Source organism: Cygnus atratus, chromosome 9 (genome assembly GCF_013377495.2).
Source record: "Cygnus atratus isolate AKBS03 ecotype Queensland, Australia chromosome 9, CAtr_DNAZoo_HiC_assembly, whole genome shotgun sequence".
NCBI classification, from domain to species: Eukaryota; Metazoa; Chordata; class Aves; order Anseriformes; family Anatidae; genus Cygnus; species Cygnus atratus.
In genome coordinates this window covers 14,700,925-14,842,561 of record NC_066370.1, presented here as the reverse complement: position 1 = coordinate 14,842,561, position 141,637 = coordinate 14,700,925, and the positions used below count along the sequence as shown (strand labels likewise).

The 141,637-nt window shown below is 45.4% G+C and overlaps 3 protein-coding genes across 5 annotated transcripts; 2 read left to right on the top strand and 1 right to left on the bottom strand.

Moving 5' to 3' along the window:
• Nucleotides 1-54,334: 54,334 nt before the first annotated feature.
• Nucleotides 54,335-60,037, top strand: OSTN (osteocrin). Its single transcript, XM_035544905.2, has 4 exons — nt 54,335-54,433; nt 56,622-56,839; nt 59,574-59,670; nt 59,966-60,037. Exons 1-3 carry the CDS (start codon nt 54,335-54,337, stop codon nt 59,656-59,658), a joined length of 402 nt encoding a protein of 133 aa, XP_035400798.1. The 3' UTR covers nt 59,659-59,670; nt 59,966-60,037.
• A 4,462-nt stretch (nt 60,038-64,499) lies between these two features.
• UTS2B (urotensin 2B) lies at nt 64,500-72,029 on the bottom strand. Of its 2 annotated transcripts, none has more exons than XM_035545087.2 (5): nt 71,876-72,029; nt 69,783-69,884; nt 67,231-67,268; nt 66,235-66,328; nt 64,500-64,525 (listed from the first exon to the last, which is right to left on the bottom strand). In XM_035545087.2, the coding sequence occupies exons 1-5, from the start codon at nt 72,027-72,029 to the stop codon at nt 64,500-64,502; spliced, it is 414 nt and encodes a 137-aa protein (XP_035400980.2). The 2 variants fall into 2 exon arrangements, with proteins under 2 accessions (XP_035400980.2, XP_050568551.1); XM_050712594.1 differs by having other exon boundaries at nt 71,906-72,029.
• A 10,224-nt stretch (nt 72,030-82,253) lies between these two features.
• On the top strand, nt 82,254-124,498 carry CCDC50 (coiled-coil domain containing 50). Of its 2 annotated transcripts, XM_050712506.1 has the most exons (12): nt 82,286-82,465; nt 98,139-98,201; nt 99,506-99,635; nt 103,851-103,941; nt 106,926-107,043; nt 110,472-111,176; nt 113,830-113,936; nt 114,528-114,572; nt 115,108-115,212; nt 116,135-116,214; nt 117,320-117,417; nt 118,385-124,498. In XM_050712506.1, exons 1-12 carry the CDS (start codon nt 82,417-82,419, stop codon nt 118,402-118,404), a joined length of 1,611 nt encoding a protein of 536 aa, XP_050568463.1. In that variant the 5' UTR covers nt 82,286-82,416; the 3' UTR covers nt 118,405-124,498. The 2 variants fall into 2 exon arrangements, with proteins under 2 accessions (XP_035400475.1, XP_050568463.1); XM_035544582.2 differs by lacking the exon at nt 110,472-111,176 and having other exon boundaries at nt 82,254-82,465.
• The last annotated feature ends 17,139 nt before the right edge of the window (nt 124,499-141,637 follow it).

The following is a 141,637-nucleotide window of genomic DNA, read 5'->3' as shown; positions in this document are numbered from 1 at the left end:
ATGAAGGCATGTATGTGCTTAGGTGCTTTACAGGGTGAGCACTGCTCTGCAGATGGGGGCAGCATGTTTGTCATGGAAATGTTTGGGTGCTAGTTCTGTGCATAAAACAGAGAATACCATTTTTTTGTTTGTTAACAAAACCTTTTCTATGTGATTAGCGAAATTTTGACATCCATTCCATGTTTGTTCAACCAAGCTGCCTTTGGTCTGATTTTTCTTTCAGAAGGCTGGATTTTGTTTAGATTTTTCCTCTAACTAGATCTAGAGAATGCCATCCCCTCCACAGCAGAACAGTACAATTTTCTGAGTATGTGTTTTAGCAGGGTTTATCCCTCTGATCCATCGTCATGTATTCTGGCTTGACACCTTAGCCTCTCACACAGAGGGCAGTTAGCAATATATCTGCAAACTGCTGTAAATTCAAGGTGAGACCCCTGTGTGTGGCTATCAAGACTTTTTTATGCAAGAAACATTCATGGGGGAATCCTGGCACAGGCTATCAACAGGGGGAGTTTTGCTGTTGACCTCTGCAAGGCAGTCGTTGCACCCAAGGCCCCTGATGAGATGCAGTGGACACAAACCAGGACCCCAGAACGCCCTGTTCTGTATCCCGTTGCTAGCATCTCGCAGCAGCCCATCCACCTGTGCGGCACATGGCAGAACCTCGGGACGGTCTGCAACCCATAAATATGCACCGTGTCTTCCCTAAAAACTGGAGGTAACAGCAGCATCTTGACTGAATCACATCCATTCGTGAGCTTGTGCACTGGGTCTGGTCGTGTTCATGTTTCTGTATCCTGCTGTACCACACTCCACGGCTTACCTGGTGATCTGGCAGAGCTGCTGGATCAATCCGGGGAAGTTTTGTATGCCCTCCTCACTGGCTGTGACAGGTGGTTGGATAACCATCACAGCTCTATATCTTCCTAGCCATAAAAGCTAAAGCATTTATTTGAAAAGCAGCTCACTGAGGGTTCTTTATAAGGCTTCAGATTGATTCTGAGAGGCTGTAAAGCCCTTCCTAAAGCTCATTAAGAACTCAGTGAACAAAGGGAGTTGCAGCTGTTTGACAGATTGTCTCAGGGCTGTCACACAGAGGCTTAACGTGACCTGTCGTGTGTTATTTAGGCTCATGAGTGATGAAGGAAGAGAAGTTCTGGAAATAGGAAAGGGAAACCATAATAAGCCAAGGGAAACCGTGTTCTGGGCTTTTGGCCGGCAGTGGCTTTAAGCATAGATCATTTAAATGGCGGGCTGTTGGGCTGGCATTAGACCTATAGGTTATTTAAAAATAGCAGCATCTTAATAATTTAAGAGAGTATGAGTATCAGTGCATGTGAAGTGATCAAAAATACACTGGTATAATTCCAGGAGCCTTCTGCTGCATGACTGGACTCACTGCAGTAGGAGAGGATTTGGGACATGTCTTAACAGTTGGAAAACATCTAGAATGAATGAATGGTGGGAAGATTTCACACTGTATTGAATCTGCATATGTAACCACACACATTATAGCAAACATATATTTTTCTGTTCTGTTTTCATGTTTCTGTAATTGATTTCTAATTTATTAGGGGTTGAAAACTGTCACTGGAGGAAAAAAAATGGTTTCTCTAGTGTAGACAGAGGACTGTCTGTTTGATTTAAGGTCTGTTGTTGTGAGTGATGGTGTTTGCTCCCTAAAGCTACCATACATGCAGGCAAACTTAGAATTATGCGGTAGACATGCTAAATGTTTATATGTTTTTCAAGGCTAACCACAAATAGAAAATGAAAAACAGAAGGGAAGTAAACTCTTTTTTTTTTTTAATTTTTTTCTTCAGGCTTTCCTCTGACTAGTGGAAGGAAACATCTCTGGGCTGGTTAGTGAATCACAGTCTGTGACGGAGGCCCCTGACCCAACCTGCTAGTCATGCTTGAAATTAGCCATTGAACTGATCAGATCTGGTAATTCTGGCTCTCTTTACCAAAAAATGCTAGCACAGATTAAGTATGTGCCCTTGCGCACTAATTTCTGCTTGCAGCCCCATCCCCACCATATCTAGGTAGCAGAAAAGCCTTTCTGAATTTCCAGATCACCACGCTGTCACACCCTGAAGAAAGGAGGGTCGGTCCTTCATGGTCTCCCTGTCAAAGCTGCTGCTTAGGTTGCAAGATGTACATTGCTTTTGCCTGTCTGCGTGCAGACATAACACCTAAAACTTCAAAGTGATAGCAAAAGTGAAATACAGGTTCTTCTGCTGCAGAAGGTGTCTTGATAGCTCCTTGCTGGACGTTCTTCCTACCATCTGGCAGAAGGAGATGGTGCACAGGCATGCATACAGATACCCACAGGCAGCCACTTTGCAACACTAACTGTACGGTGTGCAAAGACTTTTTCTTCCTTAAGAGGCAGCGTGCTTCACATTTCGTTTCATTAAAGTCAGAACAATTCATGCCAAAGGGATCAAGAACCTAATGGAAAAATCAGTCTTGGAAAATGCTTATTTGGAAAGGGTTACTACCACACTGGGCGGTTGGCATTGCTTTGCTTATTAGATTTGCTAGTGCTTGAGAGTGATGGAATGCTTCAGCAGAGCAGTAATATTAAAGCAGCTGAATGGCTTGGGTTTCCCCTTTACTCCTAGGTGAGAGGCAGAGGAAAGAAATGCTTTAAGAGGAAAGCAGCAAGATGAGAATTTGCTGCTTGCCACCATCAGCTCTGGGAGGAATTTGACCAAAATGAAGGACTGGCACTGGCAAATATCAGCTTTGCCTTGGGGAGTGTAGAGTTAATTAGAAAGCCAGAGCCAGCCTTGCAAAAATCGCATCTGTGCTGTCATGTACACCAAGTAACCCAAAAGAATGTGGTTTGTCTCCATAATAGTGACTTACAGGGCCAAATAACACTTCTCCAAACCTTTGGCTAACAGCCATAGAAATCTTCTTTAAGCAGATGCTGTCAACATGAAAAATCCTTATATGTATTCGTTTGGAGATATATATCTTTATTAATGTTCCTAACCTGTGTTACTAAAATAAACTCTTTTTGCTTTAAGCCTCGCTGACACTTTGCCATTTCTGTGGTCTATTTGCCTCTACTCAATTTGGGTTCCCAAATCTGACTCGTCAAGTTCCCCTTCGCCCTGCAAGCCTTTTCAGTGACAGCTGTAAAAGGGAAAATGACAACTCTTGAATTCAGCTTAATCTAGTGTGGGACCAAAGATGTTTGGATGCATTTTCTCCTAACTGCACATTTTCAGCTTCCCTTGTGTTGGGGGTTCTTTTCGGTTGAATCATTATAGCACTCTTTTTCTGTTGTCTTAGCACCTGGTGAGGTGATCAGTACCACATCTCTGTGATGTATTTTATTAATACTGGGTAGTGATTGCTTAGGTTATGGTATCATTTTGTCTAGAATATAAATGGGCTGCTGTGTGGGGCTATCTTATTCATTTTTTTCCCTGATAAACTGAATTCCTCAGACTTTATTTAGTCCTTGCCTCACAAGTTTAGTCTTTAAAAAAAGATAGGCCAGGAAAAAAAAAATAAGCAAATGGAAACAAACTGTTAACTATTCCTGAAATGTCTGAAGGTAGCTCTTGGCCTTTTCTGAGGGAAGAGTATACTCAGGCCCATCTCCATATGGGGCGATGTTTTTTCCTATTAACTCTACCTGCCCACTGCTTGGTGCAGATTGCATCTGTCAGCCCTTTGTCTTCACTTGTTTCAAGACAGCAGAAGCACTGGAAACCTTTCTTGCTTCTTTTCCAGACTGACCATAACCTGCATTATACTGTATGATCTTACAATGGAAGGTAAAATATGTTAGTGTGTCTGGTCAGCGCAGAGCTGAACTGCTGCTTTGTCTCCTGGGCGCTTGAGACTGAGTTGTTAATTTAAATTAAGACTTTCATTTCATCTCTTAGAAGAAACTGTTTTGCTTTCTTGGTGTACTTTCTTACTGAGCTGCTAAGTCTAAGGCAAAAACTAACAGGTAAAGTATATTTTAAACAACAACAAAAGGTTGAGGCAGAGCTATTCAAAGCAATCACAAGCAACATTTTCTTTGGCATCAATTCAGGTAATTGTTGTGACATGTTAGTAACTTACAGTGAAAAAATACAGGTCTGAGAGCAATGGTGATTAGATAAACATATCTTTATGATGGGAGCAGACCTTGTTAACAGCCTGTGGCATTTATGTTCCTCTCAGATCACCGTTTTATGATCAGAAGCTCTCCAGTGGGAAACACAACTGCAGTTTTTCAATATGCACCTGACAACACTTAGTTTCAGTGACTCTTTTTCTGGCTCTGGTGCAGACTGTGTGTACTTTTAGCCATCTCACTTGATCTCTCAGTGGTCCAGTTCCAAAAAAGCAGGGGTCTTCGTTGTCTTTTGTTAGCCTCTGGGAATGGTGGAGTAGATCACCAGGGAAACCTGAGTCAAAGCAGTACATGCTAATGTGAAACAGCAAAGAGCATGTGCACATAGCTGTCTTGTATCTAACTGCTGTTCCAGAAACGATTTCTTATGGAAAGGCAGCAAAGTTCAGGTATGGATTTACCAGGAAAGGCCTGGGAACTGCAGCACTGGAGATGTTTGTCTGGACGGGGTTGATCACCCATTGGATTCTGTGAAACTAGGACAAATAGCGATGAGCATGATGATGCCATGCCCTCAGTTAGGTTCACTAACCATTACCATAAAACTCTTCATAAATGGATTGACTTGAAATACTGGGTTTTCTTCTTGTAAACAGAACCAGTCACAAGTAATTACCATCATTAGCTTTTTATGTTTATTTGAGACTTCTCCTTTTAATCACTGGGGACTGCCACAGATTTAAGAACTCTGCACTGCTATGAACTTCTTCAGAGTTCGATATTATTTATATCCTGAATTTTGGGTAGTGTCTACCTTTAAGAACAATAGCTGAAGTCAGTGAAATACAAACAGCAATTTAACCATTGGGAGAGAAAATATTAATGAACAGTCTGTGAGCTCCCAAAACTTTGATTCAAGTTTTGGATAAAGGTTCAGCTCAATTCTGCTTCTAATTGAGTGTGCTTCCACCCCAACAGTGTCAATAAATAAATAAATAAATAATCAGATCTCCAGTCTCTGGAGAATTCTCAGTAGACTATATTAATTATTGCTATAGTATCTGATTGATCCAGAAAATAATTAAGGCTAGCCTCATAACTGGGAGTATTCAATATGAGAAAGCTGTAATTCAGCAAGGCCCAGGAGGGTCTTGTACCTTCTGTGGTCACTTTGCTTCTGACTATAGGCACTTTTATTTTAGTGTATTTTTGACTAGGATTACATTTATATTTTTCTATCTCCAAGAGTTAGTTTATACTTTCTGCTTTTCAGTCATGGTGGTGGAGCTGCATATTAATTTCAGATTTCCTGTATCAGATCATCTATCTCAAGACACTCAACTACCTTTCTATTTTGGTATTGCATTACAAAGCTGTGCCTGTCTTGATGCAAACTGTAGTAATTTGACTAAGCGTGGAATAACATGTTTGGAAGGTGAATAATACTGTAATTCCTCAAGAAAATAGGATCTTTTTGTTTCATACCTAATAACATGGAGCTGTATGAACTTAACCTGTTCTTGTTTACAGTCTTCAGATATTTTCTTGTAGTACCTCTGTAATGCAGGAAAATCTAGTCTGATGCTATTAATAAATACTACTCACTATTAATAAAATGCATGTCTATTTTTAAGGGGTTTTTCCTTTAAGTAATTATGTTTATTTTATTTTATTTTTAATTGAGGATTGTGATTCTTGTTAAATAGTCTTTTCTGATTGTTGCTAAATTCCAGGGATTAGGAACTGGTACTGCAAGACCAAAGGAAAAAAAAAAAAAAGAAAAAGAAAAAGTGTACTTCATTAAGAGACTCAATCCTTAGTTTCCCATGATAGTTATCAGAGATTGAATCGAGCCCACTAAGGTGGTAGGATAAGGTCTGTACCACACAATCCACAGGAGTAAATAAGTATACCTATTTTAAAAAGCTCATAAACATGACTAAGAATAAGTTGCAATACAATCAGTATTCCCCTGAAGGTTGTTTAGTTGTTTAACTGTCAGTGCTGTTCTTTCTCCTTTAAGCTTTGGTACAATCAGTTCCCTGTATGTTATCCAACAGATTTTAGGAGATTATAGGAAGTTTCAGTATCAATGAACAACATCTGGCTTTCTGACATTCATGACTGCGTGGAGTAGAATTTATTCTGCAATTCAAGAACATCATTATAATATTTCAATATTTCAAAGAGTACGTCTGTTCATCTTCAGGAATTCTGCAGGGATATGTACTGTTTCCACTGTATTTTTCAAGTTGCTGTGGTAACAAGGAGATACTGCACTTAATATTTATCACGTGCCAGATCTATGCCCTGGATATTGGCCCAGTTCTTCGAGGTATTTATTACTGCCTGAAAGTGTCAGAGAGCTGACAATTCACAAGTAAACCAGAGGTAACTGAGGACATTTAGTCAACATCACTGTTGTGAAAATGTTCATATGCCTGTTGATAGCCTTGGCAGGATAAAAATTCAATACACCTCTTTGGCTGCAGGTACATGCCACGAGATACAAGTGTCAGCCAGACTTGTTGACCAAGAGAAATCCAGTGAAGTTGTCCTCAGCAGCAAGAGAAACAGAAAGCAATAATTTTCCCTAATTTTTTCCCTATTTTTGACTCTATTTTTTTCCCTAATAATTTCCCTAAATTATTAATTTTCTTTAACACCTAGAGGTTATTTGTTTTTCCAGCCTGTGTTCCCTGTAATTTGTACTTGGATTTCTTGGGCAGAATACCTGAGAGAGTGAGTGTCAACCAGAGAGGTGTTGCTTTGTGTAGGATCTCCCCAGTTACAGCCTACCTGAAACCTGAGCTCTGGGGTCCCATCCAGTCCTGTAGACCGTGGCCCACAGTATGTTTGCTTCTGAAGTCCAAGAAACTTGACAGTGAATAACTATGGAATTAGCTAAGCACAGCTGAAAATTTATTTTTGTCAAGATGTTCATGTCTAGAAAGAATCCTTTATAAGCTTTGTTATTGCAAGTCTGATATAAATCTGTATTATTACTGATCTGATGCTTTCATTAGCTGTTTAAATGAATAATACTTAAAAAACAAAACAAAGCAAAAAAAAAAAAAACTACCATGTTGAAGCAATTATAGAAATAATGATCTTCTGATAAAGGGATACACCTGTATGTTATTTTTCATTATCAAGTGAAGCAGGGAAACACTGGCACAGTGTTTGAGGTTCTGGGAAACTGTTAGGTCCTGCACTCTGGTTTGCTCTGGGCTTCTTTCGTGGCCATGGGAAAATAGCTTGGATTCAAATATATGCTCATATTGCTGTGGCTCAACAAATAATTACTGCATGTTGTCTGAGTCTTGGTAATTGTCTCAATGCAGGTGCTCAGCCCTCCCTTCATGTAGGGTCATGCTGCCTTAGTAAAACTTCCTTTACTGCACACTAAGCTAAGTCCTACTGCTGTGTGTTTGCTGAGAGGTGAGAGCATTCACGGATTTGGTTCACCCAAATCCAGTGGTGCGTGCTAGCTTACTGGTTCCTTGGGTCTTTCTGTCTATGTGAAATCTGCCTTAAGCATATGTTTGCCTCTGCTACGTGATGTGCTGCAAGTCAGCTGTAGTGTCAGCTGTACTGGCTGTAAAGTGTTCTTTTGTTCATTTTCTGATTTCCTGTAACTAAAACTCTGTCTTTCTACAGACACAAAACAGTATCAAGCACTGGCACACAGTGATCCTTTTATTAAAACATGCGGGTGAGTGCTTTGAAAAGAGAGCACTAGCTGCCACAAAAGGGTAGAATGGGTAAATCGAAGGGTAGAGCGTGGATTTAAGATGGAATCTGTGCTGAATTTTATCTTACCCAGTATGTTTTATTGACAGTTTCACATGCAGAAAGCATTGGATTGGAACTCGGAAGCCCTGACATGTGTCCTTGGTGGCTGTTCCAGACCAGGTGCTTGATTGTGGGTGAGTCACATCATATCCCTCTGCCTTGTGTTTCCCATGGGTAATTACATCCCACAGCTGTAAAGTGCTGTGAGACTTTCCAGTGAGAGTTAGGTGTGATCCGTTATCTTTAGAGTAAATATCCAACACATACTATTTACCATCACAGGTAATGTAGTTCCAAAAGCTTGGCAGCCTGCCATTAGAGGTCACTGTAGCTCTTTATGTACTAGACGTAAAAAACTGCTCAGAATCATAGCAGTAGTCACATACCTTCCAGTTCAACCTGGTTTCATGGGTGTTTGTATAGGAAAGAATAGCCTGGAGTTAAGTGATACATAAGTTTGCTGAGATCACGTCTGGGGAAGGCACATGTTGAATAAAGATCACCAGTCTCAAGTTTGGTTTCCCTAGTGATACTACAAATAGCAAAACCAAGCCAGAAAAGATTGCACGAGAGTGTTAAAACTGTGCTTCTCTCCGGTCATGAGGATGTGAATCTGTCCAGTTTGGCATGCAGGTGTGGTTTCAGCAAAGCATTAAACATGATCATGAGAAGAGAATAGCACAGATGGTCTAGCTACTACCGAGTCCCCTGAACTTGAGACCTCTTAATCTAGATGTACTCCTGTCTCTTGTGGATTTTGAGATAAACCTTGCAGTTTGCTGTGATTTGTGTTTGCTACTATCATGTAAGAGAAATGGATAAATAACACTTTTGAAACTTCACAGTCCAGTAGGACGTAGATATGCGGGAGTGAAACATGAAATATGCAAGAAATAAGACATGTCTAGATGTGGTTGGTGCCATACAAATTCCAAGTATTAAACAATCTAGATCTTAAAGAAGTTGCGGTAGAGTGACATGAACAATTGTTATTAAGGTACAATTTTATTGTTTTTCATTGACAATAAACTCTGGCCAAACTTTCCTCTCTTTACTTGAGAATGCAAGACACAATTTCCTTGAACATTTGTTTTTACCATTTTGTGTTATAACCAAATATCAAGAGACATTTCTCTTCTGCTAGTATAGCCACTTTAGAAAATGAGGTGAATGATGTGGACTTCACAAAAATGGTCAAATAGTGACAGTAGATAATGCAAAAGCTGGCATGTTTTCAGTCACCTTTATGTCTGTTTTGTGGTGATTACCCAGAGTACTGGAGGATACTACCAAGCATCTGTATGGGATAGCATGTACTATGTGGAGTACTGCCAAGTTAGAGATACCTGAGCTAGGTCTGAACAAATGGTTGTATTTGTATTGCACAGCATAGTGCTGTATGGAGCCTGTAGCTCTGCCACATCAGCCTAGTCCTCCAGGAGCCTTGTTTTCTGTCTTTCAGCAGCATTAATTTACCCAAGTGGAATAGAGCACTCGTGTTATTCCAGATTCAGGGGCACCTACTGTGGGACTGTGTAACCACGTGAGGACATGCCCTCAACACGCTAGAGCATTTTTCTTTCTTACATGAATGAGTGTTGCTAAAGATAGTGCTGATCAACAGAGATAAATGTGGAGAATAAAAGTTGCTTGTTTGGGTGGAAGTAAACAGAATGTGGTGAATTTAAATGTGCAGAGCTAAATGACAAAACCATGAGATCTTCAATAAGAGAGTCTGTGCACAGATCCCAAAGATGAGCTCTATCTGTGATTAGACTGGGGGCTGCTCAATTCTGTCAGATCAGAGGTAGCCTGACTGCGTCCCAGTTCATAATGTTACAGAGAGGAGAGTGATGCTGTACAGCACAACCTGTGCACCGAGTTGGTCTATTGTTTCAATCACACAGCTCTCATGTCCTTGAATTCTTTGCAGTTCCTCGTGGTTTATTCTTAGTGGATATGTTCATCACCTCTTTGTTGTGAGACTAATGAACCTATTACCAGAAATCCTGACAATGATTTGGGAAAATCAATGATGTAAGAAAGTCTGTTAGCACTTAGTATGCTTTGCAAGCATACTAGCTGGAAGGTCGTTGCTAACAGAAGAAATTATTTTCCTCCTGTCAGTGGTATGGCTGGAAGCTGTTAATGTCACGCAGCCCTGTGCTGGCCTAAGAGAAATGAGTGGCATGAAACCTGCCAAGTTTTACTCAAAGGGCTGCTGTTCATATCAGAAACCTTGTCACCTCAGTGAACTTAAAGGGAGGAGTGGGAAAGGAAGTTCTATTCTATCATTTACATGTGGCTGTGGGTTTTTATTTATTTGTTTATTTAAGCAATTTTCCGTTTTTAAAATGAACTGAAACATCAGCGTGCAGCATTGATGCTCATAGGGTGGCTGTGCTCTGCCAGTACAAATACAGTCCAGGTGTATTAGGCAGGTGACCTGTGGAGATAGGGATGTTTTAATGACATTGCACAAGGTACTGGCAAGATATCTGGAAATGAAACTGCAGTGCAGAGCAGAAAGGCTCTGGAAGTGATTTGAGTGCAGGCTGAGACTGTTTGGGATGAGGAGTCAGTGGGACAGGAAAGAATAATGTATGAAGACATCTCAAAATGAAACCAGGAGCAAAGGGAGAACTGGTCCTCACTGGTTTGAAAGACAGCTGGGACAAATGTCATTAGCTCCTTCCATGTGATTTAATCAATGTTTTTGAGAGACCAGCTGGGCAAAGAGCAGAGTAGGCTGAGTGACAGGACTGACCCTGTGATGAGAAGCTTGAGGAACAGGTGTTGGGCCAGAGCCTGGGTAAAGGTAAGACTCTGAGATGGCATAGAAGAATATCATTACAGGGGCAGGAGGAGTATAAGCATGTTTGAAATCCCTGTGGTGTCCTCTGAGAGGCTGGTGGATGTCTGTTGGGGCTTGTGGAGGACAGTTTTGCAGGCCCAAGCAAACTGTTTGGACTGTAAGTGGATGCAACCTCCTATGTTCTTTGGTACACAATACCTAGGAAAATCATACCCAAATACTCTCCTGCCAGTGGGTTCAGCATCAAGAAGCCACGTCGTTCAGAATGCTGCCCTGCTTCACCCGCAGTGCCTTTGAACATGCACCAGGCGGTTTGGCAGGAGAGCCAAGAGATACTGGAGGAATGCCTGCCTGAAGGGCTGTCCTGCCCAGCTCTGGTGAGCTCCTCCTGACCCAGAGAAACAAGGGACAAGAGAGCCACTGATGTCAGAGCTGGACTGAGCAGCGAGGTTCTCTGAGACTGTAGAAATAGAGCAATTTCTCCAGAACTCTCCAAGTCAGCATCGTATTTGGATAGTCTGATGGGCTTCCTGCACACCCGTGTATTCTCACTGAGCATCTTGAAAGCCTTTTGGCCAGCATCACAGGTAGAAGTTTCCTTCTGTTACTAATATTCTTCTTCCTGCACTTTAATTTAATTTCCCCTATCATTCCTTCTTTTTCCACTGCACATTTCCCCTTGAAAGCTGAGATTGCACAAACGGATGTATATTCTTCCTCCCCAGGTGCATGTAGCCTTTTCTCTACTGTTTGAAGAAGTTAATGTTCTGCCTGAAGTGCACCTGCAATTCCCATTAATGTAAGAGAGTGAAAATGACCCACTGGTAGAGAGAGAAGCTCTAAACTCCCTTCCTCTGACATCAGGCCTCAGGGGAGGAAAAGAAGGACACACAGAAGATGGTAGGGAAGTCTTCTTTCTAAGCAGTGGCAGCATGTAGGGTGTACTGGCTGCTGGTTGAGCCTGCGTTTCCAAATCCTACTCATGTGCTTAAGCCTAACCTTGCCATTAGGTGCCTTACTCTGAACAGGCACAGACTGCAAAGCCTGCGATTCTTGCTTAGGGTATTTAATCCTGTATGGGTGTTACCCACAGATGTGTGACCCAGATGGATAAGCTAAAAAGTTCTGCAACTCAAACTGTATACAGAAAAAATTATAGAGTGCTAGAGTGTAATTCTGGTCCTCTGATCCAATAAAACAAATTAAATTCTGACAAAAGCTGTGCGTGAAGAGCAGTTCAAAAGAAAGTTCCAAGCAGTTTAAGTACCACGTCCCAGACAAATTATTCTTAGGACAGTGAGTCAAGTTATTTATTAAGAATAATGTTTGTAAGGAAATAACTTCTCTATTTTTTCCTCATTTATCTGTTTTTTCCTAGTATAGTTGTTGCTTGCCAAATAATTTGGACAAGCACATGTAGCGTGCTTCTGCTTTTGTTCGTGCAAGCTGTTCCTTGTTTGATGTTTGTGGCACATCCAGATGATACTCTGGAAGGAGTGACTGAAATGTGGTAAAATGGGCACTGTCAGTAAGGCTTACAGAAGGACGCCTTCATTAGGATGAGGAATAAGACAAACTCTCCAGAGAAGACCATGGGTTCCAAGTGGTGTTTTGCATATTGTGTCCAGTTAATAGTTCAAGCTCTGAAAATGCAGTGGGGACAAAGGGGCAGGGTTGGCCTTCTGGGGCGTGGAGGCGGGAAAGATGTAAATAGTGTTCTTTGCAGTGATCGTCTGGATTTGTCTTCCCCTAAGTCTTTACCTGTCTGCTTTCTAACAGGATTGTGAAAACCTATCTGATTTTAGCTATCTAGCTGGCTCTGGTTACTAAAGATAAAACTGGTGTATAGGACAAGCTCTCTTCTATCTGAGCTGTGGATCTGTTTTGCTTCAGGTACTGCAGGAGCTGACGCATGAGGAAAAGATGAAAGAATTAGGAAAGGACATTGCAGGTAATTGATTACAAAGTGGCCACAGGTAGTCTTCTGCTAGAGATGTGGATTTTTTTTTCCCAGACTGTGCATGTATAATATGTAGTGTCTTGTTCTGAGGGTGGTAAGGGCTGTGTTTCCTTTCAGTCCCTTGTGAAGTGGTTCGTATTAACGAGATTCTGTATTTTTCCTTTTAGGAGCTCCTCTCCTTCAGCCTCAGTTTCTCCCACACCATTGTGTGATTACTGCCTATCAGTATCCTTAGTGTACTCCTCCTGCTCTTGACGTTCCTTTCAGACCTCTGTTTCTGACAGTGCCTTATAATTATTACACAAGAGTATTTTCTCTGCCCTTCTCCACAATGAAGGCGTATGTGATCCAAAAGCCTTTCCTCACTCCCCTTTCTGTATGCAGCGGGTAGATATTGTTGCCTCTGCCAGGTGAAGCAGGTCAGTGCCTTTTGTGTCACACTGCGTTTTCAGCTGTTTGTGAAGGAGGCATCTCAGTGCTCTGTGCTGCACTTCAGCTGAGGATTGAGTTCAGGACACTCTCGTACGTCTTCGTGGTGGGCAGCAGCCTCGGCGACTGGCTCTTGTGGCACTTACCACTTCTGAGCAGAATTCCAGTCATGCTTGCAAGATCTTATTTGCTGTGTCAGGCAACCAAAGGTTCTTGCTTTGATGTAGGAAGGGTAGGTAGGAAGATATCGAACCAGCAGCCTTTGTGATTGTTTTATATGGTATGTATTCCTGTAGTTTGAATTTCAGCATCTCAGCAGTTCATCTGAAAGTTGGAAGTAGGCAGAAAGAGCAGAGGAGACTGTGGCATTGAAAGGAAAAACGTAGAACAAAATTTCAGTGTGCAAGATAGCTGGATTCAAAGTGTGCTTTTTTCTCTTTCTTTATAATAGGAAATGAATCCCAGATTCCAAACTCTGTATCCCTAGTATAAGCCTGTGGTAGCTGTTAAAGCTGAGTGGGTGTAAATAGGAGCAAAACTGGGCCTTCAAAGTTCAATAGGAATCCTAGCTAGTGAGTGCAGTTTGTGAAAAGGCAGGTTTCCTGATAGATCAAATTGCTACTCCCCATTGCATTAGCCCTCTCAGTTTCAGGGAATGACACACCAGCACAGTCCAGGTCTGCAGTTTGTGAGACTGGGCATTTGCAGATCCCAGTGAGCCAGAACACAGGATCTGCAAGGAGAACAGGGAGGGGAGGAAAAAAAAAAAAGAGAATTGAGAACCAAAAATAGATCTCATAGTCCAGCTGGCAAATATTCCCAGGCCACAATTGTCTTTGGCACCCCTCCACCCCCCAAGGTCTCCAATGGTTCTGAGGCCCCCACCACAAGAAAATCAAGGGTTTAAAAATACAACAATTAAAGAAAATCTTGATGTCATTTGGGTTTGGGAGTATTTGGAGGTTAGTGTTGTATGAGTGTATTTGCACATATGTTTTGTTCAAGTCTGAACTGTTCAATGACTGAAATCAACCGCTCTGGGGACAGAGGGAGGGTATTCTCACCCATGTGTTGCTCTAAAAATCTTGGAATTGGTGGGATGAAATGGTGCTTTCTGTGGAAGAAGCTTTAAATTGGCATGTCCCTCTGCTTGCTTTGTGCCAGCTCCACCCCACTGACCTGCAAGGTTCTGGACTATATTCAGCTTCGTGTCATGATGTGGGCGGCTTGACCCAGTGAAGTTGCTTGTGTTTGCCTCCAGTGTTTTGTATATGGGAGCAGAACGCTAATGGGGAAAGCTGTATCTGTACGTATCTTAATTTTTGGACTAAGCTTAAGCACAAATGCTTATTGTACCCTCACCTACGAGAACAGGAGAGAGCACGTATAACAGGGTTGTTCGTCTGATGTATCAGCGACTGAATGGGCTGCAGTAGAGGTCTGGTCTCCTTTCAATGTCATTGGCATTATAGACAAATCAGTCTTGCCCCTGCCTCACCTTCCTTTCCATATTGGTTGAATTTGCCCTTGCTTCTGGGTTTCCAAAAGATGCCTAGAATGGACTGTCTGAGCAAGCAGCAGATGCTTTCTGTCTGCGAGGTGCAGGACTGCCCAACACAGTAAAATGAGAGCTGTTGGCTCCCTATGCTGTCGTGATCACTATATCTATTTCAAGAAGGGTGACTCTAAAGTGGTTGAGTTGAAGGCTGCTCATTATAATCCTATCTGATTAGAGATTAGGATTATGCAAATTAAGTATGCAGAAATTAAAATGATGATGCAGGGGGAAAAAAAAGCATAGTTCCCCTCTCTCCGGAGTTGGAGAGAGAATGTGTCTCTTTTGGTGGTTGCAGACTTCTCTGGTGTTGATTTCAAACAGTGTATTTGAAACCTGGTCTTCTCTGGCAGAAGCTTGCCAGCCCTCTTCTGCATATCAGCAGCTCTCTCTTTGGCTTCTTTGGCAAGGTATTTGAAAGTAGAGCAGATTCTAAATCTTTTGAACTAATTCAACTGATGTAGATGCTGACTTTAATTCAAGTGTGTCTGATTGTTTATAACCAGCTACTTAAAAGTACCAGTTAAGACAGTAAGTTTTCTTAAAATGTGTCACTTTATGATAGTTTTCTCCCTAATTTTTAACAATTGCTTCCTTATCAGTAGGTGATGCCTCGTGCCTAACTCATCCTCCCACAGTTTGGAACTGACTAAGGAGAATTTTCAGTCTTATCAAAAGAAAAGAGACAAATCATTTTTGAGGAGGAATAAGGTAGAGAAAGTTTCTACCCCAGAAGGAAAGTTTCAGAAATGAGCATCTCAAAGCAGGGTTATTACAATGGACACTGTTCTTCACTCTTGACAGGGTTTGCTCACACTAAATTCAATATTCTCCATGTTCCTTGGCTAAGTGGTGGTGCTCACTGATGTATATGCTAGAATAAAATAGAGATGAGTATTTTTGCAGCTAACCGCTGGCTGAACTATCAATGTTTCTGCACTGACAGAGTGAGAGGAGTGGAGAGGAGGCATGTCTTATTAAATAAATAGTTCCTTCTTTCCTGCATTGCAGGTGATGTAGGGATGGGACTAAATCTTCAGTTCTGTCATCTTTTGCTTGTATGATCTTGCTCCTTTCTCTTCAACAAGAGCAATGTTAGTCACCTGCTGATGGTTTAAAAATGTCATAAGCATGTAATAGCTGATAAAAGCCTAAGTGAGGGTAGGTCTCAGGGATCATAACTGGAAATCTGAGTTCCCTGTTTCTTTGCTCCCTGAAGGGGAGATGGCCAAAGCTGCAGTCTTGTTCTCTGCAAGCAGCGCTCAGACATGAAGGGACAGGAAGGAGAGTGAATAGCTGTAACCTTTCCTGCAGAGAGGCTGTGCTGCCCTGCTCCAGTGAGGTACAGCTCATCCTGGGCACAAACCATTGCCTTAGGTGTCACGCAGCACTGGCACTTGGCATCTGGATCGACCTCGGAGCAGGTCCTGGAACAGACGGTGAAGATGCATGCCCTGGCATACATCGTGGTTATCAGTCAGCACCCTACCTAATGGCCCAGATTAGAGTTTCATCTCTCACTTGAAGAATTTCCATTTGCTTCAGCATCAGGTGAGGGTGAGGTGACCAGGCCCTTAATCTGCCTCCTGTGGCAGACTCTTACCTGAGCCCTGCTTAGCTGCTGTGTGCTGATGGTGTCTGGCAGCTGTCTGCCAGCCAGAAGACGACAGAAGAGAGAGTTGAGCACAGCAGTGTTTATTGGGGGGGGGTACAGGTGGGCAGGAGCCATTCTCTTGTGTCCTCACGGAGCTGCCAGGCTGCTGTAGCAGATCCCGATGAGAACAAGCACAGCCATTGCTGTTGCTAATGTTTACAAGCAACTGATCTCTCTATGGAAGTGCCATAAATGAAGAAGAGCAATTTTGTTATTAAAAATACTAAAATCTTCCATATGGGAGAAATATTTTTATTTTTTTAATTGCTGTATATTTAGGGTGCAATGAGAAAAATAAACATAGCACTGTCCAGCTAGCTGAACCACAGAACAGAATGAAATATCTGGCCCATCTGTAAAGGCACGAACCTATAAAGTGCAGATGACAGACTGAAGTCTCAAATCTTCACTCTGTTCACATATATGGAAGTTTTACATTGGCTTCAATGAGACCAGAACCGGGATTTGGCTCACAGGAAAGGAGCATTAGCCAAATGAGGATAAGCACGTGAGTCAGAAGTCCTGGGTTGATTCCTGCTTTTCCCACTGTTTGGCTGATTTCTTTACTGCCCTCTGCCTCAGTTTCCCTTATTTATCACAGTGTGCAACAGATTGAGGATTAGTCTCACCTTCCAGCTGTTAAATAATAAAGTATTTAAATTGCTTAGTAAAACTTACCTTACACCTATGATGCTATTTTTGTAAGGGACTTTTGAAACTCCACTAGAGGTGCAATTTTGCTAGCATAAAACCAGTTTATATCACGAGGATTATCTGCTTCTGTCTGTGTGTCTGGCTCGCTCTGCTCGTCCCCAGCAGTTGTGTTTGTAAAAGACCACAGCATCCATTACACTGTAGGTGTTCAGGTACAAAGAAGCCATAGTCACTACTTTGAATAAGTGTCCTGATTTATTTATTTTTTTCAGAAAAGGGAGGGGAGCAAGGAGCTTTCCATTTCCCCCACGAATTGTAGGTTGGTTTTGAGAGGTGTCCAGCTAAAGAAGCTCCGCAAACGTAGCTCCAAATAATACTGGGTCACCTCTGCAGGGATATTGCTGTGGTTGGTACAGGCACTGTTGTGACCATCTAAGGACTTAAATGCATCCGCAAGGCTTACTAGATAAAGCAAAGTGGGAGAAGCCACTCAGTGGATATAGCTTCGTGTTATTTTTGGACGATTCCAGCTTTTCTCTGAAATGCCATCTTTGTGCTTAGTGGATGGTTTATCTGACTGTATTGCTGTGGTTGGAGTGCAATGCATAGGACAGCATAGTTTGTGTTAATAATAATAATTAACAAGAAGGCAGTAACAGTAGCAATTGTTATCCCTCGATTCAAGCATAGCATCTTTGCTGTTAAGACAGATGGGTTTGTTCTGAACTCCACAGGCTGTCACTTTTCAAAAGTGTTATTTTCTTATTTTTTTCCTAGCTTTATTATTTCAAGATCCTAAGGTTCCTTGCCAGTCCTAAATTATCTTTTTTTATATTTATTTGGCTTCCCATTGAAACCATCCATTCATCCAGTTTCCATAAAACCCCTAATAACTATTTTAAAGCTTTTGTTCTTGGCTCTTTCCAAACCCATAAATACTGGTTTGAAAACCCAAGCTGAATTCTGTGCAAATAATCCTCTCTACCACCCCTTCTCCTCTGGTTATAAGTGGGGCCTTCAGAATTCTCCTTCCCAGCTCTTGTTAGTTATCAGTGGTCCATATACCCCTTGGTTGGGGGCAGAGGGAAAGGTGATGGTGGCATATAAGTAACTCACAGATGGTATCTCAGAGACACGTTGGATGCAGTAATAAATCAAAGTGGCAGTAGGTAAATTAGTTAAAACACGTTTTCACTCCCGTTGTCTTTTCTTCCTCCTTTAGTTTAATCCTATCTTAAGCATATGCATGCTTAACTCCCCTGAGTGAGGAGGGAATTATGCTTCCATAAGAGTTAACAGATCTCAATTTTTGTGTGGCAGACACAGGCCAAGCTCAGCACTAACACCACTCACTGGTGAGGGCACAGGGAAAGTCCTGACAGTCACGACTTGCCCCATGAGATCTTTAAGCTCGTGAAATGTTGCAGTGCTCTGATAAGAGGCGTAATCATAGCTGTGCGCTGAGCTGTTGTGTAGCTTGTCAGATTGTGAAGGATGAAGCAGAAGAGATGATGTCCCCTTTGCAGCATATCAGTGCCTTGGGGAGATATGGCTCTTTACAGAGCTGCCTTTTGGACAATAAACCAGCCCCAGGATCTTTTTCCAGAGAGCAAGTCTTGCCACTGATATCTAGGATTGTTATGGGAAAGTTTTGTTCCTGTCAAAAAGCACACTCCCTTATGCATAGCTTATCCCTGAGAAACTCCTTGGTATGCTTGTACCAGTTGAAGTATGGAGCTCAGTCAGGACACAGAACTCACGTGGACTTGGTGCCAGGTCCCTCAGAAGAGGATTGGGTTCAGTCTCTCGTCTTTTCTCTGTGCTGTGTTGGCTTTTCTTTGTGTTGTGTAGGTGCTAGTATGCTGCTTCCTGAGTGTGATGGACTTGTCTCATCCTAGCTTCTGCATCCATGGACACTACACTTATTGCAGCTAGCCAGAGCCAGCCCTTTACTTAACAAGTGCCTGAAGTGAATTCAGAGTTAAATGTCCATCTCGTGTCCTTTGCAGATGCTCAGTCTTGTGGATCCATCAGCAGAACTGTCTTTTCAGAAGCTAACCAGTGTCAGAAGCGGGAGGCCGGACCTAGAGCTATTGAACTCAGTGGAAAAAAATCTGTATGCCTTCCAGAGCCTTGAATCCTCACCAGAGATAAAAGTAAATCTTCCAATATGCTTTTTCTACGTAGAGACACTGAGTGCGGCCTCTGGCCAACATCTGAAAGACTGGGGCCTAAAATTAGGCCCCTAGAATACCAAGAGCAGTGAGTGATTCCAACTGATACCAAGTTAGGAAAAAGGGCCTGAAATAAACAGATTCCTCAGTAACCAAGATCCTGTTTTTGAGACAAGTGCTCATTCTCACAAATCAAAACAACAAGAAACCAAAAAAAAAAAAAAAGAAAAAGAAAACGTCAAATCAAATCCCAGCAACCCTATGATATTATCAACCAAAGCATGTCTTAATAGAATGTTTTCCAAAATTCCTCAGGGAGTACCAGTGAGCCGTGAAGGGGATATTGCTCTTTTTTGAAGTATTAGATTGGTTTTTTTTTTGGAATGCACTGCATTTATTCATGTGTCGTATTTGTTCTTCTGTTAAGTCATATATCTGCTGTATAGCTCTTCTTGTCCCTTGTGAAGTTTCTTCCCTTTCCAGGCTTATGCTATAAGATGCAGTATGATTGTTTGTCTCATTTGGCAGGTAAAGGAAGAAAACAATTAGCAACAGTAAATACACTGTCAAGAGGATTAGATTGATGTTCAGGAGTTATCTTGCTTTGATAAGTGTATGCACACATTGTCCATTGTAATCCTGTTCCCTGGCTGAAATTGTTGGGGCTACTGAAATGTAAGTGTCAAAAATGTTAATAGGAATAACAGCAATCCTGGCAACATCTCAGAATTCTTTAGAAGTAGCACTTGGATCTGGTTTTCAGCCCTCTTCTAAGGTCGTGGTGGTGTTCTTTTTTTTGTTGTTCTGTTCTGTCCCAAATGTTCCTAATAAACGTATCAGGAACATTCGGGATGAATGACTAAGCAATAAGGCATAGGAAGTCTTAGAAGATTATTAGCTGTTTATTGTTGTATATACAATTGTTAAAGGGGATTGAGCATCTAGTACGTATGTAGTATGCTTTACTTGAGTTGCTGTCCTGTGCCAGTACTCTGCTTTTCAGTCAAGATCTCATTGCAGTTATACAACCAGAAGGCAGTTTCTGTCTTAGGAGACCATATATCTGCTTGGCACCACACGAGGGGAGGGAGGACTCATACTGGGCTGAACCTTGTACTTCCCCAAAGTGACTGGGTGTAACTTGCAGGCTGCTTTGGGCACCAACCAATTTTTTTGTACGTACCCGTAGAGAACTTAGGAAAATTAGTGTGATTACTGGCTCAGTTTTCATGCTTTTAATACAGGTTGAATAAGTAATATCTCTAAGAATATGCACCTTGAAATCCACGTATAAGGAAGAGTGTAGAGGGCACGCTAAAATTTGCAGCAAAGAAAAATATCTCTGTTGTTTTTCTGTACCAAAAAAAAATTAAAATAAATAAAAATACACAGTCATTTCAGTTCTGCACAGGATCATTTCTAACAAACTTTTTTTTTCCCATTCTTTCTTTCTGTGTCCCATGCTACCGGATTGCCCTGGCAGCTGTAGACAGGGAAGATCATAAAAAAAACTGAACTAATATACTCTCAGGACAGGAGAAGTGCTATACACAGCCATTAGGGAGCCTGACCATCCTTATGAAATCCAGCGGGAGCTTCCTTTTTTAACAAGGCATCTGAACAAGGGCTGGACTCCACTGCAGTCCATCTTGCCTATCCTCTCTCTGTAACTAGAGAACTCCCTAGTCCCTGTAAATGGAGCATGGTAAGAAGCTGAATCTTCCAGAAGCCCTACTGGCAACTTGCTTTGCAGTCTAATTAAGAAGGGAGGTGGTCAGAAACTAGACTGGCACTGCTGCAAAGCCCTAGATAGACCCTGACATAGAAAAAGGGCTTTTCCTGACAATCCACTCAGTCGAGTCTTTTCCATTTTAAGTTCAAGCGCAGTCATGGTGGCTATAGTGACTTGTTCTCCCCAGTGTCAGTTTATGATGGAACATAAATGTAGCTTTAAAAATACATATTGGGTTTAAATGCAGCTCAGAATGTCAGCATATTACTTTGTGGTCTTGCAACAGCAGAGTTCTAATAAAATCACAGCTATTTAGCTTCTGGAAGACAACGCAGAGAATGATACTCCACTGGTATTGTAAGTTATATTTTCCCTTTATGGCTCTGGCAGATTTCTCGAAAGTTCAGTGATGCCCAGAGAAAAACTATCTTAAAGAAACCCGAACTCTGCCTAGAAAGGAATCCTGATGTTACCTACATGTGGAGTTCCCTCGCACTAATTTTAACAGAATGCTTTGGTGATTGAAGTTTTTATGTTCGTATGTGTGGTTGGGAGGGGGTTCCATTCCTCTCCTCCATCCCCATTCAAGAAACACTCTGCTGCTGTTTTAGTAGGGAGATATTTCTACTCTGAAGATTTCTAAGGGAACCCAAGGCACTGTACACATAGCTTGGCTACAGTGTGGGGTAGTGCACTTCTTGTCTCTGTGCTGGAAGTCTTTATGGTGCCTCTATCACCCTTTAGGAGGGCTGATGGGACAGACTGGGACTCTCCAGCCTGGGAAAGCAACTACATGTGGTGGTAAGGTAAATGCCAACAAAATCATGAGGTGTGGCACCCCCAGCTCTTTGCTACCGCCACTGCCCAGCCTTGAGACTCAAAAGTCCCCTTTCTCCACTTCCTAACATCTCTGCAGTTTCTGCCCTCTACACCTCCTTCATTCTCAGCTGACAGCAGCTCTCAAATAAGCAGGCATCTGTCTGATGTTGTTGGGCAAGTCCTAGGGCAATTTGCATCTCCCCCTTGTCCATATTAACTCTGTAAAAGTTAGGTGCTGTCTCCTGCTCTCTTTTCCCTACCTGCCTCAAGAAAGGATGAGAGTTTTCCATGGTGTGGATTTGTTGCTTTACCTCTCTTCCATTCCCTCCCAAAATGTTGCTCGTCACCAGTGATTCACAATGCATGTCTACCTGGGTTGAGCTGTCCTTGGAACATAGACAATCTTAGACTGGAGAGCTGAAGTTAATTGAGAGGAAGGTTTTTCCATCCATCGGCGATCCGAAGTCATGGAGAGCCCACTGCAATTCTTTTCTTGGTTAGGTCCTTGGGGCAGCCTCCTCAAAGGGAAGAGAGGAACAACCAGAAGCTAACACCTCTGTCTTCCATTGCAGGTTGCTGGAAAATGAGCTCTTCCTTCTGATGATAAAAAGTCAGATGTGTGTGTCATATAAATCATATAATAATCAGCTCTTATGTGAGATTGATGTTGCAGCTGCACAAAGTAGATTTCTTATACATTTCTTGATTTCTTACCTAGGGAAGTGCTGAATTCTCTGACTGCATATTCAAACTGGATGCCTCTGTTTTAACTTAACCTAACAATAGTTAATGAAATCTGACTTAGTAAAATGTCACCATTATCTGTAGAGATCAACTCAAGATCTGGTGGTCTGATGCTCTAGGAGTCTATTAATTCTTCAGAAGTTTCTTTTCACCTTAAGTAACGTACAAGCAGTTTCTTACTGACATCCAAGCAGATAAATATGTGAGGTTTTCACAGGCATAATTTGCTGGGTTTAGTTTGGTTCCTTCTTTGAGCAGTGTATGAAAATGAAATACAGTGAGAGCTGGGTTAAATTTTTCAACTCTTAAAGCTATTTAATGTAAAAATAAACAAGATTCTGGGCAGAGGAAGGGAAAGAGTATTTGAAATCATTGCAGGAAACAGCATTATTTTCAAAATGTGGACTTGTGTTTCTTTTTCCATCAAAATAATCAAATTTTGAAGAAGGTATTGTAAGTGTTAGGCTACCAAAAATCTGTCAGCCTTTTCAATGATGGGGATAATATCCTTGCATGTCATAGCAGATTCCAACTTTAACTTCCAATCTACTTTTTCCTTTAGTTGCTTTAAGCATTCCTTTACTCTTGGACTAATTCTCTCTTACTTTATATTAATATCAACCCTAGCACCATTACATCTCAGGACATTCCTCTTCTGTCTCTGTACAGTGTCATAAAAGCACCATTAAGGAACCCTTATAGTTTATCCCGAGACTGCAGAATTTCTTTGTATAACATCATTTCAGTTAACACTTCGGAGTGCACCACTGAGGGCCTGCAATACTTGAAGGATTTGTGCCAGGTAAGATATGTAGCAACCCATTGTAAAATCATTTATTAAAATTTGTTTGAAACATAAAAAGTTTGCCTTCTCCTGCCCCATCTTCATTATGGACTGTCAGCTTTCTTTTGTGAAGGTAACGGACCCAGTGTTGATGAGTCAGGCTTCAGTAGAGCTACGCTGATTCATACTGGCTCAAGATCTGAGCAAGTTCAAAGGCATGTAGCATTTGGCGTTGGAGCAGGAACCTTAAATCAGAGGTCTTTTCCATCTGTAACATGTGGGTATGGCAAGGTTATCCATTGGAAGGCACATGCGGTATCGTAAAAAGATAAGTGCAGCTCAGTTCTTCTGTTTTGTGGGTGCTGTTGTTAGCAGAACCGTTGCCTAACTTGAATGCCATGCTATTTCTTCTGGATCCCAGTGAGTCATGTTTCTGTCCCTAAAAACAGGGAATGCAGTGTTTCCTTCCTTTCTTCAGGGGCCTTGTCTCCTTCATCATCAGCAAGGAAATACCGTTCCTTTGCCAGGCAGAAAAGGCAAGTCACCACATCAGCTTTTCAGCCTGGAACCAGTCCTGGAACTGGTGGAGCTCAGGCTCTGGTAAACCAGGAAGCATAAGTCATGCCTTCGTTGCTTATGAACGAGGTGGCAGCCAGCATGCCAGCTTCAGACATTTCCCTGGCTTTCTGCTTGCTTTCTGCCACATGGGCGATGTCTCTAATGTAACACTCACATCCTGTATGTATTATTGTCTGTCTGTAGGTACTCAGACGTGTAATTGTGTTCCAGAATTTAACACATCCCCGCATACTGTCTGCCCAGGGCACTCTGAGCCTGAAGGGATGTAACTCGGTGTCACTTAGTCTGCGATGGAGGAAGGTGAAGCTGAATCAGGTCATCCTGCTGCAAACTAAGGACGCACAAGCAAGAAACACTACAGTCAGCTAATGCACAGTTAAGCTGTGGTAACTTGACTGTACCCGAAGCCTTTGACTGTAAGGCTGTGAAACAGGAGAGGATCTTTCCATCCTGTTCATACAGCTCTGACACCATATGGCAGGGCTGTGATCTGTGTTTGGGACCACAATGAGCAGTAATGTAATCCTGCGTTTTGCTTAAAACTGCAGCAAATGTCTCGTGTGGAAACTCTCTTACTTTGAGAGCACATTAAAAAATGGAGGGTGAGTAACTTTCTACCTGAGCCTTGATTCACAGCACAGCAGGAGAGGGAAGGAGCTGGAGGAGCTGCCCTTGGAGGAGAGCATTGGTACTGAGCTCTGGAAGTGGCTTGAGTCCCCTGGTCTGCTGTTAATGAAGGTTGGGTACCCAGTGCCAACATCTCCAGGAGAACCAGCAGAGTGTGACACTTCAGGTGCTAAGGCTTTCCCAAGGTACACATGGCCATGGACGAACACAGACCAACAAACAGGCATGGTGCAACAAACCATCTTTATCCCCCACCATGGGGGTAGAACAGGTTCTGTTCGGTATCTGTCATGCAAGCAAGGTTGACTTGTCACCTTCAGCTTTCTGCACAGAGAAGCTAAATCTCTGCTGCACCTTAAAGCCCTGATCCCTTAGTGAAGACAGAGAGACCTATTCTGCCCCACAGGTAATATTCCCATGAAGTTCATCAACACTCATTTGAAGTATAGGGCATAAACAAACTCAGAATCTAATACTGACCCCACATGACGGCCATTGGCTAGGGCTTGCCAACTGTATACATGGCAAAGAGAGACCACAGTCACAGCAGTTAATTACTTGCCTGAGGGTGGAATAGCAGACTTCCTCTACTTGCACTTACGCGGAGCCAACCCCTTTTCCAAAAGCCAGTGTGCTCACGTTACACCGTGTTCAAAAGTCCTTGCTGTTCTCAGAATATTTCCTTAGCTTGCTTGTCCAGTGAGGGGCACAAGGGAAAGCAATTACTGCAGCAAAGGTGGAAAATGGAGGTAACGGTTCAATGTAATCACCACCCCACCGTGGAGAAAGCTACATCTCTTCTAACCACAGAGGAGGTGTTTAGTGCTCCGGCTCAAAGCAAATATTTCCTCATCACTCAGCAGCAGTTAGGCAGGACGTGCCAAAGCCAGACAGGTCTTGCAGCATGAGGAAAACAAGAGCTGCATGGAACTGTCATCAGCAATGAGAGTCCTAGAATTTAGACTTGGCTCTTCTGGCTGCCCTAAAACAGACAGGCCACATTACACAGACACAGAGATTAAAATTCAGCAAACTTCGGTGCTAGGTGCCAGTCTTTGCATTTAACTCTTTGAAGACTGGGAATGACACTTGCACTCTTCTTGCTAAGGTCTGGAAGACACAGGCAGAATCCTTTCCGGAGGCAGCTGTGGCTGGTGCAGAGGGTCCCTTCTGCAGCCCTGCTGGGTGCAGTTCTTGTACAGCTGTAGCTACCCTGAGCCCTAACTCAGTGCAAAGAGGGGCAGACTTCTTCACCTGCTTTGCCCTGGGATGAGACCCTGCTCCTGTGGTATCAGGGACCAGGCTGGATTTTATGCCTTCCAAAGTCTTTATAACTGGCTGACAGAAGAGAGATAAACCAGGCCAGCCTGATCTCATTCATATTATCTATACCTCAGTGAAACTTGCTGTATTGATTCTCATGATGTTATTCCTTGTTTGTACTGAGGTCAGGACACAGCATACTGGATTTATGTCATGAACAGGTATGAAAATAATTTTTCTCCAAGTGCTTGTGTTTATGAGGTATTAGGTGATAAGAGTTTCTTGGGAGACAGCTGCTATAGCCTGAAAGAGGTTTAAAAAGGTAACTGTTTTGAAGACTCCAACATGCTAGTTGAACTATGACCAAACTCCTAACCCAGTCCCAAAGGTGGAGATCTTGTGGAACATTGGAATTACATTGCTTTAACTAATGGAACGAGTAAAATGAACATGCAGTGAGAACCCACGTACAGGTCTCCATCGCTTCATTGCTTTAACTAAAGTATAGCTTTTGCCTTCAGAAATGTAGGCCTGAAGGTTATCAAGTCTTGCTTCCTCTATTATGGGCAGTCACATTGGATCATACCATTTATGAATAGATCAGAACTGGGATCAGTTGTTTGCTCTTTGCTCTGAGCGGGGTCCTGAATGTTGAATTGTGTTTCTGCTGGTCAGCTGTAGTTAGGTTCTTTACTTTCTCTTTAGGTCAAGTCTAAGAGATGGTGTTTTATTCATGAATAAATTGCAACTTCAGTCCAATTTATGACTAAAGACTTGGTGTAGAGGTTGCTGAAAGAAAACCATCCAAAAAGAGAATTCAAGAAACTTCAGGATAAAACGTTGCTTCTCTGCAGATTGATCTGTATATTTATATACTCTGACACCAAACTGTACTCATATGCAATGACTTTCCAACATGGATGCTATATATTGGATGTTGATGCCCAATATGTAATTTTTTCAGAGATGTTATTTTTTAAGTCCTGAAGAAGCTATTAACAAGATCTCAATAATTACAAAGGATTTGTACAAGTAGCAATTAAAAATGTCAGATATTTGCTGCATCAAATGTCAAGTCACATACATCTGTTTAATGAAATCGGTTTCCAGTAGAGTTCATAACATCATCAATGACCTAAATAGTACACCTGACAGCTTGTCTGCCATCTCAAGCTGTAAATCTGGGTAACTAATGGTATATTGAAGAAGAAAAGGTCAATAAATGCAGAAATGTGTGGAGAATCTAATCTTTCCCTGGCACTTATAATTTCTCCCTTTTCACTCTTCTTTCCTTTTATAATCTGTCACATTAGACTAGTTACGCTTGGCAAGAGCCTGATCAGGGCAAGTTTCCGATAAAGCTGCAGCCGTTCTCAGTACACAGCATCGGATGGACAAAGGCGATACGTGACTGAAGATCTGGGAACACTCAAGGGGAAAAGTCTGTTCTGGAACTGGAATTTAAGAAGGAGCCATAAATACATGTAAATATATTACATTTAAGTAAGAGATGGGAGAGACTACACAAGCCAGTTATCTCTTCACACGCAATTAAAAAGGTTTCTGATGAGCTTGGTTTTGTTTGGAGCAAAACTGCTACTGCTGAGAACAAAGCTGTCTGACAATTCTGAGCACTAGACCTGGTAGCCTTTCCATCTGCCAGTACACTTTTTTCCTTGTAGTGTGCTTAACGCTTTGCCCAGTCCAGAAAGAAATGACTCAGTCAAAAGGATTTTCTCCATCTCCCTTGGGTGATTATTCCACAGCCTATTAAGTCTCCCCGTTAGGAAATGTTTCCAGCATCATTTTTTCTGTGCTTACTTTTAAATTATCGTTCTGTTAGTAGGTATTATCCTAAACAATGCTCTTCCATTCTTAGTGTTTCCATTTCTTCTAGACTTGTCTATGGTTATCGTATACCCTCCAGCATTTCACTGGCATTCATTTGAGCTGCAGATGTTTAATGTGTTTAACCTTTCCTTGTGTGCCAAGCATAGGACTGGCAGTGGGATATTTATGCACCGTTAAACAAGGGTGGTGACTGTTAAATGTAATTACTTTCTTCTCTTTCTTTCATGGTAAAGGTTGTGCTAGAGAACAAGGGCAGCTTCTATTCTGAACTACATGGAAAAGGTGCAACTGCTAAACAAGAATGACATATAAACAGGCTATTTATAATAATATATTAGTTTAGTATCCACCCTTGATTTAAGTCCATAGGGGAAGCAGTTAAATTTAATAGATGCCAGCCTCTCAAAGAAAGACATTGCATATATGGGCACACACAAGAAATTCCAACCAAACTGATGAATATTATCAGGTTTACTAGTATTCTGTATTTTAACTGCAAAGAATATCTCGAAAACCACTAGAGTCTTTTAGACTGTGGGAAACATTGCAAATGTTACCACACTATGTCTGGATGCATAATATGTATGTGTTTTTGTATCTCAGCATATTTGGGTTTCTTTGAACTTTAAGATTAACTCTGAACGTATTGAGTATACAAAGCTCACTTTAGGGATAATTATATCATCACTGTATTGCATATTATCCTAAACTGCTGATGTGTACTGTCTACTTGAATTCAAAATACATTTTTTTGAATTAAAGGTAGGGATGATAACACTCATTTATTAAAGTTGAAAACAGTTAGCATTTGCCTTTTTTTGGTTAGTTATAAATTTACTAATCTTGAAGTCTTTGGGTTGAAATTTTCCATACCAACTCTGTTGGACGTTAGATGTAAATGTTATGTTTGTTTCAGTTAATATTTTTTAAGCCATCTCTGAAAATAAAGAAACAGAAAAATGCATTAGAAAACTGCAAGAGCAGTCATACCAGGTCAGACCAGCCGTCTGTCTAGCTCAGTGACAGTGGCCAGCACTGCAAGCTTATTTGACACTTCCTTCATATATTCTCACAACCTCCAGCAATTTGTGGCTGAGGGATTTTAGAACCAGACACAATATTTTGTACTTAATAGTCTTTGAGGGATTCTCCTTTGGTGACTTTGTTTTTGAATCTGTGAAAGCTTTTGGCATCTAGAATATGGTGAGGAGTTCCACTGTTTAAATACACACTGGTCAAAGACAGCTCCTTTCTGGTTTTTGAGCCTATTTCCTGTCATTTTCGATTGAAAGTCCCAAGCTGTTGTATTGGAAGCAATCATTTAGAAGGCCTGTCTCTGCCAAACCCTATCTCAGTCCTCATTTCAGAGTAGTAACAGTCAGCTCAGAGCCCTTTGCCATGCAGACAAATAGAGACATTTAAGATTGTTTCTTCCTCTGTGCATCACTTCACACTTATTGAAGCTTAATGTCATCTGCTCCTTCTGACCAGACACTCCATCGAGTCGTCTTCATCTGAAATTTCTCATAATCATCCCTAAACACCTGGAATACCCCATTATCAGTAGTGAAGTGTCTTTTTACTATTGTCTATCTTTTCTAGATCATTGCATAAAGCATATTTTTGTCAAGATAGAAGTTTTAAGTTTCCTTTGAGCAGCTCTTACCCTTTCATGTGACAGAAGAGAGACTTCAAGTAGGAGACAGTATTGTCATGAACATGTGTTTTGCTATTGCCACCAGTATCACAAGATGTCATGGGTCATGTTAAAGGGAATGCTGCAGATGTTTAACAATAATTAAGGAAACTATGGATGTTCAGCTTCACTGAAAGATTAGTCCATTTTATTTATATAACCTTAAAGACTTTAGACACCCAGGATCAGCAGATCTTGCCTGAATAACAGACCCAACAGTGACAGAAATTGAGAGAGACTTCTGAGACTTGCTCAGAAATCAGTAGGGTGTTATATCAGATATAAAAATAATGTCCCTGGGTTAAGAATGAATAAGAACAAGTCCAGAGCAGCAACTGAGTGAATGGCTAACTATACGTGCTGGAATAAATATTTTCAATGGGTGTACATATGCTGAAATTGAAAACCGTACTTAAATGCTTCCCTGGGCCCCTTAAGGGATGGCAAAGTTGTCTGTGAATATTGAAAATATGTGAATTGTTTGCAGTGTATGAGTAGGGGTAGGTTGAAAATAACCTGTCTATCAGAATGCTTCTGACTATCAACCTTGACTGATCATTAGTTGTTTGCTTCGTTTTCATGTATTTCTCCCAGAATCCCAGTTTGTTGCAGACCTTGTGGGGGTCTTCTGTGGGGTCTGTTTTGGCCCCTGCTGAACCTCATCAAAAAACATCAACAGCATTTTTTTTTTTAAATAAAGTTTCTTAATCTTCTCCATTCCTTCCTCTCCTTCCTCTCCAGGAGATCCGTTCCACAAGGCCTGTGGAATTTTGGCTTCTCGTTCCTATCTGGAAGAAAAACAAATTTCAAAATGCTGGAATTTCTCACAGATCAGAAATTCCTTTTTCCAGATAGTTCAACATGAAAGGATCCTAATGACTTCTGTGGCACTTTGATTGCCTGTGTAGGATTGTCAGATACAACAACACCTGTATGAAGGAGGAGGGACTGTACAGCAGCACACCCACCACCTTGCACAAGGTAAAGCACCCCTCTGCCCCAGAAATGATAGCTGGGGCTCCTGAACCTCCTCTTATCTGGTCCTTTGTTAAATCTCTTCTAGAATAATATCTCCTGCGCTGAGTCAGTTTAACCTTTCCAGCTGTAAAGGTAGTGGATATCTTCGTTAGAGACGGGATTCTCAGAAGTTCCTAATAGAGTCAGCTGTCACCTCTCAGCAAATTTAAGTGGGACATTTCAGCCCAAACCTGCTGGTAAAAGGGAATTTTGAGGTGTGCCAGAAGCCATTGTTCCTTCAGATGATACTTTTTCCCCAATATAAAAGAAAAAACAGAAGTGGGGAAGAGTGCAGTTAGTAGGAAAGGAATGAAAATAGTCCCAATATGTCCCTTTACCCAGTCCCTGAAGCTATTGTTTCCACTTTCAGTGTGTTATTTTTGCTGCATAAAGCTGTCCACTCTCTAGCCTCTTTCTGATAAATTTCTCGGGAGAATGGAAGATGACTGAACTGAAGTAGAAGCAGGGAAAAGTGGGGACAGGAAGCTCAGTTTATATGGGATAAAAAAGGAGAATATAAATCAGCCCAGAAGAAATGTGTAGGGTGGCAAAGCACAGGCTGGGGTGACGAGGGGAGGGAGATCTTGTAGGGGTTCTGCTCCTCTTCTGCTGCGCCCTCTCAATACCAGTTGTGACCGTGCACACTTAATTTTTGAATATAGGTATGACATTCTCCAAAGCATGCACTTCCTGTAGTCATTTCCCCCAGTACGAAGAATATGTAACAAGCTACAGTGTCACTGTTTCTAGCTTTTTAATTTCTATCGTAGAGGATAGTCAAGGCTTACACTTATACAGATGAAAAAGGCACCGGAGAAAAATTGTAAGCATTTTCTTCCATAAATGACAATGAATTGCCTTTTCTTTGTTGGAAAACAGTAATTAAAGTAGACATAGCTGATGTAATTTGTTTACAGCACCCTTAATCCTATGACAAAGTCAGTCACAAAATGTTCTTAGAGAAGTTGAGTAGTCAGGAAGGAATGATAAAATAATGAGCAGTGGACAAAAAAAGAAATCAAATTATTTTCAATATGTCTTAAGGGACAGCAACAGGTACCTCAAGGTTCAGTAGTAAAATTTAACATACTAATTTCTGGAAAGACTGAACAAATAGGAAGCTTGCAGAGTTTTGCAGGTGTAACTTTATTTTATTTGGGTTACTCACGACTGGGGAAAACTGACTTATCTCAGAGGGATCCAACTCAATGGGGTCTCAGTTCTGGAGTACAAAGGTGATGCAAGAAATGGATAGTAGGAGTAAATAAGGAAGATCTAGTTACAAGAAAAAAAAAAAAAGAAATTCCTCAGCTTTGTGTAGGTGGTTCCTAATGATGTACCAACATGCACAGGATCTTTGTTGGGCAATGTTGTTCAAAGATCTGTTCTCTTAAGTTGCATGGTAAAATGAGTCTCAGAAGATAAGGCTTTCTTGGGAGAGTCCTTTGGGCCCAAGAAATCCCTTTTGTAGGGACCGTGGTGGTCCTGATAGCCAGGGCTGTGCTGGCACCGTGCACGTTCCTCGCGTGGCCACCCCGTGTGTAGCAGTTGTGGTTCCACTGCCGACACTCAGGTGGAGGTGCAGGAGAGGCACATCTCACCCGAAACACCAGCAGCCCTGGTTTAGAGCACGCTCACGTAACCATCAGAAGTGAAGGAAGATGAAGGAACTTTCGCAGGTAGTGGGGGTCCACCTGGTTGTTTCCCTGTAGCTCCTCTCTGTCCTGCTGTGGATTATCAGGGGAAAATACCAGCAGTGTGAAACAGAAGCTGCTTTAGATGGCTGAATTCAGGCTTCAGTCTGCTTTTATCCAGACCTAGCTCCCTGGATTTCAATTATTTTTTTTCTAATTGACACCAGTACAAAGAGGAGAAAATCAAGTGATAAAAATCTCTTCCAGTAAGTAATCTTGGAGCTGTCTTTGCCATTAAAGTCTCTCTTCACAGCAGGGTCTTAAGAAAGTTCAAGGAATGCATGTCTGTAGATTCAGGAACAGGCACAACAAGTCTAAGTGCCTTCCTGAACCAGTGTCTTAAAATAACTCCACCAATGGCCATTTGTGCAGTGACATTTTGGAAATGTGCACTGCTTTATTAGAAAACTAGACTGTGAATACCAGGCAATCTACTGCAGTTCCTGGGATGCCAGCCCAGAATCCCAGCAGCCTTCCCATTTCAGCATAGTTCAGAAAGGCAGTTTTGAAATTAAAATCTTCATATGAAATGATAGACATTGGGAGATGGGATGCCTCATAAATTGAAAAATGTCAGTTGGTTTTGCAGAGGCAAATGAGAGGTTGTTTATTTATTTTCACCTCATAAACATTTCAGAAGGGATTCTAGCACTTTGTTAAACTGCTGCAATATTGGAGTCTTCCAGGATTATTTATACATACCTAGTAAACTTCCAGAAGTAGCCAGATTGCCTGGTTTTACCACCCCACAGCTGGTGACCGGGTTTGTTATTTTTGTTGTTGTACCGGATTAATGTTCTGATAGAAAAATCCGGGTAGGGTGAATGCATTAAACGCAGACATTAGTTCTCTGAGGAAATGTGAGAGTTCACCAGCTAAACTGTCCAGTCCAGGTGTACTTGTCCAAAACAGGCTGGTGGTTAAATGTCCAACCGTGTGTATCCTTTCTTTTGCAGCTGCAGCCAGAGCTCTGATTTATGTTTGGAGATACTGGCTTGCATTCAGAATCCATCCTATCAGCAACTCACAACAGAGTCACGCTCAGCGCAGTTGGGTCTCACACTGGGTTCAGGATTTGCAGAGGACTTGCTGTAAGGCAGGATCCCAGCCTGATGTGTTGGCTCAGCTCCAGTCAAGGTTATTGGCCAAAGTCTCAGCTGCTGGAAAGCTGAGCTGATTCAAAGTCCTTGTGCAAATCCATGCGGCTCCATACTGTGATTTGTTTCCACTTGGTTTCAGGGTACTTGTGCTCACTTGCCCCACTGGAAACCTGCTTAAGCTGGTGGAGTACGGGGGTGTTTCCTCCGATTTCAGCTGGTCTCAGAGTCTTCCAGTTCTCCTGGACCACAACTTGATTTCGGTTATGCCAAACTAAATGTTACTGAGAACAGAGAAGCTGTAACACCGATATAATACTGTGAGATAAAAAAAAAAAAAAAAAAGCTATTTATTTTCTACTTTATCCACCACCCTGTCCTTATGTGTTCTTGTGTGTCCTTTACCCTGTCTCAGTGCAGTGGATCAGCCACAGGTCTCCTGACCCATGTCTTCCCCATGAAGTCAGTCTGACTGCCGGCGGGGTAAGCTCCGGAGCCCCCTGGCAGTGGTACCCAGGGAACCTCTGCTGAGCACCCTCCCAGATGTGTTTTTAAGGCAATATCAGTTGTTAAGCTTTCACCCAGCGAAAGTCAGCGTGAGGCACTGAACTCAGCGGTCTTGGGCCAGTGACAGGGAGATAAGTGTCATGGGCTAACAGTGCAAAAAGTTTTTGCATGGGTGTTAAGGGATGTGTTCGTGACAGACACCAGGCGAGGTTAACCATCTGGACAGCATCTCCTGTATCCTGTATCTGTGGGTGGTTTTTGTTCCGTTATTCTTGTTGAGCCATATACCTCCCTCATCTGGAATATCTCCATTGATTTAGTGAATTTCTCTGGATTTTCAGCAGCATAAAAGAACATTTAGTTCACGGCTTATAATACTGATGCTGCCTCAGCCGTGCAAGGACCATGGCAAATAGGCCAAATACAAAGTTGGGGTAGACAAGGATATCCTCCACTGGAAATTCTGGGGACGGATTTTGCAGTCCTGAATATCTGTGCAAATCAGACCTAGTCAGGATGTAAGCCAGCCAGAAAATATGCACAGAATGGGTGTGCAAAATGAATAAGAATTCCATTTCACTGGGGCTGAGGGGAGGTATGGCATGGCAAGAAGAGAGAGCTATGATACAGAGTGCATGTGTGGGGATACAGCTGCGTGAAGAAAAAGGAAAAATAAAACTGCAGAGATTTATGTTATCTGTGGATGTAGCTGCTAGTGTTGTGGTGAATCTGTTGTTGCTACTACAGCCATCAGTAGCATGCAAAAGGGGTGAATCACGGCTGATGGTTTCTAGAGAAGCAGTTAGGAGAGTTTCCCTAGTTCCCAGCTCTTTGGAGGTCAGTACCTAAAGCTGCGCTTTTCATTCTTTGTGGAAAGGAAGGAACAAGAGACCTGCACCTTGTCTGCAGAGATCTCCCTTAGGTGTAGTGCTTGCTTCTCCAGAAAGCTGCCCTGACTACCTGGGTGCCAACGTTCAGCATGTTGCAGTGGCTTTTCACAGGAACATGCATCTGTCCTGCCAGTTCTGTAATCCATGTCGGTTGCTCAGATTTAATGTCCATCATCCTGCTGTGCTGAGGACTGACTGTGCATTGCTGGACAAGAAGTGTCCCCCCGTCCTCCCGCTGGTAGGTGTGTGCTCCCTGCTACCCAGGACGGGAGGGGAAGGGAATGTGTTAATGTTTCTGTAACGAGAAGGGGGATTTTTCCTGGCAGAGCTTTTAGGTTTGCTTCCAGAATGTGCACAGTTATCATTTATGCTCCTTTAAATTCTTTCCTTTTCTCAGAAGAGGTCGGTGCATAGAAAGAGAATTTGGATTATCAGGCTGCTGGCACTAGCCTGCATTTTCCATTGTGTGTGCCTGAAATACAGTTTGGTCTTGTGCCTCTCTTCATTTGTTTACTGTTTCCCTTCCCCTCTTCCTGATCCCCACAGTAAGTTGTTGGACTCCTCTCTTCATGATAAATATTTTAAAATTAAATGAGACATTAAATCACCTTTACAATTTATTTGAAAACCTTAAAATTGCATATTTGATCTCCTGAAGTGTGAAGAGCCCAGTGAAATGACCAAGACCAAGACATATCGCAGATCCTCAGAGCACTCAGAAGACGCCAGATCTGGGTCCTTGCTACTGGAACAAGAGATTTGAAAATGTCAGGTCTGATCCTTGATGTCCCTGTAAGCTGATCTCTGTGCAGATGGGGAAGTGCTCAGCATATTGTGCTGCCTCTCCCTCTGTGTCAATACAGGACAGGTGGCACCTCCCCGCTTTTTCTGTTGCTGCTCTCTTTAATGGGCTGCAAAATCAGGCCCTGATTGTAGGAGGCAGTGAGCAGTGAAAACAGGAGCAAAGGGACCAGGATGCTGGCTGAGAGCATCAATTCAATCTTTTCTGTTCAGGGTTTCTGTGCCCTTCTAAACAGATTGGTGCTTGATAGAACAGGACAGGACAGCTCTGGATTGATCTGGATTGCAGAGCTTTACACGAGGATGCTCTTCCACCCCTCTGAGCTTAAACATCTGTGGTATTGAGTATCAGGGCTCCTGACTTACTTACGTGAGTCAAGTATAGCAATTTTAAATTCTGCACTGTGGATTCAAATCCAGCCCCAAGCCACAGCGAACAGCAATTATCACTGCTTCGTGGCCAACTGATGGGTTCCCGGGGAATGAGAAACCTAACCCATACCTTTTTGAACCATTTTTAATGTCATGAAAAAGGCCACCTTGGTTTATGTGAGATTGGCCTGGTGAGGTTTGTCTACGCAAGGCTGTCTGACAGCGTGTGATATATTCTGCTGGCAGCTGCTAGCACAGTGGAGAAAAGGGGCTGCTCCCTGCACCCCCGCACTGAAGGCTTGGGACTGGGGAGGCAGGGGATAAATTTTCATGGGAAATGACCAGGGATGCCTGTGATAGGATGATAAAAAGTTGCATTTCCTAGGAACCAGTCCTGTTTCAGAGCAAGCAACAGAGATAATGCTGCTTCTAACTGCTGTTTGGCTCTGAAAGAAATATTAATGTAAAAATAGAGTAATTTAGAAATAACTATCTTCCCCCAGCTAGCTGTCATGGCAGTGAAAGCCCCATAGCAGAGCGAGTCCCAGAGCCAAGGTTATTTCTAAACCGCTCCTAATTCGTGGAAACCAATTTGCAAAATTTTGAGTGGTTTGGGAATAAGAAAAGTCACTTTACAAATCATTGTCTGCTGCAGGAAAGGCAATTGTCATAGACCCAAAATGTAAAAGCACAATATGGTTGTCTTTTTCAGTGTATCAAGCCATGTGACAAATTAGAGGGATACCAAATAACATAATTTCAACACAGTCAAACAGATCGTGCTCCGCTTGCATGGTGATTATCCTCTCAGTTTACACAGATCTTTGCACTCCTGTGGTGCTTTAATAACATCACTTTAAAACCCTGACATTTTGGTAACATGAGGAGCAGTGAATACTCACAGCACCTACAGTCATCAGTCACTGTCAGCTCCAGGCTGAGGTTTCTCTGCTTTCTAACTATGTGTGCTTAGCCTAAACTCCTTTTTCTGATGCTGTATTTGACAAAGCCCCCCCCAGACAACCCGGAGAGCCTCTGGTTTGTACATCCAGCTGCCTGAGACCTGACTGCCTGTGCAGGTAACAGGCTAAAGGAGAGGTTTCATGGTTCAGTCAAATGCTGTTCATTAACCCTGGCTGCACCCAAGGGTAACGCAGGTTACACTGCAGTATTTGCATGGCAGTCGAGCGAGGGACCTGCTGGAGATGGAGGGGAAGGGGAAAAAAAAAACACTGAATAATAAAAGACAGCCATTGGTCTGAGGAGCTTAAAGTGCCAGGTAGAAAAAGGGATGGAAGAAGGGCAGGAATGAGGTGCATCTGGTAGTGTCTTTGTGCTGTAAGTGCCTTGAGGAAGGGTCTGATTTTTCTCTCCATTCACTTCAAGCAGCCAGGCTTTGATTTTGTTCGTGCTTGTGAAAATCACAGATAACTCCACTGACTTCGGTGCGATGCCAGCACATTTTGTTATCAGGGCTTTTGACTTCAGAGCAGTTATTCCACTTGTAACCTGGCTGCAGAGAATCTAGTCCTGTACATGGGATGGGAAGTCGAGGACTGGCAGGCAGCTGGCTGTGTTTTCCATTTATTGGCTCCCTGCTTGATCCAGTGACAGCCAAGTTCAGTTCTCAGTGAAATGGTCACTCTCTGCTCCTGACAGCACTGGAGGTCTCCAAGCTTTTTAAAGGAGCAGGACTTACATCAGTGGCATCATTACGCATCCAGTAACGTCTGTGTGCAACCAGTGCCATACAGCCTTAGCAGCCCATGGCTTTTTTGTATTCAGAACACACCTTCATCGCTTACTGTCATTATTTGTAATTTTATTGCAGTATTTCCAAAAAAAAACAACCCAACCATTCCTTCCAGTTTTACCTTAAGTACATCTAGTGTGCAAGGCACTGAAAACCTCACGATGCCATTTTGTTTTCCAAAGATAACCGGGCTTGGCTATGGCAGGGCAGTGCTACAGTGAGCATAGATGCTTCGGACCCATGAAGGATCTACTTGTGAACCGATGTCCACGTTACTGTGACATGATGCCATCAGTAGCCCACTTCTGTATCCTCTCCTGTCTAGTCACTGGAGCTGTGTGCTCGGTGGCAGTGCTCTTGATCTGGGGCTGCAAGATAGGGCTCAGAGTGCTTAGTCAGTATTATCTGCTGTGTTTCGTTCCACTGGTTGGTTGGTTTTAAATGTATTTTGGATGCCTAATAATTCCAATAAGAAAATTCTAAAAGAACATCAGAAAAGCCATCCACAGTATTTAAATCACTATGTTAATGAGACTGAGCTCATGCGGCTAAGAGATTGCAAATCATTTTCAGATGCAGTCAGTGGCTTTTTTTGCGCTTGTCTATGTCCTCCCGTGACCATTGCTTGGAGAGCCATGTACACACTCGAAGGATTTGCTTTGAGGGGAGGGCTCAAATATCAAAGCAGAAAAAAAGCATTCAAACCTAAAAGCTGACCATAAAGCCCAGCACATCATTTTCAGAAGCAGAACATTATTGTTACTCTGCTGACAAACTTCTTTTGAGGGCAGCAGCACAGTCCAGCACCATTTTAGATTTGTCTTGAAGCCGCACGTAACCAAAATAAATATATGGTTACATAAGAAACTATATTGCATTCTTGCTCCTGGGTTCCAAGTCTAATTGTAAAGTAAGCACAACTCCTCTGTGTCTGCACTTACGGAGGTAGAGGGCCAATCTCCTCCCACATGCAAGCCAGTTGATTCACACCTGGGATAACCTGACCAGCCAAGTGGCAGGAAGATGTTTTTTCCCGTCTTCTAAGGACTGGAAGGTGGAGGCCCTCTGCAGAGATGGACATGAGAAGGACAGGTAAGGAGAGACACTGAGCAGGCTCAGGCGAAGAGCTCTGGAGAGCAGCTGCATTTCAAAGAGGGCAGTGTGTGGTTTTTGGACATAAGCCAGCTTGGTGCGAGTAACTGAAGCCTGGAGGATTACATTGCTCATATGAATCAATAATGATTTATATAGCTTCATTAGCATGCCAGCAGCAGTGCCTATAGTTATAGTGACTTAATGCCACACATGATACAAGCCTGCTTTCTGCTGCATATGACTAGGGAAAGAATTATGTTGAGAAGCTGTGACAAACCTGCACTTTTAGAGCTAGGCTTTGAAATTTGGCAGGGGATAATTATACTTCTTTGCCCCTAAGGTGTTGTGAAAATATATGAATCATTGTTTATTTCCAAAGCACTTGGACACTACAAATTTAAATGGGAGAGAAAAACCCATGAAGGAATCTGGTTTACTGAGATACTCATGAAAATTCTCATGAAAGACAAACTTAGGCCTGCAGAAGGGAAGGATCTGGCAAAGTGACTGACGTGATGCAGAGAAGGACAAAGAAACATACAGCGAGAATAAGCAGGCAGTCCTAGGACCTTGTGCTTTCTGAAGTTGGCAGTCTCTCAGCATTAATCAGGTACAAATTGTTCAGTTCCATGCAGAAGGGACTGGATAATGTTTACTGTCCTGTATTCCGTATGAGAACAAAATAAGAAGTTCTTCCTGGCTTCTTGGTTAGGCTAGGGTACTGCAGCAACAGAGGAAAAAAGCTGGTAAGGTCCAAGATCCTTTGTCATTATGTTCTGAAGAGGACTTTATAGCCCCTGGCTGTAGGATGCTATATACCACTCAGTATTCTGTCTCAGTTTCTAAACTTGTAGTGTACATAGCAGAATAATGTGTGTGTGTAAGCTCATAAAGAAAGGACACCACAGCAGAGAAAATAAATTAATTAAAGTCTGTGAGGCATCTAGGCAGCAGGAGAGTGATTTCTATAATGCCCCTTACAGAAATGAATGTTATCAGGACAAAATCCCACACACTAACAGAGGACAATAAGATAATTACCTGTGAAGAACAAATAAAAGTGATACCTCCCTCAGACAACCAAAGTATGAAATCTCTTTACAAAGACGAACATTATCATCAACACTGTATTACACCTGTGGATAGTAAGGCCCGGAGAGCTTCATCCAAGGATATCTAGTCAAGGCAGAAGTGAAGGTGAGAACAGCCCCGTGCACCAGCATAGTCTGAGGGCCGAGCTGCTGGAAAGCAGCTTTCAGAAAAGACCTGAGGGTCTTGGTGGACAGCAAGTTGACTGTGAGCCAGCAGTACCCTTGCAGCAAAGAAAGCCAACAGCATCCCACAGTGTGTTAGTGTGTGCAGAGGTCTGGGGTGCTGTGTTCCCCAGTACAAGAGGGACGTGGACATACTGGAAGGGCCACAAAGATAATTAAGGATTTGGAGCACCTGGTATACGTGGATAGGGTGGGACTGTATGGCAGGGGTGATCAATGTGTATAGATACCTGATGGGGAAGTAAAGAAGACAGTGCCAGACTCTTTTCAGTGGTGCCCAGTAAAAGTACAAGAGGCAACAATCAGAAATTGAATACAGGAAATTCCACTTAAACATAAGAAAAATCTTTTATTTATTTATTTATTTATTTATTTACTGTGACAGTGACTGAACATTGGAACAGTCTGGAGATTTTGTGGAGTCTCCATCCTTGTGGATATTCAAAACTAAACTGACCAAGCTCTGACCGAGCTCTTTTAATTGACCAGGCGGTCTCTCCGGGGGTCTCCTCCAACCTCCACAGTGCTGTGATTCTTTTTTAACAGAATCCTCTCTTGAATAAATGTAATGGAATAAAGTCTCCTGAATGCCGGAGCAATGTTCACAGTAAAATGTTTACACGGATCCTGGACATCTGCTCTTTTTCAGTTCACTGTTGCCAACAGATATATATGTTCAGGTGTGGGGCTGCACATGCGCAGGTGGTCTGTGCATGTGTGGATACCTGGAGAATCCCAGCATACGGAGGCAAGCCAGAGCCTCCGGTCAGCCTGCCAGAGAAAAAAATTAAATGTGAAAAATTACTAAATTCCACCTAGACAGAATTTCCAGCTGGAAAAAAAGAGGATGTATCTGGCGAAACCTGGATATGAGCTATTCCTGCCTCCAGGATCTTGTGCTAAGTCTCTGCACAGAACAGTTTCTCCTTGAATAAATACCTACTCGAATAATGTCTTCACATACCAGAAACAGTATATTCATCATTTGATTGCAGTGGTGGGTTACTTGCTATTTATCACTCTTTGTACTTTTCCCTATAAAACCTTTTGGCAATTCCAGCCAAGGAAAAGAAATGAGGGTATGTAGTTGTGTTTATACATAAAGGCTTGCTGCTTTTGTGACACCAACACATCCAACTTGTGGGGACTCAATTCCTTCAGTTGTACCACTGGTATAATTTACACACGTTGCTTGAGAAAAATAAGCTGTGACAGAAGAGAGATTGGTCTGAGAGTTATTTTTACTGCTTTTTATGATAGCTGTGTCATATAGCTCTCTATCTATGAGTTTCACTGCTACCTGCAGAACCATGGCTACAAAATATATGAATGAAAAATGCTTCGGGTTGGGTGACCTTCCAGGCAAGAAAGGGACAAAATAATCGAGGCGTTGACAATCAGCACAATCAGTAATTTGTTCCTGTAACAGCACATGGATCTACTCTAATCAGCAAGTATCTTCCTCCTGCTGCATACAGAAGTGCTTGGTCCGTCAGATAGCTCCTGTGCAGCAAGCCAAATCAGCTCCAGCCCGGACCGTGGCCACCTCTAGAGGGCGGTGATTGACTGATTAATGTTTGTGCTGTAATTGAAAATGATTACTGGTTTATCCTGGATTAATCCAGTTATGATGCTGCAGCCGTTTAGCAAATTACAGCTTCACCGCAGAAAGCTGCAGTGAGTCCGACAAGAAAACGTCTCTGTCCAGTTGAAATGATAGAGGAAATGTGGCCAAGTAATGTAGCAGAGTTTGGCCAGAACATTAGGATGAATTTACATACTGTTGTGAGATCTTTAATTATCAGAAATACCAGAGACCTTCACTTCTAGAACATCTTTTGCTTGTGAGGTCCCTTGCAGGAACCAAGCCATAAGTACATTTAAACAAGAGCAAAACAGGGAAGGAAATCAAATCAGTCTGCCTCAGTTGCTCTAAACTCCTAGGTTTTTGCTAACAACTTGTTCCTGTTGGCCTCCAGCATAAAATGGTCTCACTGTGCAAGCTGCTGTTCCAGGGACAGACTTACCAGGAATGGGAGGACAGTACTTGCCTTATTAACATTATTTGGTGGATGTGAATTGCTTCCAGGAAGAAACAGCTGCCCAGCCCCACCTGCATGCCAGGTAAGAAATGAGTGGTGACATTTGCTGCAGCCTCCTGTGATGTTGTGAGCGGTCCACATGTAGCCTTGCCCAGCTCCCTGACCACTCCTTATGTTTGAAGAACATCACTCATCTTCCTCTTTTCCCCTAGACCATCATCAGCATTTTGCTGTTTAGCTGCTTGCTTTAATTCTTCTGTATCTTTTCTGCCACTGCCAACGAGCCAAACTCCACCTTGCTTCTCAGCTCTGGACAGGAAAGGGTGAACATTTATGTTAAAAAGAGGTGTGAAATAAGGACAGACATACTTTTTCTTCTTGTGAGCATGTCTTTGAATTCAAGCTGTTGCTGTGCATTCAGTGCTGTGCTGCATTGCCAGGTTTGTAATTAGCTCGGGGCTGACGCATGTGCTCTGGAGCCAAGATGCACACTTTGCTGCTCTGTGGCACTGCACCATGCCACAGGGGTTCGTGGGTCAAAAAGTTTATTTCAGTGGCAGGTGACATCAGCACACACGCCTTTGTTTGACAGGAGAGGCAGCGTGAAAACATCATAACCAAGCCCTCTCCCTCTTAGTACAGAAAGATGGGGCTGCTTCTCTGTATGGCATCTTTATATTGAGCATTGACTCCAAGTAGCATGGCTACAGGGGGTGGAAACACAGTCTCCTGGCTTTCATTATTGTCTTGCCAGTTTGAATTAGTGCCAGGCTGGTGATGGCTCAGAGTGATTGCTGTTTGCTTAGTACTTTTGAGACCTCTTTAGATGGTTTTGTTGCCCTGCGGACCACTGTGTCTGTAGCACAAAAGGCCCCGTCACTCTTCCTGACCACCTTGGGCCATGAGCCAGTGGCATGGGCACAGAAGATAAACTGTATTTTTTTATTTCCAAACACATCCTCCTGCATCATAGCATGACCGTTACAAAAGAAGCTTGCATTTAAATTAACTCTCCTTGTTTGGGATTTTTTGCTTTGGTTTGCCAGTACTTTTTATGGATTCTTAGCTGTCGTGACCCAGAGCATATCACAAGCATTTAATTATGGCACGAAGGACCTCTTAAAAGTATACACAGAAAGACTGCTTGTAGGAAGTTTAGCAAAATGTCACTGACTTCAGTTTTATACACTACCTCCACTTTGTGGGCTTTGCTTCTCAAAATCGGTTAGCTGCAAGGAGTCATCTTAAATGGAAGTGACACAAGAAAAGCTACTTGGATAGCTTACAGGTTTCAGAAGAGCTGTGCTAAGATAGTTCTTCCTTCCGAGGTAACACACACCTTTAATTGGAAAACATGTATGCACATTGTTAATGTAGAGTCTCTTTTCCATAGCTCTGTCTTGCAGTGAGTCGTCTGCTCTCTGTCTCTGTGCGTCTACGTGAAAGTAGGTGGGAATAGCTTGCTTTCTGAAAGTTCCTCTTACATATTAACTGAGAATCCATGATAATTATTCTGAAATGTCTTCTCTTCTCTCAACAAGAGATGAACAGCAACAGAAGTAATATTCAATGTTCTCCCTGAACCAGTGATGTAAGTGTAAAATGCTGGGTTTTGGTTAACCTGGTTGAATGCTATTCCACTTTCAGATTGATTAGAATTGGGCCCATTTTATCAGACCAGTTGATTGTCTCAAGAAATAAAAATAGACTGAAGGTACCATAAATAAGAATATCTCAGCTATTTAAACAGAGCCATATGAATCAGTACTGGCTGATTCAAGTACCTAACAAATACTTAACTTGTGGAGATCAGCTCTTTAACAAAAACAAACAAACAAACAAACAAAAACTTGTAGTTTTTTACTTGAAAAGAAAAAGAATCTGTGATTATTTCTTAGACTTTTGAGTCGAACCTTTCAAAACTAGAAACAAAATATACTTTTTCTGACTTCAGTGTTGTCCTTATTTCCCACACTAAAACCAGAACTGTATTTCTAATGCAGGACTGTATTGCTAGTGAACTAGAATGTTCACTGAAACTGAAAAATCCCAACACTCAGCGTGTCAATTCCCATGCTTTTATTTCATGCCAATTCAGGAATTCTTGAGGACAGATCTACCGCTTTGGCCAGAACACCTTCTGGACCCAGCACCGTTCATTTTGATTTATTAGTGACAGATGTGTGACTTTATGTGAGTAATCAGTGATCACTGGAAAGGACAACATGATTTGAAGAGGCTTGACGGCAGGATTCCCGTGAAACAGTGAGAGAAGGGGAAGGCTTCTGTGACTTAGATCACAGTGATCTGACAGTATTGGCACAGGTTTTGGTGAGAGAAAAAAAAGATTAAAGGTATGATACAGCAAAACCAGCAAGTATACGTCACCATAATTGTGTGTCATTCCTAAGACTTTAAAGACAAGGTCTGACAAACTCAAATATAGTTTCTACAGGCAAGGCTGATGAAGACCAAGACTGTTCAACACTTACACAGGTGAGCCCTTGCTAACACCAGTTCCTGAGTTGAATAAGAACTTGTCTACTGAAGGAGTTAAGGAAATTTTTGAGCCTGAATAATTGATTTGCAAACTAGTGTTCAAAAATACAGAATGAGTATGATGGCAGCAGGGAGGCAAGCTTGTCTTTCTCTTGAAGGGTGACAAAAAGAGCTTCAAGTGTAGTGCCTTCCCTCAGACAAAATCAAATTTTTTTTATTCACTTAGAGTTAAGACAATAAAGATTCCTACCAAACTCCTGGTTGCCTTAACTTAGTTAAGTACATTGGAAGTATAATTAAACCACAGCAGTGTTGAGCACATCTGTTCCTTGGGCACTCTGCCAGCTGAATAACCACCGTATACATTTTTCATTATCTGGGAAGCTTCTTTATCAGTCTTCTCCAGAGGGTGTCAAAAAGATATCTGTAAGTTGTTGCTAAATCTAAGTCACTTCAGAGCAGGGAATTGCAGGGAATTGACTGTTAACACTCTATTCCTTTTTTTTTCTTTTCTTCTTTTTTTTTTCCCCAGAAAAAAAAAAAAAGAGAGAGAGTGCTGGTACCATATATGCTTTTCTAAGGTCATCAGCAGCTGTTCTGGTCAGAGTTCCTGATAGTTGTGTGTATCAGTATCCATTTCTGAATTCTTTTTGGCTCTATGCTTTTATAGGAAGAGAACAGTGATACATTAATATTGAAATAGAGAAAGCCTGTATTATTTATCTAAAAGGAAGAGCTACGACCTCATAGTAGGTCCAGGTGGTAGAAAAGTAACTGGAGCTTTGTTACAGGATCATCAATCAGCAGAGGGTGTAAAAGCAAGTTTTTGGACCTAGTCTTGGACATCCTCTTGGAGTCACAGCAGCTGATAACATGGCTGGATTTCTCCTTCTGCTTTTTCCCCAGCCCAGCATCCTCCTGGCTTGTGAAGCACTGAGTCCCAGCTGGTTGAATCTCAGCCATGCTCCAGCCTTCACTCTTTGATGTGAAATGCTGAAATGCCTAAGTTACAAGCATTCAGTTCTCTGTGCTCAGCGTACTCACACGGGTACAGCCTGTGTATCCTACTAGCCGTATCCACATCAAACGTGGTGGCAGAAGGGAGTCTGCAGAGACCTTACTTAAAGAGCCTGAGATAAAACCTGTAAAAATTTCCCCAAGAGGAGTAAATGCTGGTGAGTGCCACCTTGTGTCTGTCCAACAGCAAAAAGAGAAAGAAAGAAACCAAGTGGATAGGGCTGCAGTTGCTGCTCAGCAACACCTCATGGTCATAGTAGCAAAAGTACCCCATACGTCTAATAATAACTTGTGATTATACCACGCTTACCTTTTTTTTCCTGAGATCCTGCTTGCCTGTGTTATACAGATCAGTCAAGTACTGCTGCGTCCTTAGACTTCAGGCACCCAGCCTTCACCTAAAGCAGGTAGTCCTATACAGCTGAGGCAGTTCCAGTGCTCTTCCAGTGGCAGCATTTTGAGCTGTGTTTCACAAGTTCAGTGCTGTTTGGTCCTGTGGTTTTGGTCCTGTTGCAGTTCTTGTATCCACATTTGGGCTCCTGCTGCTGCCACTACTGCTCTGTTATACCCTGTAGTGGAAAACAGTCCTAACCTACATGCTACAGCGTGACGTGGGTGCTCCTTAGCTAATGTGTATTTTTGCAGCACTAGACTAGGCCATACTTAAAATATCTGCCTGTACTGAGAGATGCTGTAAAAATACTTGCTTTGTAGCTCCTTGTCCTCTGTGGCTATACAGTTGCGTTGTCTTCAGGATCCAAACCAGCCTCTCATTCTCCATTTGTTCTTATTTCCTGATACCTCATTCAGGGAGTGTGGCGAAAACATGCCCTGCAATGAACAATCCTGATTTGGCACTTCACGTCAGCTCTGCAAAATTCTGCTGCCATCTTCATCTAGGAAATGAGCTGTGTTAAAATATGATTAACCTCTTGCCTTTTTCTAATCACTCTGATCAAGACAGATGATGAAATCCAAGGCTCAGCTCCTGGCTGGCACATTTTCCCACCTAATGCAAAGCTACATTTGAAATTTCCTTTTATTCTCTGTTGCTTGTAGGAAGGATTTTGGAAAGTCAGACTAAAAACTATTTTGAAAGTATTGTGACTATCTGTTAAGAGAATAAAGTAATTATGAATAAACTGCTAAGGAGACGCACAGGTTGGAATTGTAGACCCCCAAATTGTTCTACAATTTCTATGTAAATCACTTAAGAAATGAGATAAACAAAAAGAGGCAAAAGAGAAGATAGACTCTTTCTAGTACACAGGCAAAGAGAGAAAGAAAAGTTCCTCTGGTACTGCCTAGGGGAGATACTTTCATAGCTCACCGCAGTCATTTCATTAACTGAAATAAGGTGTGTGAAAGATTTAAGTTCTTGTGATTTGCTTTTACAAAACACACTCCTTTTCTACTGCTTCGCTTACAATATTGTTGCTCTTGTAAACATAGTAATTAATTTCTTCCCAAAGTAAATGTAGTCCTTCTGGAGTTATTTCTGTTGTCCCCAGGAAATACAATTTTATATACATATACACATATATATATTTCAGGACATTAGGTTTCTCTACGGCAGTTTGCAGAAATGAGAGGTTAGAGAAATGATGATGATGATGAAAATATTTCCACTCCCATGGCTGTCTCATTCTCTGAAAGAAGAAAAAAAAAACACACAACACACACACACACAACAAAAACCCAGACCTTTAATTATAACCTAATCATCTTGATCACAGCAATAAATGTAACAAATGTAAGGCAAGTATGTGTGTGAGAGTGCAAGACAGAGGAAGGTTTAGGGCAAGGATCAGTGGAAAATCTTTAGAAATGATGTAAGAGAAAGCACAGGCAGGGATTGGAGTTTGTAGCCTACAGCAGAGACTATAAAAACTCTGAAAGAAAGCTGAACATTAGGGATAAGTTAAGGGAAAGAACATAGCAGGACCATTAAGGTTGGGATTGCTTGTATCCAATGCAAGGTAAGATGAGTGAGGACAGAGAGGGGTTTGGGATGTTTGGTGTGTCTTTGTGCTGTTTACTTCTCTGCTTTCTTCCCTCCTATGCTTTCTTCTTTTATATTTTTTTCTAATTTTTTATATTAGCAGGCATGCACAAAGTGCACGCATGCCCATGTCAGAAGGGAAAAGTATAGCTTCTTTTTCCAGTTTGAGATTAGGCTAATAAGGTGCCTATCACCTAGTATTTTTGGTACTAAAATTGAACTAATAATATTCTGTGGAAACTTATTTCCTTCAGTTAACCAGCCAATATTTAAACAAGATGTGTCAGTGCATTTTACAACAGTGACTAGTTGCTTTCATGCTTTTGCAGCGCTTTGCAGTAAACTGCTGTCTGTTTTTATTGTTATGGATTTTTCTCTGTGTGTCTTATTGTCAAATGCATAATACTTCTTAAAATAAGCTGAAGAACTATGACAGAATAGTTCCTTTGCATTACTAAATATTATTTGCAGTAGACAAGTTAGCTGCATGTAGTATGTTGTAAAATACAATATAAACAATTGATTTAGGGGAATATTTTTGCTTTAATTTATAAATCTGCCAAAAGCTTTTATTAAGTCCTGTATTAGATAAATGTCCCAAATTAGAAAAATGATCCAGATTCCATCACATTCCTGCAATAACAGAATAATCCTGCAAAAACATTCCTACACTAACAGAGTAATTATCATTATCCAGTGATCTGATTACTTCAGCTTTGTACCACTGTAAATGAAGTCAGACTGATTCAGTGATAGTCATTTGTAATATCTCCATTCTGGGTTCAAAACTATTTCACCATTTCTTTTTGCCTCCCAGACTGGAGTCATACAAGTAAATACATGTGTATAACCTTTGCTTTAGATGTCCAGAGGCTACTGTAAAGTTCAGATCCCACTAATTTTCGAAGCAGAAGCACACACTACCTTTAGCTTTCCTTAGTTGGTTTTTCAGTTTGGAGTGACTGTCCTCTCATGGGGAGTGCAGAGCTGAAAGCTGAGGACCTGCGAGGACATTTTGTGCCACAACCCACTGATTCTTTTAGGGAGCCTGGGGCAAATTATTACACTTATCTATCTCTGCTCACCTGTGTTCAAAATGTAACTCAGCCTACTTTTCTTGTAACATACTTGAGTATAATGAGGAGCAACGGGCAAAACAAACAAACAAACAAACACATCAAAGCTATGGTATAAATGATGGAAAAGCTGCAAAATATTTCAAGCTGGACCAGATGTTTGTCAGTATTTATAAATACCTGCCACACTGATTTCAGCAGATTAGGGCTTGGTTTTCACTCTTTGAATTAATGACAGAGTTACCTCTCTGGGCTTTTTAGACTGTTAATTTAAAAGTTTGAACCATACAAGTGGTATAAGAACTCTCTTGATTGACCCTGCCAAAATTGCAAGTGATTGCAGCTTTCTTTTTCTTCTAAGTAAACACAGAGAACCAGATTAATCTCTAATTTCCATTTGCAATTCATCCAAGTAATTGACTTTTCTTCTTCTTATGTTAATATCCTTGATCAAAACTTTTAAAAATGTTTATCCAATAAATCATTGTAAGGGTTTGATTCTCTTACTAATAAATTCCAATGCCATTCCTGCCTCTTAAGAGCTTATCTTGAAGGCATATCTTGAAGGATATTTTTACTGGCCTTTAAATGTCCTATGTCTTTGTATTGGTAATATATTATGATAATATACTCATCATACCAAGCATGAAGAATTTCCATTTATCACTCCAATGCTGTTAGAAAAGGAGATGAATTTTCCAAATGTAGGAAAACACAATGTATTTCTCAATTTTTATTGATATAATGGCTTCTTGTTTTTATCTTAAATGCTGGAAATGGCACCCCAACAATGAAGGCCTTAGTCCTCATGCTAAAGATGAAGGAAGAAAATTAAATGTAAAGCTATTAGAAACATTCAGAAAAATTGGCATGTTCATTCCATAAATATATAAATGATTTAGGGCTGAGAGTTTGTTGGCAATGAATAATAATCTAATAATGTTTTGTTTTCCATTGTGCATACCAAGGATACTGTAACTCACTCAACCATCTCACTTAGGAAAGGTGGAAATAGGCTCTTCTTGTAAAGGGATGTTTTCTTATAGTACATAGCATCTTTTTTATTTGACAGTCCTTAGGCTTCTAGATGTGTTTTATGACTTCTGGTTGTGTCTGCTACTTCCCAGTCTCCTACTTTCATGGTCTTGAAGTGAGTTTGCTAAAATGTGCTGCTAGAAATGGCAGTGTAGTCACTTTTGCAAGGTGTCCATACTCTGCACAGAAATCAGGGTGCCACGTGTTCAGCCTTTCCTGGTACGAGCGGTGTGATTTGAGCACTGCTCCCACACCTGTTGAGCCCCCCAAGGGCAGGGTCAGTGGGGAGCCTGGACAGGCCCTGCAGGGACCACCAAAACCATCACCAAACTGGTACAGATGGGATGAGTGGCTGTATGCATGAGCATCCTCTGGCCACGTCTGCTCCCAAAAGCCCAGCTATCAGTAGCTGGGTCAGCATTTTTAGTAGAAACTGCAGTAAAATGTGGGCTAAGATAATTTGTGATGAAACACAGATAGTTAGTACCAAACACTGGAAGCTGTATCATTACAGTGAAAGTAATTATTAAAATGAAGACATTGAAAAATGATGACTGGTCCCAAATGACTTCTTGAGAAACCGTCAAGGAACTTCATTTTCAGAAAGTGGAACATTTTTGTCCTTGAAATAGTGACAGGCAATACGTTTCATTTAGGACACAAAATTACCAAGACGTTTTCTGAAAATCGCTAGTCCTCTTGCTAGTCTAGCCACTAGTCACTTAAACCTCTTGCATAAGTTCAGGAATTTAAAGTTACATCAGATGAAATCTGTCTGCATCTATTTATCTACATAGTTGGGAAACTGAAAATAGAGGGAAATTTACATTGTAGAAGTTGACAGTGTCTATACCATATATTTAATAAAATATATGGCATTACTTAAAAACCTAAACCTACTCCAGGAAGCACATTATTAATAACATAAAGTGCCTGACACTGACTGCTTGCATTTCTTTTTGCCACAAAGCCCCATGCTTCAATGTCATGCTTCAGTATCTTTTTAGAAAGCAGGACGTAAGATTTGCTCTGTATCTCATCTGTGGGGTGAGAACAAAAACACCACTCTAACCTATTTTTGGACTCTGCTTTTTTTTCTGAGGGTGGGATTTATTTTGATTTTTCTCCCTGTTCTTTGATATTTACATGGCTAGAAAATTACACTTCAGATAAACATAGTCTCTTAGGAGTTTCTGAAATCACTAGGACTGCTGCTATGGGCATATTTTTGGCTTTGTGGTAATGAATATGCTCAGAGGATCCATCCTACAACTTTTAAAAGTAGGGCAAATTGGTTTTAGCAGGAGCAGGCTTATTCTCAGACCTTCCCATGAGCTATTTATAAGTTATTCTCTTGGTAAGAAACTCACCCATCGAAATCTTGTTTATAAGGCGGATTCCCATGAGGTGTCCCATCCAAGGCTGGTGAGGCCAGTGTTAAGACTCAGTGATAGATTTAAGATGGGTAGCAGCAGTTCATTTCCTCTTTTATGGCATTGGAGCAGCAACACAATGGGTCAGTAGCTGGCTTGCAGACACAGCCATGATTTCCCCCAACTGTTTGGACCCTGCACAGCATGAGACCCTAAGGGCTATCAGGTGATGGAGGTTCTACAGCACCATCCCAGTGCTCATACAGCAGAAGGACTGGAGCCTTAATGGGTGCTGACGGGAGCTTCCCAGTGTCCAGGGGACAATTAGGGCTTGGCCCTGAGGCAGCTCAGTTTGGGTGTACATGGCACAAAGCTCCAGGGGCTTCGGGGCTCATCCACATCATTGCAAGACCAAGGTCCTCATTTGCAGGTGAGCTTGGACACGTCCTGCGTTGGTGCTGTGACAACAGCCAGAGCACAGTCATCAACGTGTAGTGGCAGCTGGAGTGAAAGATTGCAGTGCAAGGCATGATGTCTTGCCTCAGTTCTCTTGCTAACAGGCTAGCAAGAAAAATAAAGCTCTTGTGATTTATACTTGCAGAGTAATCTCCACAGTAATGTGAAATATGATAGTTCAAATGGGTAAGAACAATGACAGCTGTTACTGTTTTTGACAGGCAATGGGTTTGGAGCTTGGTGATGAATTACGCTGTGTCTGGGGTTTGTTCAGCCCACTTATCTTCAGGATGTCACTTTGTTTTTTTGTTTGGGGGGGGGAGTTTTATGGTGTGGGTTTGCTTTTTTTTTTTATAAAGAAAAACATCTTTTAGGTCTTTTGGTTTCATGTTGGAGACTTAACAGTTTCTGTTTGGTAAAGAATTTTGCTTTCTTGTGATCTTTTCTTGGAAAATGTCTCTGCACAGATTCTTTAAAAAAGTTTTGAATGTTTATCCTGCTTTGATAAGGTAGAATAATGTTCTCCCTTTTATCTTTGATTGTATTTTAACTGGAGCTGCAACAAAGATACCTAACTGTATGAGGAATTTGAGTTTTGACACATTTCAAGCTAAAATATCATTAGAATACATAAATATGTCTGATTTTCAGACTTGCAATTACATTTAGTGAAGGGTAAGTCATATTTTATGTCAGATAACACCAGGCCAGACCCTGAAATATTAAAGACATGGAATAATACCCCAATCCCTTGACCTGTATCCATGAAACCAGTGGAAAAGTGTTTTTTAGAATGAGTAAGAAGGCTGGAAATTCAGTCCAAGTGGGAAGGGTGCATCTTGCAAAGGCCCTTGTGTTTGTCAGAGCTTTGTTTTTTCTCTCCTTCAGTAGCAAATGCTCTCAAACCTCGCTTTAGGTCTCTCTGGGAACAGTACAAGGCATAATGTAGATAGGGTGAAGCAATAACCAGTGTATGGCTGGGAGGGGTACCTACATGGTTTGGGAAACCCCTTTCAGCTGGGGGGGCTCTGAGTGCACAATCACAACAGACAAGCTTGAGTACAAAAAGCAACAACTGCTTTTAACATCTAAGATCCTATGACACGGCTGAAGGTAGCAAGCTAAGTTCCATTCTGGCAGAAGACAGTGTGATTTTAATTATGTTCCCATAGTCCTCGTTGCACCCTAAGTTTCGCACACACTTTTCTCGAGTTGAACTGCTCCTTTCTCTTGCCTTGGTCACAACACCGCATGAAAATCCAGCACAACTTGATCTTGCTGGACAGAGTTCTGCTCCCTGTTAAACCAGTGACGTTTCTTCTTAGCTACTGATTTCCATGGGAATTAGAGCCAAGTTTTAAGTCCTTATAATTTCCTCTGCTTCTAACTTCACTGGCATCAAGTTCTGACCAGCTAGTCAAATGTCTTTTGTGTTGCAGGTGCCTTAATATTTATTTTGATTAGTGTACCAGTTGCTATTTTTAGCTCTTTGGTCCTTGGGATGAATGAATACCAGCACAGACCTTAAACCATAATAAACATGTGTTTTTAACCTTGCCATTTATTTTTATGTCCCTGTATCCAAATAATCAGGATGTGGTTACCTATGAAGGTAGTAGACTACTACTTCAAATTTCAATGCACACCCACGTACAAAAATATACATTGTAGAGGGCCACAGCTTTAAAAACACCAAGCCAAACCCTTGTCTGGCTTTAATGGCTCTTCTTATCAAGCTGAGAGACAGTGGTACCACCTCATTTGCTTCTTTGTCCTTTGATCCCAGTGAACTTAGTCTGCTTCACCCCTGCAGAACAACTAGCTGCTTTCTTCCTCACTGTAATGAATCCTCAAGAACAATATAAAGAAGATACGTAATAGGGTAACCAAATAACAGAAGCACATGCAAAACATATTAAGAAGAAACGAGCCACCAAGCAAGAAACAGAGTTTCAAGAAGCTGTATAAATGACGTATCTTGTTAAAACTGGACTCCAAGCACTTTTGTGGCTTCTCTCTTTTGTAGTGCAGGAAAAAGTGCAAAGCCAAATACTTTTTACCATGTGTATTCTGCCTGGTCTTATGGGAGATTTTCTAAGCAAAGGATAAAACAACTGCTGTACATCATAGAAATGTATTTATACCTCCCTTCTATTTTTGCTTTTGCTGAGAGAAGGGTCAGCAAAGAGTCATAGAAGCAGGCTTGAATTACACTCTGGGGCTGAACCTGGAAACAGGCTGGTTCTTATTAACATCAGCTGAAAGATTCCCACCTGGTCAAGTCAGAGGCATGTCAGGTTTTAAGAGCTAGATCCAGTCAAGGACTTAAACAATGTTAGCCCAGGTCCATGGACAATGAAATGCCTGCAGTTTCCTGATCTTGAGCCTGCCAAAACTTGAACCTCTCTGCCTTACTTTAAGGCTCTGGAGGCATCTGCAGTTCTGCAGTGGTGGTATGTGGTCACAACAATACCAGTCTCAGCAATGTCTTCCTATGCATCTTCTTCCTGGTTGTGGAAGCTATAAAGCTTTCTTCCAAGATCCCAAGAAGATCCTGGAAGTTGTGGCCACCATTAACTCACATTAGAGACTAGTAAAATTCAGCCTTGCTTTCAAAATGCTGCTGGGGAGATGTGTGATTTCTGTAACAGCTCCAGGCACCTGTCCACCACATGGGGAGGTCAAGATTAACCTGGGTGGTCTTGAGCCAAATTCTCTCTGCTTACAAATGAGTGTCTAATTTACCTCGTTTTAACCCGATTTTGCATTCCTTACTCCTCCCGCTGCAAGGAGTGGGCCATTGTGCAGAAAGGAATTAAAAGATCTACAGAGCCCTAAAGGAGTGAAGAGGAGGGAGCTGATTCTGTACCCAGAAAAGAAGGGTGCTCAGCTGACACTGACTGGTTGCTGATTTTTACCCAGTGATTCTGTAAGATAAGATTTATGAACAACCATAGGAACAGGGTCTCCTTTTTACTTCTTAAAGACCTTTGAAGTGAGATATCCTCTTCATCTTTCCACCATCAGTCTGTAGAGCCTTTCATGGGTATTTGCTGCCTTCTCTCTCATCTGGGAATGTGGCTATGGAGCCATTAATGGATTGTTCTCCTTTGCAGATGCTGCAGCTTCAGCTTGTTGTGGTGCATTTGGCCCTCGTGGTTACCCTGCTGCAGCGGCACTCCAGCTTGATGCTCCTAGCAGAGGCAGCTCCAGCGGTAGGTGAATGTTTCTGGTAGTTGTCATGTAACCCGGCTCTTCCTAAGTTGCTCCTGGCCACAGATTGTGGAGGGTACACGCTGAAAGATGATCAGCGTGTATTGGTGGTGCAAAGGCAAAACAGGGGCAGGAAAACTTGCCCAGTGAAAAGAGGGATGCAAAGCTCATGCTGCTGAGAGGACAGGTGGAATGAAGTCTCACCCAGATTCACACGGGCTCTCCTCAAACACCATCGCATTTCCCTGTGTTAAAACATTGTCCAGTGACTCCAGAGAGAGAACTCCTTGCAGGGGAAAATGGGGTGGTGGGAGCGGGGAAACAAGCTAACACTGAAGGGAGAGTTTCCTTCTCTTTCTTAAAAGACAAATAGCCTGAGGAGTCAGCATCTTCCAGGAGCCATAAGTAGGGCCTGGGCAGAAGACCCCCTGCTCAAAACTTACAAATGAAAGGAGACACAAGGGGTCAGGAGAGGGAAGGAGCAAAGTAACTTGCCTAATCTTGTGAAGGAAAGCAGTGGATGAAATGGGAGAACTCCTGTTTCACATTTCATCCAGTAAGATATGTAGAGATTGCACCTGAAAATATTTCTAGTGCATTCTCTTTTATGTCATCCTGACATAAAACAGATGCGGCAGCAAAGATATTTGTGTAATGGTTTCATGTCATAAAAATCAAGGATATAAAGTTTAATCAAAGTAGCACTTTTTGGCTGTAGGGTCTTTACACAGGTTTTTAAGATGAGCTTAGAAGTTAGATGCATACTGGAGAATGCTGATGAATCCTTCTGTCTTGCTCTCTGGCTTCAAGTGAGCATGTCCTGTTTTTAAAAAATAATATTTGTTATAGGAAATAGGGCTTTGGGGAAACACTCCCCATACTAATGCTGCAGCAGCTGCTGTTGTGTTACCACAGAGACCTGGTATCCTGTCTCTATTACAGACAGATGTTTGTGAAAAGAATATAGGAACACAACATCTTCAGAGACTTCCTGATCCAGAAACTGCACTGGACCAGGGCTTTTTATTTAGCTGTCGATGGGGAGCCTGAATTTCTTACCAAAGTCTTGTTATCTGTGACATCCTTTGGCAGTGCATTCCACTTCATCTATGCGTTTAAAAAAGTAACTGCTCATATTTATTTTAAATCTGGTGACTTCAATGAGTAAACAAGTGAGCAATCTTTTTTTTTCCTTTTTTTTTTAAAATGAAAAATTACTAGTTTTTACTAGTCTCTTTTATTCACGTCTTTTCTTATAAGTTTATAAATCCTCCTTTGTACCCTTGCCCCAACACTCCTCTCTTTGCTTATCTGTGATGTTGTGCTTTGTTTGGTGATTCATAACGGGAAAACCTTTGTCTACCTCTGATTATCATTTTAGCATTCTCTTTCCTTTTTCAAATTTATAATACCCGTTTAAAGATATAATAAGTAAAACTGCACATAGCTCTCAAGAACAGAGGCTACTTTTTACTTTCCAGTTTCAAGCCTTATTGTACATATTCATCCCCACTAATCTGAGTGGAGAGTTCATTCATTTTTTTAAAGGTATAATTCTGTTGTAGACCTTTATGAAAGTTTTATAGCCCTGAAAAGGAACAGAAAGGACCACTCAATGGCACTTGAAAATCAGAGGACAATATGAGATCCTTTACAAAAATATTAATCACAAGAAGGAAGCAACATTTATTGTGGTCATGTGCTTCTCCTTATATAAAGGTCAGAATTTTATATGCTCCATCGCTCGTTATGCCACCCACCAGTAGTAGGAAGTGTCACCACTACAACTATGGTGTGGGCCACGTAGATATAAGCATATTATGTCACCCCTGTTATGGTTATTCAGCTCATGCTGTAAGTGATACTGATCACACTGCTGAGATAACAATAGTGACCTCTCCCACAAAAAAATGGGCTTTGTGAAGTCCTAAGTCGTCTTTATGATTTTGATGAGTCTTTCAATAATAATGAAGGGGAGTTCAATTCCACCAGAAAGTATTCCAGCCTTTGATATCAAACTCCTGTGGTTGGACTATGACCAGGTTTCACAGAAAAAACTTTGTTTTAAAACATTAGCTCAGGTTTAGTATCCTAGTAATTGTGTATTTATAGGGCTGCTGCTTTGATATTGATCGAAAAGGCTTTTCTGGACCTTCAGCAGCAAACAAACATCCCTGCTTTCTTTTGCAGCCTTTGGAGCCTTCTGCTGCTCTGGGCATGGAAGCACACCCAACTGCCAGTGAAGAGAAAGCAGCCTCCAACCTGGCAGCCAAACTGTTCCTGCTTGATGAGCTGGTGTCTCTGGAGAATGAAGTGACTGAGACCAAGAAGAAAAGAAGTTTCCCAGGATTTGGCTCCCCAATCGACAGAATTTCTGCAACCTCTGTGGATACTAAAGGCAAACAGAGGTAAATTCTTAGATGGCTCCTACCAGTGATAAAGCTGGAAGAAGGCTGCTGGCAGGTTGTCCTGGATACATATGGCTTAGCTTTAGCCACTAGTAATTTCACTGGTCAGTCACAAGGTGCCTCTGAACAGGGTACCAGAAACTCTTCAGAAAGCATTCTGGTTGCACAATATGTAATTCTTCAGTTGTGATGAATAATATATGCAGTAGTTCATTTTACCCCCAAAGTGCCATCCAGCTAACAAAGAGTGTTCAAAGACATGCATTTTTTAAGTACACTTCTTTTCTCTGATGTGAGCTAACATTCAGTTTAAAACTACCTTTTTGGTTCTGAGATTTCTTAAAGCCAAAATATGCCTGAGGTTCAAAAGCTAAGGGGTAGGGTTAGGTGTTCCCAACGCTGGAATGAAGAGAAGGTATGGTGGTACGCATCTTGAATGGCAAGACAAACATCACGTTGTGAAAATGACCAGGATATAGAATGGGCTTCCAAGGAAAAAAGCGTCAAGATCTTGATCAACTTATGATAAGTCAGGGTTTAATCAATACAACAGTACACCAGTACCTTTACAGTACATGCTGGAAGATAAGCAAGTTTATAACTGAGGGCTAAGGAATGACTGTTGATATGGCTGTGAAAAGTCAGCATGTCTGGTGCAACGCTCAAGGGGATGTTCTCTGTACCTGAGAGAGCTTAAGTGTCTTGTTCCCTTCTTCTGGTAACTGTCTTCTTTTTGAATGGGATCCCCAGGGCGGGCGGTCAGTATTTAATAACATGCTTAAAGCTTAATCTGAAAATGGCAAGTATTCACAAGAGCCAGTCAATGTTACAGGTTTTTTGGTTGTGTGTTTTTTTCCCCTCCAGACAGTGTTTTGCAATATTTTCTTGTCATTTTTCCACTTATCCGTACAGTCTGCTACTAGGACTTTATGAATGCAGCCAAAAGTGTTAAAGTACAAAATTTTTAAATCCTTGAGTAGAACTATTTTGTCTGTATATCACTTCAAGAGATCAAAATCAGTTCATTCTTTGTTTGCTTTTTCAGCGTGTTTCCCTTTTGAGGGGAAGAAATTCTAGTTCATCTTTGAAGCCACAGTGCCTTTTTTGCAAAAGTACATGGTAATCTCAATTTGTCATGTGCTTTTTGTGTGGAAATCTCGTTTCATTCTATGTGCCATGCAAGGGTTGGGGGGAACATGCAAAGGGGAAATTGTGGTGAAAATTTTTAGGTTTTATAACAGCTTGTCTCTGAATAATGAGATCATGCAAGTGAGGGAGACACTGTACAAAATTTTTCTCCTTTCCCAGCATCATCAGCACAGTTTGCAGTTTGGCTTTGAGGTTATCACTTCTGAGGAGCTGACTAGTTCATGAGTTTGGGATTGACACATTTATGAGAATCACCTGAGCTGCTCTGACTGCACTGACAGTCCGACACTGTCATCAGCACGAGCCATGGATCAGATGCGTGCTGTGAAGCAGTCGAAAGGCTGTACCTTCAGGTGGAAACAGGCAGAGGCTGCTGCACTCACAGGAATAAAACAGAGGATTGAGCAGCCTGTCATTGTTGTGCCCACAGCAGATAAGTGTCCACTCATGTACTATCTGAGAGGATTACCTATAGAGACTTTAGTTAATGACTTTTGAAGCACAAAAGTTGTTAAGTAGATTTAACCCTCTGAAGCAATACAGCAGGCAGCGTACCTGCCAAAAATAACAGAAACTTTTGGAAGAGAGCAAATCAAATGCAGGGCCACTTAACAGCAACCCCTGTTGTGGCACCCAATGGTTACAGGTGGGCGTAGATCCTAATATTGCTTGTCAACATCAATTTATAAAGCTTTGAAAGCGTGGGAAAAGCATGCGATAAGTGATGAGTTCTCAGAAGAGGTGGAAGGCTCTGTAGCTGAAGAGAAGGAAAAAAAATTCTGGAGATCTTTAAAAAGGCTGTTTTAAATAGAAATTATCACTCTGTCCCTAGTAAGTGCTGAAATGAGCAGTTTTACCTGGAAGATGAGCGGCAGGCTGTGGAGGCAGATGGTCCTGTTATGGCCCCAGACGGCCACAAGAGGGGAAGCTCAGCTGCACAACTTCTCCAAGACGGCTCAGCCTTCCCCGTTGACATGATTTTAGTCTCCTTCTCTGTTTAACTGCAGACCACGGCGGTATTGCAACTGATGCAGATGCAGAAACCCCACACACACACCAGTCTGGGAAGTGAAGTCCCCTTTTCATCAAACAAGGCTCAGTATGACTCCAGCAGCCCAAGTCCCACCTGCTCCCATCAGATTGTGCCTACGCTGTGTGGGGGGCAGAGTGCTGTCTGTGGGGTGATGAGCTGAGGAGCAGCCCTGAGCCATTTTGATTTCCATACGGCTTAGTGTGAAAGTGCTTGATGTATAGGTTTTTGAGACTGAGGGCTATGCATCTCCTTTCTTTTATTAATAGCAGTTAACCTGTGAAGTTGTTTGTTTGCTGTCAGATAAAAGCAGGGATAGCACATCAACATCAGTCTGTAAAACAGGTGCAACTCTTGACTATTCGTTTTTGAGACAAGAGAAGCTTTTTTTCTTTTAAACACATTTTCAGCTGCTGCAGCACAGCTCTTCTGTCTGCACAATAAAGTTGCGAGTGGGATGAATGGAGGAATCAAAGACTTAGTAACACTTCAGATTATTCCTATGATGTCTTCTCCCAGTTCTTTCCGTCCTTCTTTCCCTTTCTCCCCCTGCAGGAAAGTGGTGGAGCTGCCTAAGAGACGGTTTGGGATTCCTCTCGACCGGATCGGAGTGAGCCGTCTTGGCAACACCAAGGGTTAGCAGTTTCTGCAAGTAAGCCAGAGTACTCCAGGTGTGGGCATGCATGGCACGGAGAGCCCCACCTGCTCTGTCACACGGAGGTACTCGAGTCGTGCCAGTAGGTTTGGGTAGGAAGCCCTGGGGAAGGATGGCTTCTCATAACATGGTTTGTGACGCAGCTTACCTTGAAGCCCCTGTATTAGAACTCAGTACCCTCTTAAAAGAAAACAGGTATTCCTTAGCTTTTCTATCTTCTTACTGTGTCTTTGTCCAACCCTTGCAGTCCTGATTTGGGAAAATATAACATTTACTGCTTTTCTGCCTACAGGTGCTTCTGTTCTGAATGATTGATGCTGTACTGGAAACATCACAGAAATGCGGAAGATGCACCAGAGCATGTCTTGTCATTGACTAATGATTCAACACTCAAGGAAATGACCTCCTGCAAAATCTATTTCACATTGCATTTTACAAACATTGCATTTACAGATAGTAACAAATTCAGTTCATCAGGTCAGAATGCTCTCACAGTTGTGCACAGTGCCACTGATAGGAGGAAACAAAAAATATGTATATAGTTTGATTGCATGGCATTTCTCTCTTAAACCTGCAGAAGTTCATTTTCCTAGCAAGTACTGTTAGAATTTTTTGATTTAAAATAAAACTTTCAAAGAAGCCAACAGTAGTCCATGAGAAGCAGACAGTTTGCTTTGCACGTTTCTTTAAAGAGGGTGTTTGTCTGGTAGGTGAAGGGAGAATTTAACAGTTAACAGGACAAACCCAGGTTTTATTTGAACTGCTATTTGGGAAAAAACCATCTACTGATATCATAGGAGTTAGTCTGAATAAGAAAAATGAAAATACCTTAGGATTTGTACTGATGCTTTTAACAGTCTTTCTCATATCTCCGCACCAAATTTAGAAATGTTTTCATTGTATGGCATATCTTGAAATGTGGTGAGACTTTTAGTTTCCTCCTCTAAGCTGATGAATACATTTCAGTCCTCCCTATGCATAACATAGGATAGCGTCCAAATATGAAGTCATCTACTTCCTAAGCCATCTGCATCGTATGCCTTATTTTAGCCTCTTGATGCATGCATGGGGCATAATCACATGTCCAACTGTAAAAGTTCAAGCATTTCTTAGTCTGATAACATGTAAACGTACGCCTGTCCTCTCCATTTCAATTCAGAGTAAAACAGGTAATTTTAAATCCTGCTTCATTGCTTTTCACTTTTTTCCAGCTTATAAAATATTGCTGAAAAAAGCTGTTTGCTGACATCTCAGTGCTCAGATTCCTAGCTGATCTTTTCTAAACCTCACATGCTCCTTGCTGGACTATGATCCATGTCAGCTAAATGCCTTGGATTGCTATTCTTGGGTATAAATCATCCTTAGAATTGCAAAAGATGATCCACTGAGAAAGGATTATATAGGACTAGGAAAACAAAATACATCTTGCCACATATTTACCTTGTGTTATGCGGAGGGTTGCAGTAAGGCAAGAGATAGAAGTTAAGTGTGTATTTCCTGACCTTATGTGAGGCACAAAGAAACTGGCAATCAGCTAGCAAGACGGGGAAAAATACAGTCAGCTTCTCAGTCAGCTGTAGGAAAGGACTTGGGAAGTCAATGCATCCTTGAGATTAAAGCTATTCAAAGGATTGGCACCTTACAGCAATTGCCCCAGTATAGGCCATAGTGGGAGGAGAGGTCCCCATTCATAAGGGCAGGCAGCATCAAGTACATGTCCCCTAGTCCCAGTGCTCATTTTCTACCTTTAAGCTTGCAGATGAAGGGTTTGGGACTGAGTGGCTGACCTGACACAAGATTTTCTGTCCATGATAGAAAAGAATCCGCAAATGCAATCCCAGACAGTCTCAGCCCCTGTCCTCTGGAGCATGCTGCAACCACCTATCCTGAGTGTGCCCTGGGGTTTAGTAAACAGTTATCTTATTGCACTGAGCTCACCCAGACAGTCTGCAGATAATCTGATTGTGATACAGCCATATGTACGGGGTATGGGCAGATTAGGGAAGTCGTGTGTTCCTGACCACTCATATAGTTGTCGGTCAAAAGCAGCATGGTCACAGTCATTGCAGGATGTATTTTGGGAGACTCCGATCAGAAGAATCCAATGCTAACATAGCAGATCTGCTTGATCATAAAAGTTTTCCAACAGACAGTTAGTATTAGTGTGGGTTTCTAAATAAAGAGGGGTTTTATAGCCCATAGTTGGGTGCAGAAATGTCCTCCATCTGAAAGAAAACATGAAAGCAAATCAGGACAGAGGCCTCTGTGGCGGTGTTGACTGTAACTGTGACCTGAAAGCTTCAGTCCTGCTCTTGGCTCTTGTTGCACTGCAAGGATTATCTGGGAGAAAGCAACAGCCTTTCTCTTCCCCATCCACCTCAGAGCACACTGCAGTCTCCTGTGGCTCAAATACACTTTAAAATCCATTCATCAACAGGCACTATTTAAAGTACAATGATGTCTGAAAGGATAAATGCCATGATTTGTTCATGGATAAATCTTGGATAGCTTTAGTCATCGTGCATAGCATGCAGGTCAACAAACATGAAGTGAGGATATACTACAACATCCATTGCATGCTAGATTAGCCCTGTGCTGCCTGCTTGCAAACCCATTCAGATGCCTGTGAGGATTTTCTGCTAATAAATCAACATGATCTACCAGGATGCCTAAGTGAATTCCCTTTAATTATCGCCTGTGGGTCATTAGCTTTAGCAGGAGTGACTGCCCAAGCATGGGTAAGGTGCAAGCAGCCATGATGTGGAGGTGGCATCCGAGGAAGGTTTTCTGTCCTGTGTGTTTAGGAGGAAGGACAGGAGCTCCACAGTGTCACACTGATGGTGAGTCTTGCAAGAGCATCACCACCTTTGCTCCAAACTCATACATGAATTGCATTCAACACTGATGCTCATCATCCCGGCAGAAGCAGCCAACACAGCAGGATAGGAAATGGTGGGGTAGTCTGGGTACCGTGAACACTTAAGTAATTGCACTAGTAGGATGCAGAGGTGCATTGCACCCCAGGGAATTCCTGTGTATGGGACCAGAGCACGTTGTTAAATAGCCATGACACTGCATTCCTTTTCCTGACTCACTGGTGAGCTGTCACACCGGGCAGGGGACACATGGCTCCAGCTAGCAGGTAACAGATGGAGCTTGCTGCTGCTCCAGCCTGTCATTGCACTGGGATTTCCTGCGAGCTGAAGGCACCTGTGCTGAACACCAGCTTGGGGCACTCGGTATAGCTCCCCTTCACTTGCAGCACCAAACTCTTAAAAGGAAAGAGAGACTCTTCTCTTAGCAATAGGCTATACTTTTTTCCTGAATTTGATGCTGTTGTGAGGGTATGTGAATGTATGTTCCCACATACCTTTTTCACATTCACAAATTCAACAGAAAAGGGGAAATTTGTTCCTAATCACTACTAAGGAAATAGCAATGAATTAATGCTAACAGCACGCTTTGTTTTCCATATGATTAGACCTCACCTATATAATCAAACTGTTTTTATTCTATATATGCCAGCTTTATCCTGTAGTAAAATGAACAGATCTCCTGTTGATGAAGTACACACAACGTACTGCTGTGGTAAGTGTGCACATCTTGCCAGAGCCGTAGGCAATGAATGTAGCATGGCAATTAGTGCTTTGGGAGAGATAAAGTTTTGAAGAATACATAGTACGCAAGCTGCAGTTAAAATAACATGGTTAGACAGGCCTGGAGAGACAGTTCAATTCTAGTCAAAGTCAGTCAACATGGTCCTTTTGCTTTGCAAGTAAACTTGGATAACAGAACTTAAAATGATTACATGTAGGACCCACAGAGGGATTGTGATCTCTTCCTTTTGGGCAGGTGCAGACATAATTTTGCAGTAGGAGAAAACAGCTAGCATCTGCCTGACCAGAGAAAAAAAATGTCTTCTCAAAACATCTCTTTGGGGTGAGCAGATAGAAGTGAGTGGGACTGGTCCAGTCCCATGAGTACAGCAGCCCACACACGGGGCAGACCCAGCTCTCATTCCCAGTTCTGGCCAAAGGAAGGGCTTATTCCTCAGGCATATTATAGCAAACGTGTGTTGCTAGATGTTTAATAGGAGTATTTTTCATTTTAAACTTCACATGACCCATTAGGTAACAAACATGCTCCCCCCATTGGGCCTATGCAAGGGACGAGAAAGAAAACAGCACATACTTCTGTGCAACAGAAAATCTTTATTGGAGTGATATCCAAAGGGTCCAGACTTCTGTGCTTGTCCTCCCCCAAACCTACTGTGCTCGCTGGCAGGACACAACAAGGAACAGCTCTGGCTCAGCAAGGTAAGGCAGGCAGCCCTGAACCTTTCTCATTGCACCCAGCCTGCCTTCCTTTCGTAACGGAGGGTGCTGGGTCATCACTGACCTACTCATGGGAGGCAACGGGAAGCCCAGGCACCACCATGAGCAACACCTGCAAATGTGCGCAGAGGCCCAAGCTCAGGGAGACTGAGTTGGTGTTTGGTGCCTTGGGGGACCTGGTGAGAAGGGGAAGAGGGTGTGGTGGCAGCAGACTGAATGGCACACACAGGACAGCAAGGAAAGTTGGGAAACATCTTCCAAGCAGAAGATGGTGGAAGGTGAAGCCTGAAGGAGGGAGGAGCAGAGAGCGGCTGTGCGTAGCCACTCGGGCTCCTGTCACGGTGCCTGTTAGACTTGGCTGTGGTGCAGTCACGGAGGATGGCATCCAAGTTAGCAGCATGGTGAGAGAACAGAACAAACTCTTAACACATTAATACCCAGCAAGGCAGTTTGGGGAAAGGCCCATCTTCGTTTTCCACTTCTGGCAAGCCTTCAGATGCAGTATTTCCAAAAGCAGGCTGGGGAGGGATACAAGAGAAGGGTTTTAGCATACAAGGGACTTTTTCCAACTTCCCACTGCAGCCCTGGAGTGGGTTTTCAAAAGCCCAATGTCTTGAGAGAGTTGGGTGTTACGACAGCATTGTGGTTTCCAGGCACATCCCAGTAATAAGCTTTGATTTCATATAACACTTCTAGGAGGTGACTCTTTCGGCTTCATAAAATACAAAGAAGTGGTCTGAAAGTTGTTTCTGTGTAGCTCGATTTATAATGGTTTGCTATTCCTTTGCTCTACTGCAGCAATATCAGGAATCAGCTTTTTCTTTCCTGTCTACCAGCCAGCAGTTTCGCAGCCTCAGGTCTTCTCACTTGTCACTAACCAGAAAAGCCAGATACTGACCTGCAGACACCTGATCTGGACACTACATTTTTTTTCAAAAGCTCAATCACTCTAGCATTTTGATACTAGCTACCGAACAACATTGATCACCGTGGCATCTTCCAAAAAGAATAGATTAGGGAAAGATATGGATTTTGGTGTCAGAAAAAATAGCTGTATTGCCAGCATGCCTGGTTCTTTGAGCCCCGTGCAGGTCCCCTATTGTTAGGTATAAGAAGGGTTTTCTACCTGTTTTTTGAGATCTGGATCTTGGGAGAAAGCTTCTACTGGATCAGCAGTGCTCAGGCCGAGACACAAGCTCCTCCCAAACTGGAAGGACTTTAGATGAAAGCAAACACTCTCTGCTTTAGTATCTGGCAAAATCTGATTTAAACCTGGCTGGGAGAAGCAGTTTTATGTACAGTTGAAACTTCCAGACTGGTGGGGGCATGAATTAGTTTAGCCAAATTAATGACAGCCTCCAGGGCTGCTTATAAATTGCAGATTGTCTAAGGATCACCTAAGTGCTTAAGCCAGCCTTGCACAAAGGGGGATTTTCCCTCGCCTGTCTGTCAGGTCGGCAGCCTGCACACGCACAGAGCATGTGGGGTAGCTCTTTTGGCTTTAGGCCAGATCTGTCGTCAGTGACTTCTGTTTCACAGCTGCCACTGCTCTGTGAAGAAGTCTTCTGGAAGCCAGCGTGAACGGCTTTGTCCTTGTCCCGCCTTGCAGCAGTGCTGATGCAGGATGCTCCTGAGAGGCTGGATACAGACAAAGCTCAGGGGACGTGCTGCAGGGAGCAGTCCTGCTTTCCACGCAGAGGGGACTGACTGGGGACCTTCCAGATATTAGCTCCCTGCATTCCTGCTTGATTTCCACATCCTTTTTCTTGCCGCTTTTCAGCAGCACAAACAATTGCTCCTTTTTTCTCTGCAGGGAGGCAGTGACCTTGGCGGAGGGGAGCGCCTGCAGACCACATGCCTCATTATTTCTTCAGCACGAGCTTTGTGTCCAGCTGAGAGCGAGGGGTGCGCTGCGGGGACCAAAGGCACCTCCGAATAACCCCGTGGTCATCCATGAAAAGGGAGCTGCGGCCCTAAGTGCCCACAGCGGGGCCTGGGCCTGCTCCAACAGCTGGCTGCCTGGGCACCCGGCCCTGCTCCCCAGCTGCGAAATCAGCCAGCCAGCAACGAGAGAGGGCTGGCATGGAGGGAAACGCTGTTCTGAGCCTGTCTGGGGCATGTTTACTGTCACCATCTTGTGGCAGAAAGGAAGCCCTGGAGATGAGGGCTGAATGGGACGGCTGCAGCCAAGCCAGACCCCCGGACAGGGCTCTAACCCAAAACTTACCGCGTTTTTTGGGCTGGGATGCTGAGAGACTTTCCAAAGCGTAGGCCACCTCTGACCCTTCCTCAGCTGAGAGCTGATCCTTCAACTTCTCCAGCTGTTAAAAAACAGACACAGCAGTGAGTAACTGCTCCATCATGAGGAGCCCCACAGCCTACTGGCAAGCACGGCGCAGGAGAGGCAGGGAGAACAGGCATCCGGGCCAGCAGCATCCCTGGGGAGGGCAGGGTCTTCCCCAGAGTGGGACCATACCAGGAGGATCTGCCTTTGGAGCACTCACGTCTCCTTGTGTCCCTTCCCCTTGCTCTTGCTGACTTCCCTTGGTTATTATGTGGAAAGCTCACAGAGCTCAACGTGCCTCAGCCCTGGAGTGAGGGGCTTAGCCGGAGCTGGCAGCCTGGCACCCCTTGTGGTGGTTTTTAGCTCAGAAGTGAGAGATGCCAAGTGGAGCTCAGCAGGAGCTTGAGGATCCACGTGTGCCTGTGCATGCCCACACAGTACGGCAGGGCTCCGGCCATGCCTCGGGCCTTCCATGCTCGTAAAGAGCCCCAGGAAGAGTCAGTCTGGGTGAGGTGCACAGGGGCTGTCCCCCTCGCTTGAGCCCAGTCCCAGCTGCAGCCCGCTGATGCAATGAGCGGCAGGCAGCAAGCCTCCCCTTCTCCCTCCCTTTTCTTCCATGGAGATTTCCTTTGGCATCTGTTTTTTTTCCAGCGTGGCTTTTGCTGGCCTCTCAGCAGTGGTGGAGGCAAGAGCGGCCTCAGCCTGGACTGCATTACTCTACAGCTTTTCTCCGCTTTTATCTTTCCCAGCTTCTGCAGCCGTTTAGCCCAAGGTTTTGCTTTGCCTTTTGTGGGACACTCTTACATTAAAGCAGCCGAATGAGCAGGGGCAGGATGTAAAGGCAGAAGGAGAGGGCATCGAGACAGCATATATAGTGTAGCTGAGGTATTATTCACACAACCGTAGGCGCGTATGTGTCTGTGCATTTCCTTCTCTCACCTGTTCAAGCTCTTCAAACTTCTTTGCCAGCTCCCAGTCTGCAAGAAGGGAGAGCAACATCAGTACTGGCATTGCTCAAATCAGCAGCACTTTCCTCATGTAACGTCTTTAAGGGTTGACAGGGAAAGACCTATTTAACCTTTAATTCCTGTTAGTCATCTCCAAATCAGAGGTAGCAGAAACAGTGACAGAGAAGCAGGCTTTCTGTGCTCAGTCCCATGGGACTTGGCCCTGGCTCTCCATTTTAAGGGAGGCTTCTTGGGTTTACCAGCTCTGGGGCATTGGCCCCCACGTGGTCCTGCCAGTCTCTTCGCTGCATTTTAAGTTTTATCCTGGGAACTGCATAAGATGTGGCAGGATCTGTGTGGGCCCTTCCCTGAGCAGTGGCTGGGTGCTGGGCACCAGCTTCCTGCATCAGACTGAGCTGGGGCTGAGCAGCACCATATCAGGTGGTCACAAGCCTGTGCTCATGGATGAATGAAGCGCCCTGAGATACCCTGTCCAGGACAGGGGGAGTCAGGTGCTGGTGGATGGGATCTAAAGCCCCCACCTGAGCTGGGAAAGGCCTGGGCTAGCAATAGGAAAGCTGCAGGAAGGGCTGCGGGATCTTCATCTCGCTCCTCTTGAAGGCTGAGGGACCTTATTCCAGACTCAATCCGAAGCCAAAAGCAGATAATTATTTTAAACACGATAGCTGAAACAATGGAAAGTAACACACAGAACGAGCTCGGCCAAAGCTGAGTGACCAGACCACAGCAGTTCTTCTGGAAGGAGAGCGCAAAGCCATCTGCTGCTTTGAAGTGCCAGTTAGTGAAAATATGCACTAAAATAAGCAGAAGAGCCAGGAAATTGCTCAAGAATGTCTCTGCTAGACCCCGCAAGAGCCAAAAACCAGCCCTGGAGCTGCCTGCTCTGTCTGCTCCTGGTGTGGCGGCAGGCGTTGCTCTGCACCTCCAAGAGGATTTAGGATATCATTCCCCTGACTTCAGATATGCCTTCAGCACACAGACACCCTGCCAGACTTGAGCTTTTTTTTCATGTTTGAGGCTGAGCAGGAGGGTGCCAGAAAAAGAGCTGCCTGCGTTCACAGTTTCTCCTTCAAGAAGGCAACAATTTGGTTGAAAAATCCTGAATATTTTCAGATAGATATTCATAAAACATTCAGGTATTCATAAAAGCAGCAGTTCCTAAGCTAACCCTTTACACCGGGGCTGAGTTCGAGAGGCAGAAGGGTGCTGGGGACAGGTTGGGAGGCAGGCGGTGGGGCTCGGCTCCTGGCACTGCCAGCAGCAGCCTCAGGCAGATGCCTCTTAAACATGTTGTTACACACTCATATGTGAAAAGTGCCACTTAAGAGCTTATTATTACTGTTAAAATTATTATTGTTATTGTTGTTATTATTATTATTTTACACATTTTTGCCTCTTTCAGAGTTTTGAGTGCCTATTTTGGCTCGACTTCCCACAAAGCGTAAGCTTGGCCAGTGGCTGCTATGAATAGAAAATGAACAGCAGTCGAATTTTGGAACAGATTATCTCAAGCAGGGGGAAGGAAGTTAATTTATGGATGATGCCTTGAGAAACTGCCTGCTGTAAATCCTCTGTCTGTGCTCTGCTCAGAGATTCATTATATTCAATTGTCTGGCATAAAATGCAGCCTTTCCTCTAGGAGTAATAAGTGCAATAATCCATAAAGCAATCATAAAAATGTTATTTTTGAATGCATCTCCTTTGCAAGAAGAATGCCTTTGTTAGTATAAGGACGATTTATTTGTATTTATCTATTTGTCCCAGGATCATTTTACCACTGCCTCACTGCATTAACAAGGGGCTGGGGAGGAGTACTGCGTGACTCTGATGAATGGATTTTCATGGTAACATTTTTGCTGAGCCCCATTCTCTGCTGTTTTCACAGGGAAAACCAGCTTCCTGCCCTGAGACCACCACATATGGCCCAGCCCCTTCCCTCACTGTGGTGGCCATGGGAAGATCTGACCTCTGTGCTCCATGTGGCTGCTTGCTGGGCGGTAGCGTCCTGGAAAGCCCAAGTTTTTCTCCAGTGAGCCTGAGTTTGGAGTCTGTCCCGACATACAGGATGGCCTGAGATTTGGTGTCTGTTCACATAACACAGGCAGAAAAATCTTTACCTCCCCTCTGCAAAAATCCGCACAATCTTAACTCCCCCTTCCCTGTGTGCTCACAAGATGCTGCTGTTTTTAACGTGGCAGCACCACACGGAGCTGCAGCTCCAACGTGCGTGGGACTCTATGAGGTGTGGGTGGAAAGGTGGCTCCAAAGGCTGAGATGGCTCCAGTGTTGAGAGCCTGAGGATCTAGGGTGCATGTTTTCGGGCAGCTTTACACCTCATTGCAAAAGCAGGTCCAAAAGCCCCATGGTGCAGAGCATCTGGCTCTCATCACATATATAGCCATCACGCTGACACACGGGGCTTCCACTTTCTGAGCAGTCAGACTTTGCTGAGGAACCTGAGGAGCAGGTTCCTTGCATTCATACGAACACAGCTGCAAGAAGCCGGAATCTCCCTTCACTTACCGATATTTTCTGGTCTCCGCCATGCGAGTTTCTTATTAAGAAGGAGAGTCAGCAATGTGTCTTCGTGATTTGTGTCTTCTCTCTCCGGAAGCACTCGGTTCTCTGCAGCACATAAAATGCCATTCTTGGTCTCTCGTGCCAAAAAGGATGGACCCTCCAGCCCCCGACAGTAAAACAAAAATTAAGGCTAAGATGTCTCCTGCAAGCCGAGTGTATCAGGTGCCTTTGCAAAGCCAGACACCAATCCACGGAACCCTCTTTTCTCAAAACTGGGGCGCTCCCCCTTCTCCCCCCCAACCCCATCCTTCTCCCGAGGGCTAGTGGAGGTGGGAGCTAGCTCCTCGTGAGGGCGGATGCATGCACCTTAGCTGGAGAGCCCTGCAGCTCTACATCTAACCTCACGTTCGCTTAGCACTGGGGCTGATCTATCTGACTGCAGGATTACGGCATTCTGCAGTGGCACAGGATTCTTCCTGCCCATAGGCAAGGTGTGGAGGAGTTTAAAGTGAGCCTCTTCTTCCCTGAGGAATCCTCTTACGGTAGCTGTCAGCCATGAATAATTTTCCTGTTTTCCAGGAAAATCCTCCCCAGGCTCCCCCAGCAATTTGGGCTTCTCTACGAGGCCTCTTTTGGGAGCTTTCTCAGTGGTTTCTCTCTAGTGGTTGTGGCTATGCCCTCAAATGAATGGTTGTGGAGGTCAGGGGTTCAGCAGTATCCGATGGACACAGGGGATCGGAAGATCAGAGCCAGCAAGGCTCTGAGACCCTCCCAGCTCTGCCAAACAGATTTCCAGGAGCATCTGCAACCTATGCGATGCATTCATTTTGGGGAGGGGCATAAAATAGGAGAGCGGTTATTCCCCAAAATTTTTGGTCTGTTTACCCCTGCCCCACACGCAGACCTTGCAAAGCCCTAGAAATTGTCTACAGAACCCATGTAAAATGCAAAGAAATGATGCAGAAAGACATATGTTCCTCTCCTTTCAGGACCTTAAAGACTTCTGCTCACTCCCTTCGAGGAGGTGAGAAAGGAGCAATTGGTCTCGTACAGCCATCAGCCATACATAGCTGTGATGGGACGAATGCAAATATTTTTGACACACGAGACAAAACATTGTAAGAGATGAGCCCCCAGGATGCTCAAAAGGGTGGAGGAATCCATCCCAGTAGCCACAGCCACAGAAATCCGCATAGGCAGAGGGTCCTCGGCCCAAGTAATGCTCTGTACGTGGCCAGGCTTATTCCCCACCCGATGCTGTGGCTGAAGGCACGGGTGCTGACTGTGATCTCAAGAAATAAGCCTGAGGAATGCAGCAGGGCTCCGCACTGTGTAAGATTTGCAGTTAGTGTGGAGTGCTATAAACCTCCTTTCTAAGTCTAGAAGTCAGTTATGATTTTAAAATAGTTACCTTTAGTCATTTGAGGGATTTGATACAGAAAAAAAGATACATAAACACTGTAGGAAAAACTAAACAGAAGCGGTATTTGGATAGAGTGGCCTCAGGAATGTTTTGGTTGTCATTACAAAAATAAATAGGTGATATAAGAGGAAAAATCGTTTGAAAAGCAATGTTATTTTCTAGCCTATATTTAACTGCTTTTTTTTTTTTTTCTGCTGCCAAATCTCTCTAAGAAAGAAGATGAATGATTGACATTTTCCTGCAGAATAAGTTCAAGCTAAGATTAATTTAAATTATGGGAGAAGAACATATAAACAGAAGTTTCGTGAATAAAAAAAGTTCAGCAGCACCCTACTACTGACATTTAGGAGCTGTCAGATCTCATATGCTATATACTGGAATTGCTACTCTCTGATATTTTAATATATTTCCTTAGAAATTTTCTTTTGGGAGGAGAGAAAGAAACACCCTTACCAGATATCACCAGATCTGTTATTTTTACTGATTAGCAAAATGTGTTATATGACCAGCTGCAGAGCAGAAGGACATGCTAATACGACCAAGTCTCTGGGTAGCACCCATGTTGACTGATTGGTTAGTATAGCTCAAGGTTGCTTGTATTTTCTTTCACGAATGAGCAAGTGTTGCATGGCCATGACAAACAGCAAAGCAAAGCAAAAAGATAGCCACCTACCTGTGTCACCTAGCCTGTATTCCAGCTTACCTTGTAGCAAAAAAGGCTCTCCGTGTGTAGATGGGATGTACACAGTCATGGTCAAGATGGTTAGCACTCCAAGGGACAGCTGGACAGACCACATCTTCTCCATGTTCCCACCACCCAAAAGCATTCTTCCTTCAGGCACGGTGGAGGACTTCAATGCAACCCAGTGCCAGATGAGCTCACTTTTAAGAGGCAGTGGATGTGCCGTGATTGCAAATGGCCTTTGGAGGAGGGGAGAAAAATATCTCTTGAGATATAATTCAACCTGTCAATATGATTCACTCCTTTGGGAGTGGACAGAACGACCCAGTAACAGACGTCAGATGGAACCTGTTCAATATATCTCATATCAGACTTATCTAATGAATTTTGATGTTCCCACAGGCATGCACTGTCCATGCACGTTGATATACGTTCCATACGTACATACATTAAAAATATTTTTTCATGGCTTTAGTGTTAATGGAGTTCAGACACGAGGACTCCCACATTAGCAAGGAAGATTTGTCTAACGTACCAGTTGCCATATGTCACCAGTTTGGACAGAATCAGGTTAATGGGTTTTTGTAATTTATCATTGCACTTCCTACTGCCTATATTAATTAACGTGAGATATAACGAATGCTGAAATGGTGGGAAACAGAGGGGCACTTTCCATTTAGCTGATTGGATGGTATTGAGTGCGTCTTGCTCACGGTGACTTATGGCTTTGTCAACGAGAAAGGCATCACACCCTATTTTGGGATTCTGTCTGAGTGGGGGAGTGCAGATTTGGCAGCAGATATGGAATACATCAAGGATGGGCAACTGTCTTCAATTTTTTTCTGGGGAAAAGAAGAAGTGGAAGGTCAGATGCCAGTTCTGGGTGCACAGCCATATTCTATTAGTTTAGAGCAGAGTACTGAGGCACATCACACATATTCCGTGTCTTCTCAGGACGTGACTTCATCTCGGTTTGTTTTCTCTTTGTTGTTTGTCCATCACTATTGATCAGGGACCTGCTACTGGTTTTCAGTTACAACCTTATGAAGAAAAATGCTCTAACAGTAACAGCACTAGACTTTGTTCTTCATTTCTGCTTCTTCTGCCAATCATCGTCTGCAGAACTGAATCATCTGTACTATACTTTGGCCAAGCTCTGACTTGTACATGCACTCCTAGTGACTCACCTCTTGTGCTTTTTTGACACTACATCATGCCAGATTACCCAACATAGCTTCATCTGATGGTACCTGCACTTCATCTTAATTAAGAGACAATGTCATTTCCATGTTTGGGCTTTTGGCTTCTGATCCCAGCTCTCCCTACAACTTGCTGTGCACTTTGCGTGGTTTTAATATCCCTTTTAATATTTATTTTTTACTAAAAAATATGGATTTTTTTGCAAGAAGTGTCTGTGAAATTAAATGGGACATTTCCATTAAGGAATACTTCCCTACTGAGGAAATTGTTTGTTTGTTTGCTTGTTTTCCTGCAGAGATAATATATAGAAATAAACCCTTCTTTCCTCTCAGCCATATGAACTAATGATGAACCAGCTGAAGTACTCCCCTTCCTTCTCCACCAAGCTCTCTTTGGGCTGAAGGACACCTACATCCTACTGGGAGTGCTTTTCCAGCCACCTCTCTCCCTAAGCTGCCCATAGCAAACTGGTCAGTAGTGAGCAGCCCCCAAGAAGCCGAGGCCATAACATGATGAGCACCACCTTGCACAGGAGTCCGGGGTGGATGGTCCTGTAGCTCTGCAAGTGACCTGCAAACACAGTGTGCCAGTGCTTTCAAGTGAGGGCTCTGGTGACAGTGAGGGACACTTTCTACGTTTACACACTGGAAGGGTGAGGGGTGGATGCTCTCAGTGAGCGGGTGGAATGATGCCTGACAGCCACTGCCAGACGCCAGTGGACTTTTTGCACTTGTTGCAGTTATGAGGTGGTTGATGTGAGGTGTTAGGCTATAGTAAGACTCCCATCTGGGAAATATCATTGCTTTTAGCCCATTTGTCTGGGTGCTGGCAGTATTATTCCATTTTATTGTTCTTACATATTTTATTCCCAATAGAAAAACAACAGTGTCCATATTCTCTCAATTACTTCACTCAGTGATAATGTCTTCTACACCATCCACTGAGCACATGTGTCTAGAGCTCAAAGATAGTGAGAACCTGAAGATGGGAGCTCATATGGTCTAATTTGTCTAAGTCTCTTCATATAGAAGTTTCTCTTTTCATAAAACTATGCAAACATCTGGTAATCCAACCCAATTGAACTGGAAAATTGACCAGGGTGGCCAAACCAGCCAGCCCAGGGGGTGGGAATGGAGAAGACCTGTCCCAGGCAAGCTGGATGCCGCTAAACTCAGCTGCAATGCCCGAGGGCATTAACAGACCTTAATGGCCCTGAGCAGCCCCAGCTGGGGCCTCCACCCACCCTCTCTGCTGCAGGCTGAGGAGCCTCATTTAAGCTCAGCCCTTGACCCATCTTTCTTTCTGAGCTATGCTGGAGGGGTGCTGGTCAGCTGTGTCTCTGGCCAGAACACCTACAGGTCTGGGTGTTGACCTGTACGCTGAGTTCCTGGCTTGACCTCAGACCCCTCCTGTCACTGTGTACATCTGTTGTTCCCTGGGGTGTGTTTGACCCTGGTTGCCATCACTGGACCTGGTTCTGACCAGTGGGTTGGCTGGGTTGGCTTCTAGCTTGACCTTGGATCTGCCTCATCCCCATGGACTTTCCTTATGACCTGACTGAAGACCTGGGCTCATGATTGAACTTGACTGCTGTCTCTGGACCTGCCCTGCTGGCTGTGTTGCTGTGTGGGGCTTGCTGGCCCTTTGGGGGCTTCTGTGTGCTGACACCCCTTTTCTTTGCCAGGCAGACCTTGGAGCAGTAAAGACTTCTAGGTATTCTGTATGAAATTCCCATTTCTCTGAAGCCCTTTGAGCTTTGCTTCTAAATCTAATGGATATATCTAGAAGAGATGGAGTCCCCAGATAACCAAACTTTAGCTTAATCCCAAAGCAGTAACACTTCTTTTTTTGGAATAAGCCTCAGACTAGAGGAATTCATCATGTTCCTTCAATAACTTGCAAGATGCAGGAGGCAGTGTTGAGCTGCTGTGAGCAGGAGAGCCAGAGCCTTGCTTAGAGTGGCAGGTTTCCAAACCACTTTGTATGCTGTGTATCTGGGATTTGAAAAGAGGGAGGAATTTTTCTTTTCCAGTGCTTCCTGAGAACATCGCATGCATCATATATTTCAGGTGAGCCTCAGCAGTGTTCATGGGCTTTACTGTGGTCTTATGGTCTCCACTTAAGCTTTGTTTGTTTGGTCCTAAAGCAAATGACCTGCTCTGGGAGGACCTGTGGGAAAAGAGCCTTTGCTTAAGGTTGGGAGAAAGGATGTGTAAACTGTCCTGCAACCTCTGCACCAAGGATGGGACTTGGCTGAGACCAGGTATCTCAGCTGGTGGAGACAGGATTTTACACTGTGCCATATGGGGAGACCTGTGTCTCTGCTTTCTTGCACAGAGCATTTCCAAGGATGAGACGAGGGTGGGGAATGACAGAGCTGGAAAAAAGGAGGGATTGTGCTCTGTAGAGGGAAAGGCAGACTGGAGGCAAAACAGCCTCAGCAAGAGGGAGGAGTTGGGGAGCTTTTCTCAGCAAGAAAGGAGAGCTGCCCTCACAGCAGGGGTGAGGTGAGCTTCATAGAGGAATTCAGAAAGGTGGGAATCATTTTCCTCCTGTCCTGAGCAGTGACTCGCAGTGCATTCCCCCATCCTATTGCATACCCCTACCCACTCTGTCCACTTGTGTGCCCACTAAACCATTTCCCTCCTCAGTAGCGCAGTCCCTGCAGTCCCCTAGTGTCTGTCCTTCCCTGCATAACCATCATAGACCTGGCACCACTTGTCTCTTCTCTCTGCTTTATTCTTGCAGCTGTCTGTCCCTCTTTCTCGCCAATGGTGCTTCACCTGATAGGAATCAAAGAAGGAGACACTGAAAAACACCCTGCCCTCTTCAGCCTTCATTCTTTATATATTTAATATCTGATTTCTTCTCTGCCTGTGTCACTTCTACCCCAGAGTGAACCTGAGAGAGCAAAGCCCAACCTGGTCCTGTTATTTAGAGCACCACTGGAAGGTGCTCAGACACCCTGCTGCTGGCTGGTGCAAAGTCTCGGACAGCACAGCTTCACTGCGGAAAGGAATTAAAATAATGTGCGCATAAGCCAGAAGAGCAGCCCCCCTTGCAGCTCCCTGAGAGGAGGGAGTGCATAATGGGGAGGGAGATGTAGTTATAAAATGAGATTCTCTGTTCCTCAGGGGACTGTTAAAACCAGTCAATATTTATGAAGCTTTTAGTCTGACTCATGCAATTTGTTCCCTCTTCTACGTGCTTGTCTTTGGGACTCAGCTGTTGCTTGGCCTGTTACTGCCATAAAATGAGATGCTGTGGTTTAACTGTCTCCTCGCTTAGCGATGGAAGAGATGAAGGTCCCGGGCAGGGCATGAAATGGCTCCACTTGTCACCTCACTGCAGCCAACCGAGGGAGGGCACAGAGGGAAGCATCACCAGCTCCCATCAGAGGGGGATCACACTAAAGAGAAGCAGTGCCTCGTGGTTAAGGCAGAGGAGGGCAAGAAGTGCAGCTGGTCTTCCTGCCTGCCTTTCACATCCACTCCGAGGGCTGCCAGGAGACCATTCAACTTCTTAGAGAATAAACCAGCTCCAAAGTGTTCTCCTGGAATGAGGGCTGAAAGAGCAATGCAGGACTGTTAAAGCATGGGGTGTGAGAGGAGGCAGCCTGTGGACAGAAAACAGGGACCAGAGACAGTCATGATGCTGTCTGCACCTCTGCCTCTTAATCACAAGCTGGAGCACCTCCTCCAGACCAGACCTGTCTCCCATCCCTCCTCACAAAGGGTTATTTAGCTGAGCCAGGACAGCGCCCTTAAGTGGTGTGATCTGGAATGACCTTGTTACACCATCAGATTTACTCTGAATTTGATCCTTCTCTGTTCTGACTCACCTTCTGCAGGCCCTGAGTCCAACCCAGATGATGTGTGAGCAGTGTCCCTGAGCTCAGCAGGGACTCAGTGCCCAGTAAGTGATGCTGTGATGTTTCCTTACAAGAACAGTATTACCCTACAGAGGCTAATCTTCCTTGGCCTACAGAAAGAGGAAGGCTGAGAGTGATCTGGAGCAGGAGCTGGTTTTCAGGACATCTTCTTCCCTCTCCATCAGCTGTAGGACATTAGAGAACAGCCACCTGTGGAAGTGGTAACTGAGGTAACAGATCAGTATGCAGCAAATAAGATGTGATTTCTGCCCTAGAGCTGGGACTTGCCCTCCACAAAAGCAGTTACAAGCCCATCACCCTGCTAACAGCGACAGACCTCAGCTCCTTTTTTTCCACAGAATCATAGAAAGGTCTGGCTTGGTAGAGACCTTAAAGCCCACCTAGTTCCAACCCCCTGCCATGGGCAGAGACACCTCCCGCTAGATCAGGTTGCCCAGGGCCCCATCCAACCTGGCCTTGAACACCTCCAGGGATGGGGCATCCACAGCTTCTCTGGGCAGCCTGTTCAGTGCCTCACCACCCTCATAGTAAAGGATTTCTTCCTAATATCTAATCGAAACCACTTTCCTTTAGTTTAAAGCCATTCCCCCTTGTTTTATCACTGCACCTGTGCTGGTTCTGAGGCAGCCTCTGCAGAGCTAGCACATTCTGAGCTGTCCTCAGCAAGCCCCAGCCCTCCAGCACCCGAGGGCTGCTGTCAGTGGGGCACTGTGTGTGTGTCCTCCAGACCACGCCGCAGCCACCAGCTGGTAAAATTTGCAGGCTGCTGTACGTGCTGATGTGGACTTGGCAGCTTCCCGTGTGACTGAGGAGGAATGAACCGCCTCTCAGTTGTCTTGTTGCAAGTGTTGGGCTGAAGATGCTGAATGCTACCTGCATCAAGGACCTCTGCAAGGATCCTTTGCTGTGGCCAGAAACCTTTGTATGGGAATGAGTGCATGTGTCCATCTGTCTCTGAATGTTTTGCTTGGATTTTGCACGTTTCTTTCTACTTCAATCAGCCATTCTCAGTAAGTCTAAATTGAATGCAGCTTGTACGTGTACTTTGGGCAGCATGGCCGTAAACAAAATGGGGTGATTTGCTGCTGGAAATGCTGGCTGGGGCACTTTTAGGGCTATGGGGGTCAACTCTGCTAACAGTGCCAACTTTCACACTCTCCTTCCCCTTTCTCCCTCTTCCTCATCTCAGTTTACATCATATGGCCTTTTGACTTATTGAGAAATATTACTTGTTTTTTGTGTTGTTTTTTTTTTTTTTTGGAAAATTTTCTCACTAATGGTCACCCAGGGGAGGTGTTGTAGGGTAAATATATCTGTTTTATTTTGAGGAAATTTGCATAGGCAACCATAATACTTGCATTTCTGAGAGTCTGTCTTCTTACCTAGCTTGCCATTTGCACACAGGGCTCCTGAGACTCTCTGGTAGCTCCTGCACATGCAAAATGTGTTTTGTTGAGCGAACATCAATGCTTTGTGGATGTGAACTTGTATATACAAAATCATGACTTAAAACAAGGGATACCACTGAGATTTGAGGGTCTATCCATTCCTCACATCACAAAGCCCTAAAAGTGGCCTTGGAAATCAAGGCTGGCAGAAGTGATAACACAAGATTTTTTATTTTTTTCTAACCAGCAAAGGATGGGAGGGTGGAAATCAAAAGGTGATCTTAGGTAAATTTAGCAGTTGTTCACAGTGGAATATAGCAAGCTTGGTGCCACATGAGAGCTGCACTGACATCAGCCCACACCAAAGTTCTTCCAACGACATCAGTGTTGAATTTCATTCAGGACGTAGTGCCTGAATAACTGATGGTAGGCCAAGGGGCTTCCCCACTACCTGCCACTTTTATTAGGTTGCTTATGCCTCTGTTGTGCAGGCTTGCAGGCAGCTCCCTGCAGAGCACAAAGAGAAGAACAAATATCTGTTCTGGGGGTTTCTGTTCTTCTGACCTGTAAGAGTAAATGAAAGAGCATGATGCACAGCAGATGAGGGAAAAGTGGTAAATCCACCAGTTTTAGTATTACTTCTCACTTTCTTTGTTGCAGGAGAATTTTGGAACGCTTTTGGTCTCTTTTGCTGATGTGAAACTTAACTGCTTCACTGGGGCTGGGGGTGAACTGCTACCCTTGCAAATGCATATGTAAAATTGCGGGCACAGATGCCGAGCTCATTTGCACATTGCAGTTTCCTGGGCAGCCTGTGCAAACATCTGATCTGTGTGTGTAGCTGAGCTGTGAGCAGCATTATACCTGACTTCTCATTGTATGGGTTCTCTCTACAACTAGAAAGTCAGCAAAAGCCCTGCAAGTGCACAGCTCACGATTTTCCTGCTGCCTCCCATTACGTTACACGTAAGCATGGATTTTGTTTCCTTTGCTCTTCTGTTGCAATCACTCCATTTATAACCCCTGGCGTGCTTTGTTTTATAATACCCTAATCCTTGCAGGCTTCTGCTCCACTTTTCCTCCAGGGAGTCTGAATTGAACCCTTCAGCTACCTATGGAAATTGCACACCTGCTTCTTGGTGCTCCTTGCCAAGTGCTGTAACATTGCTTCCTCTCATCAGCCCTTTCTGGCACAGGACTTGAAATCTCTCCTAAAGTGCATCTTTGCTCAGTTGGAAAACCCTCATAGGTTTTGGACACAGGTTTGTATGGCATCTGATATCACGAAACACCTAGAACCGTTTTTTCCATCCCTTTGCATCGACCAGTAACTGACACACACGTTCCTGCCTGTAGGATCATTATCCTCTGTCTGCCCCCACAACAGCCTCATCAGTCAGGGTTAGCCTTGCAGCCATTAAGGAGACTTTAACAAAGCCTGTTCTGCTGAAAGCGAACATCTTGATGAGGCCCAATTTATTTCACAGTTGTTATCCTGCTGACCTAAAATGACAGCATGACACTTGGAGCGGTGCCTGGTTTATTTAAGAAGCAAGCACAGAATTGTGTCTTGTGGCCTGCAGAAGGAACGGAGCTGCACGAGGTGCTCCCAGCTCCTGGTCCTAGCAGCTCCCGCCCCCAGAATCTCACTGTGGCTTTTCTCAGGGCCAGTCCAGATGGCGTTGCTTTTAGCTGTTTTTAATAGTTCCAGTCTGTGCTTCACACATCCCTTCAGGAGCACGCAGAGGGCTGGGAGGGCATTGCGTGGTGACCCAGGATGACATGTCTGCTGTTTGGGGCAGTGCCTGGGCTCCCTGGGGACTGAGACTTGCCCAGTAGCACAGTCCTGGCCATCGTTGAGACCCTGCCTGCAGCTGTCTGATGGACCACATTCCTCTGGTCGTGGCGTGCTTGGTCCTCAGGGTCTGCCACAGAGAGAGATGGGGCATGGTGCAAGGACAAGGGGCTGGAGTTGCAGGCTGCAGCGTGGGAAAATCCATCTGTTTTTTAAGAGAAAAATTGCAATGAGGAGAGAGTGGAACAGTGCTCAGAGCGGTCGTGCGATCTCCAGCCTTGGAGATCCTTAAAACTCACCTGGGCAAGGCCCAGAGCAAGCCCATCAAATTTTGAAGCCAGAGGTTGGACTAAAGCTCTGCAAATATCCCTCCCAAATGAAGGTGCTCCATGAAAAAGGAGTTAAATGTGTGCCGTGCACTTCAGCTCAAATTCTGGATCAGCTTCCCAGCTGCTTTTGTCCTGGGAAATGAGATGGGCTTGTCTTCCTATGAGATTAAGCTCTTGTGAGAGTTCCTGCTTTTACAAAAGACTGAAGTGTTTTCTTATCTTAAATAAAGTGGTTATTTTCCTAGCTTTATTGGGATTAATCTATCCACTGCAACGTCTATTGTCAAGCTAGCTGCTGTACAATTTGCACAGGAAAAGCCCATGTCAGTCTAGCAGAAGGGACACCTTCCATGCTTTTGTCTGGTAGCGGCAGCTTTTAGACACAAGTGAGAGCCGGGAGGGTGATCTGAGATCCACCACAATTAGGAGCCCTTTGGGAGCATAAAACGTCATTGTGCCGCGGTGCTAGCTTCACATTAGCTTCACATTTCCTGGATCCTGCTTAATTCTCTCTCATCTCCAGGCTCCCTGTGGTCATTCTCATGTTTTTGTAGGTCTTTGAAACCTTCTGTAGTCTTCAAATAATTCATGCCATCTTCCAGCCTCAGAGTTTTCATCTGAGTGTCCCCAGATCAAGATAAGATGTGGGAAGTTCAATGTCACAAAGGCAAAGAAAATGCTGTGTGCAGGGCCCCGTGCTGGGGAATGGCGCTGAGAGATGTTGCTGGTTTTACTCGTGCTGCCCCTCACGGGGGGCTGCTCCAGCCCTTCTGGGCTCTGAGAGCCCTTCTGAGCTCTGAAGATGTTCCCCTTGTTTCCAGCACCAAGACCTCAGCACCACGCACGGTGTCAGCCTGAAGTTTCCTCAGGCCCTAGCAGAGCTCACAGTCCCGCTGCTGTCTCACAAGAAGAAGCATGTTTGCTTGATTAAGGGAGCTGGAGAAGGCACGAGAAACCACGTAATTTGTATAGTGGACACCAGGAACTGCAGGAATCTTGACTAATTTGTGTGGCTGGCTTCGGCCTTAGATAAGATGGTACAAACCCATTACGGGAGACAAAGCAAAGAGCTGTGTGCACAGAGGAAAACTGAGGATCACTGGGATCGAGAGCTTAAAGATCGTGTTTGTGAATGCAGGGTCCAAGCGTTGGCTGTGATATATTAAAGGTCCCATGTGAATGCCTCAGGCTTTCAGCTTGTTTTATCCCTTCCCATACCTACAGGGGGCTACAGGAGAGCTGGGGAGGGATTCTTTGTTGGGAGTGACAGGACAAAGGGGAATGGCTTTAAACTAAAAGTGGGTAGGTTTAGATCAGACATTAGGACGAAATTCTTCCCTCAGAGGGCGGTGAGGCCCTGGCCCAGGCTGCCCCGGGGAGCTGTGGGTGCCCCATCCCTGGAGGTGCCCGAGGCCAGGCTGGATGGGGCTGTGGGCAGCCTGGGCTGGTGGGAGGTGTCCCTGCCCATGGCAGGGGAGTGGAAACAGAAGGGGTCTTAGAAATAAAGAAGAAAAGAAATAAAGGAGAAGAGAAATAAAGAAGTCAATAAGACATAAGGAAAGGAAAAATAAATAAATAAATAAGAAAGGGAAAAAAAGATAAAAGAAGGGGGGAAAGGGGGGAAAAAAAGGAATTAAAAAAAAAAGGAAAAGGGACAGGCTGAGGCAGCCGCCCGCCGGGCCCGGCCTCAGCAGGCAGGGGGAGGCCGCGGGCGGCAGAGGGGCGGCAGCGGCAGCCCCCGCCCCCCCCCTCCCGCCCCGCCCCGCTCCGTCCCCCGGCCCGGCCCGGCCCGGCCCGGCCCTTTCTGTCCCCTCCGCCGCCCCGTACGGCCGCTGCCGCCGGAGCCCGCCGCTGGCGGCTTGGTGCGGCGGGGCGCGGCACGGAGCGGTACCGAGCGGCGCGGAGCGGAGCGGAGCGGCACGGGCGGCATGGCCGAGATCGGCATCGACCAGTCCAAGCTGCCCGGCGTCAAGGAAGGTAGGGCGGGGGCGAGCCCGCTGTGCCGCCGGGGGGAGCTCCGGGGGGAGCTCCGGGGGGACCGGGGAGGCACCGAGGACACCGGGGGACACCGAGGGGCGCTGGGGACACCGGGGGGGCACCGGGGGGCACCTGCAGCCCCCGCCCGGCCGCCCAGCCCACCGTCCGTCAGGGCTAGGGTTGGCGCTGCAACCCATGCACATGCAGCCTGTGTTCCTCAACTTGTTTCCCTTGCGGCTCGTGTATTTATTTCTAATTTCTTTTCTTTTTTTTTTTTCTTTTTTTTTCTTTTTTTTAAATATGCCTGAATTTGGCTATTTGGCTAGTCGGCAGCTGAAGAGGGGTGTGTGTTAGTGCAGGGAGCTGACCCCTCGCATCCCGTAGTGCCTGTGGACGAAACCCCACGTCTGCCTCCTGAACTTTCAGGGCTTAGCGTTGGCCCCGTTGGGTCATTAGCGAAATTGTTAATGGTCATTAGTGAAATCGCACTTGGTCGTTTCGGTGCTGCCAGGGGCTCATCCTTAGAGCCTGCCCGGTGTGGTTTGCTCGAGGAAATTAACCCGGTTAACCTCCGCAGCGGGCTGATAACGTTGAGTTACAGCTTGCGGGAGCTCGTCGCGCTCGGTCGGGGCGGCTTATGCTGAACGAAAGCGTGGCGATGGGGTGAAGTTCAGCCCGTCCCTGTGAATTCACGCCTCTGGGCAGCGTGGATGGCATTTCAGGAGCGCCCTGGTACGGGAGCTGTTGATACCCGATAGCGCTTGGGTTAATGTGCTGTCCCCAGCAGCTCTGAGGGCAAAGTAGGTGAGGCCTGAGCTGCGTTGTGCAAAGCCTCAGGCAGGTCTCGTGCTCGTAGCTCAGAGATATCGTTTGCTTTTGTCGTGAGAAGTGTTGAATCCGAGCTATGCTTTGGATTAGGTCCTGTCGTGCCCAGTGTTAACACCAAGCAGGAAAGAAAAGCATCGCTTTCCGTACCTGGGGGGATATTTATTGTTCCTGATACAGAAAATCACTGTTGATCCTTCGGGAAAGACATCCCCTTTCTCCGTGTTGGGCAAAGGTCAGCTTAGTCATTCATTAACAACTGAGCACGGTCCTGCTGCATTGTTGTGGTTCCAGTACTTTGTTCTTCACTTGCACCCCTTTTGGAGGGGTGTCTGTCTGTCCACGTCCAGCTTTCCTCCCTGGTCGCGGGTGGCTGGGACGGTTGCACGACAGTGTCATCCTGCTCCTTTGTTGTGGGCTCCAAAGCTGCTCTACAGGCGGGGTCGTTTCCCTGCAAGGATGGCAGGGAAAATCCGATGACTGTGGCTAGGTGCTTACTACTTGTGCTTACTTCCTTTATTTTTTTATTTTTAAAGGCATTTATATTAGCTTAAAGCATGACGTCGATGGAGCTTTGCTGGTGAAAACTGCTTCAGCCAGTCCAGTTTGCTTAGTGGGCAGGAGTTTACTGCTGTAAGATATAACCTCAAAACACTCTCCCAGAGTAAGCTAGAGCTTGGTGCTGCAGCCTGCTGTTACCAAGCCGCTTTTTCCAGGCATGCAGAGTTCATTTTCTGACCGCTGTGGTCAGTAAAGCTCTTGTAAGACGTTTGCTGAAGGTTTTGGTGGTGGCTGCAATATGTGGGCTGAGCATCTCTGCCAGTATTTCCACTTGCTTCTCAAGTGCCTGTGACATTTTCTCTTTTCACAAGGCAGCTTTTGCTGCGTGCTCTTTTGACCCTCCCCGGGGGATCGCTCAGCTGTCTGTGTGTCAATCTTTTCTTTTTTTTTTTTTTTTTTACTGGAGGTCTAATTTGCGAGCCTTTCAGGGACAAAAGCATCCTGGAAATATTATTTTAATTAGTTACTTATAAAGCGAGTAAAAGAAACTGGCTTGAGCTCTGCTTGCTCTCTGTCTTTCCTCTCCTGTGCTCCGATGCGCTGCTGGAAGTGAAGCTTGGGCAGGGCTTCGCTGCCTGCTTTAAATGAGCTCTGCAGCCCAGCTCAGCACCGTGCCTTGCCCCAGCACCCAGAGGTGTCCCTGCCCCTGTGTGAGAGGCTCCGGGGAGGTAATTGTGGAGCTGTGCAGACCTGCCCCTCTCCGGGGGGTGCATCTGCGGTCCTGTCTGCCGTTGCTAAAGGGCTGAGGTCAGTGACAATGCTTTGTGGAAGGACCACCTGGCAGCCGAGGCTGAGGCTCAGTCCCTTACCGGTGTGCTTGGTGGTGGCAGGGAAAACCCCCGGGCTCCTGATTTCAGTGCTGGTCTGACACCGCTGAGGAGAGAGAAGGGAGTCGGGGGCAGGGCAGGAGAGATCCTGCACTCTGGTCTGGCAGTACCTGGCTCTTTGGAACTGAAGAAAATTTGCAATGGTTTAAGTTTTTATTTGATTTTATTTTTAATAGCATTAAAAAAGCGTAAAGGCAGCGTGCCTGTGCCAGTAATTACAATCAACCCAGCCACACTGCTGCCACTTAAGCTCCAGTCTTGACAAAGGCAAATTGTCACCCCCACCTGCGCTGCGAGAGGCACAGCAGCAATGCTCACCTTATGACTTCTTGTATTTATTGTCTAATTTGACTTCCTGAAGCTCCTGATCCGAACTTTCAAATGCTGCTGGTTGTTTCCCAAACGTAGAAGCAGAAGATGCACCTCCAGCTGCTGCCCCAGGGAAACAGGAGAGGCTGGACTTATTGGCAAGGCAGCCTCGGGGACAGGCAGACTAGCTGGCCTTAACAGACACGGAATAGAAGTTTGCTGTAAGCATCCATCTTCCTCCCAGGCACAGCGCCTTCCCTCTGACCCCTGCAGCTTAACCTGACCTTCACTGAGACGCCTGCAACAAAAGCCCGCTGGCTGGAAGCGACAGACGAACGGGTACCTCCAGGGACAGGGTGCCGACCTTATCGGCTTACGGCAGGGCTCGCAGTGTGTGCGCGCTCAGCTACACGACGGCGGAGGGAAGGAACTCGATGTCTGTCAGAAATGCAAGTGGGTTCAGAAAGCTTTGATTGCTGGCACGGTATCCGGCGAGGAGTTTGTGGGGATGGATTCCGCTTTGGGATTTTTCCAGAGGGTGGTGTTGAGGGGTGAGCTGTCAGCCGTGCTCGTGTGAAGGAAGGGTTCAACATCAGCTGGTGTCAGCGGGACAACTTTGAGAGCGGCTGACGGTCAGCCAGGTCACCGTGAAGCCACCTGCACCGTGCCCTTTGGCTCCAGCTGATGTTTTTTTCATGGAGCATGATGTGCAGTGTCACAGCTCTCTGCTTTGCGACTTCCTCTGAGAAGTGCTCTGAAAAATTCAGGCGAGCTGGATGGCTCGAGGGCAGCGGGGCGGTGGGGGCTGATGGGACGTGGACACAAGATTTTCTTTCTAGGTCATTGGTTCATGTCCAGCTCTTCTGAGTAATAGGAGGTCTGTTTTTCCAGTGTGCATGAATTCAGTAGCTGCGGCTGTGGTGCTCATTTTGCCTCTGGTTAAAGCTGGGTGAAAGTTTTATTATGCATTCAGTTGTTCCGGGTCTGCAGCACTTGGCAGAGGAGATGGCCAGGATTAGCATTTCATGCTCGTGGCTCCAGAACTCAGCTCTGAGCGAGCAGGTCTGCCTCCTCCCAGCCCTTAAATCCTCGCGCTGTCCTCTGTGAGCTGCCATGAGCATTGTACCAAGGCAAAAAGATTGCCCAAAAAGCAGTCTTTGGCAGAGAAAAGCTTTCAAACTCAAGTTGATGCCTTCTGCAGACAGATATTTCCTTAGTTACTGACAAGCAGAGAAGTTTTGGGGCCGGAATAAAGGGTGCACAGCCTGTTTTGTCCCGACTCCTGGAGGTGGCCAGGAGGCAGAGGGAGTTCACAATACTAGGACGTTGGCTGGCGCCCATTGCTGCTGCCTGAGCAGTGCCTTGCAGACAGCATTGTGTTTACTGTGACCGTGGGCCTCTGTTTAATCTTTAATTTCCCGTGGCCGTGAGCAACGTCAGAGGGCTTGTGTGTGCCAGGCGGAGTTAGAGACGGCAGGACGGGCCTGTTGTGCCCTCGCTGGGGCTACGTAAAATGCCTCTGCTCTGCTGGAGTTAGCCTTGTTTTTCGTCTTGCTGAGAGATACCCAGCTCGTGTGAATGTGGCGATTTATGGATGAGGTGACATGTCCCCTCCCTGCTTCCTTGTCCCCTTCCCAGCGTGCGTGCAGCTGGCCGGCTGCTGAGCACCAGTGTGAAGGCTGAAAGGCTGCGGGAGGTGGCTGAGCTGCTGCCAAAACCGCCATAAAACTTCAGAACTTAAACTGCGCTTTCTGGCATCGTGCTTGCTGCTGACCTGTCCTTTTGTCTTCCTCTGAAACGACGATAAAGGTGTTTGCCTTTCTGCTGCCCCTGCCTTGCAGTGCATTAGCGGCCCTTTGCTGGGCATTGCCGCCTGGGAAGGCAGGGCAGAGCCTCCCGCAGGGACGCTCTGTGCTCTCCTTACCGTGCTGGATGGGTTCGGGCCACAGGGAAGTCTCTTGGCATTTCGTTCATATTTCCCTTTTAAAAACAGAAATTGGGCCCTTTGCACCGTTTCTGTCTTAGTATGTGAAAAGATACCGTGCTGCTTGTTAACGCTGTAAGTGCTATAAGGCCTTGGCACAATATTGCAGCTGGGAGATCCTTTTAGCAGGGCTATCGTGAGCCTCGCATTCAGCAGAGGAGGCCTGGTGCTCATAAAATCCACTCAGTAACCCTGGGCACCCTGTATTTTAAGCCGTCAGCACTTGTCAGAAGCATTACCATCCCTGGGGAGAAAGGTATGGGTGAAACCCTGCCCAGAACCGCTGCACAGCCCTTCCGCCTGTACCCAGGCGGTTTGTGTCAGGCTCTGGAAGCTGAACCGCTGATTATTTTAATTGCACGCTAGCCCACAGTGCCACCGCCACGCTGCTCTGCCAGCCCCGTAAGAGTGGTTTGATCTCTTCGACTGAGGGCTGCGCTGGTGGGGTTTGGTCCGCGCGCTCCTTGCAGCCCTGCCTGCGGTGAGTGCTGTTCAGGACAGAAAGTCGAGGTGGGTTAGCAGGTGACTCACTCTTCTTCACTTCTCTTTTCAAAGGAGGTTTTTTAAAAACCTGCGTGCAGCAAAATGCTGAGGTCGTGTGTGTGCATGTGCGTGGGTCTTACTTTCACCAGCCGTTCTGCCGAACCGAGTCAGTGGTCAAAGGAATGAGCTACAGAGGAAACTTATGTGGGCTAAATACGCGATGTTCAGTCAGTGAGGGCAGAGGAGAAATACCTGAAGGTACTGTGAAACAAGCATACCCAGCTTTGGCCACTTACAACGAGAAAGGACAAGAGGCTGGAGCGTGCCGCAGCCCGAGATGTCCCTTGTAGAGGGACCATCGCTGCTGACCCCTGGCTTGGAGGCAGCCTTCACCAGCTCGGGTGGAAAGCCTGTGCCCAAATGCGTGGACAGACGTCAGGGTGGCTTGGATGGAAAGCCTGGTGCACATCAGGATGGCTTTTGCTCTGCAGAGGTGTCTGAGCTTATCAGGTGCGCCTGCTGCGGGCGTGGAAACCTTACCTGGGGCATCCTGGCGGGAGGGAGCTTCCCTCTGTTCTGAAGCTGGTTTTATTCTGGGATGCTGGTATGGAAGCGGGGATTTATGTCCGAAATTCATCAGTGTCTCCTGTAGCCTTCTCCAGTGGGGCTGGGGTGAAGCAGCGGAGGACAGCAAGGAGAGACCTGGGACTTTTCCAAGCCGCCAGGGTGTTGGCTGTTCTCGTGGCGCGCGGGGAGCGCCGCTATTCGCAGGGCTCTGCTCTCCTGCAGGCCTTTCAGCCGGCGCCAGGTTTCCGAAGGAAGTTGGTGTTGGGAAGAGGCTGGGCTCCCCTGACGTAATTCGCAGTGCTCGAGGGGCTGGGCGCTTGGCTGGGGCTGCGTGGCCCTGCCCGTGCCCCCCACCACCCCGATCCCGTAAGGAGGAACAGGCAGCTCTGCCTCCAGACCGGCTACCTTTTGCTCCAGGCTGTTGGCAGTGCCTAGAGTGTCAGATCTGGCCACGCAACAGGTGAACCTATTAGGTCCTGATTTTAGTCTTTCTTTTTCCCCCTCCAAGCTGTGCGTGTATGCTACCACTTTTTTTTTCCCTCCAAGCTGTGTGTATACAGTACCACCTAAAGGTGATTTAGCCCTCAAAAGGAGAAAAAAAAAAAAAAAAGCTTGCTTCTGACTGTCTTGAAGCTTCTTTTGTGCTCTCAGAGCAGGCAGGAGAGGGAATCGGGCTGTCAGCCCTACAAATGCTTTGCAATGCGCGTGAGCTGGACGCAGATGCCCAGATGCAGTTTGCTCCAGGTTTGTGGTGCAGGCTTCGCCTCCCTGCCCGCCTGCTCCAGACGCTGGGGCCGTGTTCTCACCCTCCTATGCTGCTGTTTGTAATCTTAGCCGCTGAGGGCAGAGTGCCAGCACAAGGCTCTGACAGGAAGGGGGACGTGTATTGTTAGTGCTGCAACTCTACTGACTTGTGACTCTTTTATAGATGGATGCGGGACTTTGACTGATCCGGGGCCAGCTTTGGTACTCTGTGTTCTCCAGAGCTGACTAATAAACGTGGAGAGCTTAAATGTGGGAAGTGTGTGTCAAGGGGGGGAGAGTACCCGAGAGGGGCTGGCAGAGCAAAAGCTAAACAATAAAAGGGTGCGGGGGGTGTTTTAAAAATGAAGCAGAGCATCCTTGACCTGTTAGACACAAGACAGCTGTCCTCACAGGGCAGAGAAGGCTCATCTGCAGCGCGGGCAGCAGGCAGGAGTGCTCCTTTCTAGGAAGAAGGAAGCTGATAGGAATCTGCAAGAACCAGAGCTGGTTGCAGCATCCCTTCAGACACCTTCAGCTTTGAATGCAGCAGTTGGCCAGGTTTCCAACAAGCCCGGGAGGCTGCCCTGAGGCCCATCCTGCTGGAGCTTCGCTTCTCTTGGTATCTGATCCAGATGAATGAAACCTGCGTGCTGATGCTGCAGTCCACCCAGCTGCAGCTCTGGTTTAGCTACGGGCCTTGGAGCAGTCTCAGGTTTGGCTCCAGTCACCTGGGCATGGAAAAGAAAGTGGCACTTCTGCTGCTTGTTCCTCTAAATGACAGCAGGTCCTTCAGGGTGTAAAACCACAGTGAGGTTTTTAGAGGAACTAGAACTCTTCTTGGCACTTGGTGCCTTCACGTGGGTGTTAGCTTTTCAGAAGTTAGCCTTGTGCAGCGAGTACTGGAAGGGTATTGAGCAGTGCCTCTCTGAATCCCATCTTCCTTGTCTTTTCTGCATTATCTTTTAGGGTTAAGCTGGAAGAGAAGCCTGGGAAGGCTGACTGTTTGAATTATCCTGGCTCCATCTCTGTGGCGCTGCTGTGTGAGCTTATTCACTACTGCCTAAAATTGGGGGTGTTAAAATGAAGCACCCACAGTCCAGAGTGCTGTCGCTCCTGAAAGCCACCCCGAAGCACAGGGTGGAACTGCCAGCCCTCCGCAGAGCTGCTGCTGCGCTGAGCAAGGGATTTAGGCTTGCATGGAGCAGGGAACAGAAGTTTTGCCTGTCTGGGAAATTAGCGTGTCCTTCCAACGGTGTTGCGTAGTATGAAATTGCTGAAGATGCTGAAGTGAAAGCTACTTAACAAATCAAAGTAAAATACGGTAATCGCTGTTGAGATGGATGTGGGGGAGAGGAGCATATAGAGTGCAAATCCCTTGAGATGCGAACTCCATGCCTGAGCAGTTTTCTGAGTGGGTGGCTGTTCAGCGTTGTGCATGAGAGGAGACTGTTTTTCTTTTTCCTTCCCTTACACCACTTTAAATGAGTGGTGTTGGGCTTAGAACTAAAACTGCCATGACATCCTGTTTGGGGAGGAGGGGAGAGAGAAGGGGGAAAAAAATCACACACACAAAAATCCTCCTGAGAAGAACAGCATCATATGATTTGTGGGACACCATTGAAGGCATGGTTTACAGCTATAATAGTGTTTGTGGGGACATCCGTGTGAGCCAGGGATTTTGGTTGGGGCAGCAGTGCTTGTTTTGCTATGCCCTATGGTTGGGGGCAGTGGTGAGGGTTGGCTGATAGGAAAACTTCTGTCATTCTGCTTTCTACTTTTAAGGTGCCAAAATACTGTTCAGCTTCTCCAATGTGCCTGCACTTGTGGAACAGGAGGCAGCAGCTGTAGCAGCAACTGGGGGGGATTTTTTTGACTCAGAGTACTTCAAATCTGGGACCTGGCTGGAAGGGCTGAGTTTTTGAAGCATGTGTCAGTAGTCCTGAAGGCTCAAAGTCATTATCAAGTACGTGTGCAAGCTTGAAGTGCTTCAGCTCAGTATTTTCTTCTGAAAATCAAGGACGTGGTCTTTAACATCCTTGACCTATGAGTTGTGTTTTAGGCTTGAGGGATAAAAAGAGTTGCCCTTATCTAGAAAGTTATCTAGAAAGACTGCAGGTGAAGCTACGTAGAATGGAGTTATCCAATGGTGAAAAAGATGTCAGTTTTCTGTAATAAAGGCAGAACAATAGTTTGGGGTTTTTATCAAGTTTTATGGTGGGGCATGGTCTAAGATGACCTTCTGAGGTCCCTTGTGGTGCTACTTTCTGCAGTCTTAGGTATCTCCAGCTTCCTGTTTATGCTGTGCGAGCTCATCACCTTCTGCTTTGGAGTGCTCAGCAGATGCTATCTCAGCTTGAGGACTGCTCTACAGCACAGTTCACAGGCGGGTTTAAAGGAGAGAGAATGCCAAGGTAGTGGCCTCAGAGAGGGCATTTCATGAAGGGAGGGCTGCTGATTTCCATTTCAAGGCAAGTTAAAAGATCGACTCACGTTCTGAAGGTTTGGTTCAAAAAATGTATGTGGCCTTCCTTTCAAAGCATTGACTGGGGAGGTGAAAGGTTACTGTTGGAGTTAGGTGCAGGCAGAACACAAACCTCTCCTGCCCTTGACCACAAGGCATTATCTGTAGAGCAGAGAGGATAACCTCCTTCCCAAATCCCAAGCTGTTTTTAGCTTCCGTGCCAAGACTGCCAATAAAAACAACACAAAAAACAACCTATGGTTCTGTGGAGATATTTCTTGCACTGCGTATTTGCCCTTTTCAGAGTGAGGCAGAGACCTGTTGTTTGGCTCCCAGTGGGGCTGCCCAGCCTCCTCACACTGCCTCATAGCTCCCGGTTGTGCACGCCGTGCTGAGGAGCAGAAATCCCTTCCCCAGGCTGCCCTGCCTTTCGCCCAGGGGCCAGCTTCTCCCTGTGCCGAGTCTGATTTCCTTGGCATCGTCTGCCCGTGCTGATCGAGGCCCTAGGAATGCCGTCTGTAACTCCAGCCCCGGCAGCCGAGACGTGCCCTGGCCAGCCCGGGCGCCACGTGGATTAGCACGAGCTCAGGGATCTCCTGGTGCCACGGGAGAGGCAGGAAGGAAACGAGAGGCTTCGCTCGCTGCTGGCCGGGGGCGAGCAGGCGATGGATGTCCTGACTCCACGTTTCCTCTGGAAACTGCCCCTGGTTAGCCCCTCGCCCCCAGCTGGGTGCCAGCTTGGTCAGGCTAGCTGGGGTTCAAGGAAACGATCTGCAGGCCTTGAAGCACTTGCCTACGCCAGACCAGGCCCTGCTGATAGGAGTCCCTGAGGTCCCAGCTTTTCTTTCTCATCTGCAGTTTTCGTTTTTTTTTTAATAACTCAGCACCTTCCCGAGATCGCTGGCTTGAAACGGGCTGTGCTTGCTGCTCTCCACTTAATTGTTCAGCTCTGCAGGCCTTAAAAAGTGGTTTTAGCTGCTGAAACTGTTTTTTCCTGTGTCACTTTCCCCCCCCCCCCTTCCTCTTGTCCTTCGCTTCAGGATTCAAAAACTGCAGATGTTCTGAGCTAAGCATGACTCACGCCTTCTCGTTTATTTTATGAATTATCCAGCGCGTGATGTCAGTGGGGAAAAGGTTGGGAGTGGAGGGGGTGGGAGCAAGAGATGGGTTTTTTTAAGGCCAAAAAGGAAATGCTTGGAGCGTGTGTGTGGGCCCTGGGGCGCTGTTATTAGGGCAGCACACACCGAGGCGGCCCTTGGGCCCTTCAGCTGGTGGCAGAGCGTGCCCTGGGACTTCAGGGACAAGTGGGCTGCGTCTTGAGGAGCTTGTGGGGTCTGACCCCTTCCAGAGGCAGTGCACACTCATGCTGCTCTTTCCTGGACTTTACCTCTGTCACGCACCTCCGTGATACCACCAGCATCGAAGGCTCCTTCACTCCTCTGGTTCGTTCACCTCGCTCCCCTTGAAGCAGTGCAGGGCCGCGAGGAAGGGAATGCTGGGAGGAAGCTAGCGAGGCAGATGGCAGAATATAAAAAGGAAAAGGTTCTTCTGTGAAATTTTGTCGGGTTGTTGTACCTAAAGGAGGACTTGCAGACGTGCGCACAAGAGCCTCATGCTTCAGCGATGCTTCGAAAGGCGTATTTTGGGGCTGGACACCTACCAGTGAAGAAGGCCTGTGCACGGAGCTCGCAGAGAGGCCCTTTGGGTCCTTGCAGCGAGTGAGCTCCCTAATGGGTGCCGTTGCTGCACAGGGTGATGCTTCCAGCCATACTTCTGCCCTCCTTCTCCTTTGCTGGCACTTGTGGCTGCGAAAGCGGCTGGCATTCCTGGGCTGGCACCTCCTTCGTTCACAGCTGTGCCAGGAGAGCACAGCCCAGGCCCGCTCCCTGCTGCGGCAGGGCAGATTGGCTTAATCAGACTATGGCAAACCTGTTGTTAATGTTTCACGCTTCGCCGGGCTTGCTGCTCAGAGCTGCTCTGATTGCACCCCTGCTGCTTGTTTGGCCGTCTGGCGGCTCGCAGCCAGGGCCCGGAGATGGGAAATCAAGTTAATTTGCAGCGGTGAACGTACGTTAATCTTACCTTTTCATTTCTTAGCCGTGCAATTAGGGAATAGGGGAAGAGATTTCTTTCCCCCGTGGCACCAAGCCTCTCGGAAAAGAGGAACTGTGGGTCTGTTGTCCTTGGGGCCATCCTATTTCTCAGCACGAACCCAGTGCAGGTAATACCCAGTAATGAGTATTGGGGCCAGGCTGAGGCTGGGCGGGGGGTGAGGATTTGTGTTGCTGAAGCTTTGTTTCAGACCACGTCTGACCTGTCTGCATCTCCAGCTATTCTGAATTTCCCTCATCGTTGGATGCCTCCTCAAGGAAGGAAGGCTGGTTTTCTTGGCCTCACCTGCAGTTGCAATCGTGCTTGACTCAGTGCCATGAGCACCAGGTCCAGTCTTAAGGGAGTGCTCTGCACTTGCCATCGCCCCAGAACTTGGTAGGGAGTTCCAGCTGTCCCGTCTCTTGTCACATGGCTGGCTGACAGTGCTCCATTGTGTTCGTAATGGGATGTTCTCATCTTCCTTTGCACATTGTTCTTAGGCTGACGGGACTTGGAATAATGTGCTCAAATGAGTTAGAGGCAGCCAGTCCAGCCAAGTTTCTGGTGGTGATGAAAGGTCTCCTCGTGCCTTCTGCCCTGCCAGCAGCTTCAGCAGCACAAAGCGAGGGCTTTGTGCTCCAGTTGCCCGTTTTTGGGTTTAGAAGAGCAGCTTAACATGGTGTCAACATGGCCAAGCGGCTGCTTCAGCAATGTGCAAATGATTCCGCACGTGTGAGCAAACCCAAGGGCTGCTGCTGCCATGCAAGCTTGCTCTGCTTGCTTTCCTTTGGAAGCTGGGGGCAATGTGGAGCCCACACACCTGGGGGCCTCCTGCTTTGCAGTGCTGTGTGCCTTTGCTCCGCAGTGTGCACAGTGGGAAAAGCCATCCGGTTTCCCTCCTCTCTACTGCATCTTGGTGGGACAATCATCGTGGCCTTAAGGCACAGCCCCTGTACTCACGCCTAGGCCCTGCTGGCTCGGTGGCACGTCCCAGGGTACTGTCCCTTCTCACTTCATCCCCGTGCAAAGAGGCAGGGCGAGGTGGTGGCCAAGCACAGCCTGGAGCCTGGGTGCTGTGTGGCTGCATTAGGGGTGGCAGCAGAGCTGAGCCAGGCAGCTCTGGGCATGTGCTGGGAAGTGCACGTGGTGGTGCCATGGGCCCTGCGTGCCCTCCTGCCCCGTGGTGCTGAGCTGTGGGTGGCACAGACCCGTCATGGCGAGCCAGGAGAGCCCGGAGGGAGCCTTGGGCCCTGCTTTATGTCTCGTGCATCCAGCAGCTTTCAGCTGTGGCCTGTGGGAAGCGAGGACCAGAGGGCTGTGTGGTTTTGATTTTGGAGATTCGTAGACTTCTTCCAGGAGATTTCTAGAGGAGCAGGTAGAAGTTGATGCAAGTCTGTCAACAGAAAAGCCGTGTTGTTTTACCAGGCCCTCTGCTTTCTCACCTGCACACCAAGCATGTTTCCATCGCTGTGTTTTTCCCCAAACAAATAGAAGAGTGTAGCTGGGTGTGAGCAGAACAGAAAAAAAATCTGAAGTCTTCTTCCATATATGCGCCTCTCTGGGGAGGGGAGGATGGAGCAGAGATCTGCCAGCACCCTCAGCATCATGACCGACAAAGGCAAAGCTCTCCAATGCGATGGGGAGCAGAGCAGTGAACGGGCCTGTGCGGAAAGGAGTTGGGAAGGGCTGGAATGCGGTTTCACAATCTTTGCAGCAGTCTTTAAGTATGTGGCTCTGAAATGTTTGTCCTTGCTCCTGTGCTCCCTCCTCTTGCTCGTACAGCTGTTCGTGCAGCTGTGCGATGAACTCGCTCACAGACCTTTTGCAGTTAAAAATAGCACTTCCCTCTTTTTTTTTTTTTTTTTTGGTGGTGCTGTACGGAGATGCCTTTGCTTAGCCCTAACGTGATGGCGGGGCTGAAGCCTCTGAGTCAGAGGTGCCCTTCCAGCAGGCCGGATGATACTTGTGTAAATGGAAGATGTTCTTTTTGTGATCATTTTGTGAAGCTGCAGTGGTATTAGAGACCACAGAGATAAAGTCTCTTTGCACAAGATCTGTCTCCATGCCCCATCCCATAAAAATGAGTCCGTGAACCCTGGGTACGCTGGGTATGTTACCTGTGAATAGCTTTGCTGCCTGAAACCCAGCTGTGCTTTCTGCCAGTTCTGCGGCTAAGGAAGCCTTTCTTTATACAGAAAGGCCAATTGCAAGTGTTTCGGTGCTGCTCAGTATTTAGTATCCTCTTTCCTTTTTTAAAAGAAGTTGCAATAAAAAGAAGGCTATGACAAAACCTTAATTGCACCATCCAGAATTATACATGCTTAAATAGAGTCACTATGGGATTGTATGACCACAGTCGTCCTCATCTCCACCCTGCTGCCTGTTCTTTCCCCGAAGCACTGTTTTTGACCTGAAGCGAGGGCTGTCGGTTGCTGCCTGACGTGGGAGCCTTACCTCCCTGGGGCTGTGGCTCAGGGGCACGCAGCTCCCTGCTCGTTCCCTCGCCGTGTTTTCCACCCTTAGCAGTGGTGGAAGCGTCGTCCGCTCAGGCTCTGAATGCTTTAACGAACAGGTTCCTCAGAAATCCCCCCTGTAGCTTTGGTACGTCCTGGGGATTTTGTTTGTTTTCACTTTCTCTTTCAGGCTGTTAACTTTGCTGAAGAGAAACCTCGGTCTTCCCCGGAGGCTTTACCTTTGGAGCCAGGCGGAAGCGGTTCATGCATCTGCTTGCAGCTTCAAGAGCACGGTGCAATTCTGCCTTGTGCCGTACACCTCAAACGGGAGATATTCCTCTCCTGGGCACTGTTAAGCAGTTTAGCTTGTTGCATCCAGGAAGAACAGGTGTCAGACCTCTCTGTTCTCAGTTTTTCGGTGCCCCTGCCTTAAGCTCCCCTTGAAGCGAATGGGAGCTCTGCGTTTGCAGGTGTGCTCATCCACACAGCCTCAGCTGTGTTTCACCCCAACAGCTCCCCTAAATTTTAGGCCAAAAATAAAATGTTTTCTATGGAACTCATTTTATTTTGTCTGAAGTCTGTTAATTAACTCAGAAGCTGCTCTTGCGCTGAAAATGACTCGATAGCCCTTGGCCTAAGCGTGCCCAGCAGGCTGACGTGGCTCTGGGGTTGGGGGCTATTCAGCTGACCCTGATGTGTTGAGCTCGACCAGGCCGAGTTGTGTGTGATGGAGGGAAGGAGGAGGGTTTGCATACTACTTATCCATGTAGTCTATGGAAAAAAGAAACTTTTTCTTAGTTCTCAGAATAGGAGTGGAGATCAGACTACTCAGATTTCAGAACCTGCAGGTTGGTGAAACAGTTTTGGACTGCATCCAGCCAGTCCTGTGTTGAGGCTGGAGAGAGAACATTTTCCTTTTCCACTTCCAAGTTGGGCCTATCTACTAAAAAGTTAGGTTCCTGTCATTCTTTTGGTCTTGAAGTCTCATGGTTGCTGAGTGGGCCTTAGATTTGTGATTTGTTTTTTCTGCAGTTGCCTTACCCAAGCTCTTTTGCTGGGGGAGAGCAGTCCTGGGACCTGTGGCAAAGCGCTGGGAAAGCTGCTGGTGCTCCTTGGTACAGTCTTAGAGCATGGAGGGGTAACGATGCCAGGCGAGGTGCCTCCTTCGAACGTGGGTTGTGCCAAATGCACCCGATTTCAGGCTGCAGGATTTAGCCAGGATGAGTTCTTGCTACAGCAGTGTCTTATGTCCAAGCCACTGAAGTCTCTGTTATTTAACTTTCTATATTAGATATTTGTGTTTGTGTGCGTTACCGGTGAGTGCACGTCGGCTGAGATCAGGGGTGTTTCTAGCATGATTGCACAGCAATCAGTGCTACTTCCAGTGCCATTTGGCACTTTCATCCTCGGTCAGAGTAAATACGAGGTTGTTGTTAGGAATTTGTGACGACTCGAAAGCCGGGGAGGCGTGTACCAGAGGTGGGGTATGTTTGCGTAGCTGTCTATATTGCTACCTTGGCTCGCTTCAGGCACGCAGTGCTCTAGAAGAGGCACGTGAGGAGGACATAGCTGGGCATGAGGAATGCAGGTTCAAAGTCTGCATGATGAAGAGCAGAGGCTCTGGAAAGGCTGCAGGGGATGAGCAGCCCAGCAGCGGGTGTTTCCAGTGCTGCACAGAGCACAAAAGGGAGCTGTGGTCCCTGAGCACTGACCTGCTTCTGGTTCGAGCAGGGGAGTGTGTGCTCGCAGGAGCAACGTGGGGGCTCTTGGTACATGCCTGCCATCTGCGCTTAAAGCTGATGGAGCTTATAGGAGACGACTGTAAAGCGATTCCTGAGCCAGCCGAAATGCCTTGCAGGGAGAGCCGTGGAGCACAGTCTGCTCTGCTCCTCCGGGGTGGCAGTGTGCACGTGCCTTCAGGCAGGGAAAATCGTAGGCTCCAGCTCTAACCTGGCAAAGGAAGCCATAGGAAGCACAAATGCTGGAGCTTGGGTTTAGCTGAAAGCACTCAGTGTGGGTGTTGGTGTAAATGGAGGTGGCTGAGTGGTGTGCAGGGTTTTGTACACGTGGTCAGGTACAGTGGTGGTGGTACGGGGCACTTCTGGGCTTAAGCTAAAGCTGAGGTGGAGGGGAAAGTGGAGGCTCGTAGTGCACGTAGGGACAAAAAAGTAAGGGTGTGGAAAAATAGCTGCAAATGCAGGAGTGGGGAAAAAAATCAGGTGCAGACCTCAGCTGGTGGGCGGTAAGTGTGTCTATAGTCTGTTTATGTATGCTTTCCTGACCCTTGTGTCTGTCTTGATGGTTTTGGTGTACTTGTTTTTCCTTCACCTCCTGATCCTAATTCTTTTGGCTTTGTTTCCCTGTACAGTATGTCGAGACTTTGCTGTTCTGGAAGATCATACCTTGGCCCATAACTTGCAGGAACAAGAGAGTAAGTAACAATGCTTGGAACAAACTGAAGGAAATTTGTCCCAGCAGATAGTTGGTTTTGTTGGTTTTGCTTAGAACAATCCTCCCTGCTTTTATTTGTTATTCTTTCTAATGGAGTATGGAATATCATTATTACTGTATTTGCTGTATTATAACACCATTACGTGCTCTCCCCCAGCTTACATTGCACCCTAGAGATATTAGAAAGTTGAATACATGAAATGCAACTCTCCTTTAAAGTTGAGTTTGTTTATGCTGTTTATAATAAGATTGTATGTGGGAGTGCGCTTGAAGTTTCGCTGCTGTGCAAGGTTTATAGAAATGACTAGCAATTTTGGAAACTTCAGATTTTATAGGCTGACGTGAGGTGCAGCCAAAAGAAACCCGTTCATTTACTTCTTTCAGAATTGCTAGTGCCTGCCTTCAGAAAGGAGGCTTCCTTTAAGGTCTTTTTGAGGTAGGGTAGCTGAATGCTACGAGGGTTTAAAAAAAAAAAAAAAAAAAAGGGTGGTGGGGTGGGGAGGAGAGTACAGCCAGGGACTTCAGAGTGCCTGGTGATTTTTACATGGGGTATGTTTGCATTACAGTTTGAGGTGTGGTGGCCTCTCTAATCTGTTTTGCAGTGTGCCAGCCCCATTGGTGTGTATGGTACGAGGTGCTAATGTTGCTCCAGCTGCTTCTGGAGCGTGCAGGTTGCACTAAAGTGCCCTCGCTGCTGGAACCTGAGAGCACTGAGCTAAAGCTGGCTCTCAGCTGCAGCTCTTGTAGCCATCTTTTCTTGCAGGCAGTATCCATGTATGGTAAAGGACTCGCTGTAGTATTCAGTTGCTCTGTTGCTAAATATAAAGGTAGTGAGGTTCTGGAACCTATTATATAAAGAGGGAGAGGAGTTCCTGTCTCTGGAGGTTCTTGAGAAGAAGTTAGGGAAGCATCCATCAGAAGTGGTTTAGGTTCAGCTCATCCTCACTGTGTTCTAGTGCTCTCTTCCAGACCGCTTTATTAATCAAGGATAATTTCCTGTGACCAGAAAATGAAGTTCAAAGCCTAAAGAGAATTCCCTCTAAATCTGTATGCAATTAATATATGTAGATCTTGTTTTGGTAACAGGCACATATATGCAGCCCCCTCAGTGTTGAAATGAGGCAGTCTCAAGTACCTACCCCAGCTGTAGAGATATTACATGATGTTAACCTATGGAAAACTCCTCCTTTCTAGCCTGGAATATCCCTCTCACTTGTTTCATCTTGTTAACACCATGAAGTTCTTCAGGCTGATTTTGGGGTTCTTGTCTATGTTTATTTCTAGTTGAGCATCACTTGGCGACAAACATTCAACGTAATCGTCTGGTGCAGCATGACTTGCAGGTGGCCAAGCAACTGCAAGAGGAGGAGGATCTGAAAGCACGTGCTCAAATCCAGAAGCGCCAAAAAGACCTGTGAGTTGGGGATGGAGCTGTTTAAGCATTCATCCCATTTGATCAGAGAACTGAAAGTAGTCGCTTAGTTTCAAGCTGATTGATGGTATGCGGGGTCCAGGTTGATGAGTCTTTTGCCTTTGAATTATCTATTGCTGTGAAAGCATTGATACTGGGCTCCGGCACAGAGTAGCGAGGACAGGAGTTGACACTAGTGCTTTTCTTTTCTTTTTTCTCTCACTTGAGCTCTTGCAATGTGTGAGAAGTTATAAAGTGGCTGTGTGACAGGGCTTTGTCAGATCACAATGACGAGAGACAGCAGCTTGCTTTCTGATGGGCCTCCCTGCAAAAGCAGGGTCTGCAAGGCAGGATACATTTCCCAGCTGCTGCACCACATCCCGGCTTGTGCCTTGCTCTGTGATGCCACCCATCAGATGCAGTTGGTGGTAGATCACAAGGCCTGGGTGGTTCATCTGGCAGAGATGGTGATGGAGTAGAAGAGCTCTGCATTGCAGATGTGTGTGATGCAGGGCTGGCTTCAAAGGAGCTGCTCATAAAAGATTTGAAAGGCTGGGACGTGACAAATCAGCCTGTTTTCAATGTTACAAGCACACGCAGAAGGTATGTGTGCATCTCTGAAGTTTGTGCTTTATTTCAGTAGCTTTATCTTCATTAGTGATTAGAGATGTGAGTTTGTAAGTGACAACGTAAAAATTAGCTTTGTGTGACCAAGATGATTCCGTTTTGATACTTGCTGGGAACTGCAAACCATTTTATTGTTGGAGGACTTTGCAAAATGAGATTCGCTAACTTTGTGAGCAAAGTTACAGGCAGAACTGCTGATGCAAAATGTTATGTCAGCAGAAGTCCCGCTCCTGAAAGCATGAGCTTTTCTGCAAGAACAGTGCTTTAAAAAAATAAATAAAGGGGAGAGGGGGGCAGAGGCAGGTTGGAAGCATCCTTTTGTAACTGGATCTGTTGCTTCCTCAATTCTCTGTACGTTCCCACTGTCTTTTCCTTGTGTAAGATCAGTGTGTTCTGACACCAAAATGATTCTCACTGTTCTTGTGTTCTGTAGGACAATCTGACGCTGCAAGGTGATTGAGGAATGATGAGGCAGAACTCAGTGGTCCCTTTAGAAACAGGGAGCGTAAAAAAGCTCTTTAAACTTAAGAGCTTTTTTCTTTGTCTTTCAAATCCTAGATTCTCTTAGGAAAAAATGTGAAGATAAACAAGAATAGAAATAACTTTTTTCTCTTTAAGAATTCAGGGAAGCATCAAACCTTTTTTTCATGCTTCTTTAAAAGCATCTCTCACATTTAGCTGAGCAGCCTGCATGCTGCCAAGTGTAGTAGCAAGGTTGCTAAAATAACTGTCTGAAACGCCGTGAAAATACGCTTTCCTTGTTTTGTTCCCGGTGCCATAATGATTCCGTTACACTAATGTGAACGGTTCCTTTGAACAGTTCCCTTAAACCCTTTTATTTTGTCCCATCTGGCAACAATTACTTGCTACAGCCAGTGTGAATGGGAGCTTTCTAATCAGTGACATTTTAAATTTTTTTTCTAAGCTGATGTAGGGTTTCCTTGACACTAACATCCCTGGCTGCCCAGGAATGAAGGACACATTGGTGCGATGTTCAGAGCTGGTGATGTTTATACTTCTCTGGCTGATTCCTGGGGACTGATGGGCGCTTGAATACACACCAAAGAAACTAGAGGACAAGAAGAGCTGCCAAAGCTCTTTAACCTTGTGCTTATGTTCAAGTCAAGTTGAAAGACTTGCCTATGTTCAATAACTAATCAAGTCTTTAGTATTTAATTACCACTGAGCAACAAAAAACAAAATGCAGTCCTCTGTTCAGTGTTTCGAAAAGAACTTGATATGGAGTATTCCAAGATGCATGTCATCAGAAACAGAAAACATTTCTGCTTGTGCATTACTCCTGGTGTTCTTTGCTGTGAATGGAGAGGCGGTGACCTTCCTGCCTTGCCTCTGGAAGACAGATAGCCATTTGTCTCCTGTTTGTCTGCAGCAAGATGGATTTTTAAGAATGTAGCCAGTCAGTCGGTGCTGGTGAACTAAGCACCTTAGCTCTGTTCACAGCTTCCCTGGGGAATTAGAGACTTGCATCATGTTGTTGTCTGACCTTTCTGTTTTCGACTTGGATTCACGTCCTCTGAGACTGGAGTCATAATGGATCTAATGTTTTAGGCACATTGTGAATCCTGGGGATCGTATTGTCGTGTTCAGCTGTTTGTTTTGCTTGGGACTGGTTCCCTGCTGGTACCAGGTTCGACAAGGTTCCACTTTTATAAGGGAGGTTCCAGAACTAGATTTGCAGACGTGTGAGCTTGTGTGCTTCTGAAAAGGTCTCAGCCTGGAGTCAAGTAAAACGCACAAACATACACACTCACAAAATAACAGTTTTTCTAATGAAATTGAAAGAAACTGTCTGAAATTGCTTGCCTATAACTGATAACTACAGCCCTACAAACGCTGAAATTCATGAGTTTCTTCCAGGATGTCTCTAAGCTGGGTCAACTTACAGATATTCATAAATGTTCACAAGTGTGGTCTGGGAAAGGGAAGGAATTGTCCTATTGTGACACAGATTTGGGGCTCTCGTGTGTTTGAGGAAGGGGGTATAAATAACATGCAGTGCTCAATTGCAGGTCTGCTTGTAAAGAGCAGCTGACAGAAATAAAGAAACTTCTTTTTCCCTCCTCCTGCTTCATGTTCCTTTTCTTTCTGTAGGACAAATTTAGATGTTTCTTGGTGGCATTTCTTTTCTAACCATTCTTCTTGCAGTATCCTTCCCCACCCTGAGCCACCTACCCACTCCTTCCACTTGGGTTGTTCTTCATCTCCCATAAAAGAAGCCTGTGTCGTGCCACTAATTGCTCCAGCAATGCCGCTTCTCTGTTCTGCTGCTGAAAGTGCTTGTCTAAGCTCGCTTTTTTAATTTCATCAGCTCTTGTCCTAGACTTCTTTCCAGTCCTTTGCCTCCAAGTTTGCCAGGTCATTTATGCCCTGATCCTTGCTCAAGGCCAGAACAAGTGCTTCAGCCCATAGCTCTCCCATGTAACTTCGATGTAGTTGAACGTGCTTCTCTTGAAATATTTGCTTGACTTCCATAAAGTGCTCGCAGTAGTCCTCCCATCACCCATCTGATCACTGCCAGCATGTTCTTCAAGATTTTGTCTTCTAATAAAGCAATCTCTGCCTGTTGTTATTCCCATTTTCATCTCCTTCTATGTCTTACCTTTCAGCTGTCTTGATTGCAGAGATATCTGAGATCGATATGACCTGTTCAGAGCAAATCTTTGGCTTAATTTCAACAGTGCTGAAGAAGAAGGATCTTAATCTTTCTTCTCAAATCCCCCAGCACTTTTCTGGAGTAGCTTTAAGAACACCCTGGCCATCATTCCAGCCTGTTTGCTGGGCATCAGAGCATGCAGCTGAATATTGAACAATTCTTGCAGATGCTTTCTGTATGACGCTCCAGAAATATGTTCTTCCTGGTCTTACTACACAGATGAAACTCTGATTTCATGTCTCAATTACTCTGTTACGTTTCTCTGTCCCTGGTTAATGCAATCTTGTGCTACACCTGCATCCGCAGTGGTGCTGTGATGATTGCCTCCCACCCCTCGTTTTGATGCATATTGCTCTTTTGCCTTTTGACACTGCCTCTGCTCTTGTATCTCATCCCACCTCGGTGGCATTTCTCATTCATTACTGAACTGCCACCTCCAGCCTCCGCTTGGCCTACATACTGCATTTGGTATAAGCATTTCTGCACTTTCTCTTTCTTGGCTTTCACATCAAAAACACTTCCTAGAAATATCTGTGTTAACCTTACCCCTAAACCCCTCCTTATGCACCACAAATACTCCGCAGCAGTATTAGACTACTGTTTGCAAAGATGAGTGTGCACTGCCTTGGCCTGCTTTGTCTTACTGTTCCTATCTCCTTTCTTAGCATCTTGCCTATAAATCTGTTTTCTCTTGCTTTTTACTTTGATTGTGAGTGTCTTGGGACCTATTTTCTAAATTTGTCCAGCATAAGTAGAGGGAGACTTTGTTCTTGGCGAGGATTCATTTACTCTGCACTACTGCTAAGTAATAACTCTTCTGTGTAAATCGGGTGGCTTCTTTCAGCTTTTATCTCTCTTTCCAGGCTGACTGATGTCTGACTTTAGCTACTTATAATCCTTGTTTCCTTCTCTTTTAGAGAACGACAGGACTCTGAGATCGCTCAGGAAATCCAAGTGAAGCTGGTATTTGAAGCCGAGCAGCGACGCAGGCAGGAGGAAAAAGATGAGGTAACCTTTAAAGCTGCAAAGGTGGCAGGGCTATTTGTGGCAGTTATTTTGGGACTGGCATTTCTCAGTCAGTAGCCACAGGAGCTGGCTTGCATGGTGTTAGTCCTGGTCCTCACAGATCTAGACTTGCACAGAGCTTTCAGGCAGCCCTGTTATGGGGATAAGATACAGTCATGGTTTTCATGATCAAGGGTTGTTGATGGCAGTTGCCTTGCTAACAAAGAAGGCGAGTAGTAGTAGGTATTGTTGAAGCGTTCATTGCTGTGGTGTTGGGAAGTAATTGTTTATACAGTCTGAGATATTCCTTCTCAAATGCAAGAAGACAGGTACTACTTCTGTAAGAATCCTGGGTCAGAATTGCTTTGGTGTTTGGTGAAAAGACTTGAGTAGGATCTTTAGCCCAGCTGTCTATTTCTGGCTTCTCCCTTACCTTTCTTCATCTTCAGATTAATTTTTACAGCCTGAACACCCTGTTGCAGTTAATTGCTAGCAGATTCTTTTTGTAATCGCAGAATATTGCCCTGCTGCTCTTGACTGAGTGTGGTCAGTGTGGTCTGTCCATGGCCTTCAAAGGATTTTGCTTGTTGATCACTTCATTGTGTACCAGATTGGGGTTTTGGGAGACACATTCTAGTCCTATCTGTGACTGTTTGAGCCTGGAGTGTGGCCCTGTATTTGATTACAGATAGGTCCCCAAGAAGTCTAGGTAGTCTCATGATGCTGAAGAGGCATCTAGTGGCATTTTCTCTATAGGAAGAACTTGAACACAAGGCTGTTTCTTGGAAGAACCTGAAATAAGAATTAGTCTGTAAGTGACAGATGCATCAGTTTGCTTGTTCAAGACCTCATTTTCTTCTTGTACCATTATGTCCAAACAAGTACTGAAAGGCTGGCCAGGAGGTCTTCAGAGGTTCTTGTGGTAATGCTAGTAGGAAGAACACTAGCTAAAGGATTTGTGCTGTAAATGTAACCATCTACGTTATTTTTCTGGGGAAAGCAAAGGGAATGCAATACTGCTCGTGCTGGCTCTGGTATTGCAATCATACAGCTTTAAGCAGAGAGCTGTTGGGATGTCAGCAGTCTGACAGCAGGTCCCTGCAACCTGTCAAACCAGCATCGTGATCCTCTTTCAATGTCAGGAGCAATCTTCAAATGAATATGTCTCGGTGATGAGGAGAAGCCATAAATATTCTTTCTCTTCCCGCTGGTACATGGGAAGTTCTGAAGTGTGGCTGAAACACACGTGTGCTGGGTTAGGCTGCAGCTGAGTACCAAGGTGCAGCAGTGCTGCCTGTCACCGCCTTTACAGCGGGACTTCGGGAGAGCTGGAGTTGATCCTGCTGTCCTTCCAGGACCCTCACCAGTGTTATTTCTTCTGAAGGGGCTCCTGTACTGATGCAGGGCCTGAGCAATGTGAGTGGGGCTGTGCAGTGCCCAAGGGTTTGTCAGGTAGCAGAGCAGGGACCCCATCAGAGCAGCTCCTGTGACCCTCAACATGGCATCAGTACACATACCCTGCAGGACGTGCTGAATTGTACTGATGCTGGATGTGTGCCGAATTCATTGTGTATTTGTCGCACGCGAGGGTGTGGTATTTGCCCAGTGTATGTGGTAACTGATATCAGGAGTGGCCAGCAGTGCTATGCCACCACTGGGCAGCGTTCGGGCAGATCCAGCCAGATGTGCAGGGCTTTTAAATAAAGTGCTCAGTCTACCTGCTTGCAGGTTCAGTTTGTCAGAAATAGCTTATGCAGATTTGCAAGTCCTGAACTGTCTCAATCCTGGAGATAATGTGCTTAAGCCCATGTATTTATAGACTTGCTCTACTTGGTAGAGTTTAACCGTGCCGAGGGAAGGAAATTTCTTGGTAAAGAGCCTGTGGTGTCCCAAGGTCCTTGACAAAGCTGTTTACTGTACAAATCTGATCTGAATCCTGAAATAATAGCTTGTATTTGAACACCCATCTACTGTCCTCCAGTGCTGGCTTTGTTTTTGGAAGTTTTTTCTGACTTTGTATTTCACTGATGCCTCTTCTGCCTGCAGCGTATGTTCTCCATGAACAGCTCTGTAAAGGCCCTGAGGCCTAGGGAGGCTTAAATGAATACTGTCCTAGGGTGAGCTTGACCTGCTAGTAGAATCTTCCAGCTTCTCTTCTTAGCTTCAGATTGGCTCCTCTGACTCTCAAGCTTCTGGGCCCCAGGCAAGCAAGCCCCCAAAGAGCTGTTCGCTGTTGCTAGGCTTTGTTGAACTATTAGTCATCTTGAAAGAAAATCAATTAAGAAAACGGAGTGCTGTTCTCTTTGATGGCGTGTCTACCAAAACCGTGACAGAAGATAAACGGCCTACAGTTCCCACAGCACTCCTGTGGTGTCTGTAGCTCCTCTCTTCCTAACGTCCCATTCGATTTTTCTTTTCCTTCAGCCTCTGTCAAAGTGATGCATCTCCCTACTTGGCATCCAACAGTCCCTGTAAATTACACCCGGTTTGAAGTGAGTTCACAGGCTGGTTTAGGAAGTCCTTTCAGTCAGAAGTGCCTTCAGCTAGAGAGAGTCTTTGCCTGGGTATTTTTCCCTGGCTGGTGGAGTTGAGGAGGGAGGTCCAGCACACCACTTGTGTGAGCATGTTGTGCTCTTATCTAACAACCAAAATGCTGCTGGAAGCCTGAGTTTGCCCAAGAAATTCCTCCTGTCCCTCTTCGGTCATTAGGGCTTTGCAGGCTTGCATGCAGATAGATGAGGAACCTGCAAGTTGTTTGTAAGTTCAGTGGTGGGCCTGGAGGAGGTCATGTGCTGATTGCTGAGATAGCCTTTTATGTCAGCCATGAAGGTGGAAGCCCTTCTAGCACATGGTTTGAATTCAAGAGTAATCCTGTCACTTATGTGTTTGAAAAACAAAACTGAGGATTTTTATAGTTGTATTTTAATAAAAGCATCTGGAGGTGTTTTTTAGGGGAAGGTAATGGCTATTTTCTTCAATCTCTGTAGGACATTGCCCGTCTCCTACAACAGAAAGAACTGCAGGAAGAAAAAAAGCGCAAGAAGCACTACCCAGAATCCCAGGGACACAAAGTGTATGAAGATAGCTATTATTCAGAAAATGGAGGTAAGTTCTTCCTTCATAAAGTGTCAAGATCGTGGTATTATAGGTGAACCTGGTGATCTAGCAACTTAGTTAGGGAGATTTCCATTACTTGCATTCAGTACTGTAGCATTGCATAAATTTCCAAGGCCAGGATCTAACTTCATTCTAGAGTCAGGAACTACTTGTGGAAAAATACAGTAGCTGAGGGTACTGATAAGTCATAGTTATTTCTACGTAATGCTGCAAATGCTTAGAGGAGAAATGCAGACACAACTCCACACTTGGAACTGTTTCTCTTTGACTGTGTGCGCTCATCTGTGATGCTGACACTGGTACGTGCGTAAAGGAATAAATGCTGGTTCGTGGAACAGCCTTTCAAAAATAACTTCTTGCAGGTATGTATCCAAGCCCTAAAATTAGCGCAACTTCTTTGAATGACTTACTGAATAACAAGGTCATATCCACAGAATGTCTTTGCTGCAGTTATCCTCTCGGACTGTATTTCGTGAAGAAGATATGACCCACAGCACTGCATTGCTTTCTTTTTGGCATCTTTTACGATCAGATACAGACTTTCTTTAAATTGGGAGCAGAGAATCGGGGTGTGTTTAATTATGGAGTAATGTGGGGATTGCTTTGCTGTGCACTGGTGGTGGTTCTTGTGTTCTTGCTTCAAAATGTATGTGGTGGGTCGGAGACAGGCTGATTTTGATTAACAGATTGTGAAGATGAAGATCAAACCTCTTATTTCTCACTTTAACAGCCATACTACTGGCAATTTTAAATGTCTTTATTTGAACTCAGACATCAAGTATTTTAGTTCCAACTGGGAACAAGTTCAAGGAAGGCCAAGAAAATGCACAGCACAGAGTACAAAACCGTAACTAGGTGGAAACTTCATGGCCCCAAGTTCTGGTATGTGTGCAGAGCTGGAAAAGACTTTGATCTGAGAGTTCTATGGCCAACACATGCTTTAATTTTTCAGAATTAAATGGGTTATGTCTCTGAAAAAATACAGTATAGGTAAAAGTGTTGCCAGGCAGAGATGGTATGACAGGATGGATTTTTTTTTTTTAATAACAGAAAGCAGTTGACAGAAGTCTATGATTCTCTGAACTTTTTCTGTTATGGATTTGAAAAGCAGGATATCTTGTGGGTCTAACTTTTCTTCGTGCTGTAATCTGTAGTTTTGGAGGTGAGGTGGAAGGCACTTTTTGCATGACCATTTATAGTAGTGCTGTTCTTGATCCTTGTTCCTAAAAAAAAAAATAAAAAAATAAAAAAAAATAGAACGGAAGAACTGAAGTGGATTTTGATGTCTGGACCATCTAGTACATTGATCTGAAACCTCATAAATACTGGGGCACCATTTGATTAGACTTCAGCATTCTTTTATATTGTCCTTGTTACTTGTGATCTTATACTCAAAAGAAAAGCTCTTGCTTTGTTTGGGTTTTAGTCTGTCTTGACTGAATAAAAATTTATCCACATCCAGGAGGAGTGTGGATTAGAGTTATTACTTGAGAGCAAACTGAGCTTTTTAAAGAGTGGAAAAATAAACGTGAAAGAAAGCTGAGTTCCTCCCAGACGTGTCTGTGCCATGAAAAACATTTCTGTATTCGCTTAGTCACTTGCTGCTTGAGAGAGTAACACCAGGACCTAAGGAGTGTTTACTTGTGCTCTGCGAAAGGTGCTGCAGGAACCAGTGCCTGCTGAGGAGTTAATTGTCCTGAGATACCCCAAAAACAGATGTCCTGCTTGGGCTGTCTAGCATGATTGTGTTTCCTGCATCTGTCCTTTCCCAATGCAGCCATGCTTTGCTCTTTCGTGATCTCTTCTCCACGCTGATGTGTATATTGAGCTTTTTGTAAATGACAAAATTGAGCTAATTTTTAGACCCTTGCTAATATTATTTAAAAAAATAAATAAATAATCCTGACTCTTGCTTTTGGGTTCTGGTGTCTGTTGTTCAGTAAGTCTCTTAAATTGTTTTATTGGATATAACTATTCTGTAAATCATGCTCACAATCTAAAACTGAACAGAAAAACCTGCCAGTTAACAGGAACTGCTGTGGTTACTCTTACAGTTCTTGGATTCTTAAAAATATATCTATTACGTATAAGTCACGCAAACAAAACCCATTTGTTTTCAAGATAGGTTTTCAGTAGGCTCTATTTTTGCTGGCTTAGAAAAGCTTTTTTTTTTTTTTTTTTGAACAGTATGACTTGAAGGGAGCATTCAGTTTTTGGGTGGCATTTTTGTTTTGTTTTCTTACTTCTGAAACTTGGATGATTGTAGGGAAGGCAGAGCTATTTATGAAAACAGAATGCAGCTCAGGTGCAGTGAAATATAGTAAATATTTTAAGATGCTATAAAAACTCTTAGCAATGGAGAAGGGAAGTCTTATCCTGCTTTTTGTATGATTCTGTTTGTAATCAGCCTCTGCTTCAAGGAAATTTCTTCTTCAATTTGAAAAGCTGCTGTAGAGATAACAGTTCACTCAGTGCAATGATTTTTCTTATCAAATAAGTTGATTGAGATTAAATTAATTAGCAGGTTGTATACAGGAAGCCTTCTGTATCCTCATAGTTGTGGAGGTTTTGTTACTGAAACTAAAGCAAAGAAAATTTCCACGTGTTTTCTGAAAAGTACAGAGGAAACAACCCCACTAAGCCGCTGAGTAAGCGGCTTTTCCAGCAACACTGCTGAGGTCAGGAGCTTGACTTTTGTGAAATCTTATCCTGCCCTTAAGTTTCTGTAGCCCTTTCTGAAGGCAGTCTAAACTTCTGTTGAAGCAGTAAGTGCAGGCCCCGAAACTCCTGAGTCTTCAAGAGATGTGGTGGAAAGTGTATGGATGCTGCAGCTATCTGTCATGTCTTTTTCAAAATAATAATAAAAAAAATGCTGTCCCACCCCTCTCTCTTCTTACTCACAAAAGGTGGGTCTTTCCCCCTGTTCAGTTGAGGCTGTTATTTCTGGGGAATAACCCTGTGGTGAAGCCAGGGCAAGGCGTGGGTGCTCGTAAACCAGGCTCCAGCATGGCCCTCTGCTCGGAGCCTCCTGGCCTTGCTTCTGTTTTGTGCTTTCCCTCGTAAGCCCTTTTCTCATCAGGAGTCCAATATCCTGCAGCAGTGACAGATTGCCAGGAGACGAGTTGCTCTGCTCACTGTTTTTCCATCCCTAATGACATCTGTAAAAGTCCTTAATCTTCACAGTGGCTTGTCCTTGCCTTAGGAGGTGCTTGGACAGACTTTGGGGCTGTACCCATGCTTTCTGCTTCAACCCCTTTGCCTCCTGTGCTGCCCTGGTGCAGGCCAGGCTGCCGCTTCTCTCTGTCTCCGGTTGCATCAGGCTTCCTTCGTCTGCGTGCTGTAATTCTGGCCTCGTTAAGCAGCTGCTAACCCCTGTGTCACTAACCACCTCCTTGTTTGTCCCCCCTGTTGCTCAGAGCACCTCCGGGGTGATCCTGGGGAGCAGGTTTCTGAGTCTCCCAGGGCACGTGGTGATGATAGGCACGCGCACCGGCGGAGAGAGCGTCAAAAAGCACACTCACCTCTGTCCGACGGCGCCTCCAAACACAGGCATGTCCCTTCGGAGGATCGTCACAGATCTCCTCAACCGAGCGAGGCCACCGATGGCCATCGGCGGAGGCAGAAATCAGCCAGCCAAGGTGGGTCTGGGAGACCTCCCAGCCTCGACCTGGAAAGAGAGGCTGATTGTGGTGCCCATAAGCACAGCAGCAGCTGGGAGCTGCAGGAGAGGAGGGCAGCCGGCAGGGAGAAGGCTCGGAGACCTCTCAGCCTTGACCTGGAGTCAGAGCATGGACTTGCAGACCAGGCACGATGCAGCAGAAAGCCAGCAAGGCAAGACAGAGAAAAGCGTCGTCTTCTTCTTGACGTGGAGCTGGAGGCTGAGCAGGAGACCTGGCGTCGGGGCGGCAGCCAGCTGGCACGCCCTGAAAACCGTAAATCCCGCCTTTGGGGCCGCTCTTCGCACAGGACAGAGCACGACGGGAAGCTCCGTGACTCCGAATTCCAAGAAGATCATAGGAGGGGTGAGGAGAGAGACTGCAAAAGCGCAGGACGCAGGAAACCTTCCCCCTCCCCACACTCTGTGAGACGGGGAGAGGTTGGAGACTCCCAGAGAGACTCAGGTAACCAGGTGATGGGGAAGGTGTACATACGTGTGGGGGCGCACCTTTGCTTGCCCCGTCCTGCTGTCTGAAATCGGTGGTGCTTCTTCTGAAGACTTTTAATCTCCAGTATCAGTCTGCAATGTGTACGCAGTGAATCCTGCCTGGGTGTTTCTCCCTTGTTTAATGAGATTCTTCTTATCCGCTAAGACTCTCACTCTGTTTATTTCCTGACGTGTCCCCTGGCATCAAAGAGAAAGGAGTAAGAAGGTATTGTTGGAAACGGTGCCCTTGGTATCCTGTGTAAAAATTCCCTTTTATTTTCACTGATATAATTTGTGCTGTGGTTTCCTCTCGCAGAAATGGGATTTGATTTGGGATGCAAGGCTGTAAATGAGGAAAGTTTGCTTAATACTAACAAGCCAGCAATGTCCATCCAATTCCTATTGAAAAAAAACGTTGAAAATGTAAACGATTTTAGACAAAGCTCACAAGTGTCCAATTGTGATATATTTTAAGAATTTCTTGACAAATTCCCTAGAAATGAACTTTTCTAGGAAACATGTACTTGTGTAGTTTTTGCTCAATAATACTTGAGGATTGCTGGCTTTTGAAATCCAGATACATCTTTCTGATTTTAAAACTTGCATGGGAGTGAGCCTGTCTCATGGGATGACCTGTCTGTTAGATCCAAGTCTCTGAACTCCCACTTTCACTGTGCCTGCCACAGGGTGAGAAACTCCTGCTTTAGGGCATCCAACTGGTCCTTATGTGGATAAGGTGGGGAAGACGATGCATGTCTGTGTTCAGAGATGCCAGGAGAATTGTTCTTTGTCGTCTTCATGCAAAAGTTTTCTTTGAGGAAGTGGAGGATGTTAATCGGGCCTTCACATAGTCAGTAAGTTGTGATGTGCCCTGATACAGCATGGGACGGAGTGACTCAGTCTCTGATCACCCTCGCGTGGAGTCAGGACAGCCAAAAGCTCACATCCTCTTCCTGAGGGAATCGGGGCGGGCTTTGTGCTCCGCTGAGTGCGAGCAGAAGTGATGTGCGAGTAATGTTTGTTGTTGCTTTCTGACCAAACGAAGACTGGTACCAGTCTGTGTATAAAGCAAGCTCAGTCTTGGCTGTCCAGTGAACAATTCCTGGAAATGCAGTTTTGCTCTTCATGGGGGCAACGGTGTATGAAAGTCTGTCAGCGAAGCTGTTCCGGTGGGGTAGAACTGTGCTTACAGTGGCCTTGGAAGCAGTCTGAATAATATAACTCAGACCAAGCTGATGCTTTTCGGTGGAATTTCTGTGCTGGCTTGAGATTGCAGCTTTTCACAGCTTGGATCAATCAAACTGTTCTGGCAAGGCCAGGCTGTACACTTAATTGTAACTGTCAGAAGTGCCAAAAGTTGTTTTTTTTTTTTTTTTTTTTTTATGCTAAGGTCATGTGTAAGAGGGGTGTTACTTGCTTAAAGTCATTGGATCTGTTGACTTACATTTATCAAAGCAAAAAAGCAAAAATACCCCATATACCACATTTAATACCTGAAGAGCCAGTGTGTTCCTATTCCACGTTTTGATTTGGGGTTAATGCGTGAGGTCTCTGGCCTGCAGTTTGAAGCATTTGGGATATCTGATGGAGTACGATGGTAGTTTGATAGATGCACAGAAGGTAACCTATTGACCTCTAAAAACTGTTTTTTTCCTTGGTCTTATCTGATCAGAAGGAAACTGATATGTGTCCCACTAAGCTGTAATTTATTTATAATCAATGTGCAAACAGAGTGCTGGAAGCACAAAAGTTTTGAGTGAAGCTTATTTTCTGAGTTTGGGATGGGAGAGACACAGACGGACAGCTGGAGTGTTTGTGTACCTCAGACATAAAGCAGAGAGCTTGTTTAGATGTCTGAGATTGCTGAACAATACAGTTCAGGCTGCAGATGGAAGCAGAAAGCATTCGTTGTATGGGAATGAGATCACGCATTTTATGACAGGGATACAGGGGGACTCCTTTGGCCTATTGCAAATAGACCACGGAGAGACTCTCAAAATGCAACATTTAAATCACTTGTAGGTGGTTTACCTTTAAATAAACACTTCAGAAAAAATCAAAACAAAAAAAACCCTCTGTACTCAAAGCAAGAACTGAACCTTGTGTGAACTCCAAAACTGTTTACGTGTCTGTTTTCTCACTACGAATTGTAAAATTCATGGGTCAGGCCAAAGCATGAAATTGTCAGAAACATTGTGTGTCTGTCCCAGACATCTCTTGCAGCCCACGCTGCTCCAAAGGTGTGTTTAAGGACTCTGCTGTGCTTGTAGCACATTAGGCTGCTCTCCGCTGTCTGAATTGATGGCGTGTGAAAAATCTACGATTTGATTCCTTTGCTAGTATCACTGTGCCACTGAAAGCTGAAGCAAGAGGCATGGCTCTTCTAGCGAACAGTTGCATTTGCCTTGTAAGATGTGGTGTAACTATATGTATAGAAAAAACTTATTTTAAGGTGTATGCTGCACCTTAGCTAAAAGTACTCTCAAAAAGTCTGCGTGGCAAGTACGCCGTAGTGGTCTGTGGTCCCCTCGAGTGGGGGCTCTGCAGGAGGCTGAGGAGATGGTGGGGATTTCCTTTCTGAAGCATTTGGGAAATGGGTGAGCTGATTGTTCTCTCTCCCAATTCTGTAGGAACTAAGTTGAGGGGGATGAGGCAAGCCACTTATGATAAACCCCTAAGGGAACAGGAATTGTCTGATGCAGAGATTGCTCGGAAACTGCAAGAGGAAGAGCTCCTGGTGAGTAGAGGGGATGCATTAGTCATCTTGAAAAAATTAAGGTATTCAGTAGTGACAACTTGAATTTGCAAACCGCTAAAATGTATCTGTGACTTTTAAGACCAAGGGCCTTGTTGCTGTGCATTCTGATGCTCTGTCTCCCGTAACTGCACATGCAGTAAAGGCTGGTGTCGAGCCAGCAGAGCCTTTTTTTCCTAAATTACATACCCGAAAACTAAATGGCAGAAGCAGGGTGATGTTAAATGAATACTTGCAGGCAGGTGAAGATGGCCTTTGGGCAGTATGGTTGGTGAGCTGAGAAGTGAAACATGCCAGAGCATGTCTTGGGCTGGGGGTGGGAGAAAGGGCAGTGGAGTGGGCAATGTATTGTGGTGTGGCTTCCCAGATAGGTGGGGACAAAACTCAGCTGAAATGCCACTTTGTTACTGGGTTATGAGGTAAATATTGAGTTAATTTAGTATATTTGGAGAGGATGGTAGTGTATTTGTGTGGATGCTTGCCTTGCCCAGTCGGTTGATGCCTCTTAATAATTTTAGAGGTTTTACTGTTTTCTCTCTTTTTTTTTTTTTTTTTTTTTTTTTTCCTTTTCAGGCCAACCAGGCAGATCAGAAGGCAGCTCAAGTGGCTCAGGATGAGGTGAGCAGGAAGCTAAATGTTTGTAGTATTTTACTTGTGGAAACTAAGCCCTACTTGTCTTCTCTGACCCTCTAGTTGCTCATTTTTCCCCTTGTAGGGGAATTTCGGGCCTCAAGTGGGGTGTTTCTGGCTGGTTTTCATGTTTATGTTCAGGTTAGTTTAACGGGGTGCTGTGTTGCGTGTTGCAGCCTTGACAGAGGAAGTCCTCTTCATGGCTGTAGAAGAGCATCTCTTGTAACTGAACCCTGTAGGAGACTATCAGAGATGCTGCAAGATGAACCCAATACTGAAGGAAAAGTAACACAGGGCTGAAAGGCTCTGCAAACACAAACCAGGCAAATGGGGGTCCTCTGGGCATGCAGCATGTAGTCAGTCTTGCTTCTGCTCTGTCATTTGGTCACTGATCACAGACTCAGGTAGAATCCTGGTTTTGCACCCATCTGACTTAGCAGCTGTCCATAGGAGAGATTTTAAACAGCTCAAACCGAGAAGAGCAGTACAACCTCTGACATGCTGTCTGTATTTTCCCTTTCAGGAAATTGCCCGTCTCTTGATGGCTGAGGAAAAAAAGGCTTTCAAGAAAGGGAAGGAGAGAGAAAAGTCTTCCTTTGAAAAGAGGAGGCATGATCAAGACTGGAAGGTATGTCAAGCTTCAGGAGGTCTCCCAGATGAAATCCCATAACATTGTTTCAGAGGGAGGCAAAGGTGTGTGATGAGACCAAGAGGAATGGTACAGACCCTTGCATGCAAAGGGTCTTGCTGCCTGTTACTCAGCTGCTTCCTAAGCTTTTGGAGCCCTGTCCTTGGTTAGATACTCTTTAGACTCAGTCTCAGGTAAGGTATGCCTTAGATTGTGGCCTTGGAGGCTGGTGGTGGATGTCACAGTACCTCGTGGCCTCCCTGAAGCACTGTCAGCCCTCCTGCTGCAGGACTTTTTCTCTGCCGAAGTCCTTGCTGTAACAGTAAAAGCAGTAGTTGGTTCTGTTTGTTCACCACAGGTACAAGGACAGCACAGCTGAGCCAATTTTATTATGAAGTAATGAGTATATCAAGCCTAGGCTAGGTTTTTGTGTAATACTGCAGAATCTTGGCTAGCTGTTGTGGAAGGTGATAAGAAACAGATTTCATAATCTGCCTTCCTAATGTGCTAAAGGAGGTGTTCTGTTAATCTTGGGGCCAGCTGGAGGTAGCTGATGTTTTCAGACTCCTTACCATGTTTGAGCAGTTGCAGCAGCACAGCTTTGTGCAGCTGGTCCCTCGTGCTCAGCCATGTTGCGTGCAGTCATTAACATGGACTGTATGCACTTTGCCTCAGCTTTGGGATGGGTCCCCCAGCACTGAACCTGAATTTAGAGCAAAGCTTAAGTTTGGCTCAGCAAGGCTGAGTTTCAGTTATCGTAAGGTAGTCCTGATCCAGCCATTTGCACGTGTCTGGCTGTGGTTAGTGTGCAAAAGCTGAGCACAAAAGGGCTGTGTGGAGCTGAGGCAGTCTCGACACAATGGCTGGTGTCTCGCAAGGCATGCGGACAGCCAGTTGAACTGCTTTTTATTCTTCTCGTCAGCATGATGCAAGCGAGTCGCCGCGCTCAAGGTCAAAAGAAGGGCCTGAAACCCAGCGACACAAAGGTGACAAGTCTTTAAGGTGAGCTGAATGCGTGGCTAGTAAAAACCGGGGAGATGCACTCAGGAAGCTGCATGGAAGCTGAGTCCTAGGGAGCAGTTGCGGGGCGACCAGCCTGACCCACGAGGGGGTTGGCAGAGAGCAGAGCTTTTAGCATTGAAAGGAGACGTCTGGCACAGAGCTCACGAGGTGCTCGGTGACATGCGTCACTCGCTGTTCTTGTGGATTCTGGCCATATTGGTCTTCCTGCCTGGCGCTGACAGAGATGGATGAGCCTGTGCAGTGACATTTGTAAAATGGCAGAGAAGCACCAAGAGGGTTAAAAAAAACTTCTGGGGATGTGAAACCAAATGTCATCTCTGGGCGGGAAGGAATAATCGTGCTGCATTTGCACAGCTGTTCCCTTGTGTCCCTGCTCCCCATTTATGCCCTGTACACTGCCGCTGCTGTGTGTGGACGCCCCACTGCAGCGTGCATGTTGTGCTTTGGGGTGCCTCATCCCAGAAGTGATGGGAACGTGCTGTAATGCAGTGCATCTTCTGAATCACTTTGTACCCTGGCCTAATGCTCCTGGTGTGGGACAGAATCCTGTAAGTGACCCTGGTGGTTTTGATTTCCAATCCTGATATGAGCTTAGAAGCTTTTGTTTAATTTGCAAACAAAACAATGAAGGTGTGCAGGTGAAGACAGATCTCATTAAAATGTTCTAGGGTGAAAGCAAGGCAAGCATTAAACACTTTGAAACGTTTCTCTTTCCTTTTGAGTGAGGTTTGCATCAAATTTCATAATGGAAAGGTTTGCATCAAATTTCATAATGGAAATTCTTTGTTTCCTGAAAAATTGAAACCATTATTAAATGAAAGCAGACCATGGGCAGTAGTGAATACTAGGTATTTCTCACCATATGAACAGTAACAGGCTGTGCTCAGAGGAGCTGGTCTGCAAGTGGAAAGCCCAAATGAGTTTGCTTTAAACTGGCAGGGACATACCAGGCAGCTGAGGTGATCCTTTTGCCATACTCTTGTGCCTTTTAATTTTGTTACTGTCCCATCCTGTTGTCCCTACTGTGTCCACCCGCAACATTCTTAAACATTTTTTTTCCCTTCTGCCACCGTGTGTTTGTCAGGTCACAGCCTCTCCTCGATGACTTTGAACATGCTCGGTATTACACAAGCCAGTCCAGCCCCTTACGTCAGTTTTCCAAACCTGAGCACTCTCCTAAAGGTAGGAACAAGTCCATAGCTGGTCTAACATGTGGGTTGTTGTGGGTTGTTTTCCTTGTGTAGCCAGCCTGAAGGAAAGGGCGTTTGAAAGAGGAATGGACGTTATTGCCCCAACAGGCAGGTGATGCTACTCAGTGAGTTCTACTTGCTGAGCATGTTGCTGGCTGAGAGGGAAAAGCTGAACTGGTTTGCCTCGAGTTTGTCAAACTGCTCTCTGCTTGTCCTGTGTGATCTCTTAATGATGAATGACTGTGAATCCAAGCAGCAAATGAAGGAGAAATAACATGAAGACAATGATGTGATGAGTTTTAGGTGACTCACTAATATCAAATGATCCAATACATGACAAAAAAGTCTCCGAGTATCTCCTGTCTGGCATGTGCATGGGGCGATTGTACAGAAGCTTGTTCTGAGAACAGGCTTGTTTTATTCCTGTAGCATCTCAGCACTGCTTTGTTGGCTTGTTTCCTGAAATAATTTGGCACCAGAGCAGTGTGGGATCGCCCTCCCCCCAGTTCTTGAAATCTGTGTGCCACTTGTCTGAGTTATCTTTAGAGACTCTGGGGAAGAAAGGTGCAGCCAGAGGTAGACTCAGATTTCTTCCAACTCCACTGATTGTAACTTAAATGTGGACGGTTTCCTTGCCAAAATTTAAAGTTTTGGAAGCTTTTGTGTTCTGTAGTTATCAAAAGATCTGGAGAGTTGATGGCAGTTTATATAGTCTGTAAGCCCAGTGTTCATTCTGTTTTCCTTAGCAAGGCTGTGAAATGTGACTGCGGTGCCATTCACAGCCTGCGAGAAAGGGGTGTCTTGTGGATCTATCCTTCCCTTTGCTGGAGTAATGTACAGTTCCCCCTTTGACATACAGAGATCCAAGAGGGCAGTGCAAGTAAGATGACTGCAGGTAGAACTTTCTTTACTAGGACCTATCCTTACAGACTGTTTCTCCTTTCTGTTTTGCTTTCCAGGTTCCCGTAGGAAGCAGTAAACTGTGCTAGCCTTCGCTTTGGTACTGACTCTTCTGTAGCAAACATTACTGGAATTGCCAGGCAACTTTCTCAATACCTTACCCTATGGGGGGTCCACCTTCCACTCCCAGGATCTCCTTTTTAAGTGTCATCGTATTAATAAGGAACACTCGTTCGTTTCAATTTCCTACTCATATGTGATCACTTATGCAGTGCAGTACAATCTAGCCGCCACTGAGCTGTGTGAATCAACTAGCTGATTTAACAGCTCCCTCGTATATTCCTTTGAGGCTTTCATTTATTTTTAAACTTTGGCTGGAGTTTTGACAAATAGGACGAATAGAGATGCACATACAAAAGGCAGAAAAAAACAACATATGAGCTGGGTTATGGCAACGCAGCAGAACATCTCAAGTCCAAGTTCTTTCCATATTAGGATGACTGAGCAAAGAGTTGTTAAAGGGAATGTGTGTTTCTTCTGCTGCTGGATAAGAGAGCTGAGCCAATCTGACAGTCATGGTAGCTTGCAGGAAAGAGAGAGTGTCCTCACAGTGTATGCCATCCAAAGCTAGAATCTGGGACTGGTGAGGAAGAAATTGCCTCTAGAACAAAACTTCTTAAGTGCTGTGTTTCTTTCTAGGGTTTCCAGCAATTTGGTTAGGGTGCGTAACCACGCATTTAGCTCCAGGATATAGGATAGGACAGTTAAGAGGAAGAACTATTTCAAACTGAAATTAGATCTTATGTGCATGACTTTTAAGGCACGCCAGGGAGTTGATGAAGCTGGGAGTTGTGGATTGGGAATAATCACGCAAACATATTTCAGTGCTTGAGGGCATCTCTGTGGTCACCTGCTTTGAGCTTCCAGGTGGTACAAGTTAAGGAATTTCACTGAAGCCAAGTAGGAGCTGCTGTAACTCCTAGCTCAGCTGCTGATGCACTTGAGCACAGTAACTTATGTCAGAACACGAGTGTGTCCTGTAAACATAGGATTGAAGGAGGGCCGTATGGACATAGAGCACTGAATCCAAAAGCTACGGTTAAAAGCAACTTTGAGGTAGACACAGAGTGCCAAGTAGCCTGCAAAATGTCTCTGCTAACTGCTTCCTCTCTGCGCTGCTCCGTCCAGCACCCCAGGCAGGCTCCAGTCAGGTTAGAACTATTGCTCTCCAGGGTACAGCAGTGTATTCAAGTTTAAGCTCTCTGTACAGATCTTCCCATGCACTGTTTTTTCTTTATTTTTCCCCTTTTGATGGCTTGTTTTCCCTCCGCTCTTTGAAAACCGTTCTGCTCTTGCAGTAACAAGTAGCCTTTTTACCTTCTGTCATTCCAATTCTTTTGTCTTGCTAACCTTTTTTCTTTTTTTTTGCCATGTTTTTTCAAGTGCATTTTTAAACTGCAAAGCCGAGTAGCTGGACACTGGCTTGGAGTCTGCCCAGCCAGTACAGGTTAGTTATTCACTTGGCCGTCTCACTCATGGCAGCAGAGCCTCCTGCAGTGCTCTTGGTGCCCCTGCAGCCCTGCTCCCTTACAGCCCGGCACAGAGCCTGTCCTGCCATGCTCTGCTGCTGCTGCTGGCAGCTGCCAGTCCTGCTGCTGGCTTTGCTGAGGAGGGCAGGCAGAGCTGTGGTTGTGCTCACCCTTACCACCGATCTGTGCAGCTGCCTGGGAAAGGAGCCTGACAGCTCTGTGGAGCTTTGTGGAGAGTGAATGCTGGCGTGGAGCACTGATAGGAAGTCGGAAGAGATCATGGCTCTCTGCTCTTGCACTAATGCACAATTCAAGCCCAAAGGCAGCTGAAAGGCTTTAACCTTGGCTCTTGTCCTTGGTCAGGAGAGCTACAGAGACAAATCACTAGGAAGACGAGGCAACTCATTTTTCACATAAGTTGCAAGGAGATCATTTAACACCACAGCACGAGCCCTTGCCTTGCCTTGCTCAACAACTCATCTCTTACCCTCCTGGGATGTTGGCACCAGCTCACTCCCTGTGAAGTACCAGACAGCCCCGGTAGGCCTCTGCTCCAGGCATGCACCAGCCAAAAACGTTGCAACATTGACTGGATCAGCAGCAACCTGTTAGCTGTGTACCCTTGCTTCCAGCCCATAGGCTTGCTTACCTGCATGAGTCTTTAAGTGAGTCGCAAGCTCTCGCTTGTTTGCTCTTTCTTCTCAGGAAATTTTCCAGCCAGAGGCTAGATTTTACTGTCCTTGCCTTGTGCCCTCTTCTTGTTCCATCTTTGTCCATTCAGAAGTGTTAATGTTGTTTTTAAATGATCAGGAAAAAACAACAACATAAACTGTATTATTTTGTTAGATAACTTGGGTTAATGTGGCAACCTCATTTGCAATGGTTTTACTTTATAAAAGTTTATTTTTTGTATTTCATGTAACACTCAAAATTTCTGTTGAAAATGCCTTTTTTTTTTTGCGTGGGATTTTTTCCCCCTCCTTGCCATTAGAGTGTGTATATTTCTGTGAAATGGATGCCTGGTGGGGTTTTACGTACTAATACTTTTACAAATACCCCAGCTTGTATCATCAGGGCCACTTAGGAAAATCGGATGGGGAAAAATCCTACCAAATAAGAAAGCAGTTGTGCTTTGTACTCACTGTCCATAGGAAACTGGTGACCCTCTGCACGAGGCAAGGGGAAACTACCAACTAAGAACTCAGCCCTCCCTGGGCTTCTGTAGCTGACTTGCACTGCAGTTGGCTGATGTAACTTCTGTCTTTTTCTATTCAGGAAAGTCATGAAGGCCCTGAGCCTGCTGACACAGGAAGAACCTATTAAATCAGGAGAGATGCTTAGGAGTATCCAGGTTGTTGACTTCAGTGGGAGTGAGTGGAAATGTTATGAGAGAAAATTATGGTTGATTTTGTTTGGAAGCTGGGTAAAGTCCAAAGAATGCCCCAGTGCCTGCTCTGTGAAGCTGCAGGATCTCCTTAATGGCCTCCTCGGGCCAGCCAAGGTGTCCAGCTGTGGCACCAAGAAGAGGGAGCTCAAGGGAAGGACCCAGGAGCGTCTGCTACTTGGATGCTTTCAGGGACTGCTGAATGCTCTGGGGCTGCTTTGCTCTGTCTTCCCTTAGTACTTACTTTCTAGTCTTATTCCTTGCCTTTATTCATTTGCTGTCCCTTGTGTTTCTTTTCCTGTTTGATTTTTCTATAGCCCTTGTAAATAGGAGGGCCTCGAGGATTTGCTAGAAGGGAGCTGGCACCTCTGTCTACAGGGAGAAATGCTAAGAATAGTAGCTGAGAAAAGCATTTAATAAATGGGGGATAAACAGATCAATTGCTCACCTGACATGCCTTGTGGGCCTTGTGCGGACACAGGGTTCCTGAGGCAGAAGTTGCAACTGGACTTTACATGTTTAGTAGCCACTCCCATGGCCCCACTGAAGTCAACAAGAGTTGAGACCAGGGATGAAAAAGGAGCCAATTCTTCTTAGAGCTCAGCAGCCACAGCTCTGCTGAGAGTCAGGGAGATGCAAAACCAGCATCACTGAAGCCGTTCTTTTACAAAGGAACAACCAGAGCAAAATCTCCCATCCATGGCAGAGAAATGTTCAACTTCGTGTGTGTGTGTCTTCAATTACCGAGTTTCAGTAGCTCTGCCTGTGGTTTTGCACTGGATGTAATAAGCATGTCAGAGCTCTTGCAGGAACCCCTGCCCAGGTCACTCAGCTCTTGCATCCCTTTCTTGCCATGTGCATTAGCAAAGCAACAAGCACCGTGTGGAAAGTCCATCAGCGTGAAATCCTGGCACTTCCTAATCTCCATAGCAGGCACATCTCACCAGCAAGAGCTCTCGCCGCCACCTCGCCTCCGTCCAAAGCACAATGGTCCGCAGAAGAGAGGTGAGGCGAACCTGAGTGATCGTGCCTTACATGCAGGGATACTCGACGTCTTTGACAGTCTGATCTGAGTCACCTTGCTATGAAATACTGTCTTAAAACTTGGACTGTACAGCTTCCTGCAGTGAGAAGCGGTTGTCGTCACGGGAATAGATCAAACAGGTTAATCTTTTTTTAAAGAACTTCATGGTTTTGAACTTAATGGGGGTGGGAAAATATCAGCTGTTAGGGGATAGATTAAGTCTCATCATTGAATTTCCTCCTTGTGGGGAGGAAGGGTAGAAGTTGCAAATGCTGCAGTCTGCTTCGCTCTGTAAAAGGGATCTTGTATGTACAGTATTTTTATATCTCTGCATTCCCACCTGTCAGGATATGAATCAAGTTTAATAACAATCATAAGAAAAAAAGATTTTTTTTACAGTGCTAGACCTTTGAGTTTTTTATTTTGTGCCAAACTACAGCCACTGTTACATTAGAGGGTATTCGTTCAGTTTATTGATCAATGTATATATTATATATTTTTTATTATCAAGGTTTTTATTTTAATTCATATTAACCTGTATGCAAACTAACTGTGGATTGCTAATTTATATATAAGGGGAGCACTTTGGAGACAGTGTGAGGATTCCCCTACTTAGTTTACACTCCTGTAGTATAGTGCAGCCAGTCCATAAAACTCATATTCTCTGCAAGAAGTAATTCTCCTGGGCATCTGCCAGCCGGATCAGACTGCTCCTGCTATTCCTCATGGCAGCACTGATGCTGCACGGCTGTGTTCAGGTGCAGTAGGAAACAAAGCACAGCTCAGAGCAGGGACTGACAGGTGACCAAGTTCTCTGCTGTTCTGTTTGTGGCGGTGATGCCCAGGGAGGCAGCTGCTGCAGCAGGAGTTCCTGTTTGGGGAAGACTTTGAGGTTGCCCTATATCCGTCCCCAGCAGAGGGACTGTTCTGGTTCTGCCCCACTCTCTCCCTCTGCTCAGTGCTTAGTTTTGCAGTTGCTTTGGGAGGTGAGTGTGGGATACAGCACTGAGGCACAGCAGTGCCCCTCACATAACATACACCACAGGCTGCTTGTCTCTTCTTGTGAAGGACAGGCATAAACCTACAGAGACTCCAGCTATCTGTACTCTTAAATGTGCCATAACACACTTGTGGCCGTGCAGGGCTGTCGTGGAGGGTTGAGCTGTGCTGCACACATGCCACTTGGACTGCCATGCCTCAGACAGGCTGCACTACACAGGTCTTGTGTTGAGAAGCTGCACTGCCCTCGGCCTCTGGGCTGGAAATACCCTCGGCTGCTGCCTCCTCTTGGGTAGCACAGGGCCAGGCTTAAGCTGTGCAGTTGATGCTCTTCACAGGAGAGTCCCGGAGAGGACAACGGCGCACACAAACAAGTATTTCCTATTTCACAGCAAACAAGTTTCACTGTATCAGTGTTCACTCTAAGTAGACTCCACAGTGTGTCTCCAGCTGCATCTGCGTACTGCAATATAGCTAACTGCCTCAGAGAAAGACTGCGGTTGTCTAGTTTAGCTCTTCAGGGTAAGCTTTCAGCCTGTTGAATCTAAATGTTAGCCATACGATGAGATGGATTAGTCGATTGGTTTAAATTCCTCAGAGCTGCAAGTGTATCCTGTGTTGCAACAGCTAATTCTTAAATATATAAATCATGCACTGACAATAATCTGTCTATGCAAGCCTATTCTTTCTTATTTTTGACTGTTCACTCTAATTTAACCAGGTTTGGCATAGAACTTCTGAATGACATTTAACCAAAGTATTGTGTCCGTGTGTGTATAGCATGTTTTGCTTCATACTCCTGAATTCATTGAATGTAAAGGGAACATTGCCTTGCCCCATTTTGTTCAATAAACCCTTGTATTTTGTTATTGACTGCATCCTTCTGTCCCTCCTTGTGCTTTTCTGGGAACACTGAATTGTTTTTTTTTTCTCTGCTGTGAGTTGGAGACTTGTTCAGTGTGTCCTGTTGGATGTGCCCTCCCGGGGGTTATGCAAGAGAAGGGGAAGGCAGTGCTTTATTCTACCCTTAGCTCCTGGAGCTTAGCTGGTTCCACCAATAATTATGTTCTTCCAATTTAATAGATGTAGCAAAACAACGATTTGTATTTAATTTGATTATTTTGTGGCCAGAGAGATGGAAAAAGGCTGTGTAATGTCTTGGAAAGGATCTGGACTGTTTCATTTCCTGAGACTGTGATACTGAATAATAAAGCCGTGTAATTATTTGCAAAAGTAAGATACTTTTTTTTCCCTTTCTGTTAAGATGGCTTTTAGTTTGCGAAATACCTTCTTGAAACTTCCCAATAACAGCTTAGACCTGCAGTGGTGTGATGGAAGGCAATAAGAAAACGTGGCAAATGCCCTGTGAGTGGCTAATGTCTTCAAAGGCAGCAGGTGAGGATACAACCACACAACTCTAACACAAGCCTATGAAGCCACTTCCAAGTCATGAATTCAGTTTGCAGCAGAACACTGAAATAAAAGGGCAGGCTACTAAACATTAACTGCAAATCTTGAGTCCAAACTCAAAAACCTTTCTTAAATGTTTGTTTATTCACTTGTTCCCCTCTGCTTGCGAGGAATAGCTGTTGCACAGGGGAGCAGAGCACCCTTTAACAGTGCGGGGTGCACCGGGTTGTCCCTCCAAGGGCTTGGGCTCAGGTCTGTGCAGGGATGAGTGCTCTGACTCCAGCTGAGTTCATTTTGGTATTTTAGGGCCTGTGTCAGAGCACTGCCCGACTGCTTTGAATTGCTTTTACATCATCTTTACCTCCCACCACCTCCATCTCAGAGTCCCTTAGGTATTGCTAGTGAGCAGAGGCAGGGACCAACAAAAGATAATTAAAAATACTGGGACATGGCTAGCAGAGGAAGAGCCTGTAAATACAGGGCACTCAGAAGTGCCAAGAGCTCTGCCAACTTACAATTTATTTTAGCCTCCTGTCTGAAATTACTGGGTTGGTCTGTTTCCTTTGAAAGGCTCCTTTCATGCCAGCCTTGGCACTTGTTTAAGCATTAGGCTGCGCTGGGCTATGGTGGGAAGGGGGCCAGCTGGAGCCCCAAGCAGCATCTCTCACCTGCTGCGTGAATGCCTGCATGGAGGATTGTACGTGGGAGCCACAAAAGGAACATTGAAGAGCGCCTGGGGACTTTTAAAAGATTTTTGGCTGTACCAGAGGAATTGCTGATCTCTGGGTTTTGAAGTCACACTCAGCTCAAACTGTACGGATGTGGCTGGTGATCCATCATGCTGCTGGCGATGGATCCAAGTTTCCCCAGGTATTTTCCACCTGTGAGAAAGGTAAGCCAGCAGAGACTGCTTGAAGTCAGCATTGCTGGGTACCCAGCAGCCCAGTTGCCAATCTGGCTGCTCCATCCTGCTCTGCAAGGTAGGATTTGCAGATTGCAGCTGCCATCTCCCACCTGTGCACATTCCCTGATGCTCTTCTTCCACCCCGCACTGGCTGTGCCAAATGCCCCTGGTTCATTTTGCTGATGGCAGGCAGCTGCTCTAGCACTGACACCTCAATTTTCACATCGTCTCCTTTCCCCTGATGCTGCTCTTGCCTTATTAAACACTCCCCTGGGCTGCCCTTTCCCCAAAACTGTCTTCCTAGCTCAACTCCAGTGACTCACTTCGCGGCCTTTCAAGACCCTGCTCCAAGCAAACACAAACAGCTCCTAGCTGGTGCTGGGGCTCCAGCACCACCACGTGATTCCTATTTACATCTTACTAGCATAATGCCACATCACAGGATATTTTTTTCCCTGCCTGTTTTAGATTTGGATGCTGTCCCATCTTTATTAAAACACGGTTGACATATCCACTGTCTAATTACGAGGGAGAGGAGCATGTGCCTGCCTCACTAGTAGGGTTTCTGACCCGTGCAGCAGGTGAGCTGGTGCAGAAGCACACCAGCACCTGGCCTGAGCACAAACCCAAAGTACACTCCATATTGCAAGGCCGTACATGTGCTTGTCACCACAGAGTGCTCCGGGAATGTAATTTGTAATTGCCTCCAGCAGGAGAAGTCCAGGTCCTCCTGGTGCTTGCTCCTCTGGGATCCTAACCCAGCTCTCCCGATGGCAGGAGTTAATTCAGCTGTGCAAAGTGCAAGTTAATGCCAAATTGATTCTCTGTAGGCTAAGGAGGCTGAAACAGCTGACTGAGGGTGATACCTCCTAGCCCTCCTGTTCTCAGTCCTCTGCACTTCCAGCTGGGAAGAGAGCAGCACCCTTGTAGGTCCTGAGCAACAGGAACAGCCCCATCAGAAGCAGGTAGGCCCAGTGCGGGGGGGGTGCTTTTCTTCTCCGTGGCCCTTCTCTGTGGTCCTCAGGCAGGTTGGATAGAAGTTGTCTGCTAGAAATCAGGACATGCTGCTTGGTGAGACCCCCAGGACCACTCACTGCAACTCGGAAGTTGCTTGCTGCTCAGCTGGAAGCACTTTGTGTTCCCTAAATATTTTTCCAATCTGCTGAAGAGCAGGTGTGAAGATAGAGCAAATCCCCAGATTCCCAGAAACAAGGGAAGATTTCACTATCTGGGCTACCAAACCCTGTGACCCAGTCCAGCCTACCTTAATTTTGAACAGAAAATATTCAAAATGAGCTGGTAACCCTAAAAATAATAATAATAATAATAAAATAATTTTAAAAAATCACCGAGAGGGGATTGGGAGTTCTTGCAGGAATAAAACAACAGGTCATTTAAATACAAATTATCACCACTGTAATTGTTACTGGGATACTCAAGAAGGCAGTGTGAACCTGGGCAAGGAGGGGAGCACCACACAGTGGTGCACCACATAGCACGCAGTGTGAAGATCAAAGCTAGCTCTGATCACACTGTGACCTGAATGTGTGCAAAATGCAGCTCTGGGCAGGTTTGGGATCAGTCCCCAGAGCAGTTCAGCTGCATGAGCATGGCTCAGGGCTGGAGCACGCAACCCGGCCTGTCTGCAAGGCAAATATATTCAGATAATGGGTTGAACTAAACTGCTGTTACTTTTGGATAAAACTCCATCACAGATAACACTTTGAAAATGGGCCCCTAGCTCCCATGGAGGTGTTTTGATGCCTTTAAGCCCCCAGTTACTGGGTATATTATCAATTTTCTTCATCCGTTCCTTGCATGGCTGAACTCAGCTTCGGTGTCAGCCATGGCATGCAATCCAGTCCGTTCTGGTGAGAAACCTTTCCCCCAGAATATCCCATATAAGAAACATGAGAACTACGTGTTGGTTCTGCCTACCCCTTCTTCTCCAAGCCCAGCTCTTCCCTAGGAAACTGAAAGCAGACCAAAAATAAAAGCATGAAAACAAACTCGGGGTAATAAGAAAAATAAAAGACAGCAATCTTGGAGGGGAAAAAAAAAAAAAGGAGAAAAAAATAAGGTGGCAAAAAAATGCTTTCTTTTTCTTTCCAGCGTTTTTTTTTTGTCTTCCACCTGCGGGTGGGAGCAGCACGCCTGATGCCGGGGCTCTCTCTAGCGGCCGGAGCTGAGCAGAGCAGCAGCGTCCCGCACCCCTGGGCTCTGGGCTGCGGGCTCCCTGCTGGCAGATGGGGTCTTGCAGGGCCTGATCCGGCCTGGGAGCCGTGCTGGGAGCTGTGCTGCTGCCTTGCTCCTTCCAGCCGGAGCCTGGGAGCCCTCTGCTTCTGGTGGCGCTTGGCAGGGAGGTCGGTAATGGCTTGGTGGCACCTAGGCTGCTGATGGCCTGCAGGGTGAGGTTTGGGCCGTTTTGCTATTGACAGTGCTGCGCTACAGAACAGTACAGCTTGTGTTAATTACAGAAATCACGGGCCAAAAACATATTGTTAAATATAAGTCGCTTGTTTGGCAAAGACAAGCACTCAGAAATTAGGGAGCGGCAGAACTCAGATCACCCAGGTGATGCTAATTTAGCTCCTTTGCTGCTTGGGCAAGATCAGGGTTTTCCCTGGGCCTGTGCCTTGCCCCGGGGTGAGCTGGCTGGGTGACGAGCCACGACTGCTGCACCTGAACAACTTACACATTAAAAAAAAAAAGGCAATAAATAAATAACTTCCCAAAGAATAGGGAGCCCTGTTTCCTGACAAGCAACAAAACCGCCTACCCTCAACTCCAGCCTCTTACAAGCTCCTGGCACCCTCCAGTAACTGGCTCCTTACAGCCATTTTCACCCAGCCCACTGCCCTGGGACGGGCCCTTTCACACTGGGAAGGATGAAGGATGCTTTCTCCCAGCCCTCAAAGGGATTTAAAGTTCTTTCTGCTTGTGCTGTGAGTATTTTGATCCCCAACCCCTCCCAGAGGATTAGCTCTTACACGCTAAAGTGCATTTTGTAGCTTCCTTCCTCACCTAGGTGCTTGCATTAGCTGTTGGTGTGAATTGCTTAAGCCTGTGGTTCAAAAAGGAGCAAATGGGTTTCTCTGGTTTGCAGTGCTTTGTTGTGCTTTAGGGATCCTTTTCCTATCATGGTGTGAGCAAGATCCTAGAGAAACCTGTGGCTGCTGATGGCAAAGACGCCTGTGTGATACTTAAAGGTTGTTTCCAAAAACTCAGTTTTAGTGATGGAACTTCTCGCTGTGCAGCACTCAGGGAGCTGCACTGGGCACCATGCATTGACCAGTCTGCCTGAAAACTCGGCCTTGCTGCCCTCTCTCCCAAGGGATCAGCCAGAGGCGGCTCCTGCAGCGCTGTGAGCTCCGTGTGAGGTCTGGGCTGTTACAGAGCAGTGCCCAGGCCCCGCAGCCGCTTGGTTTTGTGCGCTGCCAGGGGCCATTTTAAAGCTCCCATTGATCTACCTGTAACCAGTGGAAGAGAGATGGTCTCTAGCAAAATCCCCATTTAGTGTTGTAAAAGGAGGGCAAAAGGCATTTAAGGAAAACTCCCTGTTGCTAAATCATTCCCAGCTTTTCTGTATGTGAAGGCAGAAAAAGCATCACTGCTGTGAAGGATATGAGTAACTTCCATTGCAGGGGTTACCTGAAAATCCCTCTGTGTTGGGGCTCTACCAGCTTGAGGCAGGAAAAACTATTCTTGCCCCAAATTGTTTGAGGTGCCTGCGCAAGAGGAAAGCAGTCCAGCTACAGAAATGCCAGCTCTGTCTGCTGTTTCTGCTGCTTTAAGTTTGCTTTGGTCCAAAAGCACAGCTGTATTTTTTCCCTGAATCCCATGGTCTTAAGCACATAACTGTTCTTGTATCTTGCCCTTCTTCCTTTTTGCAGTATTTACCCTTTACAGCTTAATTGGGTTCTGTATTACTGAAGGCTGCTTGCTACTTAAAGGACATTAGAGAGTTGCATTGAAATATTTATGTCCAGTGCATTACTTCATTAAGGAAATGATCTAAAATGAATGAAGATTGAATTATGCCCAAAATGCCCTATAAAACTGGATGCCGACTGATTACTTAATGGTTCTCCTGATACATGGTGCATTAGAGGTCTATGTTGCCTTTAATTTTTCATGGGCTGAACTGTCTTACAGCAATCCTAGCCTGTTGGTTAATGGCATTTCCTTGTAACAAAAAGCTTTGTTCCTTTTTTCCTTGACATAAGTGGTGTTTTCATGATATATGAATTGAGGTGCCAAAATATGTTTTTTGCTTGAGAATGTAACTGAGGTTTCTAAAGGGATCACTTCCCATTTTGGAGCTAGGAAGAACAGTTCAGAAGACACGTCTGTAGCTCGGGAGAGCTCTTCAGATGCGTTTTCCATGTAGCCAGGTATATGTAAGCAGTCTCTCCACCTTACCAGTGTGTGGCAAAAGGATGATTCTATGATTAAGAATGAAAGACCTTAATTTGGTGCTAAGCACCCAACAGAATGTTTGGGCAGCAAAGAGCTTTATCCAAACCTTTCAGGTTTGGGGGTTTTTAGCAAGCTCGCCTTCGCTTGGTCTTCAAGGCTGGAGAATGAATTCTTCCAGCCGTGAGCAGCTAGTGCAAATATTAATACACGTATTACAGGATGCAAAGAAACAGCACTGCGATAGGTATTTTAGACACAACTGTCCTTTGTGCATTCCTTTCTCTTCTGGAGTCTTCCTTCTATTTTTTACATTCATAATGAAAATCATTATAGACTTGTATTGTGGAGAAACTCCAGCCCATGGACACTGGAAAAGGCTCAGAGTGAACCTGGGAACAGCAGAGCCTGCAATAGTGTACCCAAACCTGGCATGTCTGCTCTGCAGCAGCATTCCCACTTCTGGCCTGCAAAACCTATATGGACGCAGCTTGTTTTCCAAGACCTGTGCAGTGCCTTTTTTGATGCCTAGAAGGAACCTGGACACCTACATACAGTGCTGTCCTGGCTTTCTGCAGGAGTTTTTGAACCTTCATTAGTACAAAGGAAAATGTCCTTTGTTTAACAGAAACTTCTTATCTTAACAGAAATGTCAGCCCTGTTTCCTTTCTGGCCTGTCCCTTAATCTTGGTCTCATGCACTAGGAAAATCCAATCCTTGCAAAGTCAATTTTATTAATTGATGTTTATTGGATTATCTTTAAAATCAAATGAGCTTTAGCTGGGTGAGCTGGAAAATAAAGAGCAGGCAGGAAGGAGGTTCAATTCAGCAGAATCCCTTTGCTAGTAAAATGTAGCTCTTGAAGAGCCCAAATTTCTGAAACAGAGGGGATTTCTCCACTGTGAGGGGCAACAGTGGCAGAAAATGTGGAATTGGGGGCTGGAGAGCTGGGTTCATCTGACAGATCAATGCGAACTCCCAGGCAGAGTTAAGGGTGCAAGCACGGAGTTCTGCATCAGGAGGTGCCTTACCCCCAGCAAGGATTAGGCAATAATTTGACAGCACCAGGCTTCTCCTGGGGAACTCTGGTATTTTGGTGGTATAATTTAGAAAATCAGTGCATTGACATGCTTGGTGTTATTCACCAGGAAACGTGGTACGTGGGTGTGTGCGCCTGGCTCGGGCTGGCATCTGTTTTCATGGTTTGAGGGCACTTAGATTCCCTCCAGGCAGCACCCAAAGCACTAGCACATAAATTTTCTGCATCCAAAATGTAGATGGTTAGCCAGTTGGAAATCTGGATTTTAATTCGTCTGCTCACTGAGCTACAAAGCTATGTCTCCTTTGTGCCAGGAGAGTGTGCTGGCTGCACAAGTTTAGTTTGATAAGACCATGCTCTGCAGTGCTTGCTGATCAAGCTCTGCTGCCCTGCGGTGAACTGAGCACGCCCAGGGCCAGGGGAAGCCTTATGCCTCCCTAGGAAGGAGGGAGCCCTGGACCAGTTCTGCTTCTATATTGATTCGTGTATTTGATGCTGTCACTGCACTATATCCTGAAATATCCTGGCTGTAGGGACCAAAGTTGACATTTCAGGGAGCCCAGTTCTTGGGCAGGTGGCTCCAGTTGGAGTTTCCGTGGCTTCCAAGGCTTGTTGCTGGCTGTGCTCAGAGCGTCTTCTGGGTGCTGTGTCCCTCTGGGTGCTGGCACGCAGGGAGCCTTGGAAGCAAACGGGTGTATGCAATGACCAAACAACCAGCAACTGTGTGGGTGCTCACAGGGGGAAAAGAATTGGGTCTTGCACAAAGAGGGAGATGAGGAGTCAGGGTTATTGCAGCTGTGCAGAGTGGGACACGGGGGGAAAAGGATGCAAATGCAAAAGAAAGCAAATTAGCATTTTTATTATCCTGCCTCTAGAACAAACTGGGGTTTTTGCTTTGCCTTCCTGGGGAATAGGAAATATCTACTCCTTGTCTTGCAATTCAATGAAAACCCAAAGCACATCATCTGACTCCTGACAGCTTGAGATTTTTAACAGAGCAAATAAGGCAACATGTTTCTATTTTTTTCTTTTTTTTTTTTTTCAAAGTCAGAAGAGGACTTGGGATTTGTGGTGAAAGTTATTAATAAAAAGTGTTCTCTGGGGCAGCGAATTCAGAGGTTGCCTCATCAGACATTAATTACCAGCCCAGCACCACCATTCCTGAGACAATTGAAATTTAGCCTCCTGACAAAAAATTGATTTTGAAGATTAATTGTCCCCTGTAGCACAGTTTTAGTCCAATCTGAAATACAGAGAGGACAATTGTCCTCTGAGTTTAATAGAGCTGTCTCTCTTTGATATTCACAGGGCTGGAGAAACTCTCCTGGGAGGAAGTACTTTTTTGGGGGGGATATACTTTTTTCCTTGTCTGGCTTCCTATGGTTCAGGTGGTGGAAAAAGTCTGTCAGTGTCCCTCTGATCTTTGAACCTATAGCTGAGTTTGAGTCAGGTATTGAACCCCCCCAGGCAGCAGTGGGACACTGGGGAGAAGGGAAGGAGAAGAGGCTGGGTATGAGGAGGGAATCTGGCACACTGCCTTTGTTCAGAAATGCAAGAGCTGCTAACTCGAGTGTGTGGCAGAACCTTAATGTGAAACATTGGTCTCTTGGCAGGTTTAATAGAGGTTTTCTGTAACTCTGCCTGCATCCATCACCCATGCTTCCCTGGCAGGAGAGCTGGGGCCTGTGCCTGGCAGCTGGGAGCAGGAGGCAGGAGGCCGGGCCTGGCACCTGCATCAGTGCCAGGGGCCCGCTGCCCTTCACAGCCAGCTCCAGTTAGGCTGGCCAGAGACAGTCGGACAGTACCAAGGTACGAGTATCTTTCCTGTTAAAAGTAACTTGCAAGGTGGCTGAGAGCGGAATTAGCTCGGGGTACCCTGGTGTCCAGCCTGGCTTGCACGCTGGGGCTGGGGCAAGGCCTTCGGCCTGGCCTCTCCGTTGAGGGTCTGTAGTCTGCCCCAGGATTCTTCCTTCTTGTTCCTTCTAGGAAATGGGGAAACTTGGAGAGTTGCTCGCTCCAAGCAGGAGGGGCTGATTATGTTCCTGTAATTACAGCAGTGAGGTTTGGGACTGCTCCCTCCTGCGGGGTTTGGCAGTTTGATCACAGGAAACCTGTAGGCCTGGCCTGCAAAAACAGCCGCTGCCCTCCACCTCTTACACCTGCACACATTTATCCCATTACTCCTCACTTTCTTGGTTTCTTGTGTGAGAAACTCCCTTTGAATCAACGTATGTAATACAAAATTCAGTAAGTTGATGCCCCTAAGGTAATGCCAGGCCTCTGACAGCATCAGCAGCTGGGGATGGTACCGACCGGCATCACTGGGGCTCCTGGGCTTGCTGTGAGCTCCTCGGCTGCACTCCCTCCTTATCACAGGGCAAGGTGTGGGAAGGAGGAGCAGCTGACAGGAGCTTTGGGCTAGGATAAACTTTGAAATGTTTTAAGCTCTGAGAGAAAGGCATCTCCCCGTGGTACTGACAACAGCAAATGATTTCCAGCTTTGCCAGGCTGTCTTCCATTATGCTTTGTGCTGCTGATAACCCTACACCAGGGAGTCAGGGGAAAAAATTGATTTACGTTATACAGGGCGAAAGAGAAAAGGCAAAATTGAGGAGATAAGTTGCACAGCCTGATGACTTACTCTGAGGTCTCTCTTTCCTGAGCACAGGCTTCAGCGCCTGGGGTTGCTTCAGCAGGCTGTGAGGGGCTTTGTCGCTTTGTCAGGGGTGCTGCTGGTGGGGAGTGGAGATGTGTCCAGACCATTCATTCTCCAGGGATCATCTTGTGTATTTTTTACCTTGCTTTTGCTAGGCTCCTAATCAGAAGAGAGAGAGAAAGAATAAAATGAAATACCATTTAGTAAAGACGCGGAGGAAAACAACTTCTTGCTGAGCTGTGGGTGGCCCAGCTTTGCTTAAGCTGAGGTGCCCCACTGTCCGCTCTAGCCATCCCCGGCAAACTCCGCAGCATCTCTGTATGTGCAATTAGATTTTTTGGCCACTTGATGGCTCTGTGGGTTGTGGAGAGCCCTGGGTAAATGGAGGTCAAGTTGGAACTGGAGCTGCGTGGAAGCAGCAGTGGAGATAGGTTTGCTGCTCAGAGATGAGGCTTGATGGAGCAGCTCAATTCCCTTTCCTCTCTTTGTTTCTTTTAATGGGCTTCAGATGCTTAGCTGAACTGGGGAGCCAGGAAGACTTGGGTGTCCAGCATCCAAAGGAGCTGCTGAGGGCCTGTGCCGATGTGTGCTGCAGGTGTAAAATACACCAAGAAGTTCCCGTAGAAATGTGAGGTAAGGGGTCCTGGCCGGCCCGTACCCCACCTGCTTCCTCCATGGGCAAAACACCATGGCAGGAAGGGGCCGAGCTACCAGGGTCGTGCGGTGTGCTCCATGCAGGGGGAGGCGAGGCCTAGCAAAAATCAGATCAAAATCATTGCTTAGTATATATCAGATTGAAACCTTTGCCGCTCTCTCATGGGGTCCTGAACAAGGGGATTGCCATATATTGCCAAAACCGTGAAACTCAGCTCTGTGTGGGGTGCATCATAAGGAGATACAGGGCTACTCCCGTGGCTTGCTGCAGGTGCGAGATGCTTCCTCTGAGACCAGGCACCCAGGGACATTCAGACAAGGACTTAGGATTCAGATGGGACAGACATGCTTGTTCCAATCCGACATCCTCACAGTCCTAAAGGCAGTGTTTGCCACAAGGCTTCTGTTTATGAGTGCTGAAAATCTAGAGTAGCTTTTGCTGGAGCCAGACTCTGTGGTATCTCCATGCCTTAGGACATGGAAAGATGGATGGGCCTGAGCTTGCTTTGGGCACAGTATAGATAAAACTGGATGTGTTTACAGACAGAGCTGCACATGGAAGTGCCTCGGGGAAAGAAGTTTCCACTAGCAATTTCTGTTGGGAGTACTGAACTTCACTGCAATAGTAGCTGGAGGACCCAGCTGTCCCATGCTAAATGGTGTGTATGTGCACAGTTACAGATTTCTTTCCAACCCTTCCAGTCCTAAAGAGTTTTTGAAATGTTGCTTCTGAAAACCCAAATCTGCCTGGATACAGGGTTTTGTCATGGTGATTCAGCAGGTCTGTTGCTGCTCCCTAGGAATGTACAGAGCTGTATATAAATCAGATATAATTTAAAAATAAAAAAAGTTAAATGACCTTTTTTCTTTTCCCAGCTCAACAAAAAGTTCTGCAGAGACTTGTCTCAAACAGGCAGCTCTAGCTCACGGCATGGCTTTTCTTTTTGGATATTTTGTAATGTTTCTGCCTGCAGTGCTTCCATCGCCTTTGCCAGAGCTACTTCAGAGGCAGGAGAGCGCTGTGCTGGGAAGATGGGGAGTGGGGAAATGTGCAGCTCCAGCAAAACAGCTTCATCAGGCAGCTTCCCAGCCTCAGGGTGCTCGAGCAAAATTGTGTACAAATCTCATGCTACAATTTTCTGTTACTTGTGTGGGAAGATAAACCTGAAACATCTCAATCTATCTGCTAAATTGCTCTTCATGAGCTACAAATGGCTGCATCTTAAGAGGAGAATAACAGGTTTGAACCCAAATCCTGCTGCTCTGCCTGTGGAGGCAGAGACCAGTGGAATGAGGAACTGTTTTTCTGAGTGAAGCGCATAGAGCTACAGAGGGGACGAGGAACCCGCTCACAAAGAAGCACCATGGGGTCTGCTCCTCAGATGAAAGCAGCTCAGGGCTCAGAAGTTCTTAAAGTGAAGGGCAAGGACTCGATGGGGAAATGGTTTGGGAAATATGCAGAAAACAGGCGTCTCTGTTCACATACTGTTTCTGTACAGTTCACAAGAGAAAAAGGAGGAATTTGTTTATTAAACAGCTTCCTATGACTTATTAACTCCATTCATCTGAGGCTAGAGCAGCTCCCCCCAAAGTGCTCGTTATTGCTTGCCTGGAAATCAGTCAGGGTCTGGCCAAGAAATGATGTTCTGGTTGAAACTCCTTGTTCAGGCAGTAATTTATGCAACTGCTAGGAGACTGCTCAGATGGCCAAATGACTTCTGTTAGCATAACTTTAATTCTCTACTTTTAACAGAAATAATTTGTGCTTTGTATGTTTCTTCAGGACCCTTTATTAGACTTCAAGCCCAGCTTCATGGAGAGATTAGGGCTCTGTCTCTCCACCAGTGATTGCTTCAGGAGTAATCTTTGAGGCTAAAAGCTGCTTGAATTTTTTTCAGGAGTCAGACTAAGGAAAAAAATGGAACAGGTCGTGGCAGGTATCAGTTCCTAAATCTCCTGTATTTTCTCAGGCTAGTGTTTGACAAGGCGTAGCTGCATAGACAAGTACGGCCAGGCTGGCTTCCCCAGGTTGGTGCTGCTACTTGCAAATTTAGCCAATACTTCTAGCAAATGCTAGCGGTCCTGACTGTATTATCCACCGAAGAATAAAGAAGCAGAGACCTGGGAAAGTTTGACCGATGTTTGATGTGATAGCTGCTCTCATGCTTGCTGTGGTCTCTCCCAGCAAGTTTCATGGCTGTGGGTTCTTGCAATAACCAAGTCAGCTGGTGCCCTGGCAAAGGACGCGTGGGTCTGGGTGTCACTGCTGGTCTGGCAGACACACGGGGCTCCTGAGAGCCTCTGCTCACACAGGTTCTCAGAGGGAGCAAGCCAAAACAGGAAAGTTTCTTAGTGTTTCATATTTATGACCTGATTGCTCTCTGGAAATCAGCTTATTTTCAAGCCAGTAGCTTTTGGTCAAGGACCAGCCAGAAACTTTTCATAGAACCGGGAACTGCCAGGGCACTGTGGTGTCTGACTTGTGTTGTGATATGCAGATACCTGGTTCATCCAGAAGTCATCCATAACGCGTTACGGTGCCTGATGGTGTTTGCCATGCGCTCGAGTGAGGGAGCCCAGCAGGGAAGAGGCTGGCAGAGATTTTGTGAACACGTGGCTCTGGCGGTGGCTGAGGCCAGCTGGCCTCCAGGGTCTGCCTCAGCCTCCTGCAAGGACACGGGCCCCCAGTGCCCCAGCCCGGCTGTGTCACCACAACCTGTCTGTGGGCAGATGGAAGTAGTGTCAAGAAACCCCAGATCCAAATTAAATTCCCATGTCTCCATTTTTCCCCAGTCAAGAGCTGAGACAGTTGTTTAAGGGAAGTTACGGCCTGGCAGTGAGGCCTAGAAGGGAGGGAAAAGAGTCTGAGAACTTAAGACAAAGTACCTAAGAGATGAACAAGAGCTGCCTATTAAGCATAAAATGTGGCAATAAATCCGAATCTGTGTTTTATTAATGGTGATCATAATTAACACTGAACGTCCAGCTAGATGCTGCGTAAGCTGGAGAGCAACTGCTGGTTGCTTTGTGCTAAATGAAACCACATGAGTGCACAATTGGCAGTATGGGAAAATTCCTGAAAAAGTTCTCCTTCTGTCATCTCAGAGGAGGTGCTTTTAATTGGTACCATGACACAGGATGAAAAAATAAATAAATTAAAAAAATCTACTTGGAGCCTTTTGCCTGGATTGCTTTGTAATGCAGAAGGGGGAAAGAAGTCCATCCCCAATTACGGCAATGTATTTTGCCAGCCTGCACTGCTGGAGTGTTGCCAGGGAAATTCTCTAATCATCAAAGACCATGTTAGTGTAAATGTGATTTCTGTAGGTCTCCTAAGGGAACGGCTTATGTCCTTCCAGGAGAAAGGCACTGCTGAATAAATCATCAAGCTTTCCTTACCAATGGGACCCTGCTAAGTATATTGCCCAAATGAAGATTACTTTCCTGAAAGGAGAGGAGCTTTTCCTCCAGGCAGCACACCGGGCTTGCTGGCAGCTGCTGCTCAGAGGCCTGCGAGCAGCTGAGGTTTTTCACGGGGAATGCTGCCTGGACAGCCATGCAAGCTACCCGTGTGGCTGACGGGACAACAGAAGCATTGCGCAGGCAGGTCACTGTCTCCTTTTTGGGGGAGAGGAGAATGAAATCTAGCGGCAGACATTTCTGGAGACTATAGCTGTCCTGTGCTGGTTTGCCCCCCTGCATCTGAGCATCCGGCTGTTGGGCTTTCTGCCTTCTCAGCCCCTGCTACCCAAGGGCAGAACAGCATCAGACAAACTGCACGGGCATTGCCTGACCCGCGGGGAGCTGTGCCTGGGGCAGCAGCGTCTCTCCCCAAGGGGAATGCAAGAAGCTGCCTCTCTGCAGCAGCCAGGCAGCAGCTGTGGGGATGGGGCTTAAGTGCGAGTGGTCTTCAGGTCACGGGCTGTGTTAAGTGGGAGTTTGTAGCTAACCAGGTACTCCTGGGGCTGCAGTGCTCTTTATCTGGGCTTTCAAGGTGGATCCAGGCAGCCCAGAGCCTGTTCAAATAGACTGTCCCCTCTCATAGGGGAATTTTAATGGTTAGAGCTGGGAGATTCCCACTGATTTCAGGGGTAAGCAGGTACCTGAATGGCTTTGTGGTTCAGGATTTTGGGTGCTGGCCACGGAGCCCACCCTGCAGGGAACCCACGTGGGCTGCAACCACTGACTGCTGGAGCAGGTGTCTTGGTCCAAGCTGATAACCCTTCGTCTCTGCTGGGGAAGCAGCTGCAGACTGAGTGGGTGATGGCTGCTCTAGCAGCTCAGGGCACAAGCTATCAGAGAGGTTTCCGGTCCCTTTCTGCTGGGGACAGACACGGACTGGCTGGGCACCAGATGGGAGAGCAAGGGGGAGCAGACGGGCAGCTGGTGGGATGCTGGGCTGCACGTGGCACCGCAACACTGGTACTGCACAGCACCCGGTCTGTGGTGACGCTGGAGACACCAGCAGGGGTACCCTTCACCCACCGTGCTCTGTGGAACCACATAGGAAAGCTCCCCAAATGCAGCCCCAAATGTTTCACTGTCCTGGCGTCCCCCAGTCCTAGAGCTCAGCTGGGATTTTAGGAACCATTTGAAGGGGGATCTGGACAATGCTGCGGCTCAGATGGGACTGGGGTCCACTCAGTGATCTCATCCAGCCCTGGAGACAAGGGCAGCAGACACTAATGTCATGAGCAAAATCCCAGCACTTCTCTGCTCAGCCTCTTGCCATCCCTTCACTTCTCACTTTGCAAAAAGCATCTGGTTGCTCCCTTGCTGTCTTTTCCACCAGAAGGTAATGAGGATGGGAACAGCCTCCGCAGCCAGTACTGTACCTAAGGCTGCAGGGCAGGATCCAGAGGCAAGCTTTGTTGGCCATCCTGGTGTTGCTGGAACCTCCCATGGCACCAGGAGTGCCACCTAAGTCCCAGCAGCCCCCCCACCGTGGCAGAAAACCCCACAGGTGTTGTGCTGTGCCCCTTCCCTAAGGTGGAAGCACATTGCCTCTGTCTCTTTATGCCTTTTTGGTTGAAAAACTCACCCTGAAGTCAGGCAGGCTGTCTTACTCCTTGCTTACGTGCAGCCAGATTTACTTCCAGGGCTGCCTTGTGGGAGCATAAGGTTTACCAGTGTGTTGTCCTGGAAATCTCTGCTAATATGTAGCCTACATCAATTATATGTCTGAAGAAGTCTTCCCTAGGTGGCTTGTTTTGTTCTGCCCCTTCTCTCTCCAACTCTGTGTAAAACAAAGTGTCTTGGCAAAAGTCGAGGAAGCGCACCGAAATCTTCCTGGCAGTCTGCCCACAGATCTTCCCTGGCTGTCCCCTGAGTGCCGAGGAAGGTTAATGAAATAGCGAAAGGATGTCTGATAGCTTTGGCCACATCTGTGATCCGTCGCAGCGGGTGGTCCGGGGAGCAACAGAGTGACCAAGCTGGCTTCAGGCTGCCGGCAGCAGCCCGCGCTAGAAAGCTCTCCGTGCTCTTGTTCTTCGTTCGCTCCGCCAGGCAGGTCTCCAAGTGTGCAGACGGGGCCCAAGAATAATTGAAATGATTAAGAGAAGGAGGGAGAAGAGGAAAGCTGTGCTTATGGGTTGCTGCGGCAGGGTGTGAATGTGGAGATTTCCACCCGGAGGCCAGCGAGGAGCTGGCAGCTCCTGTGCTGAGCTCAGGGCCCTGCCGGGTGCCGTGGGAGAGAGCCAGGTGCCTACAGGTCACGGTGTGTTCAGAAGACAAATCCCAGCCTAAAGCTACCTGTACCTTAAAGCACTGGGTTTGGCGCTTCCTCCAGTGCTGCCCAGCTGTGCCAGGCTGCGTTTGTCCTCGTCGGACTGGGGCTGTTCCACAGGACTGGGCAGCTCTGGCTGCAAGGCTGGGTACCTGACCTGGGGGCGGAGTTGCTTGAAATGAGTGAGTGCATTAGAAAAGCTTGGCTCCAGCGTCGAGCTGGACACCACCAGGACTCGGAAAGCCAGAGCTGGGGAGTCCTCACACACTGCTCCTGCCCCTGGAGCATGCAGTCACCGGCCTCTCGGTAGCGTACCCAGTAGCTCCGGATAACGTTGGCTAGCTGTGTTACATGAGAATCTGTCCCAAAGAGACAGAACTGGAGAATTTGGCCCGAATTCTTCTAACAGAAAAGTAACAGCTGATGAACTAGATCTTAAGTAATGTATAGTTGCCGTCTTGTTACAATTAACACTGTATGACAAGCCGTGCATGAGATTCAACAGGTGTTCATTAAAGGTTAGGTCCAAGATGCTGTATCTCTTCATCTCCTCACTCTCCTTCTTTCTCCCAAAGCACTGTTCATGTTTATACGGCGCTTTACATTTTTAAAGCACTCTGCAAACATTAACTAATTAATCTTCACAGCCCACTATACATATGCTTTAATTAATTAGCTCATTTACTTAACTCACACTGTCTCATTAAATATAAATTGAATGTATGTTTGGGAACTTTAACTAGAAACATTACTGGGGATTTATACAAAGCACAAATGCAAAATATGGTAATAGTAGCTGGAGGCAGCAAAATTCAAATATCAAGGTATTTAGCAAAAAATATGTTGTGGTGTCAGCGAGCAGCCTCAGACAATTAGCTGTTCCTATAAAATGCATATGTTGTCACGGCCTTGAAGTCATCGCTCACTCTGCGTTGTTGCCATAGCAATCCTGGTAATTTGCATCCCATAATGCCCGTCTATGCACTTTGTTCCATTAGTTTAATTTTTCAGACTTGCAGAAGCTTGGTGCTGTGTGGGCTGGAAGCTGGCTGTGAGTTGCTCGGATCTGGAGAGCACGGATACAGGCATGTGAATGCCAGTGCTCAGACTGGCTACGGACACTGGGTAGCCTGCTGCATTACAACCCCTCAGCAAAGCAGCACTGAGACCAGTACGGTTCTCTTGGCTCTGTCTCTTCCTGTTGCATCCTAAAGCACTGAAGAGTCTAACAAGCGCCGCATGCCACCCAAGAGGCAATCACAGCTCGGGGATGACTGAAGTGTTTTTCTAGGAATAAATTTGTAAATCAGAGCATCGAGAGCTGAGAGAGCTCTTATGGGGGCTGTGAGTGTCACTTAGGTTGTGGAAATGGGGCTAGAAATGAAGCATTATCTGGACACCTTAGGTCTGAGTTAAGTCCTCCAAATCCCATGATACTTACAGAAAATTATGATTGTTTGAAGTTTTGTGGGTTATTTCACCTTTTCCATCTTCCCATACCTTGGAGAAATGGTGGGCCAGAACTTTGACTTGTTGCCAAGAGCCAAACCAATCCTTTCCTCCATATGAAAC

What these genes read in the sequence shown, in the direction of transcription:
- OSTN (XM_035544905.2), top strand. Translation starts at nt 54,335, where the DNA reads ATGCTGCAGCTTCAGCTTGTTGTGGTGCATTTGGCCCTCGTGGTTACC. An exon ending in TAGCAGAGGCAGCTCCAGCG is followed by an intron (nt 54,434 to 56,621) that starts GTAGGTGAATGT and finishes TTTCTTTTGCAG; the next exon opens with CCTTTGGAGCCTTCTGCTGC. An exon ending in GATACTAAAGGCAAACAGAG is followed by an intron (nt 56,840 to 59,573) that starts GTAAATTCTTAG and finishes CTCCCCCTGCAG; the next exon opens with GAAAGTGGTGGAGCTGCCTA.
- UTS2B (XM_035545087.2), bottom strand. Translation starts at nt 72,029, where the DNA reads ATGCTTTTGGGTGGTGGGAACATGGAGAAGATGTGGTCTGTCCAGCTG. An exon ending in ATACAGGCTAGGTGACACAG is followed by an intron (nt 69,885 to 71,875) that starts GTAGGTGGCTAT and finishes TATGTGCTGCAG; the next exon opens with AGAACCGAGTGCTTCCGGAG. An exon ending in ATCCCAGCCCAAAAAACGCG is followed by an intron (nt 64,526 to 66,234) that starts GTAAGTTTTGGG and finishes ATCCCTCCCCAG; the next exon opens with CCTGCTTTTGGAAATACTGC.
- CCDC50 (XM_050712506.1), top strand. Translation starts at nt 82,417, where the DNA reads ATGGCCGAGATCGGCATCGACCAGTCCAAGCTGCCCGGCGTCAAGGAA. An exon ending in GGCAGGAGGAAAAAGATGAG is followed by an intron (nt 103,942 to 106,925) that starts GTAACCTTTAAA and finishes CAATCTCTGTAG; the next exon opens with GACATTGCCCGTCTCCTACA. An exon ending in CTCAAGTGGCTCAGGATGAG is followed by an intron (nt 114,573 to 115,107) that starts GTGAGCAGGAAG and finishes TTTCCCTTTCAG; the next exon opens with GAAATTGCCCGTCTCTTGAT.